The following is a 144179-nucleotide window of genomic DNA, read 5'->3' as shown; positions in this document are numbered from 1 at the left end:
GGCACCGCACACGGCTAAGAATATGATCACGTGGATCAACTTGTGTCTCTAGGGAGTGCCCCTGCCTCCGTATATAAAGGCTCAAGGGGGGGGGGCAGCCGGCCAAGAGGAGGCGCGCCAGGAGGAGTCCTACTCCCTTTGGGAGTAGGACTCCCCCCCTTTCCTAGTTGGAATAGGATTCGTGGAGGGGGGAAAGAGGAGAGAGAGGAGGAAGGGGGTCGGCCCCCTCTCCTTGTCCTATTCGGACCAAGGGGGGGAGAGGCGCGCGGCCCATCTATGGCCACCTCTCCTCTCTTCCACTAAGGCCCACTAAGGCCCATATACCTTCCGGGGGGTTCCGGTAACCTCCCGGTACTCCGGTAAAATCCCAATTTCACTCGAAACACTTCCGATATCCAAACATAGGCTTCCAATATATCAATCTTTATGTCTCGACCATTTCAAGACTCCTCGTCATGTCCGTGATCACATCCGGGACTCCGAACTCCTTCGGTACATCAAAACTCATAAACTCATAATATAACTGTCATCGAAACCTTAAGCGTGCGGACCCTACGGGTTCCAGAACAATGTAGACATGACCGAGACTCGTCTCCGGTCAATAACCAATAGCGGAACCTGGATGCTCATATTGGCTCCTACATATTCTACGAAGATCTTTATCGGTCAGACCGCATAACAACATACGTTGTTCCCTTTGTCATCGGTATGTTACTTGCCCGAGATTCGATCGTCGGTATCCAATACCTAGTTCAATCTCGTTACCGGCAAGTCTCTTTACTCGTTCCGTAATACATCATCCCGCAACTAACACATTAGTTGCAATGCTTGCAAGGCTTAAGTGATGTGCATTACCGAGAGGGCCCAGAGATACCCCTCCGACGATCGGAGTGACAAATCCTAATCTCGAAATAGGCCAACCCAACATGTACCTTTGGAGACACCTGTAGAGCACCTTTATACACCCAGTTACGTTGTGACGTTTGGTAGCACACAAAGTGTTCCTCCGGCACACGGGAGTTGCATAATCTCATAGTCATAGGAACATGTATAAGTCATGAAGAAAGCAATAGCAACATACTAAACGATTGGGTGCTAAGCTAATGAAATGGGTCATGTCAATCAGATCATTCAACTAATGATGTGTTCCCGTTAATCAAATGACAACTCTTTGTCCATGGTTAGGAAACATAACCATCTTTGATTAACGAGCTAGTCAAGTAGAGGCATACTAGTGACACTCTGTTTGTCTATGTATTCACACATGTATTATGTTTCCGATTAATACAATTCTAGCATGAATAATAAACTTTTATCATGATATAAGGAAATAAATAATAACTTTATTATTGCCTCTAGGGAATATTTCCTTCAGTCTCCCACTTGCACTAGAGTCAATAATCTAGATTACACAGTAATGATTCTATCACCCATGGAGCCTTGGTGCTGATCATGTTTTGCTCGTGGAAGAGGCTTAGTCAATGGGTCTGCTACATTCAGATCCGTATGTATCTTGCAAATCTCTATGTCTCCCACCTGGACTAGATCCCGGATGGAATTGAAGCGTCTTTTGATGTGCTTGGTTCTCTTGTGAAATCTGGATTCCTTCGCCAAGGCAATTGCACCAGTATTGTCACAAAAGATTTTCATTGGACCCGATGCACTAGGTATGACACCTAGATCGGATATGAACTCCTTCATCCAGACTCCTTCGTTTGCTGCTTTCGAAGCAGCTATGTATTCTGCTTCACATGTAGATCCCTCCACGACGCTTTGTTTAGAACTGCACCAACTGACAGCTCCACCGTTTAATGTAAACACGTATCCGGTTTGCGATTTAGACTCGTCCGATCAGTGTCAAAGCTTGCATCAACGTAACCGTTTACGATGAGCTCTTTGTCACCTCCATATACGAGAAACATTCCTTAGTCCTTTTCAGGTACTTCAAGATGTTCTTGACTGCTGTCCAGTGATCCACTCCTGGATTACTTTGGTACTCCCTGAACTTATAGCAAGGCACACATCAGGTCTGGTACACAGCATCGCATACATGATAGAGCCTATGGTTGAAGCATAGGGAACATCTTTCATTTTCTCTCTATCTTCTACAGTGGTCGGGCATTGAGTCTTACTCAACTTCACACCTTGTAACACAGGCAAGAACCCTTTCTTTGCTTGATCCATTTTGAACTTTTTCAAAATTTTGTCAAGGTATGTGCTTTGTGAAAGTCCAATTAAGCGTCTTGATCTATCTCTATAGATCTTAATGCCTAATATGTAAGCAGCTTCACCGAGGTCTTTCATTGAAAAACTCTGATTCAGGTATCCCTTTATGCTATCCAGAAATTCTATATCATTTCCAATCAGTAATATGTCATCCACATATAATATCAGAAATGCTACAGAGCTCCCACTCACTTTCTTGTAAATACAGGCTTCTCCGAAAGTCTATATAAAACCAAATGCTTTGATCACACTATCAAAGCGTTTATTCCAACTCCGAGAGGCTTGCACCAGTCCATAGATGGATCGCTGGAGCTTGCACACGTTGTTAGCTCCCTTTGGATCGACAAAACCTTCTGGTTGCATCATATACAACTCTTCTTCCAGAAACCCATTCAGGAATGCAGTTTTGACATCTATCTGCCAAATTTCATAATCATAAAATGCAGCAATTGCTAACATGATTCGGACAGACTTAAGCATCGCTACGGGTGAGAAGGTCTCATCGTATTCAATTCCTTGAACTTGCCGAAACCCTTTTGCGACAAATCGAGCTTTGTAGACAGTAATATTACCGCCAACGTCAGTCTTCTTCTTGAAGATCCATTTGTTCTCAATCGCTTGCCGATCATCGGGCAAGTCAACCAAAGTCCACACTTTGTTCTCATACATGGATCCCATCTCAGGTTTCATGGCTTCAAGCCATTTTGCGGAATCTAGGTTCACCATCGCTTCTTCATAGTTTGTAGGTTCATCATGATCTAGTAGCATGACTTCCAGAACAGGATTACCGTACCACTCTGGTGTGGATCTCACTCTGGTTGATCTACGAGGTTCAGTAGTATCTTGTTCTGATGTTTCATGATCATTATCATTAGCTTCCTCACTTATTGGTTGTAGGTGTCACAAGGAAACGGGTTTTCTGTAGACTCACTACTTTCCAATAAAGGGAGCAGGTCACAGTTACCTCATCAAGTTCTACTGTTCCTCCCACTCACTTCTTTTCGAAGGAAACCTCCTTTCTCCGGAAAGTTTTTTGAACTTTAGCAACAAAAGTCTTGCCTTCGGATCTGTGATAGAAAGGTGTATCCAATAGTCTTCCTTTGGATATCCTATGAAGACAATTTCTCCGATTTGGGGTTCGAGCTTATCAGGTTGAAGCTTTTTCACAGTAAGCATCGCAGCCCCAAACTTTCAGAAACGACAACTTTGGTTTCTTGCCAAACCATAGTTTCATAAGGCGTCGTCTCAACGGATTTTGATGGTGCCCTATTTAACGTGAATGGGCCGTCTCTAAGCATAACCCCAAAACGATAGCGGTAAATCAGTAGAGAGACATCATAGATCATACCATATCTAGTAAAGTACGATTACGACGTTCGGACACACCATTACGCTGTGGTGTTCCGGGGTTGGCGTGAGTTGCGAAAACTATTCCGCATTGTTTACAAATGTACACCAAACTCGTAACTCAAATATTCTCCTCCACGATCAAATCGTAGAGAACTTGTATTTTCTTGTTACGATGATTTTCAACTTCACTCTGAAATCTTTGAACTTTTCAAATGTTTCAGACTTTGTTTCATTAAGTAGATATACCCATATCTGCTTAAGTCATCTGTGAAGGTAGAAAATAACGATATCCGCCACGAGCCTCAATATTCATCGGACCACATACATCTGTATGTATGATTTCCACAAATCTGTTGCTCTCTCCATAGTACCGTAGAACGAGTTTAGTCATCTTGGCCCATAAGGCACGGTTTCGCAAGTACCAAAGTGATTCATAATCAAGTGGTTCCAAAAGTCCATCAGTATGGAGTTTCTTCATGCGCTTTACAACTGATATGACCTAAACGGCAGTGCCACAAATAAGTTGCACTATCATTATCAACTCTGCATCTTTTGGCTTCAACATTATGAATATGTGTGTCACTACTATCGAGATTTCAATAAGAATAGACCATTCTTCAAGGGTGCATGACCATAAAAGATATTACTCATATAAAATAGAACAACCATTATTCTCTGATTTAAATGAATAACCGTCTCGCATCAAACAAGATCCAGATATAATGTTCATGCTAACGCTGGCACCAATAACAATATTTAGGTCTCAATATTAATCCCAAGGTAGATGTAGAGGTAGCGTGCCGACCGCGATCACATCGACTTTGAACCATTTCCCACGCGCATCGTCACCTCGTCCTTAGCCAATCTTTCGCTTAATCATTAGTCCCTGTTTCGAGTTGCAAATATTAGCAACAGAACCAGTATCAAATACCCAGGTGCTACTGCGAGCATTAGTAGGTACACATCAATAACATGTATATCACATATACCTTTGTTCACCTTGCCATCCTTCTTATCGCCAAATACTTGGGGCAGTTCCGCTTCCAAGTGACCAGTCTGCTTGCAGTAGAAGCACTCAGTTTCAGGCTTAGTCCAGACTTGGGTTTCTTCTCTTGAGCAGCAACTTGCTGCTGTTCTTCTTGAAGTTCCGCTTCTTCTTCCCTTTGCCCTTTTTCTTGAAACGTATGGTCTTGTTGACCATCAAACACTTGATGCTCTTCTTGATTTCTACCTCCGCAGCTTGTCAGCATCGCGAAGAGCTCGGGAATAGTCTTATTCATCCCTTGCATATTTATAGTTCATCACGAAGCTCTTGTATGCTGGGTGGAAGTGATTGGAGAATTCTGTCAATGACGCTAATCATCGGAAAAGATTAACTCCCATTGAATCAAGTGATTTACATACCCAGACACTTGAGTATATGCTCACTGACAGAACTGTTCTCCTCCATCTTGCAGCTATAGAACTTATTGGAGACTTCATATCTCTCAATCCGGCATTTGCTTGAAATATTAACTTCAACTCCTGGAACATTCATATGCTCCATGACGTTTCAAAACGTCGTTGAAGTCCCGTTCTAAGCCGTAAAGCATGGCACATCTGAACTATCGAGTAGTCATCAGCTTTGCTCTGCCAGACGTTCATAACATCTGGTGTTGCTCCAGCAGCAGGCCTGCACCCAGCGGTGCTTCCAGGACGTAATTCTTCTGTGCAGCAATGAGGATAATCCTCAAGTTACGGACCCAGTCCGTGTAATTGCTACCATCATCTTTCAACTTTGCTTTCTCAAGGAACGCATTAAAAATTCAACGGGAACAACAGCACGGCCATCTATCTTACAATCAAACATACATAAGCAAGATACTTATCAGGTACTAAGTTCATGATAAATTTAGGTTCAATTAATCATATTACTTGAAGAACTCCCACTTAGATAGATATCCCTCTAATCCTCTAAGTGATTACGTGATCCAAATTAACTAAAACCATGTCCGATCATCACGTGAGATGGAGTAGTTTCATTGGTGAACATCACTATGTTGATCATATCTACTATATGATTCACGCTCGACCTTTCGGTCTCCGTGTTCCGAGGCCATATCTGTATATGCTTGGCTCGTCAAGTATAACCTGAGTATTCCGCGTGGCAACTGTTTTGCACCCGCTGTATTTGAACGTAGAGCCTATCACACCCGATCATCACGTGGTGTCTCAGCACGAAGAACTTTTGCAACGGTGCATACTCAGGGAGAACACTTCTTGATAATTTAGTGAGAGATCATCTTATAATGCTACCGTCAATCAAAGCAAGATAAGATGCATAAAAGATAAACATCACATGCAATTAATATAAGTGATATGATATGGCCATCATCATCTTGTGCTTGTGATCTCCATCTCCGAAGCACCGTCGTGATCACCATCGTCACCGGCGCGACACCTTGATCTCCATCGTAGTATCGTTGTCGTCTCGCCAATCTTATGCTTCCACGACTATCGCTACCGCTTAGTGATAAAGTAAAGCATTACAGCGCGATTGCATTGCATACAATAAAGCGACAACCATATGGCTCCTGCCAGTTGCCGATAACTTGGTTACAAAACATGATCATCTCATACAATAAAATTTAGCATCATGTCTTGACCCATATCACATCACAACATGCCCTGCAAAAACAAGTTAGACGTCCTCTACTTTGTTGTTGCAAGTTTTACGTGGCTGCTACGGGCTTAAGCAAGAACCAATCTTACCTACGCATCAAAACCACAACGATAGTTTGTCAAGTTGGTGCTGTTTTAACCTTCGCAAGGACCGGGCGTAGCCACACTCAGTTCAACTAAAGTTGGAGAAACTGTCACCCGCAAGCCACCTATGTGCAAAGCACGTCGGGAGAACCGGTCTCGCGTAAGCGTACGCGTAATGTCGGTCCGGGCCGCTTCGTCCAACAATACCGCCGAACCAAAGTATGACATGCTGGTAAGCAGTATGACTTATATCGCCCACAACTCACTTGTGTTCTACTCGTGCATATAACATCAACACATAAAACCTAGGCTCTGATACCACTGTTGGGAACGTAGTAATTTCAAAAAAATTCCTATGCACACGCAAGATCATGGTGATGCATAGCAACGAGAGGGGAGAGTGTTGTCTACGTACCCTCGTATAGACGATAGTGGAAGCGTTATTGACAACGGGTTGATGTAGTCGTACGTCTTCACGGCACCGACCGATCAAGCACCGAAACTACGGCACTTCCGAGTTCTAGCACATGTTCAGCTCGATGACGATCCCCGGACTCCGATCTAGCAATGTTTCGACGGAAGAGTTCCGTCAGCACGACGGCGTGGTGACGATCTTGATGTACTAATGTCTCAGGGCTTCGCTAAGCACTGCTCACAATATTATCAGGACTATGGTGGAAGGGGGCACCGCACAACGGCTAAGAATATGATCACGTGGATCAACTTGTGTCTCTAGGCAATGCCCCTACCTCCGTATATAAAGGCTCAAAGGGGGGGCGGCCGCCAAGAGGAGGCGCGCCAGGAGGAGTCCTACTCCCTCCGGGAGTAGAACTCCCCCCCCTTTCCTAGTTGGAATAGGATTCGTGGAGGGGGGAAAGAGGAGAGAGAGGAGGAAGGGGGCCGGCCCCCTCTCCTTGTCCTATTCGGACCAAGGGGGGGAGAGGCGCGCGGCCCATCTCTGGCCACCTCTCTCTCTTCCACTAAGGCCCACTAAGGCCCATATACCTCCCGGGGGGTTCCGGTAACCTCCCGGTACTCCGGTAAAATCCCGATTTCACCCGGAACACTTCCGATATCCAAACATAGGCTTCCAATATATCAATCTTTATGTCTCGACCATTTCGAGACTCCTCGTCATGTCCGTGATCACATCCGGGACTCCGAACTCCTTCGGTACATCAAAACTCATAAACTCATAATATAACTGTCATCGAAACCTTAAGCGTGCGGACCCTACGGGTTCGAGAACAATGTAGACATGACCGAGACTCGTCTCCGGTCAATAACCAATAGCGAACCTGGATGCTCATATTGGCTCCTACATATTCTACGAAGATCTTTATCGGTCAGACCGCATAACAACATACGTTGTTTGCTTTGTCATCGGTATGTTACTTGCCCGAGATTCGATCGTCGGTATCCAATACCTAGTTCAATCTCGTTACCGGCAAGTCTCTTTACTCGTTCCGTAATACATCATCCCACAACTAACTCATTAGTTGCAATGCTTGCAAAGCGTAAGTGATGTGCATTACCGAGAGGGCCCAGAGATACTCTCCGACGATCGAGAGTGACAAATCATAATCTCAAAATACGCCAACCCAACATGTACCTTTGGAGACACCTGTAGAGCACCTTTATAATCACCCAGTTATGTGGTGACGTTTGGTAGCACACAAAGTGTTCCTCCGGCACACGGGAGTTGCATAATCTCATAGTCATAGGAACATGTATAAGTCATGAAGAAAGCAATAGCAACATACTAAACGATCGGGTGCTAAGCTAATGAAATGGGTCAATGTCAATCAGATCATTCAACTAATGATGTGATCCCATTAATCAAATGACAACTCTTTGTCTATGGTTAGGAAACATAACCATCTTTGATTAACGAGCTAGTCAAGTAGAGGCATACTAGTGACACTCTGTTTGTCTATGTATTCACACATGTATTATGTTTCCGGTTAATACAATTCTAGCATGAATAATAAACATTTATCATGATATAAGGAAATAAATAATAACTTTATTATTGCCTCTAGGGCATATTTCCTTCATGTGCACACCCAAGACGAAAATTGGCCATGGCGGTATTACGTAGGCACAAACAAAGCACATATATACACCCAAATCCTCGTCTTTTGGAGAACTTTCCCTCCACTCCTCCTTGCTCTGTTATTCGCACTCTCGCTGATCTGACCCACCGCTCTACCACTCGGCTGTCACCAGGCCTTGCGGACATCAACCACCCGCTTGTTTGCAAAAGTTCAGATTATGTTCAGATACACCACCGACCAGGCCTTGCCGGACATCCACGACAAAAAGCACTTTGCCAAAAGTGCGTACTTTGTAGGCATGAATCAAGGGGACATCCATCGACAGACCAGGCCTTGCCGGACATCCACTGCCCTACAACTTTCATATGATCCATGAACACCATCTCAAACTCCGTCGTGAAGTACTGCCATGCGGTCACATGGGTGGAAAGAGTGTGGCCACCGACGAGTCAATCATGGAGATTGTAAGTTTTTTTCTTGTTGCTCAACATGTAGCTCAATTTATTGATTTACTCAACGGAGGGCAGGCCATTCATGTTGATGATCACCTTAGGGCATGTTTGGTTACATTGCCAATCCAGCCTAGCCCGACGAGCCTGGCTCTAGTGAGCCGGTTTGAGGGATGCAGGCCAAAAAACCCAAGATGCACATAGTTTAGTTGTCTGCATGCTCCTAGTTGCACGAGACAACCATTTTTGACTCGGTGTTTGGTTGCCTGCATTGCATTAGGCGCACATATCACATGGTGTTTGGTTGCAACCTGCATAAGGTGTTGTCACCACTTCTAACTAGTGGTGAGCTTACCATACACAATCTGAACTGTAGCGCCAGCTACTTTAAACAAATGATAGTTCATCTAACTACCATCAAATAACAGTTGAAATTATTAAGAGCCATTGGCTAAATAGGGGATAGTTCATCGGTGTTGCTGCTATAAGATCTTCCTTTCCTCTTCCTCTTCCTTCTCTTCTTCTTCTTCTTCTTCTTCTTCTTCTTCTTCTTCTTCTTCTTCTTCTTCTTCTTCCTTTCTTCTTCTTCTTCTGCTTCTGCTTCATTCTTCTTCTTCATCTCTTCTTCAAATCCTGCACTGACCTCTTATTAAGCCCACATTGCCTTCTTGCCCCACTCCAACCCTTTTGTTCTTCCAAGCGTCATTGTCAAATGCCTTCCACATCCATGGCCGGAAGCTAACAACATCGTCCAGGCCCTCGACCTCTTCCTCCTCAGGCACATGTTCATCAAAGCCCCACTGAAGGATCCAGTTATGCAGAATGCAACAAGCAAGAACTAACTTAACCTGAGTGCAGTATGGGTGGAATGGCTTCTTTATCCAGGATCTTAAACCTATTCTTCAGAGCTCCGAATGCCCTCTCAACAGTTACTCTAAGGCTGAGTGTCTGAGATTAAACAACTCTTGTGCAGTCCTAGGATAGTTCCTACTAGAGAACTCATTGAGATGGTACCTGGGTTTTCCTGAAGGGTGGAAGAGTACCCGGCCGACATGCATAGCCAGCATCTCCAAGGTAGAACTTGCCATCGGGGATGTTGATCCCATCAGGTCGACTCATGTTGTCACTGAAGAATGTTAGAATCATGCGCGTGACCCCTCCCAGCCAGCTAGCACATATGTGAACTTAAGATCAAAGTCAACAACAACAAGCACATTCTGGCTTGTGTAGTGCTTCCTCCCCCTGTATGTTGGCAGACTGTGGACCTAGGAACTCTGGCAGTGACATGAGTACCATCTATTTGCCCTAATGCAATCCTGAAAATGGCATCACAAGCATGTGTTAGTGCTCAACTTGAACAATACAAGCATATCAAAGCCATGAAAAATGTATATTTTCAATGCTCACCTCGAAGTATGGATACCACCTTGGGGCTTCCGTCGAATCTTGGTGGAGTCTGACCAGATGGTCTCCTGATCATCTCTCCTCTAAGCTCCCCAATAATCAAAAAGCACCAACTTGAAGTACCTAGAGATGGTCCCCATTGATCTCCTGAACGTGTTGTGAATGACCCTGAACCTCTGGTTATGGCCAACAACATGGAGGAACATGACCCACTTCGCTCTTCAACACTAGTGTTGATGCTATCTTGTAGCAGCCCCCCTGCTCCTGAAGGTCTCGACAGCCTGGCAAATGGTGCTCTTTTCATTCGAAGCATCCATAGAGCCTCGATGTCCATTGCAGTTGTAGATGTAGTTCAGATTTTGGATCCTCTCCTGTTCCCGGAGAAACAATGGACATAGCAGATCAAGGTCTCCCAGCACGACGAACCAACTATATAGTGCATGAACATGACCCATGCCTGAATCACACTAATCAGTGTTGCTGCCTGGATTATCAGCCTCATTCACGTGTCCATAACCTAGTCGACATCGACGGTTTCATTCAGTGGGGAAATCGATCCTACCACATAGCCTAACGGCCTAACCACCGAGCTAACAAAGGGGAGGGGTGCTGCTTACCATCATCAGAGACGAGGACCGTGTAGAGGGGAGTGATACGTCTCCAACGTATCTATAATTATTATCTACTGTTTTGGATGTTTATGGGCTTTATTATACACTTTATATCATTTTTGGACTAACCTATTAACCCAGATCCTAGTGCCAGTTTCTGTTTTTACCTTGTTTTAGGGTTTCGAAGAAAAGGAAAATCAAACGGAGTCCAAATGACCTGAAACTTCACGGAACCTATTTTTGGATCAGAAGAAGCCCAGAAGACTTGGAGTCTATGTAAGGGAAGCTTCGAGGAGGCCACGAGGTAGGGGGCGCGCCCACCACCCAGGGCGCGCCCTCCACCCTCGTGGGCCCCTTGTGGCCCCCTCGACGTACTTCTTCCACCTATATATCTCCATATACCCTAAAAACATCCGTGAGCACAATAGATCGGGAGTTCCGCCGCCAGAAGCCTCCGTAGCCACCGAAAACCAATCTAGACCCGTTCTGGCACCCTGCCGGAGGGGGCAATCCCTCTCCGGTGGCCATCTTCATCATCCCGGTGCTCTCTATGACGAGGAGGGAGTAGTTCTCCCTCGGGGCTGAGGGTATGTACCAGTAGCTATGTGTTTGATCTATCTCTCTCGTGTTCTTGATTTGGCACGATCTTGATGTATCGCGAGCTTTGCTATTATAGTTGGATCCTATGTTTCTCCTCCCCCTCTTCTCTCTTGTAATGAATTGAGTTTCCCCTTTGAACTAATCTTATCGGATTGAGTCTTTAAAGATTTGAGAACACTTGATGTATGTCTTGTCGTGCGTATCTGTGGTGACAATGGGATACCACATGATTCACTTGATGTATGTTTTGATGATCAACTTGCGGGTTCCGCCCATGAACCTATGCATTGGGGTTGGCACACATTTTCATCGTGATTTTCCGGTAGAAACTTTGGGGCACTCTTTGAGGTTCTATGTGTTGGTTGAATAGATGAATATGAGATTGTGTGATGCATATCGTATAATCATACCCACAGATACTTGAGGTGACATTCGAGTATCTAGGTGACATTAGGGTTTTGGTTGATTTGTGTCTTAAGGTGTTATTCTTGTACGAACTCTAGGGCTGTTTGTGACACTTATAGGAATAGCCCAACGGATTGATTGGAAAGAATAACTTTGAGGTGGTTTCGTACCCTACCATAATCTCTTTGTTTATTCTCCGCTATTAGTGACTTTGGAGTGACTCTTTGTTGCATGTTAAGGGATAGTTATGTGATCCAATTATGTTAGTATTGTTGAGAGGACTTGCACTAGTGAAAGTATGAACCCTAGGCCTTGTTTCAACGCATTGCAATATCGTTTACGCTCACTTTTATCATTAGTTACCTTGCTGTTTTTATATTTTCAGATTACATACCTTTATCTACCATCCATATTGCACTTGTATCACCATCTCTTCGCCGAACTAGTGCACCTATACAATTTACCATTGTATTGGGTGTGTTGGGGACACAAGAGACTCTTTGTTATTTGGTTGCAGGGTTGCTTGAGAGAGACCATCTTCATCCTACGCCTCCTACGGACTGCTAAACCTTAGGTCATCCACTTCAGAGAAATTTTCTACTGTCCTACAAACCTCTGCACTTGGAGGCCCAACAACGTCTACAAGAAGAACGTTGTGTAGTAGACATCAAGCTCTTTTCTGGCGCCGTTGCCGGGGAGGCAAGGAAAGCGGCACTAACACCCCGTCAACTAAGCTCTTTTCTGGCGCCGTTGCCGGGGAGGTGAGTGCTTGAAGGTATATCTTTAGATCTTGCAATCGAGTCTTTTAGTTTCTTGTTTTATCACTAGTTTAGTTTATAAAATAAAACTATAAAAATGGAATTGAGTTTGTCTCGTACGCTTCACCTTTTTAATATCTTTCGTGAGTATGATGGAAAGGATAATTGTGCTCAAGTGCTAGAAGAAGAAATCTATAAAATGTTTGGCACTAAATATTTGAATGATGAGCATGATTGCAATATTGTTAGTATGAATTCCTTGAATATCCATGATGCTAATGATATGCAAAGCCACAAGCTTGGGGAAGCTATGTTTGATGAAGATGATATTTTTTTGTCCCCCAAGTTTTGATGAGCAAATTTATTATGATGAAAGCATGCTTCCTATCTACGATGATTATTTTGATGACACGTATTCTTTAAAGAATAATGATAACCATGAAACTTGTCATCTTGATCTTAATTTTCAATCACATGATAATTATTTTGTTGAGTTTGCTCCCACTATCATTCGTGAGAAGAATTTTGCATATGTGGAGAGTAATAAAAATTCTATGCTTGTAGATCATGAAAAGACTGCTTTAGGTGATGTTTATATTGTTGAATTCATTCATGATTCTACTGAAAATTATTATGAGGGAGGAATATATGCTTGTAGGAATTGCAACAATATCAAGTTTCCTCTTTATGTGTTTAAAATCTTGAAGTTATGCTTGTTTTGCCTTCCTATGCTAGTTGATTATTGTTCCCATAAGTTGTTTGCTCACAAAATCCCTATGCATAGGAAGTGGGTTAGACTTAAATGTGCTAGTCATCTTCTTCAAGATTCTCTCTTTATGTTACAATTCTTATCTTTTATGTGAGCATCGTTGAAATCATCATGCCTAGCTAGGGGCGTTAAACGATAGCGCTTATTGGGAGGCAACCCAATGTTATTTTTGTTCCTTTCTTTTTGCTCCTGTTTAGTAATTAATAATTCATCTAGACTCAGATTATATGTTGTTTTATGTTTTAATTAGTGTTTGTGCCAAGTAGAACCTTTGGGAAGACTTGGGGGAAAGTCTTGATATCTTGCTGTAAAAAACAGAAACTTTAGCGCTCACGATAATTTCTGCCATTTTATATTGGAGAGTGATATTTAGTTAATTCTTTTTGAATATGATTAAAAGATAAATTCCTCAGGTCCAGCAATTTATTTGATAATTTTATGAGTTCCAGAAGTATACGTTTGATCCAGATTACTACAGACTGTTCTGTTTTTGACAGATTCTGTTTTTCATGTGTTGTTTACTTATTTTGATGAATCTATGGATAGTAAAATAGTTTATAAACCATAGATAAGTTGTAATACAGTAGGTTTAACACAAATATAAATAAATAATGAGTTCATTACATTGCCCTGAAGTGGTGATTTATTTTCTTATACTAACGGAGCTTACGAGTTTCTGTTAAGTTTTGTGTTGTGAAGTTTTCAAGTTTTGGGTAAAGATTCGATGGACTATGGAATAAGGAGTGGCAAGATACTAAGCTTGGGGATTCCCAAGGCACCCCAAGTTAATATTCAAGGATAGCCAAGAGCCTAAGCTTGGGGATGCCCCGGAAGTCATCCCCTCTTTCGTCTTCGTTCATCGGTAACTTTACATGGAGCTATATTTTTATTCACCACATGATACGTGTTTTGCTTGGAGCGTCAATTTATTATGTTAGGATTTGCTTGCTGTTATTTATAACAATGTTTTGCATCTTTTATTTCAATAAAAGTGGCATTGATAGCCTTTACTATGCCTATTTTAGAAGTCCACATGTTGCTGTTTGAAAACAGAAAGTTTACCGCTGTTGCAATAATTCCCTAGAAAAGTCAGAATGTGATAAAATGTTGGAACCTTTTGCATATTAAGATCTGATAAATTTACTACAGTGGGAATTTTCTTTCATAATTTTTGGAGCTAGGTAAGTATGGATGTTGCAGCATTCTTTACAGACTATCCTGTTTAGGCAGATTGCTGTTATGTTTGCATTGTTTGCATATGTTTGCTTCTTTAATGATTCTATTTGAGGATAGGACTATTAAATATGCAGAGGAATTTAGTATTCAATGTTGAATAATAAGTTTAGTGATTTGCTACAGTAGAGTATGATAAGGTTTTTGCAATGGTTTATACTAACTTATCTCACGAGTCCTTGTCGAGTTTTGTGTGGATGAAGCTTTTGAGATTTAGGGAGACCGCGACATGAGAGGAATTAAGGAGACGCAAAATCTCAAGCTTGGGGATGACCAAGGCACCCTGAGATAATATTTCAATAAGTCTCAAGCATCTAAGCTTGGGGATGCCCCGGTTGGCATCCCACCTTTCTTCTTCAACAACTATCGGTTATTATCGGTTGATCCTAAGTTTTTGCTTCTTCACATGATGTTTTCTATTCTTAGATGTCATTTTATTTTGTTTTTCTTGCTGTTTGAATAAAGTATCAAGATCTGAAATTATTAAATGTTAGAGAGTCTTCACATAGTTGCATAATTATTCAACTACTCATTGATCTTCACTTATATCTTTCGGAGTAGTTTGTCATTTGCTCTAGTGCTTCACTTATATCTTTTAGAGCATGGTGGTAGTTTTATTTTGAAGAAATATATGAACTCTCATGCTTCACTTAGATTATTTTGAGAGTCTTAATAACATGGTAATTTGCTTAAAATCCTAATATGCTAGGTATACAAGATTAATAATAAAATTCTCTTATGAGTGTGTTGAATACTAAGAGAAGTTTGATGCTTGATGATTGTTTTGAGATATGGGGGTAATAATATCAAAGTCATGCTAGTTGAGTAGTTGTGAAATTGAGAAATGCTTGTGTTGAAGTTTGCAAGTCTCGTAGCATGCACGTATGGTGAACCGTTATGTGATGAAGTCGGAGCATGATTTATTTATTGATTGTCTTCTTTATGAGTGGCGGTCGGGGACGAGCGATGGTCTTTTCCTACCAATCTATCCCCCTAGGAGCATGCGCGTTGTACTTTGTTTCGATAACTAATAGATTTTTGCAATAAGTATGTGAGTTCTTTATGACTAATGTTGAGTCCATGGATTATAAGCACTCTCACCCTTCCACCATTGCTAGCCTCTCTAGTACCGCGCAACTTTCGCCGGTGCCATAAACCCACCATATACCTTCCTCAAAACAGCCACCATACCTACCTATTATGGCATTTCCATAGCCATTCTGAGATATATTGCAATGCAACTTTCCACTATTCTGTTATTATGACACGCTTCATCATTGTCATATTGCTTTGCATGATCATGTAGTTGACATCGTATTTGTGGCAAGGCCACCATTCATAATTCTTTAATACATGTCACTCATGCATCATTGCACATCTCGGTACACCGCCGGAGGCATTCATATAGAGTCATATCTTGTTCTAAGTATCGAGTTGTAATTCTTGAGTTGTAAGAAAAATAAAAGTGTGATGATCATCATTATTAGAGCATTGTCCCAGTGAGGAAAGGATGATGGAGACTATGATTCCCCCACAAGTCGGGATGAGACTCCAGACGAAAATAAATAAATAAAAGAGGCCAAAGAATCCCAAATAAAAAAAGATAAAAGAGGCCATAAAAAATAGAAGGCCCAAATAAAAAAATAAAAAAATGAGAGAAAAAGAGAGAAGGGGCAATGCTATTATCCTTTTACCACACTTGTGCTTCAAAGTAGCACCATGATCTTCAGGATAGAGAGTCTCCTATGTTGGCACTTTCATATACTAGTGGGAATCTTTCATTATAGAACTTGGCTTGTATATTCCAATGATGGGCTTCCTCAAAATGCCCTAGGTCTTCGTGAGCAAGCGAGTTGGATGCACACCCACTTAGTTTCTTTTTGAGCTTTCATATACTTATAGCTCTAGTGCATCCGTTGCATGGCAATCCCTACTCACTCACATTGATATCTATTGATGGGCATCTCCATAGCCCGTTGATACGCCTAGTTGATGTGAGACTATCTTCTCCTTTTTGTCTCCTCCACAACCACCACTCTATTCCACCTATAGTGCTATATCCATGGCTCACGCTCACGTATTGCGTGAAGATTGAAAAAGTTTGAGAACATCAAAAGTATGAAACAATTGCTTGGCTTGTCATCGGGGTTGTGCATGATTTAAATATTTTGTGTGGTGAAGATAGAGCATAGCCAGACTATATGATTTTGTAGGGATAGCTTTCTTTGGCCATGTTATTTTGAGAAGACATGATTGCTTGGTTAGTATGCTTGAAGTATTATTATTTCTATGTCAATATGAACTTTTGTCTTGAATCTTATGGATCTGAATATTCATACCACAATTAAGAAGAATCACATTGAAATTATGCCAAGTAGCACTCCGCATCAAAAATTCTGTTTTTATCATTTACCTACTCGAGGACAAGCAGGAATTAAGCTTGGGGATGCTGATACGTCTCCAACGTATCTATAATTTTTGATTGCTCCATGCTATATTATCTACTGTTTTGGATGTTTCTGGGCTTTATTATACACTTTTATTTCATTTTTTGGACTAACCTATTAACCCAGAGCCCAGTGCCAGTTTATGTTTTTACCTTGTTTTAGGGTTTCGAAGAAAAGGAAAATCAAACGGAGTCCAAATGACCTGAAACTTCACGGAACCTTTTTTTGGATCAGAAGAAGCCCAGAAGACTTGGAGTCTATGTAAGGGAAGCTTCAAGGAGGCCACGAGGTAGGGGGCGCGCCCTCCACCCTCGTGGGCCCCTCGTGGCCCCCCGACGCACTTCTTCCACCTATATATCTCCATATACCCTAAAAACATCTGTGAGCACAATAGATCGGGAGTTCCGCCGCCAGAAGCCTCCGTAGCCACCGAAAACCAATCTAGATCTGTTCCGGCACCCTGCCAGAGGGGGCAATCCCTCTCTGGTGGCCATCTTCATCATCCCGGTGCTCTCTATGACGAGGAGGGAGTAGTTCTCCCTCAGGGCTGAGGGTATGTACCAGTAGCTATGTGTTTGATCTCTCTCTCTCTCTCTCTCTCGTGTTCTTGATTTGGCACGATCTTGATGTATCGCGAGCTTTTCTATTATAGCTGGATCCTATGTTTCTCCTCCCCCTCTTCTCTCTTGTAATGAATTGAGTTTCCCCTTTGAACTAATCTTATCGGATTGAGTCTTTAAAGATTTGAGAACACTTGATGTATGTCTTGCCGTGCGTATCTGTGGTGACAAAGGGATACCACGTGATTCACTTGATGTATGTTTTGGTGATCAACTTGCGGGTTCCGCCCATGAACCTATGCATAGGGGTTGGCACACGTTTTCGTCGTGATTCTCCGGTAGAAACTTTGGGGCACTCTTTGAGGTTCTATGTGTTGGTTGAATAGATGAATATGAGATTGTGTGATGCATATAGTATAATCATACCCACGGATACTTGAGGTGACATTGGAGTATCTAGGTGACATTAGGGTTTTGGTTGATATGTGCCTTAAGGTGTTATTCTAGTACGAACTCTAGGGCTGTTTGTGACACTTATAGGAATAGCCCAACGGATTGATTAGAAAGAATAACTTTGAGGTGGTTTCGTACCCTACCATAATCTCTTCGTTCGTTCTCCGCTATTAGTGACTTTGGAGTGACTCTTTGTTGCATGTTGAGGGATAGTTATGTGATCCAATTATGTTAGTATTGTTGAGGGAACTTACACTAGTGAAAGTATGAACCCTATGTCTTATTTCCACGCATTGCAATACCTTTTACGCTCACTTTTACCATTAGTTACCTTGCTGTTTTTATATTATCAGATTACAAATACCTTTATCTACCATCCATATTGCACTTGTATCACCATCTCTTCGCCGAACTAGTGCACCTATACAATTTACCATTGTATTGGGTGTGTTGGGGACACAAGAGACTCTTTGTTATTTGGTTGCAGGATTGCTTGAGAGAGACCATCTTCATCCTACGCCTCCTACGGATTGATAAACCTTAGGTCATCCACTTGAGGGAAATTTTCTACTGTACTACAAACCTCTGCACTTGGAGGCCCAACAACGTCTACAAGAAGAAGGTTGTGTAGTAGACATCAGGGAGCCATGGCACAGACAAGGTCGATCAGACGGTGGCCAACAGCAAGGGGAGCACCAGATCCACCGCAAACGATGTCGCCTCTTCCGTCGCTGCCGCCTCTAGCGTAGATCTGAAATCGCAGCCGACGCCGTGATACGTCTCTGTCATATCTACTTTTCCAAACACTTTTGCCCTTGTTTTGGACTCTAACTTGTATGATTTGAATGGAACTAACCCAGACTGACGCTGTTTTCAGCATAATTGCCATGATGTTGTTTTATGTGCAGAAAACAAATATTCTTGGAATGACCTAAAACTCCACGGAACATCTTAGAAAAAACAATAAAAAATCCTCGCCAAAGATGAAGACTAAGGGGCCCACACCCTTTCCACGAGGGTGGGGGGCGCCCCCCCCTAGGGCGCGCCCCCTACCTCGTGGGCCCCCTGGAAACCCTCCGATGCCAACTCCAACTCTATATATTACCTTTCGGAGATAAAAAAATAAGAGAGAAGAAATCATCACGTTTTACGATACAGAAACGCCGCCAAGCCCTAAAACCTCTCGGGAGGGCTGATCTGGAGTCCGTTCGGGGCTCCGGAGAGGGGGATTCGTCGCCGTCGTCATCATCAACCATCCTCCATCACCAATTTCATGATGCTCACCGCTGTGCGTGAACAATTCCACCGTAGGCTAGCTAGACGGTGATGGGTTGGATGAGATTTATCATGTAATTGAGTTAGTTTTGTTAGGGTTTGATCCCTAGTATCCATTATGTTCTGAGATTGATGTTGCTATGACTTTGCCATGCTTAATGCTTGTCACTAGGGCCCGAGTGCCATGATTTCAGATATGAACCTATTATGTTTTCATGAATATATGTGAGTTCTTGATCCTATCTTGCAAGTCTATAGTCACCTACTATGTGTCATGATCCGGCAACCCCGAAGTGACAATAATCGGGACCACTCCCGGTGATGACCGTAGTTTGAGGAGTTCATGTATTCACTATGTGCTAATGCTTTGTTCCGGTTCTCTATTAAAAGGAGGCCTTAATATCCCTAATTTTCCAATAGGACCCCGCTGCCACGGGAGGGTAGGACAAAATATGTCATGCAAGTTCTTTTCCATAAGCACGTATGACTATATACGGAATACATGCCTACATTACATTGATGAATTGGAGCTAGTTCTGTGTCACCCTATGTTATGACTGTTACATGATGAACCGCATCCGGCATAATTATCCATCACTGATCCGGTGCCTACGAGTTTTCCATATACTGGTTCTCGCTTATTTACTTTTCCGCTGCTACTGTTACAATCACTACAAAATACCAAAAACATTACTTTTGCTATCTTTACTTTTGTTGCCGCTACAGCCACTATCATATTACTTTGCTACTAAACACTTTGCTGCAGATATTAAGTTTCCAGGTGTGGTTGAATTGACAACTCAGCTGCTAATACTTGAGAATATTCTTTGGCTCCCCTTGTGTCGAATCAATAAATTTGGGTTGAATACTACCCTCGAAAGCCGTTGCAATCCCCTATACTTGTGGGTCATCAAGACTAATTTCCGGCGTCGTTTCCGGGGAGCATAGCTCTATTCTTTGAGTCACTTGGGATTTATATCTGCTTATCATTATGAAGAACTTGAGAGATCTAAAAACCAAGATCTATCCCTCAACTATGAGGGGAGGTAAGGAACTGCCATCTAGCTCGGCACTCGATTCACCTTCTGTTATGAGTAAGCTAGCGACACCTACACCTACTTCTGCTATTCGTTCTGACATGTCGCATGTTATTGATGATGCCACTTCTGCTATGCATGATACTTATGATGAAACTGCTTCTATGCCTGATACTACTGTGCCCCTTGGTGAATTTCTTGATGAACAAATTGCTAGGGCTAGAGAAAAAGAAATTATTGAATCTGAATACGATGATGATAGTGATGATGAAAATATGCCTGTTATTCCTGAGGGCTATCTTTTTGATAAGGAATCTTCTGCCGCTATTTTTGCTTGCAAAGATAGATATGAGCTTAAGATGTTATTAATTAAATGGAGCAAAGAATCACTTAGAGATAAAATGAGACCCGACCCTGCTTTTGCTACTTCACCTATATGTGTTCCTGATAAGGATTATGAATTCTCTGTTGATCCTGATATAATTACTTTGGTTGAATCTGATCCATTTTATGGCTATGAATCTGAAACTGTTGTGGCACATCTTAGTAAGTTAAATGATATAGCTGCCCTGTTTACTAATGATGAGAGATCGTGTTACTTTTATATACTCAAAATATTTCCATTCTCATTAAAGGGTGATGCTAAGATATGGTTTAATTCTCTTGATCCTGGTTGTGTGAGTAGTCCCCAGGATATGATTTATTACTTCTCTGCTAAATATTTCCCTGCTCATAAGAAACAAGCTTCTTTGAGGGAAATATACTACTTTGTGCAAATTAAAGAAGAGAGTCTCCCACAAGATTGGGGGAGGCTTCTCAAGTTACTTAATGCTTTGCCCGATCATCCTCTTAAGAAACCCGAAATACTTGATATCTTTTATAATGGACTAACCGATGCTTCCAGAGATTACCTGGATAGTTGTGCTGGTTCTCTTTTCAGGGAAAGAACACCGGATGAAGCTGAAATTCTATTGAATAATATGTTGACAAATGAAAATAATTGGGCACCTCCTGAGCCAGCTCCTGAGCCAACTCCTGCTCCAATTGCTGAGTCTATTACTAAGCCAACTCCAAAGAAGAGAGGTGTTCTATTTCTCAGTCTCGAAGATATGCAAGAGGCAAAGAAATCTATGAAAGAAAAAGGTATTAAAGCTGAAGACATTAAGAATTTACCTTCTATTGAAGAAATACATGGTCTTAATTCACCGTCTGCTGAAGAAACTTATGATCTCAATTCTTTATTTATTGAAGAACCTCCTGACCCCGATATCCTGACACAGGTAGTAAAGGTAAATTCTCTCTATAGATATGATAAAGCTGAAGTTCCTCCTACTAAAATTGCTAGTCAGTGCCTGGACGAGTTTGATAACTTTATGTATAAGCAAGACGACTTTAGTGCTTATTTTGGTAGACAATTAAAATAAAATGCTTATATGATTAGACGCTTGGGTGATTACATGGTTGATATTAAAGGTGAACTTAAACTTGTTAGAAAACATGCTTCTATGGTTACCACTCAAGTAGAACAAGTACTTAAAGCTCAAAAAGCAGCGCTTGATGAAATGAATAGTAAGAAAAATGATTATGCTGTTAGAGTGGCTACTAGAACTGGTAGAATGACTCAGGAACCTTTGTATCCTGAAGGCCACCCTAAGAGAATCGAGCAAGATTCTCAAAGAAATAATATTGATGTTCCTAGTTCTTCTAAAAAGAAGAAAAAGAAAAATGATAGAACTGTGCAAACTTCTAGTGAACCTATTGCTGAACCACCTGATAATCCAAATGATATATCTATGCCTGATCACTAGTAGAAAACAGGGCTTTGGTCCAGGCCGGGTCAGCCCATTAGTCCCGGTTCAGTCCAGAACCGGGACCAATGGGGGCATTGGTCCCGGTTCGTGAGTCCAGGGGGGCGGCCGGGCCACGTGGGCCATTGGTCCCGGTTCATCTGGACCTTTTGGTCCCGGTTGGTGGGATGAACCGGGACCAATGGGCCTCGCTCCTGGCCCACCACCATTGGTCCTGGTTGGTGGCTTGAACCGGGACCAAAGGCCCCCCTTTAGTCCCGGTTCATGTCACCAACCGGGACCAATGAGGTGCCTATATATACCCCTCTCTCGCGAGCAGAGCACCCCAGTGCTCTGTTTTTCTCTGGCCGAGGGGGAGAGGGCTTGGTGGTGCTCTAGCTCACCTCCTATGCACACAAGGTGTTCGATGGAATGCCCGAGCCACACTACTTAAGCTTTCTCCTCTCCAAGCTCGACCTCCAAGCTCCATTTTCCATAATATTTGTCTAGGTTTAGCGGTCCGTCACGCCCCATCCCCGTCTTCACCGCCGTCGATCACCCGCGCCGAGCTCATCGCCGGCACCACCGTGGTGAGCCTCTTGTTCTTATCTTCTTTCTGAAAGGAAAAATATTCTTACTTGTATGTTTACATAGATACTTGTATTATTTTCTTACTTTTATTATTGCATCTTATATAGTGCGATGGTTTTGGTATCCGCCCCCGTCGGCCCTCGTCCTGTCTATGATTCGGATGTGGTATATATATTATCTTTATAACTATTGGTTCATTTATTGTTTATGAAAATTATGCCGACCAACGTGACATAGATTTTATTTATGTAGGATGTATGTGAATCGGAAATGCCAACCGACCCTATTGTCGAGAGGTTAAATTTAGTTGAAGAAGAAAACAATTTGTTGAAGGAAAAAATAAAAAAAATTGAGGAGGAGAAGATGATATTGGAGTTGCATGTTGCGGATGTCGTCGATGATCACAAGATCAAGATGGATGCAATGCGCTTGAAGATTAGAAAGATTAGAAAATATGCCATTCATACCGAGGCTTGGTATCATTATGCCGTTGGATCAATTGTTACCTTGGTTGCGATTATGATCGCATTTGTTTTCGCATTGAAATGTTTTACATAGTTTCAATGTATGGTTTAATTAATTAGATGCTCTGGAGAGCTATATGTTGTTAGATGAGAACTATGTATGCACTTTGGTTTTAATGTGATGATGAACTTCTATTAATTTGGACACTTAATTATATATAATGCACGCAGATGAACCGGCAATGGATGTACGGTGACAGACACACCTGCGAGTACATTAAGGGCGTGCATGAGTTTCTCGATGCGGCTGAGGCAAACAAGCAGAATGGTTTTATGTGTTGTCCATGCACTGAATGTGGGAATACGAGGTCTTACTCTAACCGGAAAATCCTTCACTCCCACCTGCTTTACAAGGGTTTCATGCCACACTATAATGTTTGGACGAGGCACGGAGAAATAGGGGTTATGATGGAAGACGGCGAAGAAGAAGAGTACGATGACAACTATGTGCCCCCTGAATACGGTGATGCTGCAACGGGGGGAGCTGGTGAAGATCAAGAGGAACCAGACGATGTGCCCAATGATGCTGCAACGGGTGAAGCTGCTGAAGATCAAGAGGAACCAGACGATGTGCCCGATGATGATGATCTCCGCCGGGTCATTGTCGATGCAAGGACGCAATGCGAAAGTCAAAAGGAGAAGCTGAAGTTCGATCGCATGTTAGAGGATCACAAAAAAGGGTTATACCCCAATTGCGAAGATGGCAACACAAAGCTCGGTACCGTACTGGAATTGCTGCAGTGGAAGGCAGAGAATGCTATGGCTGACAAAGGATTTGAGAAGCTACTGAAAATATTGAAGAAGAAGCTCCCAAAGGCTAACGAATTGCCCGACAGTACATACGCATCAAAGAAGGTCGTATGCCCTCTAGGATTGGAGGTGGAGAAGATACATGCATGCCCTAAGGACTGCATCCTCTACCGCGGTGCATACAAGGATCTGAACGCATGCCCGGTATGCGGTGCACTACGGTATAAGATCAGACGAGATGACCCTGGTGATGTTTACGGCGAGCCCCCCAGGAAGAGGGTTCTTGCGAAGGTGATGTGGTATGCTCCTATAATACCACGGTTGAAACGTCTGTTCAGAAACGAAGAGCATGCCAAGTTGATGCGATGGCACAGTGAGAACCGAAAGAAAGATGGGAAGTTGAGAGCACTCGCTGACATGTCGCAGTGGAGAAAAATCAAGAGAAAGTACTGGGATGAGTTTGTAGAGGACCCAAGGAATGTATGGTTTGCTTTAAGCGCGGATGGCATTAATCCTTTCGGGGAGCAGAGCAGCAATCACAGCACCTGGCCCGTGACTCTATGTATGTATAACCTTCCTCCTTGGATGTGCATGAAGCGGAAGTTTATTATGATGCCAGTTCTCATCCAAGGCCCTAAGCAACTCGTCAACGACATTGATGTGTACCTAAGGTCATTAGTTGAAGAACTTTTATAGCTGTGGAATGGAAACGGTGTATGTACGTGGGATGAGCACACACATGAGGAATTTAACCTTAAGGCGTTGCTGTTCGTGACCATCAACGATTGGCCCACTCTCAGTAACCTTTCAGGATAGACAAACAAAGGATACCACGCATACATGCACTGTTTAGATGACACTGAAAGTATATACCTGGACAAATGTAGGAAGAATGTGTACCTAGGCCATCATCGATTTCTTCCGACCAACCATCAATGTCGAAAGAAAGGCAAGCATTTCAAAGGCGAGGCAGATCACCGGAAGAAGCCCGCCATGCATACCGGTGATCACGTACTTGCTATGGTCAATGATTTACACTACGCAATCTTTGGAAAGGGTCCCGGTGGACTAGATATTCCGAATGACGCTGAGGGACACACACCCATGTGGAAGAAGAAATCTATATTTTGGGACCTACCCTACTGGAAAGACCTAGAGGTCCGCTCTTCAATCGACGTGATGCACGTGACGAAGAACCTTTGCGTGAACCTGCTAGGCTTCTTGGGCGTGTATGGGAAGACAAAAGATACACCTGAGGCACGAGAGGACCTGCAACGTTTGCACGAAAAACAAGACATGCCTCCGAAGCAGTATAAAGGTCATGCCAGCTACGCTCTTACGAAAGAAGAGAAAGAAATCTTCTTTGAATGCCTGCTCAGTATGAAGGTCACGACTGGCTTCTCGCCGAATATAAAGGGAATAATAAATATGCCAGAGAAAAAGTTTCAGAACCTAAAGTCTCATGACTGCCACGTGATTATGATGCAACTGCTTCCGGTTGCATTGAGGGGGCTTCTATCGGAAAATGTCGGATTAGCCATTGTGAAGCTATGTGCATTCCACAATGTAATCTCTCAGAAGGTGATCGATCCAGAAATCGTACCAAGGCTAAGGAGTGATGTGGCGCAATGTCTTGTCAGTTTCGAGCTGGTGTTCCCACCATCCTTCTTCAATATCATGACGCACGTCCTAGTTCATCTAGTCGACGAGATTGTCATCTTGGGGCCCGTATTTCTACACAATATGTTCCCCTTTAAGAGGTTCATGGGAATCCTAAAGAAATATGTTTGTAACCACGCTAGGCCAGAAGGAAGCATCTCCATGGGCCATCAAACAGAGGATGTTATCGGGTTTTGTGTTGACTTCATTCCTGGCCTTAAGAAGATAGGTCTCCCTAAATCACGGTATGAGGGGAGACTGATTGGAAAAGGCACTCTTGGAAGAGACTCAATAATATGCAGGGACGGATATTCTTGGTCTCAAGCACACTACACAGTTCTACAGAACTCTACCTTGGTGACCCCGTATGTCGATGAACACAAGAACAGTCTATGCTCCAAACACCCGGAGCAGTGCGACGACTGGATTACATGTGAACACATCAGGACTTTCAGCAGTTGGTTGGAAACACGTCTCAGAGGTGACAACACTATTTGTGATGAGTTGTAGTTGTTGTCCAGGGGAACATCTTTGACTGTATTGACTTACAAAGGATACGAGATAAATGGGAATACATTTTACATGATCGCCCAAGATCAAAAGAGCACCAACCAAAACAGCGGTGTCCGCTTTGATGCAGCAACCGAGAGCGGAAAGGACACATATTATGGTTACATAGTGGACATATGGGAACTTGACTACGGACCTGATTTTCAGGTCCCTTTGTTTAAGTGCAAATGGGTGAATCTGTCAGGCGGCGGGGTACAGGTAGACCCACAGTACGGAATGACAACAATGGATCTGAAAAATCTTGGGTACACTGACGAACCGTTCGTCCTAGCCAATGATGTGGCACAGGTTATCTATGTGAAGGACATGTCTACCAAACCGAGAAAAAGAAAAGATAAGGAAGAGAATACATCATACGATGAGCCAAAGCGCCACATAGTTCTTTTAGGAAAAAGGGACATCCTAGGAGTGGACGGCAAGACAGACATGTCTGAAGATTATGAAAAGTTTCATGAAATTCCTCCCTTCAATGTCAAGGCTGACCCAAGCATCCTGATAAACAATGAAGATTATCCATGGTTACGGCGCAATAAGAAAATGACACAAGCGAAGAAAAAGTGAAGACTTTCTCCCGCAACTATTATGATGATACCATGCCAACTTTTTAACACACGGACATGCTACCATTGTCTGTTTTGTACATGCACATGCTATGTGGGTGAAATTATGATACCATGCCAACTTTCAACATTTTTAGAGTTCATTTGAAATGCTTTAATGTCTTATGGTTCGGCCCTCGTAATACCATGACCATTAGTCCCTGGCCCATGCCAACTTTCAACTTTCAACTTTCTAAAACTAATGGCACTAGCAGAAAGTTTATAATTTTGCTCCTCGCCCCTGGCCCATGACCGTTAGTCCCGGTTTGTGCCACAAACCGGGACTAAAGGGTTGGTCCTCGTTGCGGGCAGAGTTTAGTCCCACCTCGTCAACCGAAGGGGGCTCACACCGGTTTATAAGCCCTTCCCTCTCTGCCTTGTTGAGCTCCTCTTAAAGTGAAAATACATGCCCAAATAGAGAAAAATTTAACCTAAATTCATAGTGAATTTCTCTGAAATTCATAGAAATTTACTATGAAATTTACTATGAATTTAGGTTGAATTTTCTCTATAAGCGCATCTATTCTCATTTTTTAGTAAGTTAATCACAAACTTGTGATTCACACAAATTTCAAAGAATTCAAATTTTAACTATTCAAATTTGAAAACTAATGGCACTAACAGAAAGTTTATAATTTTTCTAAAACTAATGGCACTAACACAAAGTTTATAATTTTGCTAACCTAAAAGCAAACAGAATTAAAAATTAAAGCAAAAAAACAAAAGAAAATAAATAATGCAAAAAAATAAAAAAAAACAGAAAAAAACTATTTTTATAGTAAAGTTAATCACAAAATAAAATAAATAAAGCAACAAAGAAAACTAAAAAACTAAAAAAGTGTTTTCAAATTTGAAAACTAATGGCACTAACAGAAAGTTTATAATTTTTCTAAAACTAAAAGCAAAAAAGAATAAAAAAATAAAGCAAAAAACAAAAGAAAATAAATAATGCAGAAAAAAACAAAAAAAACTGGAAAAAATAGCAACAATAAGTATTTTGTTGTAAGTAGAAACAAAATAAAATAAATAAGGCAACAAAGAAAACAAAAAAACAAAAAAAGTGTTTTCAAATTTGGAAAATAATGGCATTAACAAAAAGTTTATAATTTTTCTAAAACTAAAAGCATAAAGAATTAAAAAATAAAGCAAAAAACAAAAGAAAATAAATAAAGCAACAAAAAAATGCCACCTACTGGGCCCCCACGGCCTGAATACGACTAGAAACCCATCCAAGGGCCAGGATTCAGGCCCGCAGGATGCCCAGTAGGCCCACAGGCATAGCAGTGACAATTAGGCCCGTAAGCCTGCAATGGAGAGGAGCTCGAGAGGGGTGCGGCAGTGGGGCTTATAAACCACTCCGTACCCCTCTCAACTAGCGAGGTGGGACTAAACTTTCGACGCAGCAGCCGCACAAGGCCTTTGGTCTCGGTTGGTGGCACCAACCGGGACTAAAGGGGGGCATTGGTCACGGTTTGTGCCACGAACCGTGACCAATGCCCCCCTTTAGTCCCGGTTGGTGCCACCAACCGAGACCAAAGGCCGCCGCTTCCATGAACCGTGACCAATGCTCCGTCTATATAAGCCACACTTGTGAAAATTTTGGTTCAGTTTCTTCGATCCCGCCCCGACGACGCCACCAGGCTGACCGTGCTCGCCGTTGCCGCCACGAGGTCGTCGTCACCGTCACTGCCTGCTCCTCGTCGCCGCCGCCGCCCGCTCCTCTAGCCCGCGCCGCCCCCGAGCCCTTGCCGTCCTCGAGCCCGTGCCGCCCCGGAGCTCGCCGTCGTCCCCGAGCCCTCCTCCCCGAGCTCACGCCGCCCCTCGAGCTCGCCGTCGTCCCCAAGCCCGCGCCGCCCCCGAGCCCTCCTCCCCGAGCTCGTGCCGCCCTCGCCGCCCTCCTCCTCGAGCCATCCGCCGCCCTCGCCGACGCGCTCGTCGCCGCCCTCGCCGCCGCCCTCGCCGCCCCCGCCGTCGCCCTCGCCAGTCAACCTCACTGCTGTGAGCCGCCGCCACCTGTTTATCATTTTTTTCATTTTTTGTTCGTATATATAATGTATATATGTATGTGGCTATATGTATGTATAGATGTTCATATATGTGTATTATTTTTTGTTCTGAGCATTTTTGTTCATATATGTATTTTTTGTTTATGTGTATTATTTTTTTGTTCATAGCATTTTTTGTTCATATTTTTTTCATAGCATTATTTCCATGTATATATGTATGTGGCTATGTACGTATAGATGGATAGCATTTTTCCATGTATGCATGTCATTGTCGATATACCCCCTCCCCGTTAACTTCGACAGGAGGGGGGGTCGATATAACCCTCCCTGATAACTTCGACATGAGGGGGGGTCGATATACCCCCTCCCTGATAACTTCGACATGAGGGGGGGGGGTCGAGAACTAGTTTAGGGGGTCGAGGGTTGAGAACTAGTTTCGGGGGTCGAGGGTTGAGAACTAGTTTAGGGGGTTGAGGGAAGAAGGGGAAGAAGAGGGAGAAGAAGAGGAGAAGAAGAGGAGAGGAGGAAGAAGAAGTCTCATCTATTCTTTCTTCTCTTCTTTTTTCTTCTTCTTCCTATATGTATTAGTTTTTTTATTTAGGTTGTTAGTTAGTAGATATTAATTTTGTTCATATATGTATGGATGCATGTGATATGTATGTATGTATGTATCGGGTATGTCGTTGTCGATATACCCCTACCCGATAACTTCGACATGAGGGGATAGAGAGGGGGTCTAGGGTCGCCGAGGGGTCGAGGGTCGTCGAACATGAGAGGAAGAAGAGGATAAAAAAAGAAGAGGAAGAAGAAAAAAAGAGAGGAGAAGAAAGAATAGAGGAGTTCTTCTCCTCTATTCTTTCTTCTCCTCTTTTTTTCTTCTTCTTCCTCTTTTTTTATCGGGAACGAGGGTCGTCGAGGGTCGCCGAGCGGTAGAGGAAACCCTAAATAGCAAGTATCGTCGGTGTGGGACACGACATCCACGTCCCACAAGTGACGCGGGCTTCGACGCCCACGTCACTTGTGGGACGTGGATGTAGTGTCCGACACCGACGGCCACATGTATCTCACACCGACGATACTTTCTATTTAGGGTTTCCTCTACCGTTCGGCGACCCTGACCCTCGACGACCCTCGTTCCCGATAAAATAAAGAGGAAGAAGAAGAAAAAAAAGAGAAGAAGAGGAAGAAGAAGAAAAAAAGAGAAGAAGAAACCCTAAATAGAAAGTATCGTCGGTGTGAGATACATGTGGCCGTCGGTGTCGGACACTACATCCATGTCTCACAAGTGGCGCGGGCTTCGACGCCCACGTCACTTGTGGGACGTGGATGTAGTGTCCGACACCGACGGACACATGTATCTCACACCCACGATACTTGCTATTTAGGGTTTCCTCTACCGCTCGGTGACCCTCGACGACCCTCGTTCCCGATAAAAAAAGAGGAAGAAGAAGAAGAAAAGAGGAGAAGAAAGAATAGAGGAGTTCTTACTCCTCTATTCTTTCTTCTCCTCTTTTGTTTTCTTCTTCCTCTTCTTTTTTTATCCTTGAAGCATTGTCGAGGCCACCCCAAACCCTAGAGAAGCAGTGTCGAGGCCACCCCAAACCCTAGAGAAGCAGCGTCGAGGCCACCCCAAACCCTAGAGAAGCAGCATCGAGGCCACTAATTAATATTAGTTCTATGTTTGCCACTAATATATCCATCTGTCATGTTTGAATAATAATTGCCATGTTGTCAATATTTGTAGAAACTATGGACACCGCCCGAGACGAAGTACAAGAAGAGTTGTTGGGGGACATAATCGCACGAGGAAGTGATGCCGTTGTCTCATTGTTTCTCAACGACACCGATGGTCTGGAAGCAGCTGGCTATGATTATGATGGCTCCGATGACCTAATGCCGGTGCAAGAAGGAGACCGTGAGGACGGCTGCGGTGACCCAATGCCGGTGCAAGAAGGAGACCATGATGACGTCTCCGGTGACCGAACCGAGTCCGGCCAGGTATATATATTAGTTAAGCTTCTGCTGACTAGCTAATTGATGCATTCATTGTTTTGGTATGTACACATATTAATTAAGTCTTTGTTCTTTTTTCTAGCCATCCGGATTGAGCACAACTTCGGTAAAGAGACAAGGCCTGAAGAAAAAGTTGAGCTCGAATGAAAAGTTTGAGATCATAGCAATCGCGCCCGACGGCCAACCGATTGAACCCCTCCGGACAAAGAGCGCATTTGTTGCTCAGTGCGGGGTTTTGGTCAGGGACAAGATCCCGATCAGCATCTAGCAATGGTTAAAGCCGGCTACAGAAGACCCTGAGGTGTCTTATGTCAATGATATGCAGAAAAATGATCTTTGGACTGAGCTAAAGTCAAATTTCACCCTACCGCCAGAGGATGATCTAGAGAAGCTAGTTAAAGAGCAATTAATCAAGTCTTTTGCTCTTAAGAGGATGGCAGAACTATTCAGGAGGTGGAAGAAAGAGCTGAATAAGTTTGTCGAAAATAAAGAGATACCAGAATTCAAGGGCAGATATGAGAAGATCAGAGATCACTGGCCCGCATTTGTGGCCCACAAGACATCGGAAAAGAGTAAGAAGATGTCGGCGACAAACAAGAAAAATGCTACGAAGAAGAAGCATCACCATCGCACGGGGTCAGGTGGCTACCTCGTAGCCCGGCCTAAGTGGGCCAAGACTGAGAATGATCTGGTTGATAAAGGGATCGAACTAGAGACAATTAACTGGCCAGACCGTTGCCGGACTTGGTTCTTCGGGGCTGGCGGAACCTTGGACCCTGTAACAGGGAAGTGCATTTGGACGAACGATCAAATGGACATACCAGTCAGGAAGCTTCAGCAGTATATATCGAAGCAGCGCAGCAAGGGACGTTCTTTCCAGATAGAGAGAACGACGAGCTCACAATGGCCCTCAGGAATCCTGAGCACCCTGGACGGACACGAGGCACGCCAGGCTCCATTCCGTGGAAGGTTGGGTTTCCGGACGCAGGCAGTTACAAATCCCAGGAGAGGAGGAAAAAATTGCAGCAGACCCAAATGCAGGCGCTGCAAGCAAGGGTACAAGCGATAGAGGAACGAGAAGCAAATCGCAGCAAACGTACTGCCGAAGCTTCCCCCGAAGCTACCCCGCCATCTCAGCGGAGAAGCAGCATGGCTTTCACCGAGCTGCTTCAGCCGGAGCATGCCTTGACGGCTCCTGCTAGCTATCCCCGCCTCCGCCTCCTCCTCCTCCTCTGGCAAGTCAGGGCACTCCGCCTCCTCCTCCGGCGAGTCAGGGCACCCCGCCTCCTCCACCGCCTCCTCCTCCAGCGAGTGACGATCAGGGCACTCAACCGGCTCCTTCTCCGGTGCGTGGCGGCACTCCTCCTCCTTCTCCGCCTGCGCCGACGCGCCCGAGCAGCCAGCCTCCTCCTTCTCCGCCTCGTCAGGAAGGGCAGAAGAGACCTGCCGCTGCTCCGGCTGCTCCGGCGCGTCGTAGTCCTTCTCCTCCGCCTCGTAAGCAAGTAAAGAAGACAACCGCTCCGTCTGCTCTGCCGGCGTCTAGCAGTACAGCCAGAGGCGGGAGGAAATACAGATTCGGTCCTTCTCTGAAGACTCTAGAGAAGTTACCATACGAGAGGACCCCGAAGGAGAACGCTGAGATCGCACGAGAAGAAGTGAGGAACAACTTTGAAGGGGTGAAAGCAAAGAAACATCCACCTCCGGAGGAGAAGGTAGATCCGGTGAAAGCGAAGCGCACTCTGGCTGCCCTGACAAAACCACCCAAGTCTCCGCCGAAAGGAAACTATGAGCGCATTATTGGAAAGGAATTTGCCAAAGCGGAGCAGTCGGGAAGTACTGTCAGTGATCAAAGGCTAAAAGAACGACGAGCTGGGAAACAAATTGCCCAGCTCGGCGAACAAGCGAAGCAATCGTGCCCCCCGTTCAAGGTGCCTAGCGACAACGTTGCTAATGATCCAAGGATGGTGCCCGGTTATAGAAATCTTGGCGATTACCTGCTCGGCAATGTACATTATGATTTCATGGAGGTGCAGATACAAAGATACGAGTACGAGAAGCCTCTCGTCAAAGATGAAAGATCTCTATCAACGATGATGCGAAGATTGCATGATTGGTACTTGAAAATCTGCAGAGACTCTGGGGGGAGGAGTACTTTGTATGTGAAAGTTAAAAAGGAGCATGACCTCGTTGGAATTGAACGGTTGCCTGTTCTATTTGAGGAGTTCTTTCAGTTTTTCAATCAATTGGCCCTCGATGAAACAATGGTCACCTGCTACTGTCTGTAAGTAGTACTACTTCTGTCATTAAGTCTCTCTATATAGCTCAGCTCTTTCATTGCATGTATTTATAATCATCCTCACTATATTATGCAGACTGAAGATCGCCGAATTGAAGAAAAGACAAGTCGGTGATATTGGGTTCATTAACACATATCTCATAGATGCAACTCAGGTTAAATTTCATGTCGCAGCTACCGAGGACAACTTGCTATGATCGTTGGTAATAAATGAAAATAAAGATATAATACTCTTTCCTTACAACTTCAAGTGAGTGTTACTGTCTTGTGCGTATTCGGTTTCCCTTATATATTAGTCAAGGTTATAGTAATGTAATTGATGAGTTATGCATGCGTGTGCAGTTACCACTATATTCTCCTAGAGATTAAGCTTGAGTAGGGACTAGTAACCGTCTTAGACTCAAGACGAAAAGACCCCAAGACTATGCGAACATGACTCAAATGCTCGAGAAGTAAGTTAAATCGATCATTATCCACCATATCAGCAACTTTGTTCATTTCCTGATATATCAAGTAATTGTTTTCTTTGTCTGGCAGGGTTTGGAAAAAATTCTCCAAAAAAGCTCCAGGACTCCCGAAGAAGCTGCAATTTAGACACCCGAAAGTAATTACTATAGTAGCATGTTCCGTGCATCTCCTATTGATTTGGCATTCTTGCTTATCAGTTTGATTGACCGCTATTTCTTGTAAAGTGGTTGTGGCAGGAACAAGGGAATGATTTCTGTGGATACTATGTTTGCGAGTCCATCCGCCACACGACCTGTGAGCGGGGCTACACTGACGAACAATATGAAGTACGTAAATAACAACATTCACAATTTTATTTTATTACCATCATTTGTGTTGAGTTTCATTCATTCATATATATATGTATTGACCCCCTTCTTCAAATTAGATGTTTCGGAAGCGGGATGAACTCCTAGCACCAGCTCGCATGCGAGCAATTCAAGAGGAATTGGCGGCATTCTTTCTTGACCATGTGATAGCTGAAGACGAAGAATACTATGTGGACCATGAGTCCGTATGATTATATTTGTAAGAGATAATTATTGTATATATGTAGCCGGTAGTGTCGGATAGATATACGAGAACTTGTTGTTCGACCAATCTCTCGGAGAAGGAGAGGTGGTCGATATCACTTCTCTCTGTATGCATAGATGTTCCTGACGATCTTTTGTTTCCTTCGTTGGCTTACTAGCTAGCTAGCGTGTCTAGTCCTCTCTATACGTATGTATAGTACGTAGCGTCGACCAAGCACGGACATAAGAGAGGACACTTCTCTCTATTAATTATAGCTAGCTAACACAATATATGAAACACCTCAATTAACCCCCCAAAACCCCCAACCACCCCCCCCTTTCAAAAAAACAAAACCCCAGCCACAGAAATGCTGACGCGTGGATGCCTATTGGTCCCGGTTGGTGCCACCAACCGGGACCAAAGGGTCTCCTGCCTGGGCTCCGCGCACAGGCCACGTGGAGGCCCATCAGTCCCGGTTCTGGATTGAACCGGGACTAAAGGGACAGGGCATTAGTACCGACCCTTTAGTCCCGGTTCAGGAACCGGGACAAAAGGCCCTTACGAACCGGGATAACAGGCCCTTTTTCTACCAGTGGATGCTGAAACACAATCATGAATGAACATGAACCTAATGAAAATATTAATGCTGATGTTCATGATGATGCTCAACCTAGTAATGACAATGATGTAGAAATTGAACCTGCTGTTGATCTTGATAACCCACAATCAAAGAATCAACATTATGATAAAAAAGACTTTGTTCCTAGGAAACATGGTAAAGAAAGGGAACCTTGGGTTCAGAAACCCATGCCTTTTCCTCCAAAACCATCCAAGAAAAAGGATGATGAGGATTTTGAGCGCTTTGCTGAAATGATTAGGCCTATCTTTTTGCGTATGAGATTAACTAATGTGCTCAAAACAAATCCTTATGCTAAATATATGAAGGATATCATTACTAATAAAAGAAAGATACCGGAAGCTGAGATTTCTACCATGCTTGCTAATTATACTTTTAAGGGTGGAATACCAAAGAAACTTGGAGATCCTGGAGTACCTACTATACCTTGCTCCATTAAAATAAATTATATTAAAACTGCTTTATGTGATCTTGGAGCCGGTGTTAGTGTTATGCCTCTCTCTTTATATCGTAGACTTGACTTGAATAAGCTGACACCTACCGAAATATCTTTGCAAATGGATGATAAATCAACTGCTATACCTGTCAGTATTTGTGAGGATGTGCCTGTTGTGGTTGCAAACGTTACTATTTTAACGGACTTTGTTATTCTTGATATTCCCGAGGATGATAGTATGTCTATTATTCTTGGAAGACCTTTTCTTAATAGTGCAGGGGCTGTTATTGATTGCAACAAAGGCAATGTCACCTTTCATGTTATGGTAATGAGCATACGGTACACTTTCCGAGGAAACAACCTCAAGTTCATAGTATAAATTCCATTGGAAAAATTCCATCGATTATATTTGGAGGTTTTGAATTTCCTCTTCCTACTGTCAAGAAGAAATATGATATACTTATTATAGGGGATGTGCGTATCCCCGTTGAGGTAACTTAGTGTTATTCGAAATTTCTCTGGTTTCATGATTATTGGAATGAGCTTGTTAACAAGACTTGATCAACCTTGTTAGTGGATTCTTCTTGATGAGCATGAGATCGATGAAACTAGAAGCACCAACTTCTGTACCCTCTCTATATTTTCTGTTATTTAGTAGAAATAAAGTAAAAATAGTATTTTTCTATCTGTTTCCTGACTTATCCATGCAACATAAAAATATCCCGAAAATAAAAGTCCTCAGAATGCCATGCCAATTTAATATGATTTTTTCGGAAATATTTGAAGATTTACTGTGCAAAAATTACCGCGGGAGGAGCGGCCACCTGGCCACGAGGGTGGTGGGCGCCCCCCCCCCCCGTATAGGGCGCTCCCCCTGCCTCGTGGGCCCATGGTGGCCCTCCTCCACTTATCCCAGCACCCATCTTCTTCCTCTGCCTCACACAAACCCGAAAAACCAACTCAAGCACGAGTTCCAGCCACTTTTGCTGTGATTTTCGATCTCCTTGATCAAAGCACCTCTCGCCAAACTGCTTTGGGAGATTGTTCCTTGAAAATGATGAGGAGATTATTGAGGGGCTCATCGAGCCAAAGCTTGAAGGAAAAGGCAACGAAGCCTAAGTATAATTTGCCGCGCACCGCGGAGATTCGGGTATGTGAATGGCCTTCTGATGATTTCTTGAGAGCAGCCGGTATCTATGAAGATTTTCATAAATTGGCTCACAATGTAGGCCTCACCTCTTTCCTCCACGACCAATGCGATCAGTATCTCTTACTCACAAATACCTTTGTGCAAAACTTTTATTTTCATCCTAGGAACTCACCACCTATGGTGGAATTTCATTTATATGATGAGCCTAAGGAGATGTCACTTTATGATTTCTATCGTATTTGTTTAGTCCCTTTTGAGAGCAAGACAGAAGAACCACATCATGATGATGTGGAGGGATTTATTAATAATATCACTGTAGGAGAAACCAGGAAGGTTTCCGATGCACGAATCACTAGCATACATTTTCCTGTTTTACGTTACTTTGCATTATTTGCTAGTCGTTGTTTAATTGGACGCGGAAACTGTGAAAACCTTATTATCCCTGATTTAATTATTCTACTCCAAGGTTTATGCAGTGATAACACCTTTAGTATGGGCGGTATTATTGCTAGACGGTTAAATATGAACCGTACTAAGGGCCCCGTCTTTGGAGGCATTTATGCTACACGCTTAGCCGCACATTTTAACATACCTATTAGGCATGCTGAGAAGGAAGAAAAGGTGTTGCCCCGTGTTTATCTAGATCATAAAAGTATGGTGGCACATGGTTTTATTGTTAAGAATAGGGCAGGAGAGCTTAAATATCAATTGTTCTTTAATAAACATCATCCTGAGACTATTACCTTGCCTGCTCCTTCTTTGTTTGATTTGACTGCAGGCACGTACCTTGTTTCGTTGGCAGCTATTCATGCCTACCGGAACCCTGCACCAACTGAGGAGCCAGAACCGGAACCACAATTTGATCCTTCACGATAGTCTAACTATCAGTGGGATCCGGAGATGATTGCCAGCTAGTGGCAATCAGAGCCTTCTTCTTCCTCATCACAGTACGACCCCAACAACTATTATTATGGATATCCACCAGGCCAGCCGTGGCCATAGACCAACTTAGGTCAAAAGCCTAAGCTCGGGAGGGCTGATCTGGAGTCCGTTCGGGGCTCTGGAGAGGGGGATTCGTTGCCGTCGTCATCATCAACCATCCTCCATCACCAATTTCATGATGCTCACCGCCGTGCGTGAGTAATTCCATCATAGGCTTGCGGGACGGTGATAGGTTGGATGAGATTTATCATGTAATCGAGTTAGTTTTGTTAGGGTTTGATCCCTAGTATCCATTATGTTCTGAGATTGATGTTCTATGACTTTGTCATGCTTAATGCTTGTCATTAGGGCCCGTGTGCCATGATTTCAGATCTGAACCTATTATATTTTCATGAATATATTTGAGTTCTTGATCCTATCTTGCAAGTCTATAGTCACCTACTATGTGTCATGATCCGGCAACCCCGAAGTGACAATAATCGGGACCACTCCCGGTGATGACCGTAGTTTGAGGAGTTCGTGTATTCACTATGTGCTAATGCTTTGTTCCGGTTCTCTATTAAAAGGAGGCCTTAATATCCCTAAGTTTTCAATAGGACCTCGCTGCCATGGGAGGGTAGGACAAAAGATGTCATGCAAATTCTTTTCCATAAGCATGTATGACTATATACGGAATACATGCCTACATTACATTGATGAATTGGAGCTAGTTCTGTGTCACCCTATGTTATGACTGTTACATGATGAACCGCATCCGGCATAATTATCCATCACTGATCCGGTGCCTATGAGTTTTCCATATATTGGTTCTCGCTTATTTACTTTTCCGTTGCTACTGTTACAATCACTACAAAATACCAAAAACATTACTTTTGCTGTCTTTACTTTTGTTGCCGCTACCGCCACTATCATATTACTTTGCTACTAAACACTTTGCTGCAGATATTAAGTTTCCAGGTGTGGTTGAATTGACAACTCAGCTGCTAATACTTGAGAATATTCTTTGGCTCCCCTTGTGTCGAATCAATAAATTTGGGTTGAATACTACCCTCGAAAGCTATTACGATCCCCTATACTTGTGAGTCATCACGCCGCCGCCGGTGGTGAGGCAGTAGGAAAAAAAGGGGGTAGTGGCTATGGGTAAGCGAGTGAAAGGGGGGTGAGGCTAGATTTGGCGTCGGGACGGAGCGCCAGATTTCCATCTCCCGCCATCCCCCCTCACGCTCGCATCGCACCGCCCGTGCGACCTTGCACCGCACTCAGCCTGGCTCGCGAGAAACTGCCGATCCGAGCGTTTCCAGTGAGCCAGGCTCTGGGCTGCTTTGAGAAGCGTGCGATGTAGGCCCAACAGGAAAACCAGGCAACCAAACAGGCATCTCCCTTCCCGCGCGGGCTTGGTTTGACTGGATGCGGGCAGCCACACGCCCTTACTGTATATCCCGGATGCGCTGTATCAAACAACGGAGGGTATGCCATTCACGTTGATGCATTGTTGGGTGAAGCTCAAAAGGAACAGTGTGGATGGACAACACTTCATGCCCTACAACTTGTTAAACGGTTATTGGAATAATATATACGTATATTGCACTAGAATGTTTGCTTGCTATTTATGGCTGAATTATGCTTTTTCTGTAATTCTTTTGAGTGCTTCAAACATACGTGCACGTATAGTTGGATGGTTGGCTTTTGTATCCGTGTTCGAATGCGTCCGCGGATGTTTAGTGTGTTAGATTTAAAGTACGCAGTTGGAGATGCTTTTTTTTGACAATCTGCAGTTACAAATGCCCTTATTACAAGCTCTAGGGAAGTTGGGGATGGAGAAGTCAAGCAGCTGTGAATCCGTGAGAAGGAGAAACCAAAGTGCTGCTGACCAATCAGGACAAGAAGTCAAGAACGATGTTCCGTTCATGAGTCGCAGTGCCGTACGTACGTGTCCGACACCAGCTCAACCACGTACAATCACCCGGCCGAGTCGGCCTGGCCCTTGCCTCGTTCGAACTTATATATATGTATATGCCAATGCATCGCACTGCAGCACCTCCCACGAACGCTTGACTCCTAGCTAGGGTCGACTTGATCCTTGTTCGTTTTTGATCGTGTTGGATCAACAGAGACGGAAGAAGCGACCAATGGCAGCCGTGCAAACTGGGGAAGTCGTCAAGGCGACAGCTCTCGCAATCACATCAGCACCCGAGGGCATGAAGAGCGACGGCACCCAAGAGCTGCAGTCGCCGCCGGCCAACGTCTCCCTGGACCTGGAGGACGATGAGGACGACGAGGAGGAGCTCTTGATCCGCAGCTTGCAGTACGATCTGTCGATGCGGCTCATCGTGGCGCACCAGATCCAGACGCTCAAGCTGGACCTGAAGAAGGACATCGACATCTACAGGTCCCTCCTCCGCGATCACGACGGCGAGTGCGACAGGCTGCGGCGCAGGCTGGCGGCCCGCCGGACGTCGACCAGAGATAGAGAGTCGGACGACGCCGGTGTCGCCGAGGCCAAGGAGGAGGAGGAGGAGGATGATGAGGAGTTCAGAGTCGCCGATGCCAAGGAGGAGGAGGAGGAGACCACCGCACTGAGGGAGTTCAGAGACATGTACGCCAAAGCCAGCGATGTGGACCGTCGCTTGGAAGAGTTCGACGAGATCGTGCGGGTGCACTACGACCCCGACCTGGACAACGAGGCGCGCAGGGCCACCGTCGCGCGGCTGTGGCGCCGCCTGGCGAAGGAGCTCGACGACAGAGCCGAGACCGTCGTCTCTGGGGCATTCAAGTACACGTTTGCACCTCTCAAGCCGAGGCACTAATCGCTTGGCTCATCAACTTGTGCCTATAGTCAACAAATTTGCGTATAGGATAGCAAACATCTAACTTATGCATATGGGATTGTGAAATTAGTAGCAAGTCACAAGCAGATTTGTAATGATTTTTTAATCTTTTCCAACAAGGGGAAAAGTAGCAGCACTGTAATTGCAATACCACAAGCAGCACTACTCTTCTTTCATCACTTCATTCCACTCCTCTAAGTATCCTCTAAGTATCTTGCGCACTAAAGACTGGTCACAAGAGACTTGTAATGATCTGTTTCTATTTCCAATAAAAGAAAGAAAAAAGTAGCAGCAGTGTAATTCGGGATGCACACAACACATATAGGCAGTGAAATATGACCAGAACTATACTCCCATTCCTACTTTTTTTTTTGCGAGAAACTGTCGATTTATTCATCTTCAATCATGGCAGTACAATGAACATCAGAAATAATGAAAATTACGTCCAAATTCAGAGACCACCTAATGACGACTACAAGCACTGAAGCGACCCGAAGGTGTGCCGCCGTCATCGCCTCTCCCTCGGCGGAGCCGGGCATAACTTGTTGTAGTAGACAGTCGGGAAGTCGTCGTGCTAAGGCCCCGTAGGACCAACGCATCAGAACAGCAACCGCCGCCGATGAAGAGAAGCTTAGATCGGAACGATCCAACCTGAACACACATTAACAAAGACGAACAAAGACGAGCAAAGACCGGATCCGAGAGGATCCACCAAAGACAACCACCAACCGAATTCCGCAAGATCCGCCGGAGACACACCTCCACACGCCCTCCGAAGATGCTAGACACACCATCGGGACAGGGCTAGACGGGGAGAACCCTAACAAAACTTGAGGAAGCATATGAAAACGGAGCCCTCCTGCCGGCAAGGACCGGGATCCACCACGCACCCATGGCCCTAAGGCCACATGAGATGTGAGAGATCAACGCCGCCGCCGACGGGAGGCGGAAACCCTAGCCGCCTTTTCTTGGAGGAGAGACAAAGGGAGGCAGAAACTTTGACATGAGCCACCCATTGCCATTCCTACTACTACCACGTGAGTTCACTTCATGTTCTTCCGGACCTTTGTGATCCGCTCCATCTTATTTTACTTTATTTTTTGAATACGCGCAAAAGATTTGCCATATATATTAATTAAGAGATAATAGAGTTTGTGTTACAAACACCCCTTAAAATTTCAAGGAAGAATCACTCTCCCGCATGATGGACCCTAGTTTCTTAGGTTCGGCGGCGATCCAAAATGATGCCTCCCTTTTGATGTTGTTGAGAATGACCGTAGGCAGGGTGCCCTTGTTGTGGAAGATGCGGGCGTTTCTCTCGTTTCAGATCGTCCCCTTGGTGAGCATGGTGAGCGAGGCCATGGCCTTCCGGTTGGGGATGGAAGCATCGGTCAACCCAAGCCACCAATCTAAGGTGGAATGCCTCAGGGGCAAAGTGGAGGCGTCAACATGAATGAGTTGCAGCCACACCTTGATCAAGCTCCATAGTCGCATCTGTTGGGGAACGTAGTAATTTCAAAAAAATTCCTACGCACACGCAAGATCATGGTGATGCATAGCAACAAGAGGGGAGAGTGTTGTCTACGTACCCTCGTAGACCGGCAACGGAAGCCTTCACACAACGTAGAGGAAGTAGTCATACGTCTTCCCGATCCGACCGATCCAAGTACCGAACGCACGGCACCTCCGAGTTCTGCACACGTTCAACTCGGTGACGTCCCTCGAGCTCCGATCCAGCCGAGTGTTGAGGGGGAGTTTCGTCAGCACGACGGCATGATGACGGTGATGATGTTCTATCGATGCAGGGCTTCGCCTAAGCACCGCTACGATATGACCGAGGTGGAATATGGTGGAAGGGGGCACCGCACACGGCTAAGGAACGATCACGAAGATCAACTTGTGTGTCATGGGGTGCCCCCCTGCCCCTTTATATAAAGGAGGGAGGGGGGAGGTGCGGCCGGCCCCTAGGGGTGCGCCTGGAGGAGTCCTACTCCCACCGGGAGTAGGACTCCCCCCTCTTGCCTTGTTGGAGAAGGAAAGGGGAAGGGGAAAAGAGGAAAGGGGGCGCCCCCCCTTCCTTGTCCTATTCGGACTAGGGGGGATGGGGCGCGCGGCCTGCCCTGGCCGTCCCTCCTCTTCTCCCTTAGGGCCCATGTAGGCCCATTAACCCCCGGGGGGTTCCGGTAACCCCCCGGTACTCCGGTAAAATCCCGATTTCACCCGGAACGATTCCGATATCCAAATATAGGCTTCCAATATATCAATCTTCATGTCTCGACCATTCCGAGACTCCTCGTCATGTCCGTGATCACATCCGGGACTTCGAACAACCTTCGGTACATCAAAACACAAAAACCCTAATTACGATCGTCACCGAACTTTAAGCGTGCGGACCCTACGGGTTCGAGAAGTATGTAGACATGACCGAGACACGTCTCCAGTCAATAACCAATAGCGGAACCTGGATGCTCATATTGGTTCCTACATATTCTACGAAGATCTTTATCGGTCAAACCGCATAACAACATACGTTGTTCCCTTTGTCATCGGTATGTTACTTTCCCGAGATTCGATCGTTGATATTCCAATACCTAGTTCAATCTCGTTACCAGCAAGTCTCTTTACTCGTTCCGTAATACATCATTCCGCAACTAACTCATTAGTTGCAATGCTTGCAAGGCTTAAGTGATGTGCATTACCGAGAGGGCCCAGAGATACCTCTCCGACAATCGGAGTGACAAATCCTAATCTCGAAATACGCCAATCCAACAAGTACCTTTGGAGACACCTGTAGAGCACTTTTATAATGACCCAGTTACGTTGTGACGTTTGGTAGCACACAAAGTGTTCCTCTGGTAAACGGGAGTTGCATAATCTCATAGTCATAGGAACATGTATAAGTTATGGAGAAAGCAATAGCAACAAACTAAACGATCAAGTGCTAAGCTAACGGAATTGGTCAAGTCAATCACATCATTCTCCTAATGATGTGATCCCGTTAATGAAATGACAACTCATGTCTATGGCTAGGAAACATAATCATCTTTGATCAATGAGCTAGTCAAGTAGAGGCATACTAGTGACACTCTCTTTGTCTATGTATTCACACATGTATTATGTTTCTATTTAATACAATTCTAGCATGAATAATAAACATTTATCATGATATAAGGAAATAAACAATAACTTTATTATTATCTCTAGGGCATATTTCCTTCAGCATCAACATGAATGAGTTGCAGCCATGCCTTGATCAAGCTCCATAGTCGAATGGTGAACCGACATTTGAAGAAGAGATGATCAACCGGTTTATTCTCATGCATGCATAAGAGACACGAGCCACAGTTTGGCCAACCGCGCTTGGCCAATCTAGGCACGGTTCAAACTCTATTTTGGATGGCCAGCCAAGTAAAGAACTTGACCTTGGGTGGAGCCTAGATTTTCCTCAGTGCATGCTCCAAGGGGAAGTGAATAAGGCCAAGAAGTTGCGCTTTGTAGCCGAACTCCGCCATGTAGAGGCCACTAGTAGAGTGCTTCCAAACAATATCATCATCAATATCCGCTCCATCTTAGACTCTTCCCACTCCTACAAGTACCCTCTAACAAGCTCGTTCCGGACAGTGACACCGGACACACTTTGGATGCTCAGAGGACAGATATGTCCATTCTTCTCAAACCAATCCTTGAGGAACCATTGGTCAAATGTCTAAAACAAATTAAAACACACCCATAATTATTGCACTACTAAAAACAATTACATGCAGCTAAAACTTCGAGCACACAGAGTTACCTTCCCGATGGCAATTGTCACCAGGTCAATCATAAGTTCGCTGGACAATGGACAAGTAAGATATTCTGGAATATCACAATCCCTGGTACACTCCTCTGCAAGCTTCACAACCCTTAGCTTATCCATTGCAAGCACGAATAAAGGGTAGGCGTGCGCCCGCCCGCTCGCCGACTATCATGCACCGCTCTGAAATGGTTACAAGCAGCAAGCTTCTCTTGCTCACGCAACCCCTATAGTCTCTTGACAATTCTTACATCACTTCACTCTCTTTTTGGGGTGGAGGAGGAATTATCCCCACAAAATTCAGCGTATAATGGGTACGGAATTTCCTACACGGGTTTTGATCAAACAAATAGCTCTTAGTAAGTTGTGATGTCAAAGAAAAGAAGATGTTCTTAGTAAGTTGCATTGCAACTTTAAGCCACTCATGGGTCAAGCCTCATACCTAGTATAATTAAAAGTTTACATATCACCAAGATGATGAACACAATCAAAGAATATCACAAGCTATCTTTAACCTACAAATCTGAGTACAACTATGGCAATTCAAACTGCTAGAAATAGCAGGAAGTGCAAGTTATCATACCAATTTTTTAGGTTATCAAACTTAGTCGAATATTCTACTCATACGTGAAGTTTCGTGAAGAAATGACATATGTGATATTCTTAGCAAAGAAAATAAATTCGACCTCCAAATTATTTTCTAACATGGTCTTTTTCATACCAGTGAATTTGTTTTTGGTTTTCGCCGAGAATACAATGGATGTCATTTCTCTGTGAAATTTCACACGTGAGTAGAACACTCAACCATGTATGTTATAAAAAATATCCAGAACTGATTGATTTTCTAGCATTTTTTAATTTTACTATTCAAAGTAGGTGCATGTTGAACCATGTTCCAAGAGTCCGTGTCCTGAAAGAAAAAAACAAGAATAATAATGAAGACTTAACACATGTGGCTAGTGGGCCTGACACGGATATTTGCATTTCTAAACATGGGGCCATTCAAAAATTATATGAGACCAGGTCTTACGGTTAGCAGGTGAGACCCGCCCTGATGAATGACACGTATCATTCACAAATCACAAAGCATTTAATCTCTCCCCCCTGATTTCAAGTGGGGATGGGATAGATGCTTTGTGATTTATGGATGCCACGTGTCATCCATCAGGATGGGTCTCGCGTGAGACCTGATCTCATAGAATTCTTTTCCCCTATATGGTGACCTCTGCGCCCGATGAAGCGGAAACACGCACCCCTGCGCCCCCAGCGCCCTGTTGGGCTGACCCATCTACAGGACTCCCACTATTATTTTCGTTATTTTTTATTTTTCTATTATCTGTCTTTCTGTTTTCCCTTTAAAAATAATTTGGGATTTCAAAAAAGTTACGAATTTCTAAATAATTGTGGATTTTAAAAATAATGTTCAAGAAATCATAAAATGATCATGAATTCAGAAAAAAAGTTCATGATTTCGAAAAACTGTTTGAGAAATCACAAAATGTTTGCTTATTAAAAAATATTCATGATTTCAAAACATGTTCACAATTTTTAAAACTATACGTATATTCGAGAAATGTGCATGAATTAGAGTGTTTTTCCTGAATTCATATAATGTTCATGATATTTTTTCAAAAGTTAACGAAAAAAATGAACTTCAATAATTGTTCCCCAAAATTCAAAAAACTTTATCAGTTCCAAAATATTTTGCTGATTGCAAAAAAATTTCATGCATTTTAAAAAACTGTTCGCAAAACAAAGAAATGTTTGTGAAATTCAAAAATTGTTTCTAAAATTCAAAAACTGTTTGCCTAATCAAAAAATGTTCACAGGCTAGATAGATGATAACAAATTTGTGAAAAATGTTTATGAATTCGAAAAACGTTCATGGTTTTATAAAAAAATACAAACTTTAAAAAAATGTTCATGATTTGAGAAAAATATTCCCGAATTCAAAAAAAGTTCAGGATTTCAGAAAATGGTGACAATTTCAAAAAAAAAACATTCACAAATTTGATAGATGCTTTGCAAAAATAAATAAAGAAATAAAAAAAGAGGAATGAAAACGAAAATAAAAAATAAAAACCAAAAAGGAAACGAAAAAGTTGAAGAAAAAGAAAGAGGCTGGCCCAAAAACTGGATCGGGAGTTGGAGGGATTGCATGCTAGGTCGCTCGGTGGTGACCTATGCTCCAAATGGGGACTGCCTATATGAACCCAATAACCGAACTTTACAAAAAATCATACCTCTAGGCTAAAAAAGAACGTATGTGCGTAGTTTACAAGACAAGTAGAAACATGAGCATACTTTTCTCTATAAGCGTATGTGCGTACAATAACTCATACACTGTTTTAAGCCAAGTTACGTGACTTAAGTTGGAGGTGATTGTACAAGAACTTAGTTTGTGATTAAAACTGGCTCGTGGATTATTACAAAATTTACACCAAAATTCACATGTATGTGTGACTGTCTGTCCTCGGCATATCTGATATTTTTTATAATTTTTTTGGATCGAACAACTTTTTTTTGTTAAGTTTACAGCATTATGTTCGTAGGAATGCCCCTCAAAAAGAATGTTGGAAGGGATGCACAAGCTAGCATGAATATAATTCTGATTGTACACCGCAACTTAGATGACAAAGATACATCTATAAAAATCATCGCTCAGTTATTGCCAGGAAATGTCCGATTACTGCTTTGCTTGCCCTGCTGGGGTGGGGGGCGGGGAGATCAAAGATGTTTTTTTTTGGTATCGTTGTCTGTCGTAGACCTCTGGCGCAACGACTCCATGCTGCGAACTGCCTATAACTGCTATTTGATTTCTCAATCGTGTGTAGCCTGCCAACAACACGCATACATGTCCTTACCTGATGGTTGTTGCACTAGGCAGACGAAAATTGGCCGGTGTCGGTATTACGCATGGCATCGACATAATATACACACAAATACCCTTTTTTGGAGCACTTTTTCCCCATGCCCCCTTGCTCCGTATTTGCATTCTCCTGATTCGACGCCACCACTCTACCACTCCGACCACTGAGTAGGCCTTGCCAGACATCCATCACCTAGCCTTCCCGAATGCCCGTCTTGGAGTACACCACAGTCACCCTAGATCCCTCGCGGCCAGGTATTCTCCGCCCCCTTCCGACGATGTCTGTGCCAGACACCACACCCGGCAATTATTTGGCCAAATGCCAATGAGAATTTACCGTTGTTTACTTTGAAGCAAGCACGATGGCCGCATACTCGATGATGGAGAATGAGTTGTTGTACGATGCCTGGTTGGCCAGAAGTGCGTACTCTGTAGGCATGAAGCAAGGCACGAAGTTTTGGCAATATATGTATTCTTGGCTCAAGACCAAAAGCATTTTGCGCCCTACAACTTGCACATGATCCATGAACACAATGTGAAGTTGCTAGCCCATCTGCAGTACACCATCTCAAATTTCATCATGAAGTACCGCGGTGCGATCGCATGGGTGGAAAGAAGGTGGCCACCGACGCGTCAATCATGGAGATCGCAAGTTTTATTTTCCAGCTCTACATGTTGGTCAATTTGTTGATTCACTCAACGGAGGGCAGACCATTCATGTTGACGATCACCTTATTGTATAGCCCGGATGCGCGGTCACGCTGTATCAAACAACAGAGGGCGGGCCATTCATGTTGATGATAACCTTATTGTATAGCCCGAATGCACGGTTGCGCTGTATCAAATAATAGAGGGCATGCCATTCATGTTGATGCATTGTTGGATGAAGCTCAAGGACCACAGTGGGCGGATGAACGACACTTAGTGCCCTACAACTTGTTGAACATCCGATTATTTTGAATGTAGTATTTATATTCAAACTATTGTTGCACTAGAGTGTTTGATGCTATTTATGGCTGAATTATGCTTTTTCTGTAATTCTTTTGAATGCTCCGGACAAAAGTGGAAAATTAGGGCGGGACCATTGGTGCACAAAGTTGGATGGCTGGCTCCCGTATCCGTGTCTAGACACGTCCGTGAAAATTTAGTGGGTTCGATTTAAAGTATGCAATTGGAGATGTCCTTATTACAACCTCTAGGGCAAAAGGAAATACTCCTCCCATTAAAAGATGCAAACGTCAATCAACTGTGAATCCGTGAGAAGGAGGAACCAAATTGCTGAAAAAAAAAGAGACAAGGACGATATTCCCGTTCACGAGTCGCAGTGCCGTACGTGTCCGACACCGACTCAACCACTTACGATCAGCCGGCCGAGTCGGCCTGGCCCTTGCCTCGTTGGAACCACGGAGTATATATGTAGGGTGGAGTTGATCCCTGTCCGTTTTCAATCGTGTTGATTGATCGACAGAGCCAGAAGAAGCGATCATGGCAGCCGTGGAAAGTGGGGAAGTCGTCAAGGCGACAGCTCTCGCAATCACATCACCAGCCAACGACATGAAGAGCGACGGCACCCAAGAGCTACAGTCGTCGCCGGCAAACGTCTCCCTGGACCTGGAGGAGGAGGAGCTCTTGATCCGCAGCTTGCAGTACGACCTGTGGATGCGGCTCATCGTGGCGCACCACATCCAGAAGCTCAAGCTGGACATGAAGAAGGACATCTACATCTACAGCTCCCTCCTCAGCGACAACGGCGGCGAGAGCGACAGGCTGCGGCGCAGTGTGCTGGCCAGTCTGGCTGCCAGAGAGTCGGAGTCCGACGACGACGACGACTGCACCGCAGAGGCAGACGTCGACGGGTCCGAGGAGGAGCACCAGTCCGTCGCCCTGAGGGAGTTTAGGGACCTGTACGCCAGAGCCAGCGACGTGGACGGTCGCTTCGAGGAGTTCGACGGGATCATGTGGGCGCACTACGACCCCGACCTGGAGGACAACGAGACGCGCAAGGCCACTGTGGCGCGGCTGTGGCGCCGCCTGGAGAAGGAGCTCGACGACCGAGCAGACGCCGTCGTCTCCGGCGCGTTCAACTACTCGTTTGCACCGCCCACGCCGAGGCACCAATCGCTTCGCTGATCAACATCTTCGTACAGTCAACAAATTCGCATGGCATATACTAGGCTATTAGCTATCATCTTACCCACTAAAGATTGTGAAATTAGGCACAAGAGACTGTAATGATCTGTTTATATTTCCAGTAAAAGATAAAAAGTAGCAGCAGTGTAATTCGGGAAGCACACAAGACATATATATATACAGGCAGTGAAATATGACGAACTATACTGTCATTCCTACTACTACGTGAGTTCACTTCATGTTCTTTTGAGACCTTGGTGATCCGCTCCATCTTGGATTCTTCCCACTCGTACAAATACCCTCGGATACGCTCGTTTCGGACAATGGCACCTGAAACAGGCTGGCCGGTCACAGGACAGATATGCCCGTTCTTCTCAAACCAATCCTTGAGGTACTGTCGGTCAAATGTCTAAAACAAATTAAAACATACCCATCATTAGTTCTCACTACTAAAAAACAATTACGTGCAGCTAAAACTTTGAACACACACTAAGAGAATTACCTTCCCCGTGGCAATTGTCACCGGGTCAATCATAAGCTCGCCCAACAATGGACAAGTAAGATATTCTGGAGTATCACAATCCCTGATACACTCCTCTACAAGCTCCGCATCCCTTAGGTTATCCATTGCAAGCCTGAATACACTGGTAGAAAAAGGGCTTTTAGTCCCGGTTCGTAAGGGCCTTTAGTCCCGATTCTAGAACCGGGACTAAAGTGTCGGTACTAATGCCCTGACCCTTTAGTCCCGGTTCAATCCAGAACCGGGACTAAAGTCCCTCCACGTGGCCGGTCCATCTTTAGTCCCGGTTGGTAACACCAACCGGTACTAAAGGAAATTTCCTGAATTTTTTTTTGAATTTTTTTTGAAATTTTTTTATTTTCAAATTTCTGAATTGTTTTAACCTCTAATCTCTAATCACCCCTCATCACTACTCAATTTAATCTCTAATCACCCCTCATCATTCCAAATCATCTCACTTCCCGAGCGGTCACCCATCCTCTCACTACTCCAGCCTGAGCACGCTTAACTTCCGGGTTCTATTCTCCCTCGTTTCCAAGTCTGCACTTGTTGTTTTCCTGACAATAGTAAGATGTCAATCCTATTAACCCTCAGGAATTAAGCTTGAGCATGAAGTCACATATTTCATTGTTTGAGTTTAAAACTATTTTTCTAAAAAACAATAATTTTTTAGTAACACTAATATTTTTGAATAAGTAGTTTGACCATTGTTTGACCACAGTTTGACCATAGTTTGACCAGATTTGACCAAATTTCAAAAAACGTGAAATAATTATTTAATAACACTAATATTCTTGAATAATTATTTAGTAACACTAATACTTCTTGAATAAGTAGTTTGACCATAGTTTGACCAGATTTACTAAAAATTTAAAAAAACTGAAATTTGAGCATAATTTTTTTTCCTTTTGAAATTTGAGGATTCTAGAAATTTGCAAACAGGCCGTAGGCGGTCTCCATCGGATGTAACTTTTCGAGTAGATGATTTTTCATATAAAAAACTTTTTCATCCGAGTTCATATGCAAAAGTTATGCCCATTTTACAAATTCCAGAGAGATTTTGTAAATAAAGTCGAAATTCATATTTGTAAATTTTCCCAACAACTAGACCACATATCACATGTGAAACTTATTTTCTTTTATTTTTTTGACATTTCCATCATTTTCTTTTATTTTTTTTAAAACTGAAAAGGCGGTCCACGGGGGGGGGGGGGGGGGGTTAGAGTTTGAAAATGGGACCTTTAGTACCGGTTCGTGGCACGAACCGGGACTAAAGGTCTCATCCCCATTAGTCCCGGTTCGTGCCTCAAACCGGGACTAAAGGTCTAATCTTTAGTCCCGGTTTGTGGCACGAACCGGGACCAATGGTTCTGGGCCAGGAGCGAGGCCCATTGGTCCCGGTTCATCCCACCAACCGGGACCAAAAGGTCTAGATGAACCGGGACTAATGCCTTAGCCGCACGAACCGGGACCAATGCTCACATTAGTCCCGGTTCTAGACTGAACCGGGACTAATGGGCTAAGCTGGCCTGGACCATAGCCCTGTTTTCTACTAGTGATAGGGGGGTAGGCTTGCTTCCGCCTGCTCGCTGACTATCACGCATCGCTCTGAAATGATTACGAGCAGCAAGCCTCTCTTGGTGACGCGATCTAGGGATGAAAACGGAGCGAAAACGGACGGAACTGAGTGCTACCATATTTATTTTCATATATTTTTGCAGAAGTGGAAATGAATACATAAACCCCAAAAATGAATACGAAAACAGATACTACTAAAAACGAACACGGAGCGAATACAAAGCGGACAAGGAAACAGAAGAGGGCATTTGACCGGAACCTAAGAGAACCCTTGAACCTTAGAGAAATACACACAAAACACAAGCAAATTTAATGAACTGTTAACATGGCTACAAAAAATATCATTATGTTAGCAACTTAGCGTAGTATTGTAGTAGTACTGGACAATTACGTATAGGGTCAAGCTGAGTACATGTGTAGTAGTAAAAGTTGGGCTAAAATGATCCATTCTACTCACTGTATAATTGTGTGTTGTTTAGTGGTTGAACTACAAAGTAGCCATATGTCTATAGTAAAAATGGAAATTCCATATTCACGGAAATGGAAAGTTCCATTTCCACGCTTGTTCCACCGAAAAACACCGTTTCGTTTTTGTTTCCGTTTCCACATAAAAAATTCCACTTCCACTTCCGTTTTGCAAATTTCCGTTTCCGTTTTCATATTTCCTCTCCGTTTTCATTATTCCTCCAGAAAAGCGGTATGTTTTCACTCCATTTTCATCCCTAACGCAACCCTTGCAGTCTTCTCACAATTCTTATATCAGTCCATTCCCTTCTTCGTGATGAGTAAGAATCTCCACAAAATTCAACGCGCGAAGGGTACGGAACTCCCTGCGCGGTGGTTTTCATCAAAAGAATTGTTCTTAGTAAGTTGCATTAATGTTTAAGCCAATTATGAATTAAACCACTGCTGATATGATTTATTATCCGACACCTATCATTACCGATCCATTGCCTATGAATTAGTTTAATATTGATCCTTGCTCCGTTACTTTCGTTACTGCTACTGTCACCATTGCTACAAAACTGCTACTATTACTTTTGCCACTATTACCATTACTTCCATACTACTTTGCTACTAAATACTTTGTTACAGATATTAAGTCTTTCAGGTGTGGTTGAATTGACAACTCAGCTGCTAATACTTGAGACTATTCTTTGGCTCCCCTTGTGTTGAATCAATAAATTTGGGTTGAATAATACTCTGCCCTCAAAAACTGTTGCGACCCCCTATACTTGTGGGTTATCAGATACCAATTGAAAGGATCGAGAATATGGGTCTAGAGGGGTGGAGGGGGTGATTAGACCCTTAACAAGCAAAGTTGGCAGATTTTAATTTCTACAAGTTAAGGTAGTGATTACCACGTGTTAAAGCATTCACAATACATTTCAAGCATGCATGACAAGAGTATAGGCAGCGGAAAAATATAAAGCATGCAATTTGCAAGAAAGTAAAGGGAGGGGATTGGAGTATGCAAACGCAATGGAGACGCGGAGTTTTTAGCATGGTTCCGATAGGTGGTGCTATCGTACGTCCACGTTGATGGAGACATTCAACCCACGAAGGGTAACGTCCGCGTGAGTCCACGAAGGGCTCCATCCATGGAGGGTCAACAAAGAAGTAACCTTGTCTATCTCACCATGGCCATCATCCACGAAGGACTTGCCTCACTCGGGTAGATCTTCACGAAGTAGAAGATCTCCTTGCCCTTACAAACTTCTTGGTTCAACTCCACAATATGTCGGAGGCTCCCAAGCGACACCTAACCAATCTAGGAGACACCACTCTCCAAAAGGTAATAGACGGTGTGTTGATGATGAACTTCTTGCTCTTGTGCTTCAAATGGTAGTCTCCCCAACACTCAACTCCTTCTCATAGATTTATATATGGTGGAAGAATAATGGAGTGGAAAGCAGCTTGGGGAAGGATAGAAATTAAGATTCTTGTGGTAGGATTGGAATGTCTTGATCTCAACAGATGAGTAGGTGGTTCTCTTTCAGAAAATGAATGGTGGAAGTGTAGGAACGTTTTGATGGCTCTCTATCTGAATGAGAGGGGGTGGAGGGGTATATATAGCCTCCACACAAAAATCCAACCGTTACACACATTTTACCAACCTCGGTGGGACCGAATCATGAAACTCGATGAGACCGATTAGCTATAAAATGTGAACGTTAGGAATCTCTGTGGGACCGACTGGAAGAACTCGGTGGGACTGATGTGCTAGGGCTTAGGGAAAACATCGTCTTAGTGGGACCGACTGAATTACCTTGGTGAGATCAAAGTGAAAAATGAGCACACAGAGAATCTTTCAAGAAAATTTGGTAAGACCGATTGCAACAACTCGGTGAGACCGAAGTAGTCACAACATTACTCAGAGAGTTTGCAAGTCCATCTCGGTGAGATCGATATCCATATCGGTGTGACCGGATCATCAGGGTTTTAGGCAGGGGCTATGTCAACTGAACTCAGTGGCTCCGGGTAGAAAGAATCGGTGGGGCCGAGTTGGAGTTTAAGGTTTGGACATATTTGGATGGAGAAAGTGGCCGAGGGCTTTGGAGCAATATCACTAAGCACTTTAACAACCAGCTCATTAATCAACACATCATCCCCTTTTTAATAGTAATGGCTTTCCTATGGATTCAATGTGATCTTGGATCACTAAAATATATAAGAAGAGTCTTGAGATTATGCCATTCTTCCTTCCTTAGCATATTGAAGGGATTGCACATCCTCTTGTCCTTGCCATGCCACTGCTGGACTTTCCTGAAACATGCTACATAAAACCATTAGTTCAATAGGAGATATGTTGACATTAATTACCAAAATCACCTAGGGAGCACTTGTTCTTTTAGAAAATGACGTGAACTATCGAGACGTGACAAAACTGGGTATGTAAAAGAGTGCATCTCAAATATGGAGTTGACAATCCAAGTTCGAGTAGCCTATTGACAGGATGTAGAAAGTAGTCTTCTGGCCATATGTCCAAAAAGGAGCCAGAAGGGAAAGAGCCTCACCAGAAGTGTCGCATCTTCCACCTCCATGATAGTCGATGCCAATGCAGGGGTTGCCAACCACGATGGTGGCTTTGTTGAGCCACCGACACACATTAGTAAAGCTTGTAAGAACATGGTAACGTGTTAGACTGAAACAATGAACACCTAACTAGAGGGGGGACACTAGTGTTGGGGAACATAGTAATTTCAAAAAAATTCCTACGCACACGCAATATCATGGTGATGTAGAGCAACGAGAGGGGAGAGTGTTGTCTACGTACCCTCGTAGACCGGCAACGGAAGCGTTGACACAACGTAGAGGAAGTAGTCGTACGTCTTCCCGATCCGACCGATCCAAGTACCGAACGTACGGCACCTCCGAGTTCTGCACACGTTCAACTCGGTGACGTCCCTCGAGCTCCGATCCAGCCGAATGTTGAGGGAGAGTTTCGTCAGCACGACGGCATGATGACGATGATGACGTTCTACCGACGCAGGGCTTCGCCTAAGCACCGCTACGATATGACCGAGGTGGAATATGATGGAAGGGGGCACCGCACACGGCTAAGGAACGATCACGAAGATCAACTTGTGTGTCATGGGGTGCCCCCTTGCCCCCGTATATAAAGGAGGGAGGGGGGAGGTGCGGCCGGTCCCTAGGGGTGCGCCTGGAGGAGTCGAACTCCCACCGGGAGTAGGACTCCCCCCTCTTGCCTTGTTGGAGAAGGAAAGGGGAAGGGGGGGAGAGGAAAGGGGGGCACCCCCCCTTCCTTGTCCTATTCGGACTAGGGGGAGAGGGGGCGCAAGGCCTGCCCTGGCCGGCCCTCCTCTTCTCCCTTAGGGCCCATGTAGGCCCATTAACCCCCGGGAGGTTCCGGTAACCTCTCGGTACTCCGGTAAAATCCCGATTTCACCGGAACGTTTCTGATATCCAAATGTAGGCTTCCAATATATCAATCTTTATGTCTCGACCATTTCGAGACTCCTCGTCATGTCTGTGATCACATCCGGGACTCCGAACAACCTTCGGTACATCAAAACACAAAAAAACCTAATTACGATCGTCACCGAACTTTAAGCGTGCGGACCCTACGGGTTCGAGAACTATGTAGACATGATCGAGACACGTCTCCGGTCAATAACCAATAGTGGAACCTGGATGCTCATATTGGTTCCTACATATTCTACGAAGATCTTCATCGGTCAAACCGCATAACAACATACGTTGTTCCCTTTGTCATCGGTATGTTACCTGCCCGAGATTCGATCGTCCGTATTCCAATACCTAGTTCAATCTCGTTACCGGCAAGTCTCTTTACTCGTTCCGTAATACATCATTCCGCAACTAACTCATTAGTTGCAATGCTTGCAAGGCTTAAGTGATGTGCATTACCGAGAGGGCCCAAAGATACCTCTTCGACAATCGGAGTGACAAATCCTAATCTCGAAATACGCCAACCCAACAAGTACCTTCGGAGACACCTGTAGAGCTCCTTTATAATGACCCAGTTACGTTGTGACATTTGGTAGCACACAAAGTGTTCCGCCGGTAAACGGGAGTTGCATAATCTCATAGTCATAGGAACATGTATAAGTTATGAAGAAAGCAATAGCAACAAACTAAACGATCAAGTGCTAAGCTAACGGAATGGGTCAAGTCAATCACATCATTCTCCTAATGATGTGATCCCGTTAATCAAATGACAACTCATGTCTATGGTTAGGAAACATAACCATCTTCGATCAACGAGCTAGTCAAGTAGAGGCATACTAGTGACACTCTGTTTGTCTATGTATTCACACATGTATTATGTTTCCGGTTAATACAATTCTAGCATGAATAATAAACATTTATCATGATATAAGGAAATAAATAATAACTTTATTATTGCCTCTAGGGCATATTTCTTTCAGTCTCCCACTTTCACTAGAGTCAATAATCTAGTTCACATCCCCATGTGATTTAACATCAATAGTTCACATCACCATGTGATTAACAGCCATAGTTCACATAGTCATGTGATCAACACCCAAAGGGTTTACTATATTCAATAATCTAGTTCACATCACTATGTGATTAACGCCCACAGAGTACTAAGGTGTGATCATGTTTTCCTTGTGAGAGAAGTTTAGTCAGGTGGATCAGTGTCAAAACTTGCATTGACGTAACCCTTTACGACGAACCTTTTGTCACCTCCATAATCGAGAAGCATATCCTTATTCCACTAAGGATAATTTTGACCAATGTCCAGTGATCTACTCGTAGATCACTATTGTACTCCCTTGCCAAACTCAGGGTAGGGTATACAATAGGTCTGGTACACAGCATGGCATACTTTATAGAACCTATGGCTGAGGCATAGGGAATGACTTTCATTCTCTCTCTATCTTCTGCCATGGTCGGGTTTTGAGTCTTACTCAACTTCTCACCTTCGTAACACAGGCAAGAACTCCTTCTTTGACTATTCCATTTTGAACTACTTCAAAATCTTGTCAAGGTATGTACTCATTGAAAAACTTATCAAGCGTCTTGATCTATCTCTATAGATCTTGATGCTCAATATGTAAGGAGCTTCACCGAGGTCTTTAATTGAAAAACTCTTATTCAAGTATCCCTTTATGCTATCCAGAAATTCAATATCATTTCCAATCAGTAATATGTCATCCACATATAATATCAGAAATGCTACAGAGCTCCCACTCACTTTCTTGTAAATACAGGCTTCTCCAAAAGTCTGTCCAAAACCAAATGCTTTTATCACACTATCAAAGCATTTATTCCAACTCCGAGAGGCTTGGACCAGTCCATAAATGGATCGCTGGATCTTGCACACTTTGTTAGCTCCCTTTGGATCGACAAAACCTTTCGGTTGCATTATATACAACTCTTCTTCCACAAATCCATTCAGGAATGCAGTTTTGACATCCATCTGCCAAATTTCATAATCATAAAATGCGGCAATCGCTAACATGATTCGGACAGACTTAAGCATCGCTACGGGTGAGAAGGTCTCATCGTAGTCAATCCCTTGAACTTGTCAAAAACCTTTCGCAACAAGTCGAGCTTTGTAGATAGTAACATTACCGTCAGCGTCAGTCTTCTTCTTGAAGATCAATTTATTCTCAATTGCTTGCCAATCAACGGGCAAGTCAACCAAATTCCATACTTTGTTCTCATACATGGATCCCATCTCAGATTTCTTGGCTTCTAGCCATTTTGCAGAATCTGCGCTCACCATCGCTTCTTCATAGTTCGTAGGTTCATCATGATCTAGTAGCATGACTTCCAGAACAAGATTACCGTACCACTCTGGTGCGGATCTTACTCTGGTTGATCTACGAGGTTCGGTAGTAACTTGATCTGAAGTTTCATGATCATTATCATTAGCTTCCTCACTTATTGGTATAGGTGTCACAGAAACCGGTTTCTGTGATGTACTACTTTCCAATAAGGGAGCATGTACAGTTACCTCATCAAGTTCTACTTTCCCCCCACTCACTTCTTTCGAGAGAAACTCCTTCTCTAGAAAGGATCCATTCTTAGCAAGGAATGTCTTGCCTTCGGATCTGTGATAGAAGATGTACCCAATAGTCTCCTTTTGGTATCCTATGAAGACACATTTCTCCGATTTGGGTTCGAGCTTATCAGGTTGAAGCTTTTTCACATAAGCATCGCAGCCCCAAACTTTCAGAAACGACAACTTTGGTTTCTTGCCAAACCATAGTTCATAAGGCGTCATCTCAACGGATTTCGACGGTGCCCTATTTAACGTGAATGTAGCTATCTCTAATGCATAACCCCAAAACGATAGTGGTAATCGGTAAGAGACATCATAGATCGCACCATCTCTAATAAAGCACGGTTACGACGTTCAGACACACCATTACACTGTGGTGTTCCAGGTGGCGTGAGTAGTGAAACTATTTCACATTGTTTTAACTGAAGGCCAAACTCGTAACTCAAATATTTTACTTCTGCGATCATATCGTAGAAACTTTTATTTTTGTTACGATGATTCTCCACTTCACTATGAAATTCTTTGAACTGTTCAAATATTTCATACTTGTGTTTCATCAAGTAGATATACTCATATCTGCTCAAATCATCTATGAAGATTAGAAAATAATGATACCTGCCGCGAGCCTCAATATTCATCGGACCACATACATCAATATGTATGATTTCCAACAAATCTGTTGCTCGCTCCATTGTTCCGGAGAACGGAGTCTTAGTCATCTTGCCCGTGAGGTATGGTTCGCAAGCATCAACTGGTTCATAATCAAGTGATTCCAAAAGCCCATCAGCATGGATTTTCTTCATGTGCTTTACACCAATATGACTTAAACGGCAGTGCCACAAATAAGTTGCACTATCATTATTAACTTTGCATCTTTTGATTTCAATATTATGAATATGTGTATCACTACAATCGAGATCCAACGAACCATTTTCATTGGGTGTGTAACCATATAAGGTTTTATTCATGTAAATAGAACAACAATTTATTCTCTTACTTAAATGAATAACCGTATTGCAATAAACATGATCAAATCATATTCATGCTCAATGCAAACACCAAATAACACTTATTTAGGTTCAACACTAATCCCAAAAGTATAGGGAGTGTGCGATGATGATCATATCAACCTTGGAACCACTTCCAACACACATCGTCACTTCACCCTTAACTAGTCTCTGTTCATTCTACAACTCACGTTTCGAGTTACTACTCTTAGTAACTGAACCAGTATCAAATACCGAGGGGTTGCTACAAACACTAGTAAAATACACATCAATAATCTGTATATCAAATATACCTTTGTTCACTTTGCCATCCTTCTTATCCACCAAATACTTGGGGCAGTTACGCTTCGAGTGACCAGTCCCTTTGCAGTAGAAACACTTAGTCTTAGGCTTAGGACCAGACTTCGGCTTCTTCACTTGAGCAGCAACTTGCTTGCCATTCTTCTTGAAGTTCCCTTTGTTTCCTTTTGCCCTTTTCTTGAAACTAGTGGTCTTGTTAATCATCAACACTTGATGTTCTTTCTTGATTTCTACCTTCATCGATTTCATCATCATGAAAAGCTCGGGAATCGTTTTCATCATCCCTTGCATACTATAGTTCATCACGAAGTTCTACTAACTTGGTGATGGTGACTAGAGAATTCTGTCAATCACTATTTTATCTGGAAGATTAACTCCCACTTGATTCAAGCGATTGTAGTACCCAGACAATATGAACACATGCTCACTGCTTGAGCTATTCTCCTCCATCTTTTAGCTATAGAACTTGTCGGAGACTTCATATCTCTCAACTCGGGTATTTGCTTGAAATATTAACTTCAACTCCTGGAACATCCATATGATCCATGACGTTCAAAACATCTTTGAAGTCCCGATTCTAAGCTGTTAAGCATGGTCCACTAAACTATCAAGTAGTCATCATATTGAGCTAGCCAAACATTCATGACGTCTGCCTCTGCTCCTGCAATAGGTCTGTCACCTAGCGGTGCATTAAGGACATAATTCTTCTGTGCAGCAATGAGGATAAACCTCAGATCACGGACCCAGTCCGCATCATTGCTACTATCATCTTTCAACTTAGTTTTCTCTAGGAACACATATAAAACATAGGGAAGCAATAACGCGAGATATTGATCTACAACATAGATATGCAAATACTATCAGGACTAAGTTCATGATAAATTAAAGTTCAATTAATCATATTACTTAAGAACTCCCACTTAGAAAGACATCCCTCTAATCTTCTAAGTGATCACGTGATCCAAATCAACTAAACCATAACCGATCATCACGTGAAATGGAGTAGCTTTCAATGGTGAACATCAATATGTTGATCATATCTACTATATGATTCACGCTCGACCTTTCGGTCTCAGTGTTCCGAGGCCATATCTGCATATGCTAGGCTCGTCAAGTTTAACCTGAGTATTCTGCGTGTGCAAAACTGGCTTGCACCCGTTGTAGATGGACGTAGAGCTTATCACACCCGATCATCACGTGGTGTCTGGGCACGACGAACTTTGGCAATGGTGCATATTCAGGGAGAACACTTTTATCTTGAAATTTAGTGAGAGATCATCTTATAATGCTACCGTCAATCAAAGCAAGATAAGATGCATAAAAGATAAACATCACATGCAATCAATATAAGTGATATGATATGGCCATCATCATCTTGTACTTGTGATCTCCATCTCCGAAGTACCGTCATGATCACCATCGTCACCGGCGCGACACCTTGATCTCCATCGTAGCATCATTGTCGTCTCGCCAATTATGCTTCCACGACTATCGCTACCGCTTAGTGATAAAGTAAAGCATTACAGCGCGATTGCATTGCATACAATAAAGCGACAACCATATGGCTCCTGCCAGTTGCCGATAACTCGGTTACAAAACATGATCATCTCATACAATAAAATATAGCATCACATTTTGACCATATCACATCACAACGTGCCCTGCAAAAACAAGTTAGACGTCCTCTACTTTGTTGTTGCAAGTTTTACGTGGTTGCTACGGGCTTAGCAAGAACCGTTCTTACCTACGCATCAAAACCACAACAATAGTTTGTCAAGTTGGTGCTGTTTTAACCTTCGCAAGGACCGGGCGTAGCCACACTCGGTTCAAATAAAGTTGGAGAAACTGACACCCGCCAGCCACCTGTGTGCAAAGCACGTCGGTAGAACCAGTCTCGCGTAAGCGTACGCGTAATGTTGGTCCGGGCCGCTTCATCCAACAATACCGCCGAACCAAAGTATGACATGCTGGTAAGCAGTATGACTTATATCGCCCACAACTCACTTGTGTTCTACTCGTGCAAATAACATCAACTCATAAAACCTGGCTCAGATGCCACTGTTGGGGAACGTAGTAATTTCAAAAAAATTCCTACGCACACGCAAGATCATGGTGATGCATAGCTACGAGAGGGGAGAGTGTTGTCTACGTACCCTCGTAGACCGGCAACGGAAGCGTTGACACAACATAGAGGAAGTAGTCGTACGTCTTCCCGATCCGACCGATCCAAGTACCGAACGTACGGCACCTCCGAGTTCTGCACACGTTCAACTCGATGACGTCCCTCGAGCTTCGATCCAGCCGAGTGTTGAGGGAGAGTTTCGTCAGCACGACGGCGTGATGACGGTGATGATGTTCTACCGACGCTGGGCTTCGCCTAAGCACCGCTACGATATGACCGAGGTGGAATATGGTGGAAGGGGGCACCACACACGGCTAAGGAACGATCACAAAGATCAACTTGTGCGTCATGGGGTGCCCCCTTGCCCCCTTATATAATGGAGGGAGGGGGAGGTGCGGTCGGCCCCTAGGGGTGCGCGTGGAGGAGTCCTACTCCCACCGGGAGTAGGACTCCCCCCTCTTGCCTTGTTGGAGAAGGAAAGGGGAAGGGGGAAAGAGGAAAGGGGGGCGCCGCCCCCCCCCCCTTCCTTGTCCTATTCAGACTAGGGGGAGGAGGCGCACGGCCTGCCCTGGCCGGCCCTCCTCTTCTCCCTTTGGGCCCATGTAGGCCCATTAACCCCCCCCCCCCGGGGGGGGGGGGGGGTTCCGGTAAGCCCCCGGTACTCCGGTAAAATCCCGATTTCACCCGGAACATTTCCGATATCCAAATATAGGCTTCCAATATATCAATATTTATGTCTCGACCATTTAGAGACTCCTCGTCATGTCCGTGATCACATCCGGGACTCCGAACAACCTTCAGTACATCAAAACAAAAAAAACCTAATTACGATCGTCACCGAACTTTAAGCGTGCGGACCCTACAGGTTCGAGAACTATGTAGACATGACCGAGACATGTCTCCGGTCAATAACCAATAGCGGAACCTGGATGCTCATATTGGTTCCTACATATTCTATGAAGATCTTTATCGGTCAAACCGCATAACAACATACGTTGTTCCCTTTGTCATCGGTATGTTACCTGCCCGAGATTCGATCGTCGGTATTCCAATACCTAGTTCAATCTCGTTACCGGCAAGTCTCTTTACTCGTTCCGTATTACATCATTCCACAACTACCTCATTAGTTGCAATGCTTGCAAGGCTTAAGTGATGTGCATTACCGAGAGGGCCCAGAGATACCTCTCCGAAAATCGGAGTGACAAATCCTAATATCGAAATACGCCAACCCAACAAGTACCTTCGGAGACACCTGTAGAGCACCTTTATAATGACCCAGTTACGTTGTGACGTTTGGTAGCACACAAAGTGTTCCTCCGATAAACGGGAGTTGCATAATCTCATAGTCATAGGAACATGTATAAGTTATGAAGAAAGCAATAGCAACAAACTAAACGATCAAGTGCTAAGCTAACGAAATGGGTCAAGTCAATCACATCATTCTCCTAATGATGTGATCCCGTTAATCAAATGACAACTCATGTCTATGGTTAGGAAACATAACCATCTTCGATCAACGAGCTAGTCAAGTAGAGGCATACTAGTGACACTCTGTTTGTCTATGTATTCACACATGTATTATGTTTCCGGTTAATACAATTCTAGCATGAATAATAAACATTTATCATGATATAAGGAAATAAATAATAACTTTATTATTGCCTCTAGGGCATATTTCCTTCAACTAGCCCCCTCCCCCCACATGTCACCACACTATATTTATTAATTATTTGTTTATATTGGAGTGCATGCATGTTATAATCATCATTTGTATCATTTAATCCAACTTGCGTTCGACACCTTGTGAATGAAGAACTCCAACTTGCCTACATAGACAAACGTGTCATCTGCGCCCTACAACACAAGCCGTGGAATTATCCAAAACACACTTAGTTCGAGTTCAGTATCCTCGTTCAAGCGGGGGTCCCACGATCACGGCGACAACCAATGAGAGAATGTTGAGGACGAGTTCAATTCCCATGCATTGGAGCGAGGAGAGGCCATCATCTCATGCTCACGTTAAAGGTCTGTGAATTCTCGGGCACACCCACAAAATTCATTTTGGACCCAAACCATCACGCATGGCCCTTTCGTATGTAAATTGTTAAAGGTTAAAATAAGTTGGTGTACCCGGCACAAGCAGGACACACCTGGACCAGGAACACTATCGTCCAAATCCTCCTAACCACATTGTCCTCTGCCTAGGATAACCTTTGAACCTGCCACCTTGTTTTTAAACCACACACATTTTATTAGTCAATAAAACATAGTACAATCACACACATACATATATAGACACATGAAGTTGCGTGCAAACATTGCATAAATGGTGGTTGTCAGGATTGTAACATTTTTATAAGCGCTCGATATATTCTTCGAAGACTATGCTCATCCATAAATAAAGAACTATTTCCTTATGGGGTGTGTGTGTGGGTGTGTGGGGAGGGGGGGATAAAATACCGTTGTGCACATGGTTCCAGACACACCATAATGAATTGTGGAATATAAAAATAGCAAAAAAATCAAGCAATTCCAATTTCTTAGGGTATCAAACTTAGTCGACTAATGTACTCATATGTGAAGTTTCGTGAAGAAATAATACATGTGGTATTCTTAGCAAAGACAATAAAATCGACCTCCTTACTTCCTAACACGGTCACTTTTATACCATGGAATTTGTTTTTGATTTTTGCCGAGAAGACCATGGATGTCAGTCCTCCGTGAAACTTCACACATGAGTAGAACACTCAACCATGTATATGTTACAAAAAATATTAAGAACTGATGATTTTCTGGCATTTTTTAATTTTACTATTCAAAGTAGTTTTTTGTGAGACAAACTATTCAAAGTAGGTGCATGTGGAACCATGTTCCAAAAGCCCGTGTCGAAAAAAACAAGAATAATAAGGAAGCCTAAACATTTATGGCCCATGGGCCTGACACGGATAAATGCATATCTAAACTATGGGTCTATATGAAGGGAGCCTCTATATGGCGACCTGTGCGCCCGATGAAGAGGAAACGTGCCCCACACGCCCTATTAGGCCGGCCCATCTGCAGGGCGGGACGCCCCCAATTTTTTCGTTTTTTATTTCCTATTTGTCCTTTTTTCCCTTTTGAAATATCTCCAGATTTCAAATAATTTTTGATTCTGCATAAGAATGTTCAAGAAATCATAAAGTGATCATGAATTCAGATGTTTTTGTTCATGATTTTGAAAAATTGCTTGAGAAAAAAAATGTTCTGACATTAAAAATGTTCATGATTTCAAAAAATGTTCACATATTCAAAAAATGTTTACAATCTCTAAAAAAATTTGTATAATCAGAATTGTTTATGAATTAGAATTGTTTTCCGGAATTCATATAATGTTCATGATTTTTTTTAGAAAAGTTGATAAAAAATGAAAAAAATGTTTGTGAATTTAAATAATTGTTTCTGATAAGTGAAGAAGCTTCATCCGTTTAGAAAATGTTCATGTATTTCGAAAAACTATTGACAAAAAAGCAAGGGGACATGCACCGCACTCAGGGTAGAAGGCAGTGTCATGGAAGCATCTCCCTAGACCTGGACCCGACCCAAAAATTGGATTTGGGCGTTGGAGGGGTTGCATGGTAGGTCCCTTGTTGTGACCTATGCGCCAAATAGGGATCACCCTATATGAACCAAATAACCGAACTTTACGAAAAATCATACCTCTAGGCTAGAAAACGAACGTAATAACACTGGTGCATATAGACGACAAGTATAGAAACAAAATCATACATTGTAGAAAAATGTAACATTGGTAGACCTCTAGGCGCAATGACTCCATGTTGCGAACTGCCTATAACTGCTATGTGATTTCTCCATAGTGCGTAGCCCGCCAACTACACACATATATGTCCTTACCTGATGGTTGTTGTGTTGTGGAACGTAGTAATTTCAAAAAAATTCCTACGCACACGCAAGATCATGGTGATGCATAGCAACGAGAAGGGAGAGTGTTGTCTACGTACCCTCGTAGACCGATAGTGGAAGCGTTATGACAACGCGGTTGATGTAGTCGTACGTCTTCACGGCCCGACCGATCAAGCACCGAAACTACGGCACCTCCGAGTTCTAGCACACGTTCAGCTCGATGACGATCCCCGGACTCCGATCCAGCAAAGTATCGGGGAAGAGTTCCGTCAGCACGACGGCGTGGTGACGATCTTGATGTACTAATGTCGCAGGGCTTCGCCTAAGCACTGCTACAATATTATCGAGGACTATGGTGGAAGGGGGCACCGCACACGGCTAAGAATATGATCACGTGGATCAACTTGTGTCTCTAGGGAGTGCCCCTGCCTCCGTATATAAAGGCTCAAAGGGGGGGGGGGTGGCCAGCCAAGAGGAGGCGTGCCAGGAGGAGTCCTACTCCCGGAGGGAGTAGGACTCCCCCGCCTTTCCTAGTTGGAATAGGATTCGTGGAGGGGGGAAAGAGGAGAGAGAGGAGGAAGGGGGTCGGCCCCCTCTCTTTGTCCTATTCGGACCAAGGGGGGAGAGGCGCGCGGCCCATCTCTGGCCACCTCTCCTCTCTTCCACTAAGGCCCACTAAGGCCCATATACCTCCCGGGGGGTTCCGGTAACCTCCCGGTACTCCGGTAAAATCCCGATTTCACCCGGAACACTTCCGATATCCAAACATAGGCTTCCAATATATCAATCTTTATGTCTTGACCATTTCGAGACTCCTCGTCATGTCTGTGATCACATCCGGGACTCCGAACTCCTTTGGTACATCAAAACTCATAAACTCATAATATAACTGTCATCGAAACCTTAAGCGTGCGGACCCTACAGGTTCGAGAACAATGTAGACATGACCGAGACTCGTCTCCGGTCAATAACCAATAGCGGAACCTGGATGCTCATATTGGCTCCTACATATTCTACGAAGATCTTTATCGGTCAGACCGCATAACAACATACGTTGTTCCCTTTGTCATCGGTATGTTACTTGCCCGAGATTCGATCGTCGGTATCCAATACCTAGTTCAATCTCGTTACCGGCAAGTCTCTTTACTCGTTCCGTAATACATCATCCCGCAACTAACTCATTAGTTGCAATGCTTGCAAGGCTTAAGTGATGTGCATTACCGAGAGGGCCCAGAGATACCTCTCCGACGATCGGAGTGACAAATCCTAATCTCGAAATACGCCAACCCAACATGTACCTTTGGAGACACCTGTAGAGCACCTTTATAATCACCCAGTTACGTTGTGACGTTTGGTAGCACACAAAGTGTTCCTCCGGCACACGGGAGTTGCATAATCTCATAGTCATAGGAACATGTATAAGTCATGAAGAAAGCAATAGCAACATACTAAACGATCGGGTGCTAAGCTAATGAAATGGGTCATGTCAATCAGATCATTCAACTAATGATGTGATCCCGTTAATCAAATGACAACTCTTTGTCCATGGTTAGGAAACATAACCATCTTTGATTAACGAGCTAGTCAAGTAGAGGCATACTAGTGACACTCTGTTTGTCTATGTATTCACACATGTATTATGTTTCCGGTTAATACAATTCTAGCATGAATAATAAACTTTTATCATGATATAAGGAAATAAATAATAACTTTATTATTGCCTCTAGGGCATATTTCCTTCAGTCTCCCACTTGCACTAGAGTCAATAATCTAGATTACACAGTAATGATTCTAACACCCATGGAGCCTTGGTGCTGATCATGTTTTGCTCGTGGAAGAGGCTTAGTCAATGGGTCTGCTACATTCAGATCCGTATGTATCTTGCAAATCTCTATGTCTCCCACCTGGACTAGATCCCGGATGGAATTGAAGCGTCTTTTGATGTGCTTGGTTCTCTTGTGAAATCTGGATTCCTTCGCCAAGGCAATTGCACCAGTATTGTCACAAAAGATTTTCATTGGACCCGATGCACTAGGTATGACACCTAGATCGGATATGAACTCCTTCATCCAGACTCCTTCGTTTGCTGCTTCCGAAGCAGCTATGTATTCCGCTTCACATGTAGATCCCGCCACGACGCTTTGTTTAGAACTGCACCAACTGACAGCTCCACCGTTTAATGTAAACACGTATCCGGTTTGCGATTTAGAATCGTCCGGATCAGTGTCAAAGCTTGCATCAACGTAACCGTTTACGATGAGCTCTTTGTCACCTCCATATACGAGAAACATATCCTTAGTCCTTTTCAGGTACTTCAGGATGTTCTTGACCGCTGTCCAGTGATCCACTCCTGGATTACTTTGGTACCTCCCTGCTAGACTTATAGCAAGGCACACATCAGGTCTGGTACACAGCATCGCATACATGATAGAGCCTATGGCTGAAGCATAGGGAACATCTTTCATTTTCTCTCTATCTTCTGCAGTGGTCGGGCATTGAGTCTGACTCAACTTCACACCTTGTAACACAGGCAAGAACCCTTTCTTTGCTTGATCCATTTTGAACTTCTTCAAAATCTTGTCAAGGTATGTGCTTTGTGAAAGTCCAATTAAGCGTCTTGATCTATCTCTATAGATCTTAATGCCTAATATGTAAGCAGCTTCACCGAGGTCTTTCATTGAAAAACTCTGTATTCAGGTATCCCTTTATGCTATCCAGAAATTCTATATCATTTCCAATCAGTAATATGTCATCCACATATAATATCAGAAATGCTACAGAGCTCCCACTCACTTTCTTGTAAATACAGGCTTCTCCGAAAGTCTGTATAAAACCAAATGCTTTGATCACACTATCAAAGCGTTTATTCCAACTCCGAGAGGCTTGCACCAGTCCATAGATGGATCGCTGGAGCTTGCACACTTTGTTAGCTCCCTTTGGATCGACAAAACCTTCTGGTTGCATCATATACAACTCTTCTTCCAGAAACCCATTCAGGAATGCAGTTTTGACATCCATCTGCCAAATTTCATAATCATAAAATGCGGCAATTGCTAACATGATTCGGACAGACTTAAGCATCGCTACGGGTGAGAAGGTCTCATCGTAGTCAATTCCTTGAACTTGCCGAAACCCTTTTGCGACAAGTCGAGCTTTGTAGATAGTAATATTACCGTCAGCGTCAGTCTTCTTCTTGAAGATCCATTTATTCTCAATCGCTTGCCGATCATCGGGCAAGTCAACCAAAGTCCACACTTTGTTCTCATACATGGATCCCATCTCAGATTTCATGGCTTCAAGCCATTTTGCGGAATCTGGGCTCACCATCGCTTCTTCATAGTTCGTAGGTTCATCATGATCTAGTAGCATGACTTCCAGAACAGGATTACCATACCACTCTGGTGCGGATCTCACTCTGGTTGATCTACGAGGTTCAGTAGTATCTTGTTCTGAAGTTTCATGATCATTATCATTAGCTTCCTCACTTATTGGTGTAGGTGTCACAGAAACAGGTTTCTGTGATGCATTACTCTCCAACAAGGGAGCAGGTACAGTTACCTCGTCAAGTTCTACTTTCCTCCCACTCACTTCTTTCGAGAGAAACTCCTTCTCCAGAAAGTTTCCGAACTTAGCAACAAAAGTCTTGCCTTCGGATCTGTGATAGAAGGTGTATCCAATAGTCTCCTTTGGATATCCTATGAAGACACATTTCTCCGATTTGGGTTCGAGCTTATCAGGTTGAAGCTTTTTTACATAAGCATCGCAGCCCCAAACTTTCAGAAATGACAACTTTGGTTTCTTGCCAAGCCATGGTTCATAAGGCGTCGTCTCAACGGATTTTGATGGTGCCCTATTTAACGTGAATGCGGCCGTCTCTAAAGCATAACCCCAAAACGATAGCGGTAAATCAGTAAGAGACATCATAGATCGTACCATATCTAGTAAAGTACGATTACGACGTTCGGACACACCATTACGCTGTGGTGTTCCGGGTGGCGTGAGTTGCGAAACTATTCCGCATTGTTTCAAATGTACACCAAACTCGTAACTCAAATATTCTCCTCCACGATCAGATCGTAGAAACTTTATTTTCTTGTTACGATGATTTTCAACTTCACTCTGAAATTCTTTGAACTTTTCAAATGTTTCAGACTTGTGTTTCATTAAGTAGATATACCCATATCTGCTTAAGTCATCTGTGAAGGTAAGAAAATAACGATATCCGCCACGAGCCTCAATATTCATCGGACCACATACATCTGTATGTATGATTTCCAACAAATCTGTTGCTCTCTCCATAGTACCGGAGAACGGCGTTTTAGTCATCTTGCCCATAAGGCACGGTTCGCAAGTACCAAGTGATTCATAATCAAGTGGTTCCAAAAGTCCATCAGTATGGAGTTTCTTCATGCGCTTTACACCGATATGACCTAAACGGCAGTGCCACAAATAAGTTGCACTATCATTATCAACTCTGCATCTTTTGGCTTCAACATTATGAATATGTGTGTCACTACTATCGAGATTCAATAAGAATAGACCATTCTTCAAGGGTGCATGACCATAAAAGATATTACTCATATAAATAGAACAACCATTATTCTCTGATTTAAATGAATAACCGTCTCGCATCAAACAAGATCCAGATATAATGTTCATGCTTAACGCTGGCACCAAATAACAATTATTTAGGTCTAATATTAATCCCGAAGGTAGATGTAGAGGTAGCGTGCCGACCGCGATCACATCGACTTTGGAACCATTTCCCACGCGCATCGTCACCTCGTCCTTAGCCAATCTTTGCTTAATCTGTAGTCCCTGTTTCGAGTTGCAAATATTAGCAACAGAACCAGTATCAAATACCCAGGTGCTACTGCGAGCATTAGTAAGGTACACATCAATAACATGTATATCACATATACCTTTGTTCACCTTGCCATCCTTCTTATCCGCCAAATACTTGGGGCAGTTCCGCTTCCAGTGACCAGTCTGCTTGCAGTAGAAGCACTCAGTTTCAGGCTTAGGTCCAGACTTGGGTTTCTTCTCTTGAGCAGCAACTTGCTTGCTGTTCTTCTTGAAGTTCCCCTTCTTCTTCCCTTTGCCCTTTTTCTTGAAACTAGTGGTCTTGTTGACCATCAACACTTGATGCTCCTTCTTGATTTCTACCTCCGCAGCTTTCAGCATCGCGAAGAGCTCGGGAATAGTCTTATTCATCCCTTGCATATTATAGTTCATCACGAAGCTCTTGTAGCTTGGTGGAAGTGATTGGAGAATTCTGTCAATGACGCTATCATCCGGAAGATTAACTCCCAGTTGAATCAAGTGATTACAATACCCAGACATCTTGAGTATATGCTCACTGACAGAACTGTTCTCCTCCATCTTGCAGCTATAGAACTTATTGGAGACTTCATATCTCTCAATCCGGGCATTTGCTTGAAATATTAACTTCAACTCCTGGAACATCTCATATGCCCCATGACGTTCAAAACGTCGTTGAAGTCCCGGTTCTAAGCCGTAAAGCATGGCACATTGAACTATCGAGTAGTCATCAGCTTTGCTCTGCCAGACGTTCATAACATCTGGTGTTGCTCCAGCAGCAGGCCTGGCACCCAGCGGTGCTTCCAGGACGTAATTCTTCTGTGCAGCAATGAGGATAATCCTCAAGTTACGGACCCAGTCCGTGTAATTGCTACCATCATCTTTCAACTTTGCTTTCTCAAGGAACGCATTAAAATTCAACGGAACAACAGCACGGGCCATCTATCTACAATCAAACATACATAAGCAAGATACTTATCAGGTACTAAGTTCATGATAAATTTAGGTTCAATTAATCATATTACTTAAGAACTCCCACTTAGATAGATATCCCTCTAATCCTCTAAGTGATTACGTGATCCAAATTAACTAAACCATGTCTGATCATCACGTGAGATGGAGTAGTTTCATTGGTGAACATCACTATGTTGATCATATCTACTATATGATTCACGCTCGACCTTTCGGTCTCCGTGTTCCAAGGCCATATCTGTATATGCTTGGTGAACATCACTGTTTTGCACCCGCTGTATTTGAACGTAGAGCCTATCACACCCGATCATCACGTGGTGTCTCAGCACGAAGAACTTTTGCAACGGTGCATACTCAGGGAGAACACTTCTTGATAATTTAGTGAGAGATCATCTTATAATGCTACCGTCAATCAAAGCAAGATAAGATGCATAAAAGATAAACATCACATGCAATTAATATAAGTGATATGATATGGCCATCATCATCTTGTGCTTGTGATCTCCATCTCCGAAGCACCGTCGTGATCACCATCATCACCGGCGCGACACCTTGATCTCCATCGTAGTATCGTTGTCGTCTTGCCAATCTTATGCTTCCACGACTATCGCTACCGCTTAGTGATAAAGTAAAGCATTACAACGCGATTGCATTGCATACAATAAAGCGACAACCATATGGCTCCTGCCAGTTGCCGATAACTTGGTTACAAAACATGATCATCTCATACAATGAAATTTAGCATCATGTCTTGACCATATCACATCACAACATGCCCTGCAAAAACAAGTTAGACGTCCTCTACTTTGTTGTTGCAAGTTTTTACATGGCTGCTACGGGCTTAAGCAAGAACCAGTCTTACCTACGCATCAAAACCACAACGATAGTTTGTCAAGTTGGTGTTGTTTTAACCTTCGCAAGGACCGGGCGTAGCCACACTCAGTTCAACTAAAGTTGGAGAAACTATCACCCGCAAGCCACCTATGTGCAAAGCACGTTAGGAGAACCGGTCTCGCGTAAGCGTACGTGTAATGTCGGTCCGGGCCGCTTCGTCCAACAATACCGCCGAACCAAAGTATGACATGCTGGTAAGCAGTATGACTTATATCGCCCACAACTCACTTGTGTTCTACTCGTGCATATAACATCAACACATAAAACCTAGGCTCTGATACCACTGTTGTGGAACGTAGTAATTTCAAAAAAATTCCTATGCACACGCAAGATCATGGTGATGCATAGCAACGAGAGGGGAGAGTGTTGTCTACGTACCCTCATAGACCGATAGTGGAAGCGTTATGACAACGCGGTTGATGTAGTCGTACGTCTTCACGGCCCGACCGATCAAGCACCGAAACTACGGCACTTCCGAGTTCTAGCACATGTTCAGCTCGATGACGATCCCCGGACTCCGATCTAGCAATGTTTCGACGAAGAGTTCCGTCAGCACGACGGCGTGGTGACGATCTTGATGTACTAATGTCTCAGGGCTTCGCCTAAGCACTGCTACAATATTATCGAGGACTATGGTGGAAGGGGGCACCGCACACGGCTAAGAATATGATCACGTGGATCAACTTGTGTCTCTAGGCAATGCCCCTACCTCCGTATATAAAGGCTCAAAGGGGGGGCGGCCGGCCAAGAGGAGGCGCGCCAGGAGGAGTCCTACTCCCTCCGGGAGTAGAACTCCCCCCTTTCCTAGTTGGAATAGGATTCGTGGAGGGAGGAAAGAGGAGAGAGAGGAGGAAGGGGGTCGGCCCCCTCTCCTTGTCCTATTCGGACCAAGGGGGGGAGAGGCGCGCGGCCCATCTCTGGCCACCTCTTCTCTCTTCCACTAAGGCTCACTAAGGCCCATATACCTCCCGGGGGGTTCCGGTAACCTCCCGGTACTCCGGTAAAATACCGATTTCACCTGGAACACTTCCGATATCCAAACATAGGCTTCCGATATATCAATATTTATGTCTCGACCATTTCAAGACTCCTCGTCATGTCCGTGATCACATCCGGGACTCCGAACTCCTTCGGTACATCAAAACTCATAAACTCATAATATAACTGTCATCGAAACCTTAAGCGTGCGGACCCTACGGGTTCGAGAACAATGTAGACATGACCGAGACTCATCTCCGGTCAATAACCAATAGCAGAACCTGGATGCTCATATTGGCTCCTACATATTCTACGAAGATCTTTATCGGCAGACCGCATAACAACATACGTTGTTTGCTTTGTCATCGGTATGTTACTTGCCCGAGATTCGATCGTCGGTATCCAATACCTAGTTCAATCTCGTTACCGGCAAGTCTCTTTACTCGTTCCGTAATACATCATCCCACAACTAACTCATTAGTTGCAATGCTTGCAAAGCGTAAGTGATGTGCATTACCGAGAGGGCCCAGAGATACCTCTCCGACGATCGGAGTGACAAATCATAATCTCAAAATACGCCAACCCAACATGTACCTTTGGAGACACCTGTAGAGCACCTTTATAATCACCCAGTTACGTTGTGACGTTTGGTAGCACACAAAGTGTTCCTCCGGCACACGGGAGTTGCATAATCTCATAGTCATAGGAACATGTATAAGTCATGAAGAAAGCAATAGCAACATACTAAACGATCGGGTGCTAAGCTAATGAAATGGGTCATGTCAATCAGATCATTCAACTAATGATGTGATCCCATTAATCAAATGACAACTCTTTGTCCATGGTTAGGAAACATAACCATCTTTGATTAACGAGCTAGTCAAGTAGAGGCATACTAGTGACACTCTGTTTGTCTATGTATTCACACATGTATTATGTTTCTGGTTAATACAATTCTAGCATGAATAATAAACTTTTATCATGATATAAGGAAATAAATAATAACTTTATTATTGCCTCTAGGGCATATTTCCTTCATGTTGCACTACCCAGACGAAAATTGGCCAGTGTCGGTATTACGTATGGCACAACCAAAGTCGACATAATATACACCCAAATCCTCTCTTTTGGAGAACTTTTCCCTCACTCCTCCTTGCTCTGTATTCGCACTCTCCTGATCTGACGCCACCGCTCTACCACTTCGGCTGTCGACCAGGCCTTGTCGGACATCAACCACCCGCCTTGTTTGCAAAAGTTCAGATTATGTTCATTGATACATCCACCGACCAGGCCTTGCCGGACATCCACGACAAAAAGCACTTTGGCCAAAAGTGCGTACTTTGTAGGCATGAATCAAGGGGACATCCATCGACAGACCAGGCCTTGCCGGACATCCACTGCCCTACAACTTTCATATGATCCATGAACACCATCTCAAACTCCGTCGTGAAGTACTGCCATGCGGTCACATGGGTGGAAAGAGTGTGGCCACCGACGAGTCAATCATGGAGATTGTAAGTTTTTTTCTTGTTGCTCAACATGTAGCTCAATTTATTGATTTACTCAACGGAGGGCAGGCCATTCATGTTGATGATCACCTTAGGGCATGTTTGGTTACATTGCCAATCCAGCCTAGCCCGACGAGCCTGGCTCTAGTGAGCCGGTTTGAGGGGATGCAGGCCAAAAAACCCAAGATGCACATAGTTTAGTTGTCTGCATGCTCCTAGTTGCACGAGACAACCATTTTTGACTCGGTGTTTGGTTGCCTGCATTGCATTAGGCGCACATATCACATGGTGTTTGGTTGCAACCTGCATAAGGTGTTGTCACCACTTCTAACTAGTGGTGAGCTTACCACACACAATCTGAACATGTAGCGCCAGCTACTTAAACAAATGATAGTTCATCCTAACTACTATCAAATAACAGTTGAAATTATTAAGAGCCATTGGCTAAATAGGGGATAGTTCATCGGTGTTGCTGCTATAAGATCTTCCTTTTCCTCTTCCTCTTCCTCTTCTTCTTCTTCTTCTTCTTCTTCTTCTTCTTCTTCTTCTTCTTCTTCTTCTTCTTCTTCTTCTTCTTCTTCTTCTGCTTCTGCTTCTTCTTCTTCTTCCATCTTCTTCAAATCCTGCACTGACCTCTATTAAGCCACATTGCCTCTGCCCACTCCAACCTTTTGTTCTTCCAAGCGTCATTGTCAAATGCCTCCACACCATGGCCGGAGCTAACAACATCGTCAGGCTCGACCTCTTCCTCCTCAGGCACATGTTCATCAAAGCCCCACTGAAGGATCCAGTTATGCAGAATGCAACAAGCAAGAACTAACTTAACCTGAGTGCAGTATGGGTGGAATGGCTTCTTTATCCAGGATCTTAAACCTATTCTTCAGAGCTCCGAATGCCCTCTCAACAGTTACTCTAAGGCTGAGTGTCTGAGATTAAACAACTCTTGTGCAGTCCTAGGATAGTTCCTACTAGAGAACTCATTGAGATGGTACCTGGTTTTCCTGAAGGGTGGAAGAGTACCCGGCCGACATGCATAGCCAGCATCTCCAAGGTAGAACTTGCCATCGGGGATGTTGATCCCATCAGGTCGACTCATGTTGTCACTGAGAATGTTAGAATCATGCGCTGACCCCTCCCAGCCAGCTAGCACATATGTGAACTTAAGATCAAAGTCAACAACAACAAGCACATTCTGGCTTGTGTAGTGCTTCCTCCCCCTGTATGTTGCAGACTGTGACCTAGGAACTCTGGCAGTGACATGAGTACCATCTATTGCCCTAATGCAATCCTGAAAATGGCATCACAAGCATGTGTTAGTGCTCAACTTGAACAATACAAGCATATAAAGCCATGAAAAATGTATATTTTCAATGCTCACCTCGAAGTATGGATACCATCTTGGGCTTCCGCGAATCTTGGGTGGAGTCTGACCAGATGGTCTCCTGATCATCTCTCCTCTAAGCTCCCCAATAGCAAAAAGCACCAACTTGAAGTACCTAGAGATGGTCCCCATTGATCTCCTGAACATGTTGTGAATGACCCTGAACCTCTGGTTATGGCCAACAACATGGAGGAACATGACCACTCGCTCTTCAACACTAGTGTAGATGCTATCTTGTAGCAGCCCCCCTGCTCCTGAAGGTCTCGACAAGCCTGGCAAATGGTGCTCTTTTCATTCGAAGCATCCATAGAGCCTCGATGTCATTGCAGTTGTAGATGTAGTTCAGATTTTGGATCCTCTCCTGTTCCCGGAGAAACAATGGACCATAGCAGATCAAAGGTCTCCCAGCACGACGAACAACTATATAGTGCATGAACATGACCCATGCCTGAATCACACTAATCAGTGTTGCTGCCTGGATTATCAGCCTCATTCATGTGTCCATAACCTAGTCGACATCGACGGTTCATTCAGTGGGAAATCGATCCTACACCTAGCCTAACGGCCTAACCACCGAGCTAACAAAGGGGGAGGGGTGCTGCTTACCATCATCAGAGACGAGGATGGTGTAGAGGGAGTGATACGTCTCGAACGTATCTATAATTATTATCTACTGTTTTGGATGTTTATGGGCTTTATTATACACTTTTATATCATTTTTGTGACTAACCTATTAACCCAGATCCTAGTGCCAGTTTCTGTTTTTACCTTGTTTTAGGGTTTCGAAGAAAAGGAAAATCAAACGGAGTCCAAATGACCTGAAACTTCACGGAACCTATTTTTGGATCAGAAGAAGCCCAGAAGACTTGGAGTCTATGTAAGGGGAGCTTCGAGGAGGCCATGAGGTTGGGGGCGCGCCCACCACCCTGGGCGCGCCCTCCACCCTCGTGGGCCCCTCGTGCCCCCCCCCCCCCGACGTACTTCTTCCACCTATATATCTCCATATACCCTAAAAACATCCGTGAGCACAATAGATCGGGAGTTCCGCCGCCAGAAGCCTCCGTAGCCACCGAAAACCAATCTAGACCCGTTCTGGCACCCTGCCGGAGGGGGCAATCCCTCTCCGGTGGCCATCTTCATCATCCCGGTGCTCTCTATGACGAGGAGGGAGTAGTTCTCCCTCGGGGCTGAGGGTATGTACCAGTAGCTATGTGTTTGATATATCTCTCTCGTGTTCTTGATTTGACACGATCTTGATGTATCGCGAGCTTTGCTATTATAGTTGGATCCTATGTTTCTCCTCCCCCTCTTCTCTCTTGTAATGAATTGAGTTTCCCCTTTGAAGTAATCTTATCGGATTGAGTCTTTAAAGATTTGAGAACACTTGATGTATGTCTTGTCGTGCGTATCTGTGGTGACAATGGGATACCACATGATTCACTTGATGTATGATTTGGTGATCAACTTGCGGGTTCCGCCCATGAACCTATGCATAGGGGTTGGCACACATTTTCGTCGTGATTCTCCGGTAGAAACTTTGGGGCACTCTTTGAGGTTCTATGTGTTGGTTGAATAGATGAATATGAGATTGTGTGATGCATATCGTATAATCATACCCACGGATACTTGAGGTGACATTGGAGTATCTAGGTGACATTAGGGTTTTGGTTGATTTGTGTCTTAAGGTGTTATTCTAGTACGAACTCTAGGGCTATTTGTGACACTTATAGGAATAGCCCAACGGATTGATTGGAAAGAATAACTTTGAGGTGGTTTCGTACCCTACCATAATCTCTTTGTTTTTTCTCCGCTATTAGTGACTTTGGAGTGACTCTTTGTTGCATGTTAAGGGATAGTTATGTGATCCAATTATGTTAGTATTGTTGAGAGGACTTGCACTAGTGAAAGTATGAACCCTAGGCCTTGTTTCAACGCATTGCAATATCGTTTACGCTCACTTTTATCATTAGTTACGTTGCTGTTTTTATATTTTCAGATTACATACCTTTATCTACCATCCATATTGCACTTGTATCACCATCTCTTCGCCGAACTAGTGCACCTATACAATTTACCATTGTATTGGGTGTGTTGGGGACACAAGAGACTCTTTGTTATTTGGTTGCAGGGTTGCTTGAGAGAGACCATCTTCATCCTACGCCTCCTACGGATTGCTAAACCTTAGGTCATCCACTTCAGGGAAATTTGCTACTGTCCTACAAACCTCTGCACTTGGAGGCCCAACAACGTCTACAAGAAGAAGGTTGTGTAGTAGACATCAAGCTCTTTTCTGGCGCCGTTGCCGGGGAGGCAAGGAAAGCGGCACTAACACCCCGTCAACTAAGCTCTTTTCTGGCACCGTTGCCGGGGAGGTGAGTGCTTGAAGGTATATCTTTAGATCTTGCAATCGAGTCTTTTAGTTTCTTGTTTTATCACTAGTTTAGTTTATAAAAGAAAACTATAAAAATGGAATTGAGTTTGTCTCATACGCTTCACCTTTTTAATATCTTTCGTGAGTATGATGGAAAGGATAATTGTGCTCAAGTGCTAGAAGAAGAAATCTATAAAATGTTTGGCACTAAATATTTGAATGATGAGCATGATTGCAATATTGTTAGTATGAATTCCTTGAATATCCATGATGCTAATGATATGCAAAGCCACAAGCTTGGGGAAGCTATGTTTGATGAAGATGATATTTTTTTGTCCCCCAAGTTTTGATGAGCAAATTTATTATGATGAAAGCATGCCTCCTATCTACGATGATTATTGTGATGACACGTATGCTTTAAAGAATAATGATAACCATGAAACTTGTCATCTTGATCTTAATTTTCAATCACATGATAATTATTTTGTTGAGTTTGCTCCCACTATCATTCGTGAGAAGAATTTTGCATATGTGGAGAGTAATAAAAATTCTATGCTTGTAGATCATGAAAAGAATGCTTTAGGTGCTGTTTATATTGTTGATTTCATTCATGATTCTACTGAAAATTATTATGAGGGAGGAATATATGCTTGTAGGAATTGCAATAATATCAAGTTTCATCTTTATGTGTTTAAAATCTTGAAGTTATGCTTGTTTTGCCTTCCTATGCTAGTTGATTATTGTTCCCATAAGTTGTTTGCTCACAAAATCCCTATGCATAGGAAGTGGGTTAGACTTAAATGTGCTAGTCATCTTCTTCAAGATTCTCTCTTTATGTTACAATTCTTATCTTTTATGTGAGCATCGTTGAAATCATCATGCCTAGCTAGGGGCGTTAAACGATAGTGCTTATTGGGAGGCAACCCAATTTTATTTTTGTTCCTTGATTTTTGCTCCTGTTTAGTAATTAATAATTCATCTAGACTCGGCTTATATGTTGTTTTATGTTTTAATTAGTGTTTGTGCCAAGTAGAACCTTTGGGAAGACTTGGGGGAAAGTCTTGATATCTTGCTGTAAAAACAGAAACTTTAGCGCTCACGATAATTTCTGCCATTTTATATTGGAGAGTGATATTTAGTTAATTATTTTTGAATATGATTAACAGATAAATTCCTCAGGTCCAGCAATTTATTTGAGAATTTTATGAGTTCCAGAAGTATACATTTGATCCAGATTACTACAGACTGTTCTGTTTTTGACAGATTCTGTTTTTCATGTGTTGTTTACTTATTTTGATGAATCTATGGCTAGTAAAGTAGTTTATAAACCATAGATAAGTTGGAATACAGTAGGTTTAAGACAAATATAAATAAAGAATGAGTTCATTACATTACCCTGAAGTGGTGATTTATTTTCTTATACTAACGGAGCTTACGAGTTTTCTGTTAAGTTTTGTGTTGTGAAGTTTTCAAGTTTTGGGTAAAGATTCGATGGACTATGGAATAAGGAGTGGCAAGAGACTAAGCTTGGGGATTTCCAAGGCACCCCAAGTTAATATTCAAGTATAGCCAAGAGCCTAAGCTTGGGGATGCCCCGGAAGGAACCCCCTCTTACGTCTTCGTTCATCGGTAACTTTACTTGGAGCTATATTTTTATTCACCACATGATATGTGTTTTGCTTGGAGCGTCAATTTATTTTGTTAGGATTTTCTTTCTGTTATTTAGAACAATGTTTTGCATCTTTTATTTCAATAAAAGTGGCATTGATAGCCTTTACTATGCCTATTTTAGAAGTCCACATGTTGCTGTTTGAAAACAGAAAGTTTACCGCTGTTGCAATAATTCTCTAGAAAAGTCAGAATGTGATAAAATGTTGGAACCTTTTGCATATTAAGATCTTATAAATTTACTACAGTGGGAATTTTCTTTCATAATTTTTGGATCTAGGTAAGTATGGATGTTGCAGCATTCTTTACAGACTATCCTGTTTAGGCAGATTGCTGTTATGTTTGCATTGTTTGCATATGTTTGCTTCCTTAATGATTCTATTTGAGGATAGGACTATTAAATATGCAGAGTAATTTAGTATTAAATTTTGAATAATAATTTTAGTGATTTGCTACAGTAGAGTATGATAAGGTTTTTGCAATGGTTTATACTAACTTATCTCACGAGTCCTTGTCGAGTTTTGTGTGGATGAAGCTTTTGAGATTTAGGGAGACCGCGACATGAGAGGAATTAAGGAGACACAAAATCTCAAGCTTGGGGATGACCAAGGCACCCCAAGATAATATTTCAATAAGTCTCAAGCATCTAAGCTTGGGGATGCCCCGGTTGGCATCCCACCTTTCTTCTTCAACAACTATCGGTTATTATCGGTTGATCCTAAGTTTTTGCTTCTTCACATGATGTTTTCTATTCTTAGATGTCATTTTATTTTGTTTTTCTTGCTGTTTGAATAAAGTATCAAGATCTGAAATTATTAAATGTTAGATAGTCTTCACATAGTTGCATAATTATTCAACTACTCATTGATCTTCACTTATATCTTTCGGAGTAGTTTGTCATTTGCTCTAGTGCTTCACTTATATCTTTTAGAGCATGGTGGTAGTTTTATTTTGAAGAAATATATGAACTCTCATGCTTCACTTATATTATTTTGAGAGTCTTAATAACATGGAAATTTGCTTAAAATCCTAATATGCTAGGTATACAAGATTAATAATAAAATTCTCTTATGAGTGTGTTGAATACTAAGAGAAGTTTGATGCTTGATGAGTGTTTTGAGATATGGGGGTAATAATATCAAAGTCATGCTAGTTGAGTAGTTGTGAAATTGAGAAATGCTTGTGTTGAAGTTTGCAAGTCTCGTAGCATGCACATATGGTGAACCGTTATGTGATGAAGTCGGAGCATGATTTATTTATTGATTGTCTTCCTTATGAGTGGCGGTCGGGGACGAGCGATGGTCTTTTCCTACCAATCTATCCCCCTAGGAGCATGCGCGTTGTAGTTTGTTTCGATAACTAATAGATTTTTGCAATAAGTATGTGAGTTCTTTATGACTAATGTTGAGTCCATGGATTATAAGCACTCTCACCCTTCCACCATTGCTAGCCTCTCTAGTACCGCGCAACTTTCGCCGGTGCCATAAACCCACCATATACCTTCCTCAAAACAGCCACCATACCTACCTATTATGGCATTTCCATAGCCATTCCGAGATATATTGCAATGCAACTTTCCACTATTCTGTTATTATGACACGCTTCATCATTGTCATATTGCTTTGCATGATCATGTAGTTGACATCGTATTTGTGGCAAGGCCACCATTCATAATTCTTTAATACATGTCACTCATGCATCATTGCACATCTCGGTACACCGCCGGAGGCATTCATATAGAGTCATATCTTGTTCTAAGTATCGAGTTGTAATTCTTGAGTTGTAAGAAAAATAAAAGTGTGATGATCATCATTATTAGAGCATTGTCCCAGTGAGGAAAGGATGATGGAGACTATGATTCCCCCACAAGTCGGGATGAGACTCCGGACGAAAATAAATAAATAAAAGAGGCCAAAGAAGCCCAAATAAAAAAAAGAGAAAAGAGGCCATAAAGAAAAGAGAAGGCCTAAATAAAAAAATAAAAAATGAGAGAAAAAGAGAGAAGGGGCAATGCTATTATCCTTTTACCACACTTGTGCTTCAAAGTAGCACCATGATCTTCAGGATAGAGAGTCTCCTATGTTGTCACTTTCATATACTAGTGGGAATCTTTCATTATAGAACTTGGCTTGTATATTCCAATGATGGGCTTCCTCAAAATGCCCTAGGTCTTCGTGAGCAAGCGAGTTGGATGCACACCCACTTAGTTTCTTTTTGAGCTTTCATATACTTATAGCTCTAGTGCATCCATTGCATGGCAATCCCTACTCACTCACATTGATATCTATTGATGGGCATCTCCATAGCCCGTTGGTACGCCTAGTTGATGTGAGACTATCTTCTCCTTTTTGTCTCCTCCACAACCACCACTCTATTCCACCTATAGTTCTATATCCATGGCTCACGCTCATGTATTGCGTGAAGATTGAAAAAGTTTGAGAACATCAAAAGTATGAAACAATTGCTTGGCTTGTCATCGGGGTTGTGCATGATTTAAATATTTTGTGTGGTGAAGATAGAGCATAGCCAGACTATATGATTTTGTAGGGATATCTTTCTTTGGCCATGTTATTTTGAGAAGACATGATTGCTTGGTTAGTATGGTTGAAGTATTATTATTACTATGTCAATATGAACTTTTGTCTTGAATCTTATGGATTTGAATATTCATACCACAATTAAGAAGAATCACATTGAAATTATGCCAAGTAGCACTCCGCATCAAAAATTCTGTTTTTATCATTTACCTACTCGAGGGCAAGCAGGAATTAAGCTTGGGGATGCTGATACGTCTCCAATGTATCTACAATTTTTTATTGCTCCATGCTATATTATCTACTATTTTGGATGTTTATGGGCTTTATTATACACTTTTATATCATTTTTTGGACTAACCTATTAACCCAGAGCCCAGTGCCAGTTTAAGTTTTTACCTTGTTTTAGGTTTTCGAAGAAAAGGAAAATCAAACGGAGTCCAAATGACCTGAAACTTCACGGAACCTTTTTTTTTTGGATCAGAAGAAGCCCAGAAGACTTGGAGTCTACGTAAGGGAAGCTTCGAGGAGGCCACGAGGTAGGGGGCGCGCCCTCCACCCTCGTGGGCCCCTCATGGCCCCCCCGACATACTTCTTCCACCTATATATCTCCATATACCCTAAAAACATCCGTGAGCACAATAGATCGGGAGTTCCGCCGCCAGAAGCCTCCGTAGCCACCGAAAACCAATCTAGACCTGTTCCGGCACCCTGCCGGAGGGGGAAATCCCTCTCTGGTAGCCATCTTCATCATCCCGGTGCTCTCTATGACGAGGAGGGAGTAGTTCTCCCTCAGGGCTGAGGGTATGTACCAGTAGCTATGTGTTTGATCTCTATCTCTCTCTCTCTCTCTCGTGTTCTTGATTTGGCACGATCTTGATGTATCGCGAGCTTTGCTATTATAGTTGGATCCTATGTTTCTCCTCCCCCTCTTCTCTCTTGCAATGATTTGAGTTTCCCCTTTGAACTAATCTTATCGGATTGAGTCTTTAAAGATTTGAGAACACTTGATGTATGTCTTGTCGTGCGTATCTGTGGTGACAATGGGATACCACATGATTCACTTGATGTATGTTTTGGTGATCAACTTGCGGGTTCCGCCCATGAACGTATGCATAGGGGTTGGCACACGTTTTCGTCGTGATTCTCCGGTAGAAAGTTTGGGGCACTCTTTGAGGTTCTATGTGTTGGTTGAATAGATGAATATGAGATTGTGTGATGCATATCATATAATCATACTCACGGATACTTGAGGTGACATTGGAGTATCTAGGTGACATTAGGGTTTTGGTTGATTTGTGTCTTAAGGTGTTATTCTAGTACGAACTCTAGGGCTGTTTGTGACACTTATAGGAATAGCCCAACAGATTGATTGGAAAGAATAACTTTGAGGTGGTTTCGTACCCTACCATAATCTTTTTGTTTGTTCTCCGCTATTAGTGACTTTGGAGTGACTCTTTATTACATGTTGAGGGATAGTTATGTGATCCAATTATGTTAGTATTTTTGAGAGGACTTGCACTAGTGAAAGTATGAACCCTAGCCTTGTTTCAACGCATTGCAATACCGTTTAATCTCACTTTTACCATTAGTTACCTTGCTGTTTTTATATTTTCAGATTACAAATACCTTTATCTACCATCCATATTGCACTTGTATCACCATCTCTTGTCCAAACTAGTGCACCTATACAATTTACCATTGTATTGGGTGTGTTGGGGACACAAGAGACTCTTTGTTATTTGGTTGCAGGGTTGCTTGAGAGAGACCATCTTCATCCTACGCCTCCTACAGATTGATAAACCTTAGGTCATCCACTTGAGGGAAATTTTTCTACTGTACTACAAACCTCTGCACTTGGAGGCCCAACAACGTCTACAAGAAGAAGGTTGTGTAGTAGACATCAGGGAGCCATGGCACAGACAAGGTCGATCAGACGGTGGCCAACAGCAAGGGGGGCACCAGATCCACCGCAAACGCTGCCGCCTCTTCCGCTGCTGCCGCCTCTAGCGTAGATCTGAAATCGCAGCCGACATCGTGATACGTCTCTATCATATCTACTTTTCCAAACACTTTTGCCCTTGTTTTGGACTCTAACTTTATGATTTGAATGGAACTAACCCGGACTGACGCTGTTTTCAGCAGAATTGCCATGATGTTGTTTTATGTGCAGAAAACAAATATTCTCGGAATGACCTGAAACTCCACGGAACATCTTAGAAAAAAATTAAAAAATCCTCGCCAAAGATGAAGACTAAGGGGCCCACATCCTTTCCACGAGGGTGGGGGGCGCCCCCCTAGGGCGCACCCCCTACCTCGTGGGCCCCCTGGAAACCCTCCGACGCCAACTCCAACTCTATATATTCACTTTCGGAGATAAAAAAAATAAGAGAGAAGAAATCATCACGTTTTACGATACAGAGCCGCCGCCAAGCCCTAAAACCTCTCGGGAGGGCTGATCTGGAGTCCGTTCGGGGCTCCGGAGAGGGGGATTCGTCGCCGTCGTCATCATCAACCATCCTCCATCACCAATTTCATGATGCTCACCGCCGTGCGTGAGTAATTCCATCGTAGGCTAGCTGGATGGTGATGGGTTGGATGAGATTTATCATGTAATCGAGTTAGTTTTGTTAGGGTTTGATCCCTAGTATCCATTATGTTCTGAGATTGATGTTGCTATGACTTTGCCATGCTTAATGCTTGTCACTAGGGCCCGAGTGCCATGATTTCAGATATGAACCTATTATGTTTTCATGAATATATGTGAGTTCTTGATCCTATCTTGCAAGTCTATAGTCACCTACTATGTGTCATGATCCGGCAACCCCGAAGTGACAATAATCGGGACCACTCCCGGTGATGACCGTAGTTTGAGGAGTTCATGTATTCACTTTGTGCTAATGCTTTGTTCCGGTTCTCTATTAAAAGGAGGCCTTAATATCCCTAAGTTTCCAATAGGACCCTGCTGCCACGGGAGGGTAGGACAAAACATGTCATGCAAGTTCTTTTCCATAAGCACGTATGACTATATACGGAATACATGCCTACATTACATTGATGAATTGGAGCTAGTTCTGTGTCACCCTATGTTATGACTGTTACATGATGAACCGCATCCGGCATAATTATCCATCACTGATCCGGTGCCTACGAGTTTTCCATATACTGGTTCTCGCTTATTTACTTTTCCGCTGCTACTGTTGCAATCACTACAAAATACCAAAAACATTACTTTTGCTGTCTTTACTTTTTTTGCCGCTGCCACCACTATCATATTACTTTGCTACTAAACACTTTGCTGCAGATATTAAGTTTCCAGGTGTGGTTGAATTGACAACTCAGCTGCTAATACTTGAGAATATTCTTTGGCTCCCCTTGTGTCGAATCAATAAATTTGGGTTGAATACTACCCTCGAAAGCTGTTGCAATCCCCTATACTTGTGGGTCATCAAGACTAATTTCCGGCGCCGTTGCCGGGGAGCATAGCTCTATTCTTTGAGTCACTTGGGATTTATATCTGCTTATCATTATGAAGAACTTGAGAGATCTAAAACCAAGATCTATCCCTCAACTATGAGGGGAGGTAAGGAACTGCCATCTAGCTCGGCACTTGATTCACCTTCTGTTATGAGTAAGCTAGCGACACCTCCACCTGCTTCTGCAATCGTTCTGATATGTCGCATGTTATTGATGATGCCACTTCTGCTATGCATGATACTTATGATGAAACTGCTTCTATGCCTGATACTACTGTTCCCCTTGGTGAATTTCTTAATGAACAAATTGCTAGGGCTAGAGAAAAAGAAATTATTGAATCTGAATACGATGATGATAGTGATGATGAAAATATGCCTGTTATTCCTGAGGGCTTTCTTTTTGATAAGGAATCTTCTGCCACTATTTTTGCTTGCAAAGATAGATATGAGCTTAAGATGTTATTAATTAAATGGAGCAAAGAATCACTTAGAGATAAAATGAGACCCGACCCTGCTTTTGCTACTTCACCTATATGTGTTCCTGATAAGGATTATGAATTCTCTGTTGATCCTGATATAATTACTTTGGTTGAATGTGATCCGTTTTATGGCTATGAATCTGAAACTGTTGTGGCACATCTTAGTAAGTTAAATGATATAGCTGCCCTGTTTACTAATGATGAGAGATCGTGTTACTTTTATATACTCAAAATATTTCCATTCTCATTAAAGGGTGATGCTAAGATATGGTTTAATTCTCTTGATTCTGGTTGTGTAAGTAGTCCCCAGGATATGATTTATTACTTCTCTTCTAAATATTTCCCTGCTCATAAGAAACAAGCTGCTTTGAGGGAAATATACAACTTTGTGCAAATTAAAGAAGAGAGTCTCCCACAAGCTTGGGGGAGGCTTCTCAAGTTACTTAATGCTTTGCCTGATCATCCTCTTAAAAAACCCGAAATACTTGATATCTTTTATAATGGACCAACCGATGCTTCCAGAGATTACCTGGATAGTTGTGCTGGTTCTCTTTTCAGGGAAAGAACACCGGATGAAGCTGAAATTCTATTGAATAATATGTTGACAAATGAAAATAATTGGGCACTTCCTGAGCCAGCTCCTGAGCCAACTCCTGCTCCAATTGCTGTGTCTATTACTAAACCAACTCCGAAGAAGAGAGGTGTTCTATTTCTCAGTCCCGAAGATATGCAAGAGGCAAAGAAATCTATGAAAGAAAAAGGTATTAAAGCTAAAGATGTTAAGAATTTACCTCCTATTGAAGAAATACATGGTCTTAATTCACCGCCTGTTGAAGAAACTTATGATCTCAATTCTTTATTTATTGAAGAACCTCCTGACCCCGATATCCCGACACAGGTAGTAAAGGTAAATTCTCTCTATAGATATGATAAAGCTGAAGTTCCTCTTACTAAAATTGCTAGTCAGTGCCTGGACGAGTTTGATAACTTTATGTATAAGCAAGACGACTTCAATGCTTATTTTGGTAGATTAAAAGAAAATGCTTATATGATTAGACGCTTTGGTGATTACATGGCTGATATTAAAGGTGAACTTAAACTTGTTAGCAAACATGCTTCTATGGTTACCACTCAAGTAGAACAAGTACTTAAAGCTCAAAAAGAAGCGCTTGATGAAATGAATAGTAAGAAAAATGATTATGCTATTAGAGTGGCTACTAGAACTGGTAGAATGACTCAGGAACCTTTGTATCCTGAAGGCCACCCTAAGAGAATCGAGCAAGATTCTCAAAGAAATAATATTGATGTTCCTAGTTCTTCTAAAAAGAAGAAAAAGAAAAATGATAGAACTGTGCAAACTTCTAGTGAACCTATTGCTGAACCAGCTGATAATCCAAATGATATATCTATGCCTAATCACTAGTAGAAAACATGGCTTTGGTCCAGGCCGGGTCAACCCATTAGTCCCGGTTCAGTCCAGAACCGGGACCAATGCAGGCATTGGTCCCGGTTCGTGAGCCCAAGGGGCCGGCCGGGCCACGTGGGCCATTGGTCCCGGTTCATCTGGACCTTTTGGTCCCGGTTGGTGGGATGAACCGGGACCAATGGGCCTCGCTCCTGGCCCACCACCATTGGTCCCGGTTGGTGGCTTGAACCGGGACCAAAGGCTCCCCTTTAGTCCCGGTTCATGTCACCAACCGGGACCAATGAGGTGCCTATATATACCCCTCGCTCGCGAGCAGAGCACCCCAGTGCTCTGTTTTTCTCTGGCCGAGGGGGAGAGGGCTTGGTGGTGCTCTAGCTCACCTCCTATGCACACAAGGTGTTCGATGGAATGCCCGAGCCACACTACTTAAGCTTTCTCCTCTCCAAGCTCGACCTCCAAGCTCCATTTTCCATAATATTTGTCTAGGTTTAGCGGTCCGTCACGCCCCGTCCCCGTCTTCACCGCCGTCGATCACCCGCGCCGAGCTCATCGCCGGCACCACCGTGGTGAGCCTCTTGTTCTTATCTTCTTTCTGAAAGGAAAAATATTCTTACTTGTATGTTTACATAGATACTTGTATTATTTTCTTACTTTTATTATTGCATCTTATATAGTGCGATGGTTTTGGTATCCGCCCCCGTCGGCCCTCGTCCTGTCTATGATTCGGATGTGGTATATATATTATCTTTATAACTATTGGTTCATTTATTGTTTATGAAAATTATGCCGACCAACGTGACATAGATTTTATTTATGTAGGATGTATGTGAATCGGAAATGCCAACCGACCCTATTGTCGAGAGGTTAAATTTAGTTGAAGAAGAAAACAATTTGTTGAAGGAAAAAATAAAAAAAATTGAGGAGGAGAAGATGATATTGGAGTTGCATGTTGCGGATGTCGTCGATGATCACAAGATCAAGATGGATGCAATGCGCTTGAAGATTAGAAAGATTAGAAAATATGCCATTCATACCGAGGCTTGGTATCATTATGCCGTTGGATCAATTGTTACCTTGGTTGCGATTATGATCGCATTTGTTTTCGCATTGAAATGTTTTACATAGTTTCAATGTATGGTTTAATTAATTAGATGCTCTGGAGAGCTATATGTTGTTAGATGAGAACTATGTATGCACTTTGGTTTTAATGTGATGATGAACTTCTATTAATTTGGACACTTAATTATATATAATGCACGCAGATGAACCGGCAATGGATGTACGGTGACAGACACACCTGCGAGTACATTAAGGGCGTGCATGAGTTTCTCGATGCGGCTGAGGCAAACAAGCAGAATGGTTTTATGTGTTGTCCATGCACTGAATGTGGGAATACGAGGTCTTACTCTAACCGGAAAATCCTTCACTCCCACCTGCTTTACAAGGGTTTCATGCCACACTATAATGTTTGGACGAGGCACGGAGAAATAGGGGTTATGATGGAAGACGGCGAAGAAGAAGAGTACGATGACAACTATGTGCCCCCTGAATACGGTGATGCTGCAACGGGGGGAGCTGGTGAAGATCAAGAGGAACCAGACGATGTGCCCAATGATGCTGCAACGGGTGAAGCTGCTGAAGATCAAGAGGAACCAGACGATGTGCCCGATGATGATGATCTCCGCCGGGTCATTGTCGATGCAAGGACGCAATGCGAAAGTCAAAAGGAGAAGCTGAAGTTCGATCGCATGTTAGAGGATCACAAAAAAGGGTTATACCCCAATTGCGAAGATGGCAACACAAAGCTCGGTACCGTACTGGAATTGCTGCAGTGGAAGGCAGAGAATGCTGTGGCTGACAAAGGATTTGAGAAGCTACTGAAAATATTGAAGAAGAAGCTTCCAAAGGATAACGAATTGCCCGACAGTACATACGCAGCAAAGAAGGTCGTATGCCCTCTAGGATTGGAGGTGGAGAAGATACATGCATGCCCTAATGACTGCATCCTCTACCGCGGTGCATACAAGGATCTGAACGCATGCCCGGTATGCGGTGCATTGCGGTATAAGATCAGACGAGATGACCCTGGTGATGTTGACGGCGAGCCCCCCAGGAAGAGGGTTCCTGCGAAGGTGATGTGGTATGCTCCTATAATACCACGGTTGAAACGTCTGTTCAGAAACGAAGAGCATGCCAAGTTGATGCGATGGCACAGTGAGAACCGAAAGAAAGATGGGAAGTTGAGAGCACCCGCTGACGGGTCGCAGTGGAGAAAAATCGAGAGAAAGTACTGGGATGAGTTTGCAAAGGACCCAAGGAATGTATGGTTTGCTTTAAGCGCGGATGGCATTAATCCTTTCGGGGAGCAGAGCAGCAATCACAGCACCTGGCCCGTGACTCTATGTATGTATAACCTTCCTCCTTGGATGTGCATGAAGCGGAAGTTCATTATGATGCCAGTTCTCATCCAAGGCCCTAAGCAACCCGGCAACGACATTGATGTGTACCTAAGGCCATTAGTTGAAGAACTTTTACAGCTGTGGAATGGAAACGGTGTACGTACGTGGGATGAGCACAGACAGGAGGAATTTAACCTTAAGGCGTTGCTGTTCGTGACCATCAACGATTGGCCCGCTCTCAGTAACCTTTCAGGACAGACAAACAAAGGATACCACGCATGCACGCACTGTTTAGATGACACTGAAAGTATATACCTGGACAAATGCAGGAAGAATGTGTACCTGGGCCATCGTCGATTTCTTCCGACCAACCATCAATGTCGAAAGAAAGGCAAGCATTTCAAAGGCGAGGCAGATCACCGGAAGAAGCCCGCCATGCGTACCGGTGATCACGTACTTGCTATGGTCAATGATTTACACTACGTAATCTTTGGAAAGGGTCCCGGTGGACTAGCTGTTCCGAATGACGCTGAGGGACACGCACCCATGTGGAAGAAGAAATCTATATTTTGGGACCTACCCTACTGGAAAGACCTAGAGGTCCGCTCTTCAATCGACGTGATGCACGTGACGAAGAACCTTTGCGTGAACCTGCTAGGCTTCTTGGGCGTGTATGGGAAGACAAAAGATACACCTGAGGCACGGGAGGACCTGCAACGTTTGCACGAAAAAGACGGCATGCCTCCGAAGCAGTATAAAGGTCCTGCCAGCTACGCTCTTACGAAAGAAGAGAAAGAAATCTTCTTTGAATGCCTGCTCAGTATGAAGGTCACGACTGGCTTCTCGTCGAATATAAAGGGAATAATAAATATGCCAGAGAAAAAGTTTCAGAACCTAAAGTCTCATGACTGCCACGTGATTATGACGCAACTGCTTCCGGTTGCATTGAGGGGGCTTCTACCGGAAAACGTCCGATTAGCCATTGTGAAGCTATGTGCATTCCTCAATGCAATCTCTCAGAAGGTGATCGATCCAGAAATCGTACCAAGGCTAAGGAGTGATGTGGCGCAATGTCTTGTCAGTTTCGAGCTGGTGTTCCCACCATCCTTCTTCAATATCATGACGCACGTCCTAGTTCATCTAGTCGACGAGATTGTCATCCTGGGGCCCGTATTTCTACACAATATGTTCCCCTTTGAGAGGTTCATGGGAGTCCTAAAGAAATATGTCCGTAACCGCGCTAGGCCAGAAGGAAGCATCTCCATGGGCCATCAAACAGAGGATGTTATCGGGTTTTGTGTTGACTTCATTCCTGGCCTTAAGAAGATAGGTCTCCCTAAATCGCGGTATGAGGGGAGACTGACTGGAAAAGGCACTCTTGGAAGAGACTCAATAATATGCAGGGACGGATATTCTTGGTCTCAAGCACACTACACAGTTCTACAGAACTCTACCTTGGTGACCCCGTATGTCGATGAACACAAGAACAGTCTGCGCTCCAAACACCCGGAGCAGTGCGACGACTGGATTACATGTGAACACATCAGGACTTTCAGCAGTTGGTTGGAAACACGTCTCAGAGGTGACAACACTGTTTGTGATGAGTTGTACTTGTTGTCCAGGGGACCATCTTTGACTGTATTGACTTACAAAGGATACGAGATAAATGGGAATACATTTTACACGATCGCCCAAGATCAAAAGAGCACCAACCAAAACAGCGGTGTCCGCTTTGATGCAGCAACCGAGAGCGGAAAGGACACATATTATGGTTACATAGTGGACATATGGGAACTTGACTACGGACCTGATTTTAAGGTCCCTTTGTTTAAGTGCAAATGGGTCAATCTGTCAGGCGGCGGGGTACAGGTAGACCCACAGTACGGAATGACAACAGTGGATCTGAAAAATCTTGGGTACACTGACGAACCGTTCGTCCTAGCCAATGATGTGGCACAGGTTATCTATGTGAAGGACATGTCTACCAAACCGAGAAAAAGAAAAGATAAGGAAGCGAATACATCATACGATGAGCCAAAGCGCCACATAGTTCTTTCAGGAAAAAGGGACATCCTGGGAGTGGACGGCAAGACAGACATGTCTGAAGATTATGAAAAGTTTCATGAAATTCCTCCCTTCAATGTCAAGGCTGACCCAAGCATCCTGATAAACAATGAAGATTATCCATGGTTACGACGCAATAAGCAAATGACACAAGCGAAGAAAAAGTGAAGACTTTCTCCCGCAACTATTATGATGATACCATGCCAACTTTGTAACACACGAACATGCTACCATTGTCCGTTTTGTACATGCACATGCTATGTGGGTGAAATTATGATACCATGCCAACTTTCAACTTTTTCAGAGTTCATTTGAAATGCTTTAATGTCTTATGGTTCGGCCCTCGTAATACCATGACCATTAGTCCCTGGCCCATGCCAACTTTCAACTTTCAACTTTCTAAAACTAATCGCACTAACAGAAAGTTTATAATTTTGCTCCTCGCCCCTGGCCCATGACCGTTAGTCCCAGTTTGTGCCACAAACCGGGACTAAAGGGTTGGTCCTCGTTGCAGGCAGACTTTAGTCCCACCTCGTCAACCGAAGGGGGCTCACACCGGTTTATAAGCCATCCCTCTCTGCCTTGTTGAGCTGCTCTCAAAGTGAAAATAGATGCCCTAATAGAGAAAAATTTAACCTAAATTCATAGTGAATTTCTCTGAAATTCATAGAAATTTACTATGAATTTAGGTTGAATTTTCTCTATAAGCGCATCTATTCTCATTTTTTAGTAAGTTAATCACAAACTTGTGATTCACACAAATTTCAAAGAATTCAAATTTTAACTATTCAAATTTGAAAATTAATGGCACTAACAGAAAGTTTATAATTTTTCTAAAACTAATGGCACTAACAGAAAGTTTATAATTTTGCTAACCTAAAAGCAAACAGAATTAAAAATTAAAGCAAAAAACAAAAGAAAATAAATAATGCAAAAAACAAATCAAAAAACAGGAAAAAAACTATTTTATAGTAAAGTTAATCACAAAATAAAATAAATAAAGCAACAAAGAAAACAAAAAACCTAAAAAAGTGTTTTCAAATTTGAAAACTAATGGCACTAACAGAAAGTTTATAATTTTTCTAAAACTAAAAGCAAAAAGAATAAAAAAATAAAGCAAAAAACAAAAGAAAATAAATAATGCAGAAAACAAAACAAAAAAACTGGAAAAAATAGCAACAATAAGTATTTTGTTGTAAGTAGAAACAAAATAAAATAAATAAAGTAACAAAGAAAACAAAAAAAAAAAAAGTGTTTTCAAATTTGAAAACTAATGGCATTAACGAAAAGTTTATAATTTTTCTAAAACTAAAAGCATAAAGAATTAAAAAATAAAGCAAAAAACAAAAGAAAATAAATAAAGCAACAAAAAACAAAAACAAATGCCACCTACTGGGCCCCCACGGCCTGAATATGACTAGAAACCCATCCAAGGGCCAGGATTCAGGCCCGCAGGAGGCCCAGTAGGCCCACAGGCATAGCAGTGACAATTAGGCCCGTAAGCCTTCAATCGAGAGGAGCTCGAGAGGGGTGCGGCAGTGGGGCTTATAAACCACTGCGCACCCCTCTCAACTAGCAAGGTGGGACTAAACTTTCGACGAAGCAGCCGCACAAGGCCTTTGGTCTCGGTTGGTGCCACCAACCGGGACTAAAGGGGGGCATTGGTCACGGTTTGTGCCACGAACCGTGACCAATGCTCCGTCTATATAAGCCACACTTGTGAAAATTTTGGTTCAGTTTCTTCGATCCCGCCCCGACGACGCCGCCAGGCTGCCCGTGCTCGCCGTCGCCGCCCCGAGGTCGCCGTCACCGTCACCGCCCGCTCCTCATCGCCGCCACCGCCCGCTCCTCGAGCCTGCGCCGCCCCCGAGCCCTTGCCGCCCTCGAGCCCGCGCCGCCCCAGAGCTCGCCGTCGTCCCCGAGCCCTCCTCCCCGAGCTCACGCCGCCCCTCGAGCTCGTCGTCGTCACCAAGCCCGCGCCGCCCCCAATCTCGCCGTCATCCCCGAGCCCTCCTCCCCGAGCCCGTGCCGCCCTCGCCGCCCTCCTCCTCGAGCCATCCGCCGCCCTCGCCGACGCCCTCGCCGCCCCCGCCGTCGCCCTCGCCGGTCAACCTCGCTGCTGTGAGCCGCCGCCACCTGTTTATCATTTTTTTTTCATTTTTTGTTCGTATATATAATGTATATATGTATGTGGCTATATGTATGTATAGATGTTCATATATGTGTATTATTTTTTTTGTTCAGAGCATTTTTTGTTCATATATGTATTTTTTTGTTTATGTATATTATTTTTTTGTTCATATTTTTTTTCATAGCATTATTTCCATGTATATATGTATGTGGCTATGTACGTATAGATGGATAGCATTTTTTTCATGTATGCATGTCATTGTCGATATACCCCCTCCCCGTTAACTTCGACAGGAGGGGGGTCGATATAACCCTCCCCGATAACTTCGACACGAGGGGGGGGGTCTATATACCCCCTCCCTGATAACTCCGACATGAGGGGGGGGGTCGAGAACTAGTTTAGGGGGTCGAGGGTTGAGAACTAGTTTAGGGGGTCGAGGGTTGAGAACTAGTTTAGGGGGTCGAGGGAAGAAGGGGAAGAAGAGGGAGAAGAAGAGGAGAAGAAGAGGAGAGGAAGAAGAGAAAGTCTTCTCCTCTATTCTTTCTTCTCTTCTTTTTTCTTCTTCTTCCTATATGTATTAGTTTTTTTATTTAGGTTGTTAGTTAGTAGATATTAATTTTGTTCATATATGTATGGATGCATGTGATATGTATGTATGTATGTATGTATCGGGTATGTCATTGTCGATATACCCCCTACCCGATAACTTCGACATGAGGGGGTCGAGAGGGGGTCTAGGGTCGCCGAGGGGTCGAGGGTCGTCGAACATGAGAGGAAGAAGAGGATAAAAAAGAAGAGGAAGAAGAAAAAAAGAGGAGAAGAAAGAATAGAGGAGTTCTTCTCCTCTATTCTTTCTTCTCCTCTTTTTTTTCTTCTTCTTCCTCTTTTTTTATCGGGAACGAGGGTCGTCGAGGGTCGCCGAGCGGTAGAGGAAACCCTAAATAGAAAGTATCGTCGGTGTGGGGACACTACATCCACGTCCCAGAAGTGACGCGGGCTTCGACGCCCACGTCACTTGTGGGACGTGGATGTAGTGTCCGACACCGACGGCCACATGTATCTCACACCGACGATACTTTCTATTTAGGGTTTCCTCTACCGCTTGGCGACCCTGACTCTCGACGACCCTCGTTCCCGATAAAATAAAGAGGAAGAAGAAGAAAAAAAGAGAAGAAGAGGAAGAAGAAGAAAAAAAAGAGAAGAAGAAGAAACCCTAAATAGAAAGTATCGTCGGTGTGAGATACATGTGGCTGTCGGTGTCGGACACTACATCCACGTCCCACAAGTGGCGCGGGCTTCGACGCCCACGTCACTTGTGGGACGTGGATGTAGTGTCCGACACCGACGGCCACATGTATCTCACACCCACGATACTTGCTATTTAGGGTTTCCTCTACCGCTCGGTGACCCTCGACGACCCTCGTTCCCGATAAAAAAAGAGGAAGAAGAAGAAAAAAGAGGAGAAGAAAGAATAGAGGAGTTCTTACTCCTCTATTCTTTCTTCTACTCTTTTGTTTTCTTCTTCCTCTTCTTTTTTTATCCTTGAAGCGTTGTCAAGGCCACCCCAAACCCTAGAGAAGCAGCGTCGAGGCCACCCCAAACCCTAGAGAAGCAGCGTCGAGGCCACTAATTAATATTAGTTCTACGTTTGCCACTAATATATCCATCTGTCATGTTTGAATAATAATTGCCATGTTGTCAATATTTGTAGAAACTATGGACACCTCCCGAGACGAAGTACAAGAAGAGTTGTTGGGGGACATAATCGCACGAGGAAGTGATGCCGTCGTCTCGTTGTTTCTCAATGACACCGATGGTCTGGAAGCAGCTGGCTATGATTATGATGGCTCCGATGACCTAATGCCGGTGCAAGAAGGAGACCGTGAGGATGGCTGCGGTGACCCAATGCCGGTGCAAGAAGGAGATCGTGATGACGTCTCCAGTGACCGAACCGAGTTCGGCCAGGTATATATATTAGTTAAGCTTCTGCTGACTAGCTAATTGATGCATTCATTGTTTTGGTATGTACACATATTAATTAAGTCTTTGTTCTTTTTTCTAGCCCTCCGGATCGAGCACAACTTCGGTAAAGAGACGAGGCCCGAAGAAAAAGTTGAGCTCGGATGAAAAGTTTGAGATCATAGCAATCGCGCCCGACGGCCAACTGATTGAACCCCTCCGGACAAAGAGCGCATTTGTTGCTCAGTGCGGGGTTTTGGTTAGGGTCAAGATCCCGATCAGCATCCAGCAATGGTTAAAGCCGGCTACAGAAGACCCTGAGGTGTCTTATGTCAATGATATGTAGAAAAATGATCTTTGGACTGAGCTGAAGTCAAATTTCACCCTACCGCCAGAGGATGATCCAGAGAAGCCAGTTAAAGAGCAATTAATCAAGTCTTTTGCTCTTAACAGGATGGCAGAACTATTCAGGAGGTGGAAGAAAGAGCTGAATAAGTTTGTCGAAAATAAAGAGACACCAGAATTCAAGGGCAGATATGAGAAGATCAGAGATCACTGGCCCGCATTTGTGGCCCACAAGACATCGGAAAAGAGTAAGAAGATGTCGGCGACAAACAAGCAAAATGCTGCGAAGAAGAAGCATCACCATCGCACGGGGTCAGGTGGCTACCTCGTAGCCCGGCCTAAGTGGGCCAAGACTGAGAATGATCTGGTTGATAAAGGGATCGAACCAGAGACAATTAACTGGCCAGACCGTTGCCGGACTTGGTTCTTCGGGGCTGGCGGAACCTTGGACCCTGTAACAGGGAAGTGCATTTGGACGAACGATCAAATGGACATACCAGTCAGGAAGCTTCAGCAGTATATCGAAGCAGCGCAGCAAGGGACGTTCTTTCCAGATAGAGAGAACGACGAGCTCACAATGGCCCTCGGGAATCCTGAGCACCCTGGACGGACACGAGGCACGCCAGGCTCCATTCCGTGGAAGGTTGGGTTTCCGGACGCAGGCGGTTACAAATCCCAGGAGAGGAGGAAAAAATTGCAGCAGACCCAAATGCAGGCGCTGCAAGCAAGGGTACAAGCGATAGAGGAACGAGAAGCAAATCGCAGCAAACGTACTGCCGAAGCTTCCCCCGAAGCTACCCCGCCATCTCAGCGGAGAAGCAGCGTGGCTTCCACCGAGCTGCTTCAGCCGGAGCATGCCTTGACGGCTCCTGCCAGCTATCCCGTGGATGCTATCACGGAGTCTCAAAATTGCCACCTTATGACGCAATGGATGAATTTGAAGGTCAAGGCGGCTGTTGGCTCTGTTTATCCTACTGAACCCGGCGCAACTTTTCACTGCCGGCCGATTCCAGAAGGATATGCTAGGGTGATGGTGGATGAAATAACGGAGGGATTTGAGGACCTCCAGCTTGACCACCCTACCGGTGAAGGGGAGACTAGGCTGGGGTCTGCTCTGAAGACTCCATGCCTATGGCGGAAGGAGCTCATCAACCTTCCGAACTGGACGCCTCCGCCTCCTCCTCCTCCTCCGGCAAGTCAGGGCACTCGCCTCCTCCACCGCCTCCTCCTCCGGCGAGTCAGGGCACCCCGCCTCCTCCACCGCCTCCTCCTCCAGCGAGTGACGATCAGGGCACTCGACCGGCTCCTTCTCCGGCGCGTGGCGGCACTCCGCCTCCTTCTCCGCCTGCGCCGACGCGCCCGAGCAGCCAGCCTCCTCCTTCTCCGCCTTCGTCAGCAAGGGCGGAAGAGACCTGCCGCCGCTCCGGCTGCTCCGGCGCGTCGTAGTCCTTCTCCTCCGCCTCGTAAGCAAGTAAAGAAGACAACCGCTCCGTCTGCTCTGCCGGCGTCTAGCAGTACAGCCAGAGGCGGGAGGAAATACAGATTCGGTCCTTCTCTGAAGACTCCAGAGAAGTTACCATACGAGAGGACCCCGGAGGAGAACGCCGAGATCGCACGAGAAGAAGTGAGGAACTACTTTGAAGGGGTGAAAGCAAAGAAACATCCACCTCCGGAGGAGAAGGTAGATCCGGTGAAAGCGAAGCGCACTCTGGCTGCCCTGACAAAACCACCCAAGTCTCCGCCGAAAGGAAACTATGAGCGCATTATTGGAAAGGAATTTGCCGAAGCGGAGCGGTCGGGAAGTACTGTCAGTGATCAAAGGCTGAAAGAACGACGAGCTGGGAAACAAATTGCCCAGCTCGGCGAACAAGCGAAGCAATCGTGCCCCCCGCTCAAGGTGCCTAGCGACAACGTCGCTAATGATCCGAGGATGGTGCCCGGTTATAGCAATCTTGGCGATTACCTGCCCGACGATGTACATTATGATTTCATGGAGGTGCAGATACAAAGATACGAGTACGGGAAGCCTCTCGTCAAAGATGAAAGATCTCTATCAACGATGATGCGAAGATTGCATGATTGGTACTTGAAAATCTGCAGAGACTCTGGGGGAGGAGTACTTTGTATGTGAAAGTTAAAAAGGAGCATGACCTCGTTGGAATTGAACTGTTGCCTGTTCCATTTGAGGAGTTCTTTCAGTTTTTCAATCAATTGGCCCTCGATAAAACAACGGTCACCTGCTACTGTCTGTAAGTAGTACTACTTCTGTCATTAAGTCTCTCTATATAGCTCAGCTCTTTCATTGCATGTATTTATAATCATCCTCACTATATTATGCAGATTGAAGATCGCCGAATTGAAGAAAAGACAAGTCGGTGATATTGGGTTCATTAACACATATCTCATAGATGCAACTCAGGTTAAATTTCATGCCGCAGCTACCGAGGCCAACTTGCTACGATCGTTGGTAATAAATGAAAACAAAGATATAATACTCTTTCCTTACAACTTCAAGTGAGTGTTACTGTCTTGTGCGTATTCGGTTTCCCTTATATATTAGTCAAGGTTATAGTAATGTAATTGATGAGTTATGCATGCGTGTGCAGTTACCACTATATTCTCCTAGAGATTAAGCTTGAGCAGGGACTAGTAACCGTCTTAGACTCAAGACGAAAAGATCCCCAGGACTATGCGGACATGACTCAAATGCTCGAGAAGTAAGTTAAATCGATCATTATCCACCATATCAGCAACTTTGTTCATTTCCTGATATATCAAGTAATTGTTTTCTTTGTCTGGCAGGGTTTGGAAAAAATTCTCCAAAAAAGCTCCAGGACTCCCGAAGAAGCTGCAATTTAGACACCCGAAAGTAAGTACTATAGTAGCATGTTCCGCGCATCTCCTATTGATTTGGCATTCTTGCTTATCAGTTTGATTGACCTCTATTTCTTGTAAAGTGGTTGTGGCAGGAACAAGGGAATGATTTCTGTGGATACTACGTTTGCGAGTCCATCCGCCACACGACCTGTGAGCGGGGCTACACTGACGAACAATATGAAGTACGTAAATAACAACATTCACAATTTTATTTTATTACCATCATTTGTGTTGAGTTTCATTCATTCATATATATATGTATTGACCCCCTTCTTCAAATTAGATGTTTCGGAAGCGGGATGAACTCCTAGCACCAGCTCGCATGCGAGCAATTCAAGAGGAATTGGCGGCATTCTTTCTTGACCACGTGATCGCTGAAGACGGAGAATACTATGTGGACCATGAGTCCGTATGATTATATTTGTAAGAGATAATTATTGTATATATGTAGCCGGTAGTGTCGGATAGATATACGAGAACTTGTTGTTCGACCAATCTCTCGGAGAAGGAGAGGTGGTCGATATCACTTCTCTCTGTATGCATATATGTTCATGACGATCTTCTGTTTCCTTCGTTTGCTTACTAGCTAGCTAGCGTGTCTAGTCCTCTCTATACGTATGTATAGTACGTAGCGTCGACCAAGCACGGACATAAGAGAGGACACTTCTCTCTATTAATTATAGCTAGCTAACACAATATATGAAACACCTAAATTAACCCCCCAAACCCCAACCCCCCCCCCTTTCAAAAAAAACAAAAACCCCAGCCACAGAAATGCTGACGCGTGGATGCCTATTGGTCCCGGTTGGTGCCACCAACCGGGACCAAAGGGTCTCCTGCCTGGGCTCCGCGCACAAGCCACGTGGAGGCCCATCAGTCCCGGTTCTGGATTGAACCGGGACTAAAGGGACAGGGCATTAGTACCGACCATTTAGTCCTGGTTCAGGAACCGGGACAAAAGGCCCTTACGAACCGGGATAACAGGCCCTTTTTCTACTAGTGGATGCTGAAACACAATCATGATTGAACATGAACCTAATGAAAATATTAATGCTGATGTTCATGATGATGCTCAACCTAGTAATGACAATGATGTAGAAATTGAACATGGGATTTGTCACTCCGTGTGACGGAGAGGTATCTCTGGGCCCACTCGGTAGGACATCATCATAATGTGCACAATGTGATCAAGGAGTTGATCATGGGATGATGTGTTACGGAACGAGTAAAGAGACTTGCCGGTAACGAGATTGAACAAGGTATCGGGATGCCGACGATCGAATCTCGGGCAAGTATCGTACCGATAGACAAAGGGAATTGTATACGGGATTGATCGAATCCTCGACATCGTGGTTCATCCGATGAGATCATCGTGGAACATGTGGGAACCAACATGGGTATCCAGATCCTGCTGTTGGTTATTGACCAGAGAACGTCTCGGTCATGTCTGCATGGTTCCCGAACCCGTAGGGTCTACACACTTAAGGTTCGATGACGCTAGGGTTATAAGGAATAGACATACGTGGTTACTGAATGTTGTTCGGAGTCCCGGATGAGATCCCGGACGTCACGAGGAGTTCCGGAATGGTACGAAGGTAAAGATTTATATATGGGAAGTCCTGTTTTGGTCACCGGAAAAGTTTCGAGGTTTATCGGTAACGTACCGGGACCATCGGGAGGGTCCCGGGGGTCCACCAAGTGGGAACACAAGCCTCGGAGGGCCACATGGGCTGTAGGGGGTGCTCCTTGGCCTAAATGGGCCAAGGGCACCAGCCCCAAGAGGCCCATGCGCCTAGGGTTTCAAGAAGGGAAGAGTCCCACAAGGGGAAGGCACCCCTAGGTGCCTTGGGGGGAGGGAATCCTCCCTTGGCCGCCGCCCCCGTAGGAGATTGGATCTCCTAGGGCCGGCGCCCCCCCTTTTCCCCCCCTATATATAGTGGGGGAGATGGAGGACTTCTTACCTTTTGCCTTTGGTGCAGCCCTTCCCCTCTCCCAAGTCCTTCTCCTCTCCCGTGGTGCTTGGCGAAGCCCTGCAGGATTGCCACGCTCCTCCACCACCACCACGCCGTTGTGCTGCTGCTGGATGGAGTCTTCCTCAACCTCTTCCTCTCTCCTTGCTGGATCAAGGCATGGGAGACGTCACCGGGCTGTACGTGTGTTGAACGCGGAGGTGCCGTCCGTTCGACACTAGGATCTCCGGTGATTTGGATCACGACGAGTACGACTCCTTCAACCCCGTTCTCTTGAACGCTTCCGCTTAGCGATCTACAAGGGTATGTAGATGCACTCTACTTCCCCTCATTGCTGGTCTCTCCATAGATAGATCTTGGTGACACGTAGGAAAATTTTGAATTTCTGCTACGTTCCCCAACAAATTATTGTATATATGTAGCCGGTAGTGTCGGATAGATATACGAGAACTTGTTGTTCGACCAATCTCTCGGAGAAGGAGAGGTGGTCGATATCACTTCTCTTTGTATGCATATATTTTCGTGACGATCTTCTGTTTCCTTCGTTTGCTTACTAGCTAGCTAGCGTGTCTAGTCCTCTCTATACGTATGTATAGTACGTAGCGTCGACCAAGCACGGACATAAGAGAGGAAAATTCTCTCTATTAATTATAGCTAACTAACACAATATATGAAACACCTAAATTAACCCCCCAAAACTCCCAACCCCCCCCCCTTTCAAAAAAAAACAAAAACCCCAGCCACAGAAATGCTGACGCGTGGATGCCTATTGGTCCCGGTTGGTGGCACCAACCACGTGGAGGCCGGGCCACGTGGAGGCCCATCAGTCCCGGTTCTGGATTGAACCGGGACTAAAGGGACAGGGCATTAGTACCGACCCTTTAGTCCCGGTTCAGGAACCGGGACAAAAGACCCTTACGAACCGGGATAACAGGCCCTTTTTCTACCAGTGGATGCTGAAACACAATCATGAATGAACATGAACCTAATGAAAATATTAATGTTGATGTTCATGATGATGCTCAACCTAGTAATGACAATGATGTAGAAATTGAACCTGCTGTTGATCTTGATAACCCACAATCAAAGAATCAACATTATGATAAAAAAGACTTTGTTCCTAGGAAACATGGTAAAGAAAGGGAACCTTGGGTTCAGAAACCCATGCCTTTTCCTCCAAAACCATCCAAGAAAAAGGATGATGAGGATTTTGAGCGCTTTGCTGAAATGATTAGGCCTATCTTTTTGCGTATGAGATTAACTGGTGTGCTCAAAACAAATCCTTATGCTAAATATATGAAGGATATAATTACTAATAAAAGAAAGATACCGGAAGCTGAGATTTCTACCATGCTTGCTAATTATACTTTTAAGGGTGGAATACCAAAGAAACTTGGAGATCCTGGAGTACCTACTATACCTTGATCCATTAAAAGAAATTATATTAAAACTGCTTTATGTGATCTTGGAGTCGGTGTTAGTGTTATGCCTCTCTCTTTATATCGTAGACTTGACTTGAATAAGCTGACACCTACCGAAATATCTTTGCAAATGGCTGATAAATCAACTGCTATACCTGTCAGTATTTGTGAGGATGTGCCTGTTGTGGTTGCAAACGTTACTATTTTAACGGACTTTGTTATTCTTGATATTCCCGAGGATGATAGTATGTCTATTATTCTTGGAAGACCTTTTCTTAATACTGCAGGGGCTGTTAGTTGCAACAAAGGCAATGTCACTTTTCATGTTAATGATAATGAGCATACGGTACACTTTCCGAGGAAACAACCTCAAGTTCATAGTATCAATTCCATTGGAAAAATTCCATCGATTATATTTGGAGGTTTTGAATTTCCTCTTCCTACTGTCAAGAAGAAATATGATATACTTATTATAGGGGATGTGTGTATCCCCGTTGAGGTAACTTAGTGTTATTCGAAATTTCTCCGGTTTCATGATTATTGGAATGAGCTTGTTAACAAGACTTGATCAACATTGTTAGTGGATTCTTTTTGATGAGCATGAGATGGATGAAACTAGAAGCACCAACTTCTGTACCCTCTCTATATTTTCTGTTATTTAGTAGAAATAAAGTAAAAATAGTATTTTTCTATCTGTTTCCTGACTTATCCATGCAACATAAAAATATGCCGAAAATAAAAGTCCTCAGAATGCCATGCCAATTTAATATGATTTTTTCGGAAATATTTGAGGATTTACTGTGCAAAAATTACCGCGGGAGGAGCGGCCACCTGGCCACGAGGGTGGTGGGCGCCCCCCCCCTATAGGGCGCGCCCCCTGCCTCGTGGGCCCATGGTGGCCCTCGTCCACTTATCCCAACACCCATCTTCTTCCTCTGCCTCACACAAACCCAAAAAACCAACTCAAGCACGAGTTCCAGCCACTTTTGCTGTGATTTTCGATCTCCTTGCTCAAAGCACCTCTCGCCAAACTGCTTGGGGAGATTGTTCCTTGAAAATGATGAGGAGATTATTGAGGGGCTCATCGAGCCAAAGCTCGAAGGAAAAGGCACCGAAGCCTAAGTATAATTTTCCGCGCACCACGGAGATTCGGGTATGTGAATGGCCTTCTGATGATTTCTTGAGAGCAGCCGGTATCTATGAAGATTTTCATAAATTGGCTCACAATGCAGGCCTCGCCGCTTTCCTCCACGACCAATGCGATCAGTATCTCTTACTCACAAATACCTTTGTGCAAAACTTTTATTTTCATCCTAGGAACTCACCACCTACGGTGGAATTTCATTTATATGATGAGCCTAAGGAGATGTCACTTTATGATTTCTGTCGTATTTGTTTAGTCCCTTTTGAGGGCAAGACATAAGAACCACATCATGATGATGTGGAGGGATTTATTAATAATATCACTGTAGGAGAAACCAGGAAGGTTTCCGATGCACGAATCACTAGCATACATTTTCCTGTTTTACGTTACTTTGTATTATTTGCTAGTCGTTGTTTAATTAGACGCGGAAACTGTGAAAACCTTATTATCCCTAATTTAATTATTCTACTCCAAGGTTTATACAGTGATAACACCTTTAGTATGGGCGGTATTATTGCTAGACGGTTAAATATGAACCGTACTAAGGGCCCCATCTTTGGAGGCATTTATGCTACACGCCTAGCCGCACATTTTAACATACCTATTAGGCATGCTAAGAAGGAAGAAAAGGTGTTGCCCCGTGTTTATCTAGATCAGAAAAGTATGGTGGCACATGGTTTTATTGTTAAGAATAGGGCATGAGAGCTTAAATATCAATTGTTCTTTAATAAACACCATCCTGAGACTATTACCTTGCCTGCTCCTTCTTTGTTTGATTTGACTGCAGGCACGTACCTTGTTCCGTTGGCAGCTATTCATGCCTACCGGAACCCTGCACCAGCTGAGGAGCTAGAACCGGAACCACAGTTTGATCCTTCACGATAGTCTAACTATCAGTGGGATCCGGAGATGATTGCCAGCCAGTGGCAATCAGAGCCTTCTTCTTCCTTATCACAGTACGACCCCAACAACTATTATTATGGATATCCGCCAGGCCAGCCGTGGCCATAGACCAACTTAGGTCAAAAGCCTAAGCTTGGGAGAGTACGTATTTCTCACCGACATTACATTTATGTTCACACACACTCATTGACAGATGTCGTTGCTCATATTTTTCATTGTATCATCGATGCTAGTTTAATTTCCTTTTATGCTTTCTTCTTGTGTGTTTAATAAACCTTAAGAAAAAACAAAAAAAATTAGTTGTAGCTTTTAATTAATTTACTTCCCATGCATGTAGTAATAATTAAAAAGAAAACCCAAAAATATTTCCCGTTCTTCTTTTGCTTGTTGGGAGCTTCCCCGTGTAAATAGTTTTTATTTCCTTTCTTTTCTTGGGGGGTCAGTAGAAGAAGACCATAATTGAATTGTTGAAGTGGTTCTTATATGCATTATTGTTGAATTAACCAAAGAGCCCATATTGCCTTGTCTTCTCCTGTTTATTGAATGCTCGCAGATTCCAGCTTAGTCCAATGCACGCACACTCTTATTATTATTCACATCGTTCGGTCGTGCAAGTGAAAGGCAATTATGATGATATATGATGGACTGACTGAGATGAGAAAAGCTGGTACGAACTCGACCTCTTTAGTTTTTGTAAATATGATGAGTCCCTCGTTCTTGATTCAGCTTATTATGAATAAACATGTTTGCAATGACAATTAGAGATCGTAGTGCTTGTGCCATGCTTGATTAGCTATGAGTTATAATGATTTACCTTGTGTGCCAACATGCTATTAAGATGGTTATGATGTGATATGATGTGGTAGTATCCTCCTTTGAATGATTTAAGTGACTTGACTAGGCACATGTTCACGCATGTAGTTGAAACAAATCAACATAGCCTTCACGATATTTATGTTCATGGTGGATTATATCCTACTCATACTTGCATCCAATGTTTATTAATTTTAATGCATGCACATGGCTGTTGTCGCTCTCTAGTTGGTCGCTTCCCAGTCTTTTGCTAGCCTTCACTTGTACTAAGCGGGAATACTGCTTGTGCATCCAATCCCTTAAACCCCCAAGTTATTCCAGATGAGTCCACTATACCTTCCTATATGCGGTATCTACCTGCCGTTCCAAGTAAATTTGTATGTGCCAAACTCTAAACCTTCAAATAAACATTCTGTTTTGTATGCTCGAATAGCCCATGTATCAACCAAAGTTGTCCTTATCTTCCGTGTTAGGCGGGTTATTCTCAAGAGGAGTGGACTCTGCTCCTTACTCACGAGAAAATGGCTAGTCACCAGGATGCCCAGTCCCATGCTTTATGCAAACTAAATCAAAATTAACTGCACAAAACTCCCCCTGGGACCTGATGTATGTTGGAGGCACTCGTTCTTTCGAGCAAGCCATGTATTGATGTTTGTTGGTGGAGGGGGAGTATAAACTTTACCATTCTGTTTGGAAACCGCCTATAATGTGTTTAGCATGGAAGATATCGCCATCTCTTAGTTGTTACATTAACAATGAAAGTATACCGCTCAAAATACAATTTGTCTCTATTGCAAAACCGAGCTCTGGCACCTCTACAAATCCCTGCTTCCCTCTGCGAAGGGCCTATCCATTTACTTTTATGTTGAGTCATCACCCTCTTATAAAAAAGCACTAGCTGGAGAGCACAGCTGTCATTTGCATTCATCACTGTTAATTTATATTGGATATGACTATGATTGGATCTCTTTTACCATGAATTACAATGTCTAGTCAGTCCTTGATCTTTAAAGGTGCTCTGCATTTATGTTTTGCGGTCTCAGAAAGGGCTAGCGAGATACCATCTTGTTATATCATATTATGATTGTTTTGAGAAAGTGTTGTCATTCGAGATTTATTATTATGACTTGCTAGTTGATTATGCTATTGATATGAGTAATTATGAGACCTAAGAATTATTGCAAATGTGGTTAGTTATGATCTATGCTGGAAACTTGAATGCTGTCTTGACATAGTAACAACAACAAGAGCAAACAGAGTTTGTAAGTTTTTCTTTCTTTCTTTCAGTTTGTCAACTAAATTGCTTGAGGACAAGCAAGGGTTTAAGATTGGGGGAGTTGATACGTCTCCGTCATATCTACTTTTCCAAACACTTTTGCCCTTGTTTTGGACTCTAACTTGTATGATTTGAATGGAACTAACCTGGACCGACGCAGTTTTCAGCAGAATTGCCATGATGTTGTTTTATGTGCAGAAAAAAAATATTCTCGGAATGACCTGAAACTCCATGGAACATCTTAGAAAAAACAATAAAAAATCATCGCCAAAGATGAAGACCAGGGGGCCCACACCCTTTCCACGAGGGTGGGGGGCGCCCCCCCCTGAGGGCGCGCCACCCTACCTCGTGGGCCCCCTGGAAACCCTCCGACGCCAACTCCAACTCTATATATTCTCTTTCGGAGATAAAAAATAAGAGAGAAGAAATCATCGCGTTTTACGATACGGAGCCGCCGCCAAGCCCTAAAACCTCTCGGGAGGGCTGATCTGGAGTCCGTTTGGAGCTCCGGAGAGGGGGATTCATTGCCGTCGTCATCATCAACCATCCTCCATCACGAATTTCATGATGCTCACCGCCGTGCGTGAGTAATTCCATCATAGGCTTGCGGGGCGGTGATGGGTTGGATGAGATTTATCATGTAATCGAGTTAGTTTTGTTAGGGTTTGATCCCTAGTATCCATTATGTTCTAAGATTGATGTTGCTATGACTTTGCCATGCTTAATGCTTGTCACTAGGGCCCGAGTGCCATGATTTCAGATCTGAACCTATTATGTTTTCATGAATATATGTGAGTTCTTGATCCTATCTTGCAAGTCTATAGTCACCTATTATGTGTCATGATCCGGCAACCCCGAAGTGACAATAATCGGGACCACTCCCGGTGATGACCGTAGTTTGAGGAGTTCGTGTATTCACTATGTGCTAATGCTTTGTTCCGGTTCTCTATTAAAAGGAGGCCTTAATATCCCTAAGTTTCCAATAGGACCCAGCTGCCATGGGAGGGTAGGACAAAAGATGCCATGCAAATTCTTTTCCATAAGCACGTATGACTATATACGGAATACATGCCTACATTACATTGATGAATTGGAGCTAGTTCTGTGTCACCGTATGTTATGACTGTTACATGATGAACCGCATCCGGCATAATTATCCATCACTGATCCGGTGCCTATGAGTTTTCATATATTGGTTCTCGCTTATTTACTTTTCCGTTGCTACTGTTACAATCACTACAAAATACCAAAAACATTACTTTTGCTGTCTTTACTTTTGTTGCCGCTACCGCCACTATCATATTACTTTGCTACTAAACACTTTGCTGCAGATATTAAGTTTCCAGGTGTGGTTGAATTGACAACTCAGCTGCTAATACTTGAGAATATTCTTTGGCTCCCCTTGTGTCGAATCAATAAATTTGGGTTGAATACTACCCTCGAAAGCTGTTGCGATCCCCTATACTTGTGGGTCATCACGCCGCCGCCGGTGGTGAGGCAGTAGGGAAGAAAGGGGGTAGTGGCTATGGGTAAGCGAGTGAAAGGGGGGTGAGGCTAGATTTGGCGCCGGGACGGCGCGCCAGATTTCCATCTCCCGCCATCCCCCCTCACGCTCGCATCGCACCGCCCGTGCGACCTTGCGCCGCACTCAGCCTGGCTCGCGAGAAACTACCGATCCGAGCGTTTCCAGTGAGCCAGGCTCTGGGCTGCTTTGAGAAGCGTGCGATGTAGGCCCAACAGGAAAACCAGGCAACCAAACAGGCATCTCCCTTCCCGCGCGGGCTTGGTTTGGCTGGATGCGGGCAACCACACGCCCTTACTGTATATCCCGGATGCGCTGTATCAAACAACGGAGGGTATGCCATTCACGTTGATGCATTGTTGGGTGAAGCTCAAAAGGAACAGTGTGGATGAACAACACTTCATGCCCTACAACTTGTTAAACGGTTATTGGAATAATATATACGTATATTAAACTATTATTGCACTAGAATGTTTGCTTGCTATTTATGGCTGAATTATGTTTTTTCTGTAATTCTTTTGAGTGCTTCAGACATACGTGCACGTATAGTTGGATGGTTGGTTTTTGTATCCGTGTTCGAATGCGTTCGCGGATGTTTAGTGTGTTAGATTTAAAGTACGCAGTTGGAGATGCCTTTTTTTGACAATCTGCAGTTACAAATGCCCTTATTACAAGCTCTAGGGAAGTTGGGGATGGAGAAGTCAAGCAGCTGTGAATCCGTGAGAAGGAGAAACCAAAGTGCTGCTGACCAATCAGGACAAGAAGTCAAGAACGATGTTCCGTTCATGAGTCGCAGTGCCGTACGTACGTGTCCGACACCAGCTCAACCACGTACAATCACCCGGCCGAGTCGGCCTGGCCCTTGCCTCGTTCGAACTTATATATATGTATATGCCAATGCATCGCACTGCAGCACCTCCCACGAACGCTTGACTCCTAGCTAGGGTCGACTTGATCCTTGTTCGTTTTTGATCGTGTTGGATCAACAGAGACCGAAGAAGCGACCAATGGCAGCCGTGCAAACTGGGGAAGTCGTCAAGGCGACAGCTCTCGCAATCACATCAGCACCCGAGGGCATGAAGAGCGACGGCACCCAAGAGCTGCAGTCGCCGCCGGCCAACGTCTCCCTGGACCTGGAGGACGATGAGGACGACGAGGAGGAGCTCTTGATCCGCAGCTTGCAGTACGATCTGTCGATGCGGCTCATCGTGGCGCACCAGATCCAGACGCTCAAGCTGGACCTGAAGAAGGACATCGACATCTACAGGTCCCTCCTCCGCGATCACGACGGCGAGTGCGACAGGCTGCGGCGCAGGCTGGCGGCCCGCCGGACGTCGACCAGAGATAGAGAGTCGGACGACGCCGGTGTCGCCGAGGCCAAGGAGGAGGAGGAGGAGGAGGATGAGGAGTTCAGAGTCGCCGATGCCAAGGAGGAGGAGGAGGAGGAGACCACCGCACTGAGGGAGTTCAGAGACATGTACGCCAAAGCCAGCGATGTGGACCGTCGCTTGGAAGAGTTCGACGAGATCGTGCGGGTGCACTACGACCCCGACCTGGACAACGAGGCGCGCAGGGCCACCGTCGCGCGGCTGTGGCGCCGCCTGGCGAAGGAGCTCGACGACAGAGCCGAGACCGTCGTCTCTGGGGCATTCAAGTACACGTTTGCACCTCTCAAGCCGAGGCACCAATCGCTTGGCTCATCAACTTGTGCCTAGAGTCAACAAATTTTCGTATAGGATAGCAAACATCTAACCTATGCATATGGGATTGTGAAATTAGTAGCAAGTCACAAGCAGATTTGTAATGATTTTTTAATCTTTTCCAACAAAGGGAAAAGTAGCAGCACAGTAATTGCAATACCACAAGCAGCACTACTCTTCTTTCATCACTTCATTCCACTCCTCTAAGTATCCTCTAAGTATCTTGCGCACTAAAGACTGGTCACAAGAGACTTGTAATGATCTGTTTATATTTCCAATAAAAGAAAGAAAAAAGTAGCAGCAGTGTAATTCGGGATGCACACAACACATATAGGCAGTGAAATATGACCAGAACTATACTCCCATTCCTACTATTTTTTTTTTGCGAGAAACTGTCGATTTATTCATCTTCAATCATGGCAGTACAATGAACATCAAAAATAATGAAAATTACGTCCAAATTCAGAGACCACCTAATGACGACTACAAGCACTGAAGCGACCCGAAGGTGTGCCGCCGTCATCGCCTCTCCCTCGGCGGAGCCGGGCATAACTTGTTGTAGTAGACAGTCGGGAAGTCGTCGTGCTAAGGCCCCGTAGGACCAACGCATCAGAACAGCAACCGCCGCCGATGAAGAGAAGCTTAGATCGGAACGATCCAACCTGAACACACATTAACAAAGACGAACAAAGACGAGCAAAGACCGGATCCGAGAGGATCCACCAAAGACAACCACCAACCGAATTCCGCAAGATCCGCCGGAGACACACCTCCACACGCCCTCCGAAGATGCTAGACACACCAACGGGACAGGGCTAGACGGGGAGAACCCTAACAAAACTTGAGGAAGCATCTGAAAACGGAGCCCTCCTGCCGGCAAGGACCGGGATCCACCACGTACCCATGGCCCTAAGGCCACATGAGATGTGAGAGATCAACGCCGCCGCCGACGGGAGAAAGAAACCCTAGCCGCCTTTTCTTGGAGGAGAGACAAAGGGAGGCAGAAACTTTGACATGAGCCACCCATTGCCATTCCTACTACTACTACGTGAGTTCACTTCATGTTCTTCCGGACCTTTGTGATCCGCTCCATCTTATTTTGCTTTATTTTTTGAATACGCGCAAAAGATATGTCATATATATTAATTAAGAGATAATAGAGTTTGTGTTACAAACACCCCTTAAAATTTCAAGGAAGAATCACTCTCCCGCATGATGGACCCTAGTTTCTTAGGTTCGGCGGCGACGCAAAATGATGCCTCCCTTTTGATGTTGTTGAGAATGACCGTAGGTAGGGTGCCCTTGTTGTGGAAGATGCGAGCGTTTCTCTCGTTTCAGATCGTCCCCTTGGTGAGCATGGTGAGCGAGGCCATGGCCTTCCGGTTGGGGATGGAAGCATCGGTCAACCCAAGCCACCAATCTAAGGTGGAATGCCTCAGGGGCGAAGTGGAGGCATCAACATGAATGAGTTGCAGCCACACCTTGATCAAGCTCCATAGTCGCATCTGTTGGGGAACGTAGTAATTTCAAAAAAATTCCTACGCACACGCAAGATGATGGTGATGCATAGCAACGAGAGGGGAGAGTGTTGTCTACGTACCCTCGTAGACCGGCAACGGAAGAGTTCACACAACATAGAGGAAGTAGTCATACGTCTTCCCGATCCGACCGATCCAAGTACCAAACGCACGGCACCTCCGAGTTCTCCACACGTTCAACTCGGTGACGTCCCTCGAGCTCCGATCCAGCCGAGTGTTGAGGGGGAGTTTCGTCAGCACGACGGCATGATGACGGTGATGATGTTCTACCGACGCAGGGCTTCGCCTAAGCACCGCTACGATATGACCGAGGTGGAATATGGTGGAAGGGGGCACCGCACACGGCTAAGGAACGATCACGAAGATCAACTTGTGTGTCATGGGGTGCCCCCCTGCCCCCTTATATAAAGGAGGGAGGGGGGAGGTGCGGCCGGCCGCTAGGGGTGCGCCTGGAGGAGTCCTACTCCCACCGGGAGTAGGACTCCCCCCTCTTGCCTTGTTGGAGAAGGAAAGGGGAAGGGGAAAAGAGGAAAGGGGGCGCCCCCCCCCCTTCCTTGTCCTATTCGGACTAGGGGGGATGGGGCGCGCGGCCTGCCCTGGCCGTCCCTCCTCTTCTCCCTTAGGGCCCATGTAGGCCCATTAACCCCCGGGGGGTTCCGGTAACCCCCCGGTACTCCAGTAAAATCCCGATTTCACCCGGAACGATTCCGATATCCAAATATAGGCTTCCAATATATCAATCTTCATGTCTCGACCATTTAGAGACTCCTCGTCATGTCCGTGATCACATCCGGGACTCCGAACAACCTTCGGTACATCAAAACACAAAAACCCTAATTACGATCGTCACCGAACTTTAAGCGTGCGGACCCTACGGGTTCGAGAACTATGTAGACATGACCGAGACACGTCTCCGGTCAATAACCAATAGCGGAACCTGGATGCTCATGTTGGTTCCTACATATGCTACAAAGATCTTTATCGGTCAAACCGCATAACAACATACGTTGTTCCCTTTGTCATCGGTATGTTACTTGCCCGAGATTCGATCGTTGGTATTCCAATACCTAGTTCAATCTCGTTACCAGCAAGTCTCTTTACTCGTTCCGTAATACATCATTCCGCAACTAACTCATTAGTTGCAATGCTTGCAAGGCTTAAGTGATGTGCATTACCGAGAGGGCCCAGAGATACCTCTCCGACAATCGGAGTGACAAATCCTAATCTCGAAATACGCCAACCCAACAAGTATCTTCGGAGACACCTGTAGAGCACCTTTATAATGACCCAGTTACGTTGTGACGTTTGGTAGCACACAAAGTGTTCCTCTGGTAAACGGGAGTTGCATAATCTCATAGTCATAGGAACATGTATAAGTTATGGAGAAAGCAATAGCAACAAACTAAACGATCAAGTGCTAAGCTAACGGAATGGGTCAAGTCAATCACATCATTCTCCTAATGATGTGATCCCGTTAATGAAATGACAACTCATGTCTATGGCTAGGAAACATAACCATCTTTGATCAACGAGCTAGTCAAATAGAGGCATACTAGTGACACTCTCTTTGTCTATGTATTCACACATGTATTATGTTTCTATTTAATACAATTCTAGCATGAATAATAAACATTTATCATGATATAAGGAAATAAACAATAACTTTATTATTGTCTCTAGGGCGTATTTCCTTCAGCATCAACATGAATGAGTTGCAGCCATGCCTTGATCAAGCTCCATAGTCGAATGGTGAACCGACATTTGAAGAAGAGATGATCAACCGGTTTATTCTCATGCATGCATAAGAGACACGAGCCACAATTTGGCCAACCGCGCTTTGCCAATCTAGGCACGGTTCAAACTCTATTTTGGATGGCCAGCCAAGTAAAGAACTTGACCTTGGGTGGAGCCTAGATTTTCCTCGGTGCATGCTCCAAGGGGAAGTGAATAAGGCCAAGAAACTGCGCTTTGTAGCCGGACTCCGCCATGTAGAGGCCACTAGTAGAGTGCTTCCAAACAATGTCATCATCAATATCCGCTCCATCTTAGACTCTTCCCACTCCTACAAGTACCCTCTAACAAGCTCGTTCCGGACAGTGACACCGGACACACTTTGGATGCTCAGAGGACAGATATGTCCATTCTTCTCAAACCAATCCTTGAGGAACCATTGGTCAAATGTCTAAAACAAATTAAAACACACCCATAATTATTGCACTACTAAAAACAATTATATGCAGCTAAAACTTCGAGCACACAGAGTTACCTTCCCGGTGGCAATTGTCACCAGGTCAATCATAAGTTCGCTAGACAAGGGACAAGTAAGATATTCTGGAATATCACAATCCCTGGTACACTCCTCTGCAAGCTTCACAACCCTTAGCTTATCCATTGCAAGCACGAATAAAGGGTAGGCGTGCGCCCGCCCGCTCGCCGACTATCATGCACCGCTCTGAAATGGTTACGAGCAGCAAGCTTCTCTTGCTCACGCAACCCCTATAGTCTCTTGACAATTCTTACATCACTTCACTCTCTTTTTGGGGTGGAGGAGGAATTATCCCCACAAAATTCAGCGTATAATGGGTACGGAATTTCCTACACGGGTTTTGATCAAACAAATAGCTCTTAGTAAGTTGTGATGTCAAAGAAAAGAAGATGTTCTTAGTAAGTTGCATTGCAACTTTAAGCCACTCATGGGTCAAGCCTCATACCTAGTATAATTAAAAGTTTACATATCACCAAGATGATGAACACAATCAAAGAATATCACAAGCTATCTTTAACCTACAAATCTAAGTACAACTATGGCAATTCAAACTGCTAGAAATAGCAGGAAGTGCAAGTTATCATACCAATTTTTTAGGTTATCAAACTTAGTCGAATATTCTACTCATACGTGAAGTTTCGTGAAGAAATGACATATGTGATATTCTTAGCAAAGAAAATAAATTCGACCTCCAAATTATTTTCTAACACGGTCTTTTTCATACCAGTGAATTTGTTTTTGGTTTTCGCCGAGAATACAATGGATGTCATTTCTCTATGAAACTTCACACGTGAGTAGAACACTCAACCATGTATGTTATAAAAAAATATCCAGAACTGATTGATTTTCTAGCATTTTTTAATTTTACTATTCAAAGTAGGTGCATGTTGAACCATGTTCCAAAAGTCCGTGTCCTCAAAGAAAAAAAACAAGAATAATAATGAAGACTTAACACATGTGGCTAGTGGGCCTGACACGGATATTTGCATTTCTAAACATGGGGCCATTCAAAAATTATATGAGACCAGGTCTCACGGTTAGCAGGTGAGACCCGCCCTGATGAATGACAGTATCATTCACAAATCACAAAGCATTTAATCTCTCCCCCCTGATTTCAAGTGGGGATGGGATAGATGCTTTGTGATTTGTGAATGCCACGTGTCATTCATCAGGATGGGTCTCGCGTGAGACCTGATCTCATAGAATTCTTTTCCCCTATATGGTGACCTATGCGCCCGATGAAGCGGAAACGCGCACCCCTGCGCCCCCAGCGCCCTTTTGGGCTGGCCCATCTACAGGACTCCCACTATTATTTTCGTTATTTTTTATTTTTCTATTATCCGTCTTTCTGTTTTCCCTTTAAAAATAGGGCCATTTGCATTTCTGTCCCTAACTCGAACCACCTAATCAGATATACCCCTAATTCGAAAACCTGCTTAAATTTGCCCCTTCGCCGTTAGGTGCCCTTACAGAAAAGCCCTTCTGCGCCGTTACCGTCCGGTCAAACAACTTTGACCGTCCGGAGAAAAATAGCAAAAAAATTTAAAAAAATCTAAAATTTTGTGAGATCGAAGATACTCATGTGCGCAAGGCGCGTGCAAATTTTTGTGCTATTTGGACATTCCAGGAGCTCGTGGCGAGGAAAAACAGTTAATATGCACGCTTGTGAACAGTAAATTTGAAATAAAATAGCAAGAAAATTCAAAAAATATGAAATTTTTTGGCATCAAAGAGGCTTGGGTGGACAAGGTGCTTGCAAGTTTTTGTGATCAGATGACTTGCGAGGAGCTCTCGCAAGAAAAAACAAAATAGTCATTTTTTCCCAAGTTTTTTCCCGGGCCAGATTTTGTTTTTTTCTCCACAAGCCCCTCCAATGTCCAAACACAACAAAAATTGGCACGCAGCTTTTAGACCATAGCCTCTTTGATGCAAAAAAATTTCATATTTTTTTGAATTTTCTTGCTATTTTTTTGAATTTACTGTTCACAGGCTTACATATTTACTGTTTTTCCTTTGACACGAGCTCCTGGAATGCCCAAACAGCACGAAAAATTGCACGCACCTTGCGAACCTGAGTATCTTTGATCTCACAAATTTTTAGATTTTTTAGATTTTTTTTGCTATTTTTTTGGGGCCGGTCAATGCCCTTTGACCAGCTTTGACCGGACGGTAACGGCAGCAAAAGGGCATTTCTGTAAGGGCACGTAACGGCGGAGGGGCATTTTTGAGCAGGCTTTCGAATTAGGGGCAAATGTGAGTAGTGGGTTCGAGTTAGGGATACAGATGTAAAAGACCCTTAAAAATAATTCGGGATTTCAAAAAGTTACGAATTTCTAAATAATTGTGGATTTTAAAAATAATGTTCAAGAAATCATAAAATGATCATGAATTCAGAAAAAAAGTTCATGATTTCGAAAAACTGTTTGAGAAATCACAAAATGTTTGCTTATTAAAAAATATTCATAATTTCAAAACATGTTCACAATTTTTAAAACTATACGTATATTCGAGAAATCTGCATGAATTAGAGTGTTTTTCCTGAATTCATATAATGTTCATGATATTTTTTCAAAAGTTAACGAAAAAAATGAACTTCAATAATTGTTCCCCAAAATTCAAAAAAATTTATCAGTTCCAAAATATTTTGCTGATTGCAAAAAATGTTCATGCATTTTAAAAAACTGTTCGCAAAACAAAGAAATGTTTGTGAAATTCAAAAATTGTTTCTAAAATTCAAAAACTGTTTGCCTATACAAAAAACGTTCACAGGCTAGATAAATGATAACAAATTTGTGAAAAATGTTTATGAATTCGAAAAACGTTCATGGTTTTATAAAAAATTACAAACTTTAAAAAAATGTTCATGATTTGAGAAAAATATTCCGGAATTCAAAAAAAGTTCAGGATTTCAGAAAATGGTGACAATTTCAAAAAAAACATTCACAAATTTGATAGATGCTTTGCAAAAATAAATAAAGAAATAAAAAAAGAGGAATGAAAATGAAAATGAAAACGAAAATAAAAAATAAAAACCAAAAAGGAAACGAAAATGTTGAAGAAAAAGAAAGAGGGTGGCCCATAAACTGGATCGGGAGTTGGAGGGATTGCATGCTAGGTCGCTCGGTGGTGACCTATGCTCCAAATGGGGACTGCCTATATGAACCCAATAACCGAACTTTACAAAAAATCATACCTCTAGGCTAAAAAAGAACGTATGTGCGTAGTTTACAAGACAAGTAGAAACATGAGCATACTTTTCTCTATAAGCGTATGTGCGTACAATAACTCATACACTGTTTTAAGCCAAGTTACGTGACTTAAGTTGGAGGTGATTGTACAAGAACTTAGTTTGTGATTAAAACTGGCTCGTGGATTATTACAAAATTTACACCAAAATTCACATGTATGTGTGACTGTCTGTCCTCGGCATATCTGATATTTTTTATAATTTTTTTGGATCGAACAACTTCTTTTTTTGTTAAGTTTACAGCATTATGTTCGTAGGAATGCCCCTCAAAAAGAATGTTGGAAGGGATGCACAAGCTAGCATGAATATAATTCTGATTGTACACCGCAACTTAGATGACAAAGATACATCTATAAAAATCATCGCTCAGTTATTGCCAGGAAATGTACGATTACTGCTTTGCTTGCCCTGCTGGGGTGGGGGGCGGGGAGATCAAAGATGTTTTTTTTTTGGTATCGTTGTCTGTTGTAGACCTCTGGCGCAACGAGTCCATGCTGCGAACTGCCTATAACTGCTATTTGATTTCTCAATCGTGTGTAGCCTGCCAACAACACGCATACATGTTCTTACCTGATGGTTGTTGCACTAGGCAGACGAAAATTGGCCAGTGTCGGTATTACACATGGCATCGACATAATATACACACAAATACCCTTTTTTGGAGCACTTTTTCCCCATGCCCCCTTGCTCCGTATTTGCATTCTCCTGATTCGACGCCACCACTCTACCACTCCGACCACTGAGTAGGCCTTGCCAGACATCCACCACCTAGCCTTCCCGGATGCCCATCTTGGAGTACACCACAGTCACCCTAGATCCCTCGCGGCCAGGTATTCTCCGCCCCCTTCCGACGATGTCTGTGCCAGACACCACACCCGGCAATTATTTGGCCAAATGCCAATGAGAATTTACCGTTGTTTACTTTGAAGCAAGCACGATGGCCGCATACTCGATGATGGAGAATGAGTTGTTGTACGATACCTGATTGGCCAGAAGTGCGTACTCTGTAGGCATGAAGCAAGGCACGAAGTTTTGGCAATATATGTATTCTTGGCTCAAGACCAAAAGCATTTTGCGCCCTACAACTTGCACATGATCCATGAACACAATGTGAAGTTGCTAGCCCATCTGCAGTACACCATCTCAAATTTCATCATGAAGTATTGCGGCGCGATCGCATGGGTGGAAAGAAGGTGGCCACCGACGTGTCAATCATGGAGATCGCAAGTTTTTTTTTCCAGCTCTACATGTTGGTCAATTTGTTGATTCACTCAACGGAGGGCAGACCATTCATGTTGACGATCACCTTATTGTATAGCCCGGATGCGCGGTCACACTGTATCAAACAACAGAGGGCAGGCCATTCATGTTGATGATAACCTTATTGTATAGCCCGAATGCACGGTTGCGCTGTATCAAATAATAGAGGGCATGCCATTCATGTTGATGCATTGTTGGATGAAGCTCAAGGACCACAGTGTGCGGATGAACAACACTTAGTGCCCTACAACTTGTTGAACATCCGGTTATTTTGAATGTAGTATTTATATTCAAACTATTGTTGCACTAGAGTATTTGATGCTATTTATGGCTGAATTATGCTTTTTCTGTAATTCTTTTGAATGCTCCGGACAAAAGTGGAAAATTAGGGCGGGACCATTGGTGCACAAAGTTGGATGGCTGGCTCCCGTATCCGTGTCTAGACACGTCCGTAAAAATTTAGTGGGTTCGATTTAAAGTATGCAATTGGAGATGTCCTTATTACAACCTCTAGGGCAAAAGGAAATACTCCTCCCATTAAAAGATGCAAACGTCAATCAACTGTGAATCCGTGAGAAGGAGGAACCAAATTGCTGACAAAAAAAAAGACAAGGACGATATTCCCGTTCACGAGTCGCAGTGCCGTACGTGTCCGACACCGACTCAACCACTTACGATCAGCCGGCCGAGTCGGCCTGGCCCTTGCCTCGTTGGAACCACGGAGTATATATGTAGGGTGGAGTTGATCCCTGTCCGTTTTCAATCGTGTTGATTGATCGACAGAGCCAGAAGAAGCGATCATGGCAGCCGTGGAAAGTGGGGAAGTCGTCAAGGCGACAGCTCTCGCAATCACATCACCAGCCAACGACATGAAGAGCGACGGCACCCAAGAGCTACAGTCGTCGCCGGCAAACGTCTCCCTGGACCTGGAGGAGGAGGAGCTCTTGATCCGCAGCTTGCAGTACGACCTGTGGATGCGGCTCATCGTGGCGCACCACATCCAGAAGCTCAAGCTGGACATGAAGAAGGACATCTACATCTACAGCTCCCTCCTCAGCGACAACGGCGGCGAGAGCGACAGGCTGCGGCGCAGTGTGCTGGCCAGTCTGGCTGCCAGAGAGTCGGAGTCCGACGACGACGACGACTGCACCGCAGAGGCAGACGTCGACGGGTCCGAGGAGGAGCACCAGTCCGTCGCCCTGAGGGAGTTTAGGGACCTGTACGCCAGAGCCAGCGACGTGGACCGTCGCTTCGAGGAGTTCGACGGGATCATGTGGGCGCACTACGACCCCGACCTGGAGGACAACGAGACGCGCAAGGCCACCGTGGCGCGGCTGTGGCGCCGCCTGGAGAAGGAGCTCGACGACCGAGCAGACGCCGTCGTCTCCGGCGCGTTCAACTACTCGTTTGCACCGCCCACGCCGAGGCACCAATCGCTTCGCTGATCAACATCTTCGTACAGTCAACAAATTCGCATGGCATATACTAGGCTATTAGCTATCATCTTACCCACTAAAGATTGTGAAATTAGGCACAAGAGACTGTAATGATCTGTTTATATTTCCAGTAAAAGATAAAAAGTAGCAGCAGTGTAATTCGGGAAGCACACAAGACATATATATATACAGGCAGTGAAATATGACGAACTATACTGTCATTCCTACTACTACGTGAGTTCACTTCATGTTCTTTTGAGACCTTGGTGATCCGCTCCCACTCGTACAAATACCTTCGGATACGCTCGTTTCGGACAATGGCACCTGAAACAGGCTGGCCGGTCACAGGACAGATATGCCCGTTCTTCTCAAACCAATCCTTGAGGTACTGTCGGTCAAATGTCTAAAACAAATTAAAACATGCCCATCATTAGTTCTCACTACTAAAAAACAATTACGTGCAGCTAAAACTTTGAGCACACACTAAGAGAATTACCTTCCCCGTGGCAATTGTCACCGGGTCAATCATAAGCTCGCCCAACAATGGACAAGTAAGATATTCTGGAGTATCACAATCCCTGATACACTCCTCTACAAGCTCCGCATCCCTTAGGTTATCCATTGCAAGCCTGAATAGGGGGGTAGGCTTGCTTCCGCCCGCTCGCTGACTATCACGCATCGCTCTGAAATGATTACGAGCAGCAAGCCTCTCTTGGTGACGCGATCTAGGGATGAAAACGGAGCGAAAACGGACGGAACTGAGTGCTACCATATTTGTTTTCATATATTTTTGCAGAAGTGGAAATGAATACATAAACCCCAAAAATGAATACGAAAACAGATACTACTGAAAACGAACACGGAGCGAATACAAAGCGGACAAGGAAACAGAAGAGGGCATTTGACCGGAACCTAAGAGAACCCTTGAACCTTAGAGAAATACACACAAAACACAAGCAAATTTAATGAACTGTTAACATGGCTACAAAAAATATCATTATGTTAGTAACTTAGCGTAGTATTGTAGTAGTACTGGACAATTACGTATAGGGTCAAGCTGAGTACATGTGTAGTATTAAAAGTTGGGCTAAAATGATCCATTCTACTCACTGTATAATTGTGTGTTGTTTAGTGGTTGAACTACAAAGTAGCCATATGTCTATAGTAAAAATGGAAATTCCATATTCACGGAAATGGAAAGTTCCATTTCCAGCTTGTTCCACCGGAAAACACCGTTTCGTTTTTGTTTCCGTTTCCACATAAAAAATTCCACTTCCACTTCCGTTTTGCAAATTTCCGTTTCCGTTTTCATATTTCCTCTCCGTTTTCATTATTCCTCCAGAAAAGCAGTACGTTTTCACTCCATTTTCATCCCTAACGCAACCCTTGCAGTCTTCTCACAATTCTTACATCAGTCCATTCCCTTCTTCGTGATGAGTAAGAATCTCCACAAAATTCAACGCGCGAAGGGTACGGAACTCCCTGCGCGGTGGTTTTCATCAAAAGAATTGTTCTTAGTAAGTTGCATTAATGTTTAAGCCAATTATGAATTAAACCACTGTTGATATGATTTATTATCCGACACCTATCATTACCGATCCATTGCCTATGAGTTAGTTTAATATTGATCCTTGCTCCGTTACTTTCGTTACTGCTACTGTCACCATTGCTACAAAACTGCTACTGTTACTTTTGCCACTATTACCATTACTTCCATACTACTTTGCTACTAAATACTTTGTTACAGATATTAAGTCTTTCAGGTGTGGTTGAATTGACAACTCAGCTGCTAATACTTGAGACTATTCTTTGGCTCCCCTTGTGTTGAATCAATAAATTTGGGTTGAATAATACTCTACCCTCGAAAACTGTTGCGACCCCCTATACTTGTGGGTTATCAGATACCAATTGAAAGGGTCGAGAATATGGGTCTAGAGGGGTGGAGGGGTGATTAGACCCTTAACAAGCAAAGTTGGCAGATTTTAATTTCTACAAGTTAAGGTAGTTATTACCACGTGTTAAAGCATTCACAATACATTTCAAGCATGCATGACAAGAGTATAGGCAGCGGAAAAATATAAAGCATGCAATTTGCAAGAAAGTAAAGGAAGGGGATTGGAGTATGCAAACGCAATGGAGACGCGGAGTTTTTGGCGTGGTTCCGATAGGTGGTGCTATCGTACGTCCACGTTGATGGAGACATTTAACCCACGAAGGGTAACGTCCGCGCGAGTCCATGAAGGGCTCCATCCATGGAGGGTCAACAAAGAAGTAACCTTGTCTATCTCACCATGGCCATCATCCATGAAGGACTTGCCTCACTCGGGTAGATCTTCACGAAGTAGAAGATCTCCTTGCCCTTACAAACTTCTTGGTTCAACTCCACAATATGTCGGAGGCTCCCAAGCGACACCTAACCAATCTAGGAGACACCACTCTCCAAAAGGTAATAGACGGTGTGTTAATGATGAACTTCTTGCTCTTGTGCTTCAAATGATAGTCTCCCCAACACTCAACTCCTTCTCATAGATTTGGATATGGTGGAAGAATAATGGAGTGGAAAGCAGCTTGGGGAAGGCTAGAAATTAAGATTCTTGTGGTAGGATTGGAATGTCTTGATCTCAACAGATGAGTAGGTGGTTCTCTTTCAGAAAATGAATGGTGGAAGTGTAGGAACGTTTTGATGGCTCTCTATCTGAATGAGAGGGGGTGGAGGGGTATATATATAGCCTGCACACAAAAATCCAACCGTTACACACATTTTACCAACCTCGGTGGGACCGAATCATGAAACTCGATGAGACCGATTAGCTATAAAATGTGAACGTTAGGAATCTCTGTGGGACCGACTGGAAGAACTCGGTGGGACCAATGTGCTACGGCTTAGGGAAAACATCGTCTTAGTGGGACCGACTGAATCACCTTGGTGAGATCAAAGTGAAAAATGAGCACACAGAGAATCTTTCAAGAAAATTTGGTGAGACCGATTGCAACAACTCGGTGAGACCGAAGTAGTCACAACATTACTCAGAGAGTTTGCAAGTCCATCTCGGTGAGATCGATATCCATATCGGTGTGACCGGATCATTAGGGTTTTAGGCAGGGGCTATGTCAACTGAACTCGGTGGCTCTGGGTAGAAAGAATCGGTGGGGCCGAGTTGGAGTTTAAGGTTTGGACATATTTGGATGGAGAAAGTGGCCGAGGGCTTTGGAGCAATATCACTAAGCACTTTAACAACCAGCTCATTAATCAACACATCATCCCCTTTTTAATAGTATTGGCTTTCCTATGGATTCAATGTGATCTTGGATCACTAAAATATATAAGAAGAGTCTTGAGATTATGCCATTCTTCCTTCCTTAGCATATTGAAGGGATTGCACATCCTCTTGTCCTTGCCATGCCACTGTTGGACTTTCCTGAAACATGCTAGATAAAACCATTAGTTCAACAAGAGATATGTTGACATTAATTACCAAAATCACCTAGGGAGCACTTGTTCTTTTAGAAACTGACGTGAACTATCGAGACGTGGACAAAACTGGGTATGTAAAAAGAGTGCATCTCAAATATGGAGTTGACATCCAAGTTCGAGTAGCCTATTGACAGGATGTAGAAAGTAGTCTTCTGGCCATATGTCCAAAAAGGAGCCAGAAGGGAAAGAGCCTCACCAGAAGTGTCGCATCTTCCACCTCCATGACAGTCGATGCCAATGCAGGGGTTGCCAACCACGATGGTGGCTTTGTCGAGCCACCGACACACATTAGTAAAGCTTGTAAGAACATGGTAACGTGTTAGACTGAAACAATGAACACCTAACTAGAGGGGGGGACACTAGTGTTGGGGAACGTAGTAATTTCAAAAAAATTCCTACGCACACGCAAGATCATGGTGATGTATAGCAACGAGAGGGGAGAGTGTTGTCTACGTACCCTCGTAGACCGGCAACGGAAGCGTTGACACAACGTAGAGGAAGTAGTCGTACGTCTTCCCGATCTGACCGATCCAAGTACCGAACGTACGGCACCTCCGAGTTCTGTACACGTTCAACTCGGTGACGTCCCTCGAGCTCCGATCTAGCCGAGTGTTGTGGGAGAGTTTCGTCAGCACGACGGCGTGATGACGACGATGATGTTCTACCGACGCAGGGCTTCGCCTAAGCACCGCTACGATATGACCGAGGTGGAATATGGTGGAAGGGGGCACCGCACACGGCTAAGGAACGATCACGAAGATCAACTTGTGTGTCATGGGGTGCCCCCTTGCCCCCATATATAAAGGAGGGAGGGGGAGGTGCGGCCGGTCCCAAGGGGTGCGCCTGGAGGAGTCCTACTCCCACCGGGAGTAGGACTCCCCCCTCTTGCCTTGTTGGAGAAGGAAAGGGGAAGGGGGGAAGAGGAAAGGGGGGGCGCCTCCCCCCCCTTCCTTGTCCTATTCGTACTAGGGGGGGAGGGGGCGCGCGGCCTGCCCTGGCCGGCCCTCCTCTTCTCCCTTAGGGCCCATGTAGGCCCATTAACCCCCGGGGGGTTCCGGTAACCTCCCGGTACTCCGGTAAAATCCCGATTTCACCGGAACGTTTCTGATATCCAAATATAGGCTTCCAATATATCAATCTTTATGTCTCGACCATTTCGAGACTCCTCGTCATGTCCGTGATCACATCCGGGACTCCGAACAACCTTCGGTACATCAAAACACAAAAAACCTAATTACGATCGTCACCGAACTTTAAGCGTGCGGACCCTACGGGTTCGAGAACTATGTAGACATGACCGAGACACGTCTCCGGTCAATAACCAATAGTGGAACCTGGATGCTCATATTGGTTCCTACATATTCTACGAAGATCTTTATCGGTCAAACCGCATAAAAACATACGTTGTTCCCTTTGTCATCGGTATGTTACCTGCCCGAGATTCGATCGTCGGTATTCCAATACCTAGTTCAATCTCGTTACCGGCAAGTCTCTTTACTCGTTCCGTAATACATCATTCCACAACTAACTCATTAGTTGCAATGCTTGCAAGGCTTAAGTGATGTGCATTACCGAGAGGGCCCAAAGGTACCTCTCCGACAATCGGAGTGACAAATCCTAATCTCGAAATACGCCAACCCAACAAGTACCTTCGGAGACACCTGTAGAGCTCCTTTATAATGACCCAGTTACGTTGTGACGTTTGGTAGCACACAAAGTGTTCCTCCGGTAAACGGTTGTTGCATAATCTCATAGTCATAGGAACATGTATAAGTTATGAAGAAAGCAATAGCAACAAACTAAACAATCAAGTGCTAAGCTAACGGAATGGGTCAAGTCAATCACATCATTCTCCTAATGATGTGATCCCGTTAATCAAATGACAACTCATGTCTATGGTTAGGAAACAAGTAACCATCTTCGATCAACGAGCTAGTCAAGTAGAGGCATACTAGTGACACTCTGTTTGTCTATGTATTCACACATGTATTATGTTTCCAGTTAATACAATTCTAGCATGAATAATAAACATTTATCATGATATAAGGAAATAAATAATAACTTTATTATTGCCTCTAGGGCATATTTCCTTCAACTAGCCCCCTCCCCCACATGTCACCACACTATATTTATTAATTATTTGTTTATGTTGGAGTGCATGCATGTTATAATCATCATTTGTATCATATAATCCAACTTGCGTTCGACACCTTGTGAATGAAGAACTCCAACTTGCCTACATAGACAAACGTGTCGTCTGCGCCCTACAACACAAGCCGTGGAATTATCCAAAACACACTTAGTTCGAGTTCGGTATCCTCGTTCAAGCGGGGGTCCCACGATCACGACGACAACCAATGAGAGAATGTTGAGGACGAGTTCAATTCCCATGCGTTGGAGCGAGGAGAGGCCATCATCTCATGCTCACGTTAAAGGTCTGTGAATTCTCGGGCACATCCACAAAATTCATTTTGGACCCAAACCATCACGCATGGCCCTTTCGTATGTAAATTGTTAAAGGTTAAAATAAGTTGGTGTACCCGGCACAAGCAGGACACACCTGGACCAGGAACACTATCGTCCAAATCCTCCTAACCACATTGTCCTCTGTCTAGGATAACCTTTGAACCTGCCACCTTGTTTTTAAGCCACACACATTTTATTAGTCAATAAAACATAGTACAATCACACACATACATATATAGACACATGAAGTTGCGTGCAAAAATTGCATAAATGGTGGTTGTCAGGATTGTAACATTTTTATAAGCGCTCGATATATTCTTCGAAGACTATGCTCATCCATAAATAAAGAACTATTTCCCTATGGGGTGTGTGTGTGGGTGTGTGGGGAGGGGGGGGGATCAAATACCGTTGTGCACATGGTTCCAGACACACCATAATGAATTGTGGAATATAAAAATAGCAAAAAAATCAAGCAATTCCAATTTCTTAGGGTATCAAACTTAGTCGACTATTGTACTCATATGTGAAGTTTCGTGAAGAAATAATACATGTGGTATTCTTAGCAAAGACAATAAAATCGACCTCCTTACTTCCTAACACAGTCACTTTTATACCATGGAATTTGTTTTTGATTTTTGCCGAGAAGACCATGGATGTCAGTCCTCCGTGAAACTTCACACGTGAGTAGAACACTCAACCATGTATATGTTACAAAAAATATTAAGAACTGATGATTTTCTGGCATTTTTTAATTTACTATTCAAAATAGTTTTTTGTGAGACAAACTATTCAAAGTAGGTGCGTGTGGAACCATGTTCCAAAAGCCCGTGTCCGAAAAAACAAGAATAATAAGGAAGCCTAAACATTTATGGCCCATGGGCCTGACACGGATAAATGCATATCTAAACTATGGGTCTATATGAAGGGAGCCTCTATATGGCGACCTATGCGCCCGATGAAGAGGAAACGTGCCCCACACGCCCTATTAGGTCGGCCCATCTGCAGGGCGGGACGCCCCCTATTTTTTCATTTTTATTTCCTATTTGTCCTTTTTTCCCTTTTGAAATATCTCCAGATTTCAAATAATTTTTGATTCTGCATAAGAATGTTCAAGAAATCATAAAGTGATCATGAATTCAGATGTTTTTGTTCATGATTTTGAAAAATTGTTTGAGAAAAAAAATGTTCTGACATTAAAAATGTTCATGATTTCAAAAAATGTTCACATATTCAAAAAATGTTTACAATCTCTAAAAAAGTTTGTATAATCAGAATTGTTTATGAATTATAATTGTTTTCCGGAATTCATATAATGTTCATGATTTTTTTAGAAAAGTTGATAAAAAATGAAAAAAATGTTTGTGAATTTAAATAATTGTTTCTGATAAGTGAAAAAGCTTCATCCGTTTAGAAAATGTTCATGTATTTCGAAAAACTATTGACAAAAAAGCAAGGGGACATGCACCGCACTCAGGGTAGAAGGCAGTGTCATGGAAGCATCTCCCTGGACCTGGACCCGACCCAAAAATTGGATTTGGGCGTTGGAGGGGTTGCATGGTAGGTCCCTTGTTGTGACCTATGCGCCAAATAGGGATCACCCTATATGAACCAAATAACCGAACTTTACGAAAAATCATACTTCTAGGCTAGAAAACGAACGTAATAACACTGGTGCATATAGACGACAAGTATAGAAACAAAAGCATACATTGTAGAAAAATGTAACGTTGGTAGACCTCTAGGCGCAACGACTCCATGTTGCGAACTGCCTATAACTGCTATGTGATTTCTCCATAGTGCGTAGCCCGCCAACAACACACATATATGTCCTTACCTGATGGTTGTTGTGTTGTGGAACGTAGTAATTTCAAAAAAATTCCTACGCACACGCAAGATCATGGTGATGCATAGCAACGAGACGGGAGAGTGTTGTCTACGTACCCTCGTAGACCGATAGCTGAAGCGTTATGACAACGTGGTTGATGTAGTCGTACGTCTTCACGGCCCGACCGATCAAGCACCGAAACTACGGCACCTCCGAGTTCTAGCACACGTTCAGCTCGATGACGATCCCCGGACTCCGATCCAGCAAAGTGTCGGGGAAGAGTTCCGTCAGCACGACAGCATGGTAACGATCTTGATGTACTAATGTCGCAGGGCTTCGCCTAAGCACTGCTACAATATTATCGAGGACTATGGTGGAAGAGGGCACCGCACACGGCTAAGAATATGATCACGTGCATCAACTTGTGTCTTTAGGGAGTGCCCCTGCCTCTGTATATAAAGGCTCAAAGGGGGGGCGGCCGGCCAAGAGGAGGCGCGCCAGGAGGAGTCCTACTCCCTCCGGGAGTAGGACTCCCCCCCCCCCCCACTTTCCTAGTTGGAATAGGATTCATGGAGGGGGGAAAGAGGAGAGAGAGGAGGAAGGGGGTCGGCCCCCTCTCCTTGTCCTATTCGGACCAAGGGGGGGAGAGGCACGCGGCACATCTCTGGCCACCTCTCCTCTCTTCCACTAAGGCCCACGAAGGCCCATATACCTCCCGGGGGGTTCCGGTAACCTCCCGGTACTCCGGTAAAATCCCGATGTCACCCGGAACACTTCCGATATCCAAACATAGGCTTCCAATATATCAATCTTTATGTCTCGACCATTTCGAGACTCCTTGTCATGTCCGTGATCACATCCGGGACTCCGAACTCCTTCGGTACATCAAAACTCATAAACTCATAATATAACTGTCATCGAAACCTTAAGCGTGCGGACCCTACGGGTTCAAGAACAATGTAGACATGACCGAGACTCGTCTCCGGTCAATAACCAATAGCGGAACCTGGATGCTCATATTGGCTCCTACATATTCTACGAAGATCTTTATCGGCAGACCGCATAACAACATACGTTGTTTCCTTTGTCATCGGTATGTTACTTGCCCGAGATTCGATCGTCGGTATCCAATACCTAGTTCAATCTCGTTACCGGCAAGTCTCTTTACTCGTTCCGTAATACATCATCCCGCAACTAACTCATTAGTTAAAATGCTTGCAAGGCTTAAGTGATGTGCATTACCGAGAGGGCCCAGAGATACCTCTCCGACGATCGGAGTGACAAATCCTAATCTCAAAATACGCCAACCCAACATGTACCTTTGGAGACACCCGTAGAGCACCTTTATAATCACCCAGTTACGTTGTGACGTTTGGTAGAACACAAAGTGTTCCTCCGGCACACGGGAGTTGCATAATCTCATAGTCATAGGAACATGTATAAGTCATGAAGAAAGCAATAGCAACATACTAAACGATCGGGTGCTAAGCTAATGAAATGGGTCATGTCAATCAGATCATTCAACTAATGATGTGATCCCGTTAATCAAATGACAACTCTTTGTCCATGGTTAGGAAACGTAACCATCTTTGATTAACGAGCTAGTCAAGTAGAGGCATACTAGTGACACTCTGTTTGTCTATGTATTCACACATGTATTATGTTTCCGGTTAATACAATTCTAGCATGAATAATAAACATTTATGATGATATAAGGAAATAAATAATAACTTTATTATTGCCTCTAGGGCATATTTCCTTCAGTCTCCCACTTGCACTAGATTCAATAATCTAGATTACACAGTAATGATTCTAACACCCATGGAGCCTTGGTGCTGATCATGTTTTGCTCGTGGAAGAGGCTTAGTCAACGGGTCTGCTACATTCAGATCCGTATGTATCTTGCAAATCTCTATGTCTCCCACCTGGACTAGATCCCGGATGGAATTGAAGCGTCTTTTGATGTGCTTGGTTCTCTTGTGAAATCTGGATTCCTTCGCCAAGGAAATTGCACCAGTATTGTCACAAAAGATTTTCATTGGACCCGATGCACTAGGTATGACACCTAGATCGGATATGAACTCCTTCATCCAGACTCCTTCGTTTGCTGCTTCCGAAGCAGCTATGTATTCCGCTTCACATGTAGATCCATCCACGACGCTTTGTTTAGAACTACACCAACTGACAGCTCCACCGTTTAATGTAAACACGTATCCGGTTTGCGATTTAGAATCGTCCGGATCAGTGTCAAAGCTTGCATCAACGTAACCGTTTACGATGAGCTCTTTGTCACCTCCATATACGAGAAACATATCCTTAGTCCTTTTCAGGTACTTCAGGATGTTCTTGACCGCTGTCCAGTGATCCACTCCTGGATTACTTTGGTACCTCCCTGCTAGACTTATAGCAAGGCACACATCAGGTCTGGTACACAGCATCGCATACATGATAGAGCCTATGGCTAAAGCATAGGGAACATATTTCATTTTCTCTCTATCTTCTGCGGTGGTCGGGCATTGAGTCTGACTCAATTTCACACCTTGTAGCACAGGCAAGAACCCTTTCTTTGCTTGATCCATTTTGAACTTCTTCCAAATCTTGTCAAGGTATGTGCTTTGTGAAACTCCAATTAAGCGTCTTGATCTATCTCTATAGATCTTAATGCCTAATATGTAAATAGCTTCACCGAGGTCTTTCATTGAAAAACTCTTATTCAGGTATCCCTTTATGCTATCCAGAAATTCTATATCATTTCCAATCAGTAATATGGCATCCACATATAATATCAAAAATGCTACAGAGCTCCCACTCACTTTCTTGTAAATACAAGCTTCTCCAAAAGTCTGTATAAAACCAAATGCTTTGATCACACTATCAAAGCATTTATTCCAACTCCGAGAGGCTTGCACCAGTCCATAGATGGATCGCTGGAGCTTGCACACTTTGTTAGCTCCCTTTGGATCGACAAAACCTTCTGGTTGCATCATATACAACTCTTCTTTCAGAAACCCATTCAGGAATGCAGTTTTGACATTCATCTGCCAAATTTCATAATCATAAAATGCGGCAATTGCTAACATGATTCGGACAGACTTACGCATCGCTACGGGTGAGAAGGTCTCATCGTAGTCAATTCCTTGAACTTGCCGAAACCCTTTTGCGACAAGTCGAGCTTTGTAGACAGTAATATTACCGTCAGTGTCAGTCTTCTTCTTGAAGATCCATTTATTCTCAATCGTTTGCCGATCATCGGGCAAGTCAACCAAAGTCCACACTTTGTTCTCATACATGGATCCCATCTCAGATTTCATGGCTTCAAGCCATTTTGCGGAATCTAGGCTCACCATCGCTTCTTCATAGTTCGTAGGTTCATCATGATCTAGTAGCATGACTTCCAGAACAGGATTACCGTACCACTCTGGTGCGGATCTCACTCTGGTTGAGCTACGAGGTTCAGTAGTATCTTGTTCTGAAGTTTCATGATCATTATCATTAGCTTCCTCACTTATTGGTGTAGGTGTCACAGAAATAGGTTTCTGTGATGCATTACTCTCCAACAAGGGAGCAGGTACAGTTACCTCGTCAAGTTCTACTTTCCTCCCACTCACTTCTTTCGAGAGAAACTCCTTGTCGGTGTACTAGAGTAGGGGTACCCTAGTACCCCGAACTCGTGCACGGGCAGTCACAGCATCCCCGTGGCAAGGCTTGCCGGGTGACCGCCAAGACCCTCCACAGCTACTTTGAGGACCATTCAAGAACAAAGTACTCAAACCAAGGCCCCGGCAAGAGGAGCTTGCCGGGAAGGAAACAAGACCCCGGCAAGAGGAGCTTGCCGGGAAGGCCACTCGAGGCATTTTCAAGGGACTTGCCGCGACGCACCACGCGTCCCGGCAAGGCCCCACTCAAAGCATTCCCAGAAGACCTGCCGCGGCGCGCCACGCGCCCCGGCAAGACCCGGTGAGCGGCAAGCTCCCGGAGGCGGCAAGACGACGACCGCGGCGAGGAGTTTGCCGCGGGAACCGCCTCTCCGAGCCTGCGCCCCAGCACAACCACCACGCGTCGCTCTGGGGGCCTCCCCCAAGCACACGTGGCAGGAGGTCGCGCAGCTAGGGGTGCGAGGTGGCGAGCAGGCGCTGACAAGATAACCACCGTGGCTAACGGTGGCTTCTCTAGCAAGCCCCTTTCGGTACTGTTCAGGCGACACAGACGGGCATTTAATGCCCTTGTCCCCTGCCGTCAGGGTTAGGTATGATAGCACTGTAGCAGGTAGTTGTGCCTTCTACAGCACCTAGCTGCCCCTACTGCAGCTCTTTTTCCATTTTTACCCTTAACTCCCATTGCCCTATGTCGGTAACCCCTTGAGCATATAAAAGGAGGCCCGAGTGCAACGGAGGGGAGGTCGGCCATTCTAAGAACCACGCTCGGTCTTGCTAGCTACTGGAGTATACTGTAGCACTCCGCGCTCCCGAGCTAGAAATCAATACACACCACAAAGCAGGAGTAGGGTTTTACGCATCCGTGCGGCCCGAACCTGGGTAAATCACCCGTGTGCTTCGTCTCGATCAGTTCTCCGCCCGCGAGCTTCGCCTCGATCTGCTCTTTGCGCGACCTCTGCCCCCCGCCAACCAAAAGGGACCCGGTCCGCCGGTCCCATAGGTGTCCGTGGATCAGAAACCCCGGCATCTCTGGCGCGCCAGGTAGGGGGCGTCGAAGTTGTGTGAATCAGATCCGGCGTTCTAGCCGCGCCCTTACTTTGCTTCGAGCCCTGCTCAGCAACTTAAGTGAGCTGCAGCTGGCTGCGACAAGGTTTCTTGCCGGTAGCGGCACCGTCAGTTCCGCGCCCAGCGCTCGCGGTTCGGATGCCTGCACCGGCAAGTTCCCTAAAAGCATAGGGTAAAAACATACAAAAGTCGACGCCAGAATGGGTAGGCCCTTACCGGGTGAAACGAGTCACTAGGCCTGGCGCTGTCCGCCTTGAGACCGAAGACGGCTTTCCAGTGAGCAACTCCTGGAACATTAAGCCTCTTCATAAGTTTTACCCGTAAGGCGCGGTTGTCGGAACCCGTTCCGGCAACCACCTCTTGTACAAAGTCTTGTCGCTGTTGCATGTAATCCTTTGTACGAGGCCGGGCGCAGATCCCGTGCACAAGCAGAGCTCGCGTGCTCCGCGCATTTTGTCGATTTTATGCTCCCTATTTTCTGGCATATATGATTTGACATTTGTGCAGCACCTGCTCCACGGCAAGCAGTAACGAGCCATAAGGCTCCATATCTGTATTTTCTCTTCTTTCTTTTTCACAAGAAAAGGAAAGCTCCCCCGCGCACGAGTTTGCCGGGGAGGGAAGGAGAAGGTGGTGGTATGGACCAGGCGTCGTTCAAGAATCTCGTCTTGCCGGGAAGCAAAGCGACAGAAAAGATAAGTTGCCAAAGCCTGAGCAGCCAGATCTCTAATTTTTAAGTTATCTCCCTTGAACGACTGCACTTTGTATGGGAAACCTGTGCGCGGAGGAGCCAACTCGTAGTTGGCTGCGCCCTTGCGTTGTTTGAGCTCGCTCAACGACATTAGGTGAGCTGTGGCTAGTTGCTACACTAGCCGCGCCCTAGCATTGTTTTGAGCCTGCTCAACAACGTAAGTTAGCTGCGGCTAGTTGCTACACTAGCCGCGCCCTTACTTTGCTTCGAGCCCCGCTCAGCAACTTAAGTGAGCTGCAGCTGGCTGCGACAAGGTTTCTTGCCGGTAGCGGCACCGCCGGTTCCGCGCTCAGTGCTCGCGGTCCGGATGCCTGCACCGGCAAGTTCCCTAAAAGCGTAGGGCAAAAACATACAAAGGGAGGAGTCAAGTAAAGGGAATAACATTGCAATGGCTACCCAGAAGAAAGTTATATTACAAAACAGCTTGTCGCAGCTCTAATAGATGTTTTCTATGACATAGCTAGCAGCGACAAGGAAAGAAGGAAGGCGGCGGCCTAGTCGACGCGGTCGCCCTCGACCCTCTTGATCCCGCTCACCTTGTCCACAATGGGTGCGACAAGGGCCTTGAGCTCTTCCTGATCGATATCAGGCGGCAAGGATCTGAGGACGTTGTGGAGGCGGAGGCCTGGATTGCGGAAGGCCACCTTCATCAACACCTTCTGAAGGGCTCCCGCACAGATCTCGCGTGACTCGTCGGCCAGCCGCTTCGGGATCTCATCCCGGAGCCGCTGGAGCGCCGTCTCCACGCCTTGGAAGAACATAGTGAGCTTGGCGCTAGGCTGGAGGTTCTCGTCGGAGGAGTACCCGAAGTCCTCCACCCCCAGCTGCGCCAGCTCCTTATCGATGTCCCCGGCGGCGTTCACGAGGTTCTCCGTCCAGTGCTCCACCGTATCCCTAAAGGCGTTTTGGGTGGTGGCAGCACTCTCCAGCAACGCTTTGTCGGCATCGATCTCCTTCTTCAGGGCCGCCTCCCGCTCCTTGGCGCCGTCCAGCGCCTTGGTCAAAGCGACCAGCCTCGACTCGAGGGCGGCATTGGAGTCCTTGGCGGCGCTGAGCTCTTCGCCATATGCTTTGCGGTCAGCCTCCAGCTGCACCACCTTCATCTCCAGCACCTTTTTGGCGGCCTCGGCAGCGGCGGCAGCGTCCTCCGCTTGCTTGAGGGCTCCGCCAAGCTTCTCCTCGCGCGCAGCAAGCTCCTCCTCGTGAGCGTCGAGGTTGACCTTCCGCTGCGCCAGCTCTCTCTCTTCCGCGGCTAGCTTCACGGCGGCCAGTCGCTGCAGCTCTTCGGCTTCGGCCTTCTCGAGGAGGAAGGCCTTCTTCGCTTCAGTGAGCTGCTCCCGCTCCTCCGCCAGGGATCGGAGAGCTTCCCGGTGGAAATCCCCGAGCTCGTCTGCTCCCGCCTTCGCGACAAGCGCCTCGCGGGACTCCAGCTTGACTTGTCGCGCGCGGTAGAGCGACATCAACCTGCGCAGCAGCCGCTCCTCTTCGGGCTCGTTGCTGCTGCCGCTTGGCGCATCGACCAGCTTCAGCCCCGCGGAGGCAAGCACTTCTCCGTCGAAGACCTCCCCCTCAACCGGCGCCCTAGAACTCGACGCCCAGGGGAGGTTGATGAAGACGCCTTCACCGGCCTTCAAGTAAGCGTCCGGCTGGGGCTCCTCGGTGCTTGGCGCAGCGGCTTCGGCGGACGGGTCGGCGGTCGGTGTAGCGCCCGGCGCTCCTGCGGCCTCCGGGCCGTCAGTACGATCGCCAGATCCCTCGCCAGTCGCCGTAGCGCCAGCCTTGGCGGCCTCGGCGCCGACGGCGTCCCCAGCACCGGCAGCCTCGTCGGCGGCGACCTCTGTCTCCATCCGCTCCATAGCGGATGGATCTGACGGCCGGTGAAGGAGAAAAGAGTCAAGCAAAATCCAGCAAGAACTCAAGAAGATCAAGAAGAGAAGAACCCAAGGGAAACTTTGAAGCAGGAAGATTACCTGCGCTGGGCTCGGTGGCCATGGTCTCCGCCGCTGGGGGAACGCTGGAGCCGTCCCTCGGCGGAGAGTTTCCCCTTGCCGAAGAACTGCCTCTTGCCGGAGAAATTTCCCTTGGCGGGGTAGTTGTAGCAGATGGCATGCCGGGGGCTGTCTCAGGACGCTCCTGGTGGGGCTGCTCTGCTCCTACGTAAGTCAACAAGCAGATATCAGGAAGGACAAGTACCCATGCACGCCTCACCACGGAAAATAATTCACACACTTACGCCGGGGGCTGCCATGGAGGAAAGTCGCCAGATCCGGCAAGGTCGTCTCGGGCGCGCCACCTGTTGTCGCAGTGGGCTCGTCCTCGAAGATGACCGCCGGGGCCTTAGCTCTCTTTGCCGCTCTCTGGGCCAGAGTCCTGAAGAAAGGAGCAGGTTCAGGGAAAGGCAATTGAGAAACAAGAACAACAGCAAGAACCGAAGAAATGCAAGTATAACAAGAGAAGCTTACTCTCCCTCTTCTTCCTCGTCGGAGCTCAACGCGGAGAAGTCGAACCCGGGCGCACTCCCGGAGCGAGGAGGCGGAGGAGAAGCTTCCCTTGGCCGCTTAGCGGGAGCAGTGGTGGCGGTCTGAGAAGACCCCGCTCCGGCTGACGGCGCGGCACGGGAAGCGGCAGGAACCGAAGCGGTGGTCCGGCTGGGCCCCGCTCCAGTTGTCGTCGTAGCATGAGGCACTCCCGCGGCAACGGTGTTTGCCGTGGTCGAGCGCGTCACGCGGAGTGGCGACTGTTGACCCGCTTGCCACTCCGCCACATCACCAACCTTGCGGAGGCGCCTCCTTGGTGGGGATGGAGGCCCTGCTACTGGCGGGCTGTCTGGAGGCAGGGAGGAAGAGGAGTCGATTTGCCGCGAGCTGCCCGTATCTCGGGTAGGCTCGCTCGGCTCGGCGTCTTACCCGGCAAGCCCTTCCTCGCCGGCATGCCCCGCTTGCTCGCCACAGCTCGCCACTTCTGCCGCATCCGCTTCCGCGGCGGTGAACCCAAACTCGCCTGCGGCTGCGGCTGCCGCCGCCTCCTCTAGCCTGGTGGCGATGCGCGCCATCTCCGCGTCGGTGGTGTCGCGGGTAAGGTCGTCCTTCTCGTCGGTACGAACCGCCACTTCCACCAAGTTGTCGAAAAAGTGCTGCACGACCTCGTCAGCAGGCTCCTGCCAAGTTGGCACAATCCCGTGCGAGTCGCATTCCGGCATCATTGCATGGATGCGATCGAGCACGGAGTTGTTGCACAAAGGCACAACGCCCCCCGGCAACCTGAACACCTCGGGATGCTGGGGGTCATACCTGAACAGCTCCTGCAGCATCGCATGGAGCTCCAGAACCGTGAAGTTGAAGTTGAGGCCCGACCGCAGCCTCATAATGTCTGCCGCGTTCTTGAACTCCCAAGTTGGCCTCCCCCGCTCTTGCAGGGGGGCGATGCGGCGGCGGAGGAAGTCTGCGCCAACCGCACCGACAGTGAGCGTGGCATTCCGGAGGCGCAGGATCCTGGTGACGGCGATCTCCAGCCTGTCGTCCTCCGGGGCCAGGTCGCTCCAGTCGTCGCCGCGCGCCACCGGGGTTTGGCGCCGGGCGGTGAAAGGCTGCGGACTCTCCTCGACAATCCAGCACCAATCAGCCCTCCACTCTTCCCACTTGCCGTGGAACTCTCCCTCCAGATAGGTCTCCTTCTTGCCGGCCCTCGAGATCCAGGCAATTCCGCCGGATAGAGGCTCTCCTCTCTCTACTCGAGGAGTGAAGAAATGGCGGAAGAGGGCTACATTGGGGAGAACTACGACAAAGTTTTCGCACAGATGTGCGAAAACTGCCATTGTCAGGACGGCGTTGGGGGTGAAGTTGAGGAGGTGGAATCCATAGGTGTTCATAATGTCACAGAAGAAATCAGAGAAAGGCGGGCAGAGCCCGCAGTGGAAGAACAATGTGAAGAAGGCGTATCCAGTCGGAACCTCCTCGCAAGCGGCGGCGGGGAGTACCTTTGTGCGTGGATGCGCGCGCGTCTCCGCCGACCAAAACAGAGAGTAGTCCTCCCACAGCTCCTTCACGCCGAGCCTGGGGGGGAAAACGGCCCGCGTCTTCCGCAGCGCCGCGAGCCGCTACGCCTCGGTCGTCTTCACGGTCTTCCCCCTGTCGGCTTTCGGGGCCATGGCGGAAGCAGTGGAGGGGGTCGACGGCGTTGGTGGTGCTGGCGGCGGTGGGGGGCGAAGCGCTGCCCTCTCTTTCTCTCTGCTTTGGGGAGGCGAGGAAGCGGCGGAGATTTCTGAGATGGGGAACGGCAACAGGCGAGTGAGCCAACCACCCCTGCTTCCCCTGCTTATAAAGGGGGAAGGGGCGGACGTTCCGCATTCCCAGACGAAGAAACCCCCACGACCTCTCCCACGACGCCGCGTTTGACGCGTGTTGTTTTGGGCGTGGGCGGCGGGAGCGGAGAGATATTCGGCGTGACCTAGGCCGCGCGTGCCCGTGCACTATTTTGGGCCTGGCCCAACAGCGCTCGGCACCGTGTCTGGCCCAGGCCCGGGGGCTCCTGTCGGTGTACTAGAGTAGGGGTACCCTAGTACCCCGAACTCGTGCACGGGCAGTCGCAGCATCCCCGCGGCAAGGCTTGCCGGGTGACCGCCAAGACCCTCCACAGCTACTTTGAAGACCATTCAAGAACAAAGTACTCAAACCAAGGCCCCGGCAAGAGGAGCTTGCCGGGAAGGAAACAAGACCCCGGCAAGAGGAGCTTGCCGGGAAGGCCACTCGAGGCATTTTCAAGGGACTTGCCGCGACGCACCACGCGTCCCGGCAAGGCCCCACTCAAAGCATTCCCAGAAGACCTGCCGCGGCGCGCCACACGCCCCGGCAAGACCCGGTGAGCGGCAAGCTCCCGGAGGCGGCAAGACGACGACCGCGGCGAGGAGTTTGCCGCGGGAACCGCCTCTCCGAGCCCGTGCCCCAGCACAACCACCACGTGTCGCTCTAGGGGCCTCCCCCAAGCACACGTGGCAGGAGGTCGCGCAGCTAGGGGTGCAAGGTGGCGAGCAGGCGCTGACAAGATAACCACCGTGGCTAACGGTGGCTTCTCTAGCAAGCCCCTTTCGGTACTGTTCAGGCGACACATACGGGCATTTAATGCCCTTGTCCCCTGCCGCCAGGGTTAGGTATGATAGCACTGTAGCAGGTAGTTGTGCCTGCTACAGCACCTAGCTGCCCCTACTGCAGCTCTTTTTCCATTTTTACCCTTAACTCCCGTTGCCCTATGTCGGTAACCCCTTGAGCATATAAAAGGAGGCCCGAGTGCAACGGAGGGGAGGTCAGCCATTCTAAGAGCCACGCTCGGTCTTGCTAGCTGCTGGAGTATACTGTAGCACTCCACGCTCCCGAGCTAGAAATCAATACACACCATAAAGCAGGAGTAGGGTTTTACGCATCCGTGCGGCCCGAACCTGGGTAAATCGCCCGTGTGCTTCGTCTCGATCAGTTCTCCGCCCGCGAGCTTCGCCTCGATATGCTCTTTGCGCGACCTCCGCCCCCCGCCGAACCAAAAGGGACCCAGTCCGCCGGTCCCATAGGTGTCCGTGGATCAGAAACCCCGGCACTACTTCTCCAGAAAGTTTCCGAACTTTGCAACAAAAGTCTTGCCTTCGGATCTGTGATAGAAGGTGTATCCAATAGTCTCCTTTGGATATCCTATGAAGACACATTTTCCGATTTGGGTTCGAGCTTATCAGGTTGAAGCTTTTTCACATAAGCATCGCAGCCCCAAACTTTCAGAAATGACAACTTTGGTTTCTTGCCAAACCATAGTTCATAAGGCGTCGTCTCAACAGATTTTGATGGTGCCCTATTTAACGTGAATGCGGCCGTCTCTAAAGCATAACCCCAAAACGATAGCGGTAAATCAGTAAGAGACATCATAGATTGTACCATATCTAGTAAAGTACGATTACGACGTTCGGACACACCATTACGCTGTGGTGTTCCGGGTGGCGTGAGTTGCGAAACTACTCCGCATTGTTTCAAATGTACACCAAACTCGTAACTCAAATATTCTCCTCCATGATCAGATCGTAGAAACTTTATTTTCTTGTTACGATGATGTTCAACTTCACTCTGAAATTCTTTGAACTTTTCAAATGTTTCAGACTTGTGTTTCATTAAGTAGATATACCCATATCTGCTTAAGTCATCTGTGAAGGTAAGAAAATAATGATATCCACCACGAGCCTCAATATTCATCGGACCACATACATCTGTATGTATGATTTCCAACAAATCTGTTGCTCTCTCCATAGTACCGGAGAACGGCGTTTTAGTCATCTTGCCCATAAGGCACGGTTCGCAAGTACCAAGTGATTCATAATCAAGTGGTTCCAAAAGTCCATCAGTATGGAGTTTCTTCATGCGCTTTACACCGATATGACCTAAACGGCAGTGCCACAAATAAGTTGCACTATCATTATCAACTTTGCATCTTTTGGCTTCAACATTATGAATATGTGTGTCACTACTATCGAGATTCAATAAGAATAGACCATTCTTCAAGGGTGCATGACCATAAAAGATATTACTCATATAAATAGAACAACCATTATTCTCTGATTTAAATGAATAACCGTCTCGCATCAAACAAGATCCAGATATAATGTTCATGCTTAACGCTAGCACCAAATAACAATTATTTAGGTCTAATATTAATCCCGAAGGTAGATGTAGAGGTAGCGTGCCGACCGCGATCACATCGACTTTGGAACCATTTCCCACGCGCATCGTCACCTCGTCCTTAGCCAATCTTCGCTTAATCTGTAGTCCCTGTTTCGAGTTGCAAATATTAGCAACAGAACCAGTATCAAATACCCAGGTGCTACTGCGAGCATTAGTAAGGTACACATCAATAACATGTATATCACATATACCTTTGTTCACCTTGCCATCCTTCTTATCCGCCAAATACTTGGGGCAGTTCCGCTTCCAGTGACCAGTCTGCTTGCAGTAGAAGCACTCAGTTTCAGGCTTAGGTCCAGACTTGGGTTTCTTCTCTTGAGCAACAACTTGCTTGCTGTTCTTCTTGAAGTTCCCCTTCTTCTTCCCTTTTCCTTTTTTCTTGAAACTAGTGGTCTTGTTGACCATCAACACTTGATGCTCCTTCTTGATTTCTACCTCCGCAGCTTTCAGCATCGCGAAGAGCTCAGGAATAGTCTTATTCATCCCTTGCATATTATAGTTCATCACGAAGGTCTTGTAGCTTGGTGGAAGTGATAGGAGAATTTTGTCAATGAGGCTATCATCCGGAAGATTAACTCCCAGTTGAATCAAGTGATTACAATACCCAGACATCTTGAGTATATGCTCACTGACAGAACTGTTCTCCTGCATCTTGCAGCTATAGAACTTATTGGAGACTTCATATCTCTCAATCCGGGCATTTGCTTGAAATATTAACTTCAACTCCTGGAACATCTCATATGCCCCATCACGTTCAAAACGTCGTTGAAGTCCCGGTTCTAAGCCGTAAAGCATGGCACATTGAACTATCGAGTAGTCATCAGCTTTGCTCTGCCAGACGTTCATAACATCTGGTGTTGCTCCAGCAGCAGGCCTGGCACCCAGCGGTGCTTACAGGACGTAATTCTTCTGTGCAGCAATGAGGATAATCCTCAAGTTACGGACCCAGTCCGTGTAATTGCTACCATCATCTTTCAACTTTGTTTCTCAAGGAACGCATTAAAATTCAACGGAACAACAGCATGGGCCATCTATCTACAATCAAACATACATAAGCAAGATACTTATCAGGTACTAAGTTCATGATAAATTTAGGTTCAATTAATCATATTACTTAAGAACTCCCACTTAGATAGATATCCCTCTAATCCTCTAAGTGATTACATGATCCAAATTAATTAAACCATGTCCGATCATCACGTGAGATGGAGTAGTTTCATTGGTGAACATCACTATGTTGATCATATCTACTATATGATTCACGCTCGACCTTTCGGTCTCCGTGTTCCGAGGCCATATCTGTATATGCTTGGCTCGTCAAGTATAACCTGAGTATTCCGCGTGTGCAACTGTTTTGCACCCGCTGTATTTGAACGTAGAGCCTATCACACCCGATCATCACGTGGTGTCTCAGCACGAAGAACTTTTGCAACGGTGCATACTCAGGGAGAACACTTCTTGATAATTTAGTGAGAGATCATCTTATAATGCTAACGTCAATCAAAGCAAGATAACATGCATAAAAGATAAACATCACATGCAATCAATATAAGTGATATGATATGGCCATCATCATCTTGTGCTTGTGATCTCCATCTCCGAAGCACCGCCGTGATCACCATCGTCACTGGCGTGACACCTTGATCTCCATCGTAGTATCGTTGTCGTCCCGCCAATCTTATGCTTCCACGACTATCGCTACCGCTTAGTGATAAAGTAAAGCATTACAACGCGATTGCATTGCATACAATAAAGCGACAACCATATGGCTCCTGCCAGTTGCCGATAACTTGGTTACAAAACATGATCATCTCATACAATGAAATTTAGCATCATGTCTTGACCATATCACATCACAACATGCCCTGCAAAAACAAGTTAGACGTCCTCTACTTTGTTGTTGCAAGTTTTTACATGGCTTCTACGGGCTTAAGCAAGAACCAATCTTACCTACGCATCAAAACCACAACGATAGTTTGTCAAGTTGGTGCTGTTTTAACCTTCGCAAGGACCGGGCATAGCCACACTCAGTTCAACTAAAGTTGGAGAAACTATCACCCGCAAGCCACCTATGTGCAAAGCACGTCGGGAGAACCGGTCTCGCGTAAGCGTACGCGTAATGTCAGTCCGGGCCGCTTCGTCCAACAATACCGCCGAACCAAAGTATGACATGCTGGTAAGCAGTATGACTTATATCTCCCACAACTCACTTGTGTTCTACTCGTGCATATAACATCAACACATAAAACCTAGGCTCTGATACCACTGTTGTGGAACGTTGTAATTTCAAAAAATTTCCTACGCACACGCAAGATCATGGTGATGCATAGCAACGAGAGGGGAGAGTGTTGTCTACACCCTCGTAGACCGATAGTGGAAGCGTTATGACAACGCGGTTGATGTAGTCATACGTCTTCATGGCCCGACCGATCAAGCACCGAAACTACGACACTTCCGAGTTCTAGCACACGTTCAGCTCGATGACGATCCCCGGACTCCGATCCAGCAAAGTGTCAGTGAAGAGTTCCGTCAGCACGACGGTGTGGTGACGATCTTGATGTACTAATGTTGCAGGGCTTCGCCTAAGCACTACTACAATATTATCGAGGACTATGGTGGAAGGGGGAACCGCACACGGCTAAGAATATGATCACGTGGATCAACTTGTGTCTCTATGGAGTGCCCCTGCCTCCGTATATAAAGGCTCAAGGGGGGGGGGGCGGCCGGCCAAGAGGAGGCGCGCTAGGAGGAGTCCTACTCCCTCCGAGAGTAGGACTCCCCCCCCCTTTCCTAGTTGGAATAGGATTCGTGGAGGGGGGAAAGAGGAGAGAGAGGAGGAAGGGGGTCGGCCCCCTCTCCTTGTCCTATTCGGACCAAGGGGGAGAGGCGCGCGGCCCATCTCTAGCCACCTCTCCTATCTTCCACTAAGGCCCACTAAGGCCCATATACCTCCCGGGGGGTTCCGGTAACCTCCCGGTACTCCGGTAAAATCCTGATTTCACCCGGAACACTTCCGATATCCAAACTTAGGCTTCCAATATATCAATCTTTATGTCTCGACCATTTCGAGACTCCTCGTCATGTCCGTGATCACATCCGAGACTCCGAACTCCTTCGGTACATCAAAACTCATAAACTCATAATATAACTGTCATCGAAACCTTAAGCGTGCGGACCCTACGGGTTCGAGAACAATGTAGACATGACCGAGACTCGTCTCCGGTCAATAACCAATAGCAGAACCCGGATGCTCATATTGGCTCTTACATATTCTATGAAGATCTTTATCGGCGGACCGCATAACAACATACTTTGTTTCCTTTGTCATCGGTATGTTACTTGCCCGAGATTCGATCGTCGGTATCCAATACCTAGTTCAATCTCATTACCGGCAAGTCTCTTTACTTGTTCCGTAATACATCATCCCGCAACTAACTCATTAGTTAAAATGCTTGCAAGGCTTAAGTGATGTGCATTACCGAGAGGGCCCAGAGATACCTCTCCGACGATCGGAGTGACAAATCCTAATCTCAAAATACGCCAACCCAACATGTACCTTTGGAGACACCTATAGAGCACCTTTATAATCACCCAGTTACGTTGTGACGTTTGGTAGCACACAAAGTGTTCCTCCGGCACACGGGAGTTGCATAATCTCATAGTCATAGGAACATGTATAAGTCATGAAGAAAGCAATAGCAACATACTAAACGATCGGGTGCTAAGCTAATGAAATGGGTCATGTCAATCAGATCATTCAACTAATGATGTGATCCCGTTAATCAAATGACAACTCTTTGTCCATGGTTAGGAAACATAACCATCTTTGATTAACGAGCTAGTCAAGTAGAGGCATACTAGTGACACTCTGTTTGTCTATGTATTCACACATGTATTATGTTTCCGGTTAATACAATTCTAGCATGAATAATAAACTTTTATCATGATATAAGGAAATAAATAATAACTTTATTATTGCCTCTAGGGCATATTTCCTTCATGTTGCACTACCCAGACGAAAATTGGCCAGTGTCGGTATTACGTATGGCACAACCAAAGTCGACATAATATACACCCAAATCCTCTCTTTTGGAGCACTTTTCCCTCACTCCCCCTTGCTCTGTATTCGCACTCTCCCGATCTGACGCCACCGCTCTACCACATTGGCTGTCGACCAGGCCTTGTCGGACATCAACCACCCGCCTTGTTTGCAAAAGTTCAGATTATGTTCATTGATACATCCACCGACCAGGCCTTTCCGGACATCCACGACAAAAAGCACTTTGGCCAAAAGTGCGTACTTTGTAGGCATGAATCAAGGGGACATCCATCGACCGATCAGGCCTTGCCGGACATCCACTGCCCTACAACTTTCATACGATCCATGAACACCATCTCAAACTCCGTCGTGAAGTACTGCCATGCGGTCGCATGGGTGGAAAGAGGGTGGCCACCGACGAGTCAATCATGGAGATCATAAGTTTTTTTCTTGTTGCTCAACATGTAGCTCAATTTATTGATTTACTCAACGG

General features: G+C 44.7%; 2 protein-coding genes and 3 pseudogenes across 2 annotated transcripts; all 5 read right to left on the bottom strand.

Annotated features, from left to right (window-relative positions):
• Window positions 1-40349: 40349 nt before the first annotated feature.
• LOC123101732 (uncharacterized) lies at window positions 40350-47288 on the bottom strand (annotated as a pseudogene).
• A 1773-nt stretch (window positions 47289-49061) lies between these two features.
• Window positions 49062-52028, bottom strand: LOC123101731 (U-box domain-containing protein 1-like). The gene is made up of 5 exons (XM_044523051.1): window positions 52021-52028; window positions 51810-51938; window positions 51070-51149; window positions 49482-49630; window positions 49062-49388 (listed from the first exon to the last, which is right to left on the bottom strand). The coding sequence occupies exons 1-5, from the start codon at window positions 52026-52028 to the stop codon at window positions 49062-49064; spliced, it is 693 nt and encodes a 230-aa protein (XP_044378986.1).
• Window positions 52029-74733: 22705 nt separating this feature from the next.
• Window positions 74734-75979, bottom strand: LOC123108248 (putative nuclease HARBI1; annotated as a pseudogene).
• Window positions 75980-110123: 34144 nt separating this feature from the next.
• On the bottom strand, window positions 110124-118017 carry LOC123101730 (U-box domain-containing protein 20-like; annotated as a pseudogene).
• Window positions 118018-119790: 1773 nt separating this feature from the next.
• Window positions 119791-121472, bottom strand: LOC123108247 (U-box domain-containing protein 9-like). The gene is made up of 3 exons (XM_044530072.1): window positions 121084-121472; window positions 120196-120424; window positions 119791-120102 (listed from the first exon to the last, which is right to left on the bottom strand). The coding sequence occupies exons 1-3, from the start codon at window positions 121197-121199 to the stop codon at window positions 119791-119793; spliced, it is 657 nt and encodes a 218-aa protein (XP_044386007.1). The 5' UTR covers window positions 121200-121472.
• Between the last annotated feature and the right edge of the window lie 22707 nt (window positions 121473-144179).

This window comes from Triticum aestivum, chromosome 5A, assembly GCF_018294505.1.
Source record: "Triticum aestivum cultivar Chinese Spring chromosome 5A, IWGSC CS RefSeq v2.1, whole genome shotgun sequence".
Taxonomy (NCBI): Eukaryota; Viridiplantae; Streptophyta; class Magnoliopsida; order Poales; family Poaceae; genus Triticum; species Triticum aestivum.
This window is presented reverse-complemented; position numbering and strand designations above follow the sequence as displayed.

Bases quoted from the DNA above. Each gene is read 5' to 3' on its own strand.
- LOC123108247 (XM_044530072.1), bottom strand. From the start codon at position 121,199: ATGAAAACCACCGCGCAGGGAGTTCCGTACCCTTCGCGCGTTGAATTT. The intron at 120,425-121,083 runs GTTGCGTTAGGG...TTTCATCCCTAG, and splicing joins ATTGTGAGAAGACTGCAAGG to ATCGCGTCACCAAGAGAGGC. The intron at 120,103-120,195 runs GTAATTCTCTTA...AATTTGTTTTAG, and splicing joins TGACAATTGCCACGGGGAAG to ACATTTGACCGACAGTACCT.
- LOC123101731 (XM_044523051.1), bottom strand. The intron at 51,150-51,809 runs GTTGCGTTAGGG...TTTCATCCCTAG, and splicing joins ATTGTGAGAAGACTGCAAGG to ATCGCGTCACCAAGAGAGGC. The intron at 49,389-49,481 runs GTAATTCTCTTA...AATTTGTTTTAG, and splicing joins TGACAATTGCCACGGGGAAG to ACATTTGACCGACAGTACCT.